The sequence below is a fragment of the Scophthalmus maximus genome, chromosome 10 (assembly GCF_022379125.1).
Source record: "Scophthalmus maximus strain ysfricsl-2021 chromosome 10, ASM2237912v1, whole genome shotgun sequence".
Classification (NCBI taxonomy): Eukaryota; Metazoa; Chordata; class Actinopteri; order Pleuronectiformes; family Scophthalmidae; genus Scophthalmus; species Scophthalmus maximus.
The window spans coordinates 25,370,866-25,515,044 of NC_061524.1; the positions used below are offsets into that span (position 1 = coordinate 25,370,866).

Here is a 144,179-nt window from a genome sequence, read left to right on the forward strand (position 1 = left end):
TGTTTGAAACCCAAACCATGTCATTGTGCAAGAGGAGGAGCAAGGACCAGGCTCTGTGCAGACATGTACTCAATCTCTGGAGCCAAATTCTCACATAGGACAGAGGGTTGCAGGTCTAAAATCAGACACACATATAACAGGGGATGCACACACTTCCACCCAAAGTGTTTGTGTTTTGTGCATGCGTCCATGCGTGCATTTGTACATGCGCTTACTGTATGTGTGTTCTTTCAGATTCAGATTGACAGGATGCTTAAGAGGCTGTGTACTACTATAATTACACACACTTCAGAAATGTCGGCTCTTGGTATTGGAGAGAAGGGTGCAATCAACGCTCTCTCTCTCTGACACGCACACACACACACACAACACACACACACCTGACATTCTTGCAAAGATTAGTAACACACCTCCTTGCTGTGGAATCCAATTGGAGGATGAAGAAAATAAGTGAAGTATGCATACACGCACACACAAACACAGGAAGCATCACTGTCATCATCAGTGACAGCTGTTGTCTTATCATCAAATCTGTCATCATCATCACTATCATTCTAAGCTTCATCACTGCATGTTGTTGGCAGCAGTCTTTGTTAATTACTTTGTTCAAAAGCTTGTTTAATATAAATCAGTTGGCTTGTGCATGTACCAACCCACATGCACACAAGGAAATAACACGTGGAGTCCTTTATTAAAGATATCTGTGAACTTCAATCTTCAAATCATCAATCATATTCAAGTTCATGTTGAGGTTAGACATGAAGAAAACAGCATAGTTAAACAGGTAATGCAAAATTACACAAAATACACTAACTACATGGTTATGGTGTTCATGGCTACAAGAAAGAAATCACGAACTTTACACAACATCAAACTACTTCCACTTTGGGGAAGAGGTGAATTAATGACAGGAAAATTGCAACTGTATTTTTGTTTTGTTTTCTGTTTTATTTTTAAGAGCAAAATGTAAACATGTTATTTTTAAATAAACAATCAAACAATTGAGAAAACGACTGTTGAGGGACATGACTGTATTTTTCCTATGAATCTCTAAACTTGTTTATTGAAGCAACATTTTAAAACCTAAGCTGACTAGAAATGTCAGTCTTTTCCGTTCCTACTGGGCACCTTAATTACCTCAGCCACCATTTACCGAAGGTTATCAAGGAACAGCTGTCTCCTCCCTATTTTTATGTATATGTGTTTATGCCCTCCAATCTCATCCCATAGGTTACCAGTCGTGCCTTTTAGCATAACAAGCATGCACACTGCAGTCCAGGTTCCATGGTCATTATTCTGCACCCTGTGGTCCCTGCATTCCCAAGTACTTTCCCAGGTCCTGGGCCTCCCGCAGGGCAGCGGTGAGGGAGCACTGTTTTCATTAAGACGGTCATTTTCTGCACACTATGATTTGTGTGCGTTCTTTTAAATAGTTTTTAAAAAGCCAGGGCGCCTTGCATTAAATACCACAGCAGTAGAACTATTAAGTGGAGAGAAGCATTCCGGACAAACTGTCGTTATAGCATTTCAATTCCATCGCAATGGGATGGCACACACACACACAAACACACACACACCTTAGCCCTTGTTACATATGGCACGTAGCTAAGCATCAAAACATTGCTTGACGCTTCCTTTTCCCCTCCTTATTGCTTTTCACAGCTTTTTTATTAGTTACATGCTCTCAGAGGAACTACAGCACACACACACTCACCCGCGTATGCACGCACACACACAAACACAGACACACACACACACAATAAACACAACCTTCCCCTTTCTCCTCTTTACCAGCAGCCATTTGTCCCCTTGCTGAACTTCAAGACAGGCAAATTCATTTTGGCCACCTTGATCTAGAAACAATTATGATTACAGCGTGGCCTCCTCAGCAGAGTTTCAAATTGTCATGGCTGCCACTCCCAGCATGTTTAAAGTGTCTTGCTGGTGGATGGCACTATTAGCATAGCACAGCATCTTATCACCATGGCCCCATCACCCTAATAAGAACTCTTAAGGAGTGTACCCTTTAATAATTAATAATTACTAAATGTAACTGCAGTTGTGCTTTTTCATAAGGAAAGTAGAAAAACATTTGATAATAAGTGTGTGTGCGTGTGTGTAAATGTTTGCTTTGCAGTATTTCTGTGCAACAACTTTTTCTCCAAATTATATTGATATATAAATATTGACAATATCAACATCGTCTGTTGTGTGCTTCAATTCAATGTGCACTTTCCCTAATCGTAACCAATAGCTTTCAAATTGCCTTCCATGACATCTTTAATAAAGCCAAGACGAATTTTGCAACATGCAAACTGTGATTTGTATTGTGACCATATGCCCTGTTGCCCAGTTGGTTCCTCTCAAACAAAGGCATACAAGTCACATTTGCAAATATAGGCCCCCTTTACTAGAATTGTTGTTCATGCTACTTGGCGATGCCACCCTTTGCAATCTGTAAGTGGTCACTCTTATGAAACAGGCCCAAGGAGTAGATATAGCACAAAAAACAAATGAAATATGTTTACATCTAACAGCTTGATGTAGTAAGTAAATCTGTGTCACAGAACTAAGGCACACACATTGTGCAGAATTCAAAGTACTAACTTCAAATATTTTACGATAGATTTTGTATGTGAACATTAAATGTGTATTTGTTTTAAGACTAGTGATTTGGGTGTTGTTATGTGTTTGTTTGTTTCTGATAAACAAGTGCAGAAAGAAGCAGTGTAAAAGACCATAAAAAGTGTCCACAGACGTGAATGTGTTTATTTGTCCTGAGTGGATGGAGAGATGAGCAGATATTTTATCAGTCTCCCCTATCATAACTGAGACACACACTCAGTCATGTTCACGTCAACTCACTGTCGGTAGCATACCAATGTCTACAGGGGGGATTGCTCAAATACTGACACGCACACACACACACGCACACAAACACACACACACACTCAGGCACACACACGCCCCAGAACACAGAAAAGCACTTCATAGACAGGCTGTCTGGGGAGAGGTGTGGACAAAACATTTTGTAGACATTACACTGACTTGCATTCCTTTATTGGAGACCATACACTAACCCTTACTTTCCAGAAATTGTCCTGCCAGCCATCTGGTAAATTGTGAGATGCATGTGCATGTGAGAATACCACAGGAAAATCACTGACAAATTCCCAGTGAGTGCTGATGGCCGTTAACAAAAACACTGCTTTCTGCAGCGGAATTATCTACAGAATGTACTGTTGTGTGAATGCATCTGACTCGGACCGTCTCTGAGTGCTTTAGGGCAAACTCCAGAAAATGTCTGGACCTTATTTTCCTGCCTTTTTCTGGAGTTCATGTCTGAAAACACACACACATCCCTGACAGCAACCATATTGCACAGTAAGAGACCCCTATTTCTGCCATCCAGAGGGAAGGTAGGAGAGACAGACACCAGTCTGAGCAAGGCAGTGAGAAAAGATAAATTGTCCCCATGTTTTTGCCTCGTGCTACATCCTGCATTCACGCTGTGGTACAACACATTAACAGCATTGAACCTTCATCTTTATACAGCCAAGCTGCAAAAATTGAATAATTTCTCTCCAATGATGTGTGACCCCAAAGGCCATTCCCAGTTCTCAAGTCTTTGTATGGCAGTCCATGTTCCCCTGAATGAAAAGCCTGCGTATCAATAAAGAGGCCAAGCACTATGAAAAGCCAGAATGTGAGGAGAAAGAAAGGGCTGACTTATAAACGTTTGGTCCTCTGGAAAGAAGGCACACATTGCTGACAGAATAAATGGCAAACTCATAAACCCTTGCTCATTCAGCTCAACTGCAGAGTTGAAAACAACAATATAAACCTGCAACCTGACTCTGGAGTGTGTGTTTGTGTGTGTTTATATCTAAGTGTTGAGGTGATGCATAGAAGTGTATGCATATAAATGAGTGAATGTATTCTGTTCAGATAAACTTTGATCACTATTTTGCTTTCATTGAAGTAACAGTTTGTAAGTCACACATATTGGGCAAAATGGTCCAGCCAATGTGCAACAAAAAACATAAATAACAGCAAAATATAATCTTCATCTCGAGAAAATCCACTGGGTTGATTCCTCATAAATAAAAACCTTTTTACCCCATCAGTAATGAAACTTGATATCTGAACATTTTTAGTGAAAGATTTATGTAAATAAATTAGAGTATATGGTAGTGGCAGTAGTGGTGTAATTAAGGTAACAGACAATTTATTGGTTCATTTGCAGAAATTAGGTGTCATTTCTTAAAAGATCAGCTCACCCAATTGACAAAAACCTTGTTCATATGAGGTAGTCTATTTTAGGTAGTAGAACTTTGACAACTGTTTACCATACTCTGTATTATCCAGAGTGAGAGCGATTATTTTGGAAAAACTAAGGTTACAGTAATTTTCGAAACCAGTCTCCATAGCACCACAAACAAAATTCCACTCACCTGTTGGACTGGATGTACCCTGCGCAGGTTAATACAAGTAAATACAATTACTAGTTAGGAACAGGATATTGTTTTCTATGGAGTTTATAATACGAGAGAGCAGATCAACATACCAGTGAGGAAGCATGTCAAACTACAACTGTGCGAGCAGCGTTTCCAAACTTCTCAGTTTTAGATGTTCGAAAACTCTGGAGTAGCGTTGACGGCAGGTACATTTAGCAATAGTAATGTGGATCTAGCCTGTGACAAATGGTCAGAAGCAAATGCACAAAAAAAGCAGCTGAAAAAGAAGGGTGTAAATGAAAAAAACATGTGTCTTTGCTTTATAATTAATCTATCTAATAAATAAAGTATTAGATAGTTTAAGAAAGTATTCTTCAGGATGGAACGCCACACAAAGGTCAAATCCATCAATCACTCTCTCACCAAACTCTCACTTCTCGTACCTCTCCCTGTCACTCATGATTCCTGTATTTTCTCATGCCTCCTTGTCGTCACTCCTGCCTCATCTGTTCCTTCTACAACATGTTCTTAACACACTGCCTCCAGGAAAATAACATTACACCCTGCGACTGAATGGGCTGTGTGAGTCTTTACCTGTCTCCATTCATGCTTACTCCTTACTCGCTTATGTGAATGTCTCAGTGTGTGTGAGTGTGTGTGTGTGTGTGTCACAGATGGGTCGGGCGACACAAATGGGTCGGGTGGATTGGGTTTGTTAGCTTCATGGCAGCCTCCATAACTCTGCCATAATCAACCTTTCCTGTCTGTCTCTCTGCAAGGCCCTGGGCTATTGTCCAGAGACAAAGCACTTTAGAGAGCAGCATCTCAACCTGCATTAGCATTTTAATCACAACACACAAATGTAGATATTTCTATGTTGCGAGAGTATATAGCCTGTCAACAAAAAGAGAATATGTCAGCAAGGAGGGTATTTTATTTTAGGAAAGAAAATCCCCACAACAGTTGGAACAAAAAACAAAGAACATCCAGAATATAATAATAAAAAGGTTTTCCTCGGTTAATACTTTCAGTTTGTCGGCATTAAGTTTTTCTCGCAATACAGAATTAAGTTACAAGCGTAAGTTTTCCAAAGGTCCATGTTAATTTTTCTTTGCAAATCTAAAATTTAGATTTGCAGCCTAGCACAGTGTAGTTATAATCCCCAATTGAACTAACTGCATTTAAAAGCTGTTACATAACAAAGTGATTTAATATAATAAGCTACATAATTGCCTTCATTGCTTCTGGCATGTTGTTATTTTGATCTGTGTCAGCCAAATGTTTTTGTACCACTGTGCACATTGTATGACAATGATTACAGTCAATCACCTGATACCCAAATGGGTGAGATATCTGTAAGGAATCTGTGTCGCATTGAACTTCAACATTACATCCACATTTGTCAAATTACTAAACCCTTAGGTAAGGTTGGCCCCGTTTTCTTCTGGTCTCCCTACAAAAATCAAGTGCAGAAACCCTTTTCCTTTTGTCTTCTTTTGACTATTTTCTCAGTGAAATGTCTGGTTGTTTATCTACTAAAGGCTCAATATCCACCAGCTGTCACAAACTTTTCTATTGTCAACTGTTAAACAGTTATGTATGGGGTTAATAAGAGCCAAGAGTTTCATGATTAACACGTTTGTCATACATTTTATGTTATGCAAACATGTGGTCATGACTCATGCAGTTACAAGCTGGTTGAGCACCTGCACTCTAAGTTTTACTTTGTCTTTCTGTGTCACAATGTAAAACTTCCCGATCGAAAGAACGACAGTCAGCAACACGTTCACGCTGGATCCTGCAAGTAAAGTGAAAGAAATCCCTACACTTACATGAAAATCACGCACTTAAAAAAAGAGGTGTCATGTTTCAGGTTACTCCAATGCCATGGAGTTATGCCTCATCTTAAAAGACAAAAAAAATCATAACCAAGCTAAAAATATGTAGCCACCCTGAATGAATTTGATGAGGAAGAGGATGAGATGTTCTCCCGTCTTGAAAGCAGTTTTCCTCTTTCACACCATCCCACTCTCTCACTCTCTCGATTGGTATAACAGGTAATTAGTGGTGTGTCATGGCCCTGGGGAGCTGTGGAAGGAGGAAAGGGTAGGAGAGAGAAACACAGAGAGAGATTTGTGATTACCTGACAAGTTAGGGCTGGAAAGGCTACACTTAGCCCATTAAAGATTTTTTGTTCAGCATGACATTTGAGAGCAGCAGCGAAGCTGCGCACCACCTTGCCATTTCCCTGTACACTGGGCATCTATCCAGGGACAGGGGATAGAGAGGGAGGGAGGGAGGAAGAGCGAGAGAGAGAGGCCACTATAGGCCACAGTGGCACAAATGGATTTCATTCACCAAGGTGAACTGTAGTATACTGCTAAATGCATTTCCTTGAATGTCAGCAAATGTCACCCGAGAAGCTATTTGCCGCCACTTTAATAGCTTCTCCCGACTTATGGAGGAAGTGAAAGAAAGTAAGTAGGTATGAGGTGAGAAAAGGAAGATGATGAGTCATGCGGAGCGAAAGGCAGACAAAGTGAGAGGACAAACAAATGCACATGTACGCAGCCACACACAAAATGACAGAGGGATTAGGCAGAGAGAAAGGGAACAGATGAGAACAAGGCTGGGCTATTGTCACTTTCGCATGATTAAGCAATTAGCTATTTGAGATGTCTCCAACGAGGTGGTGCAACTAGACAGGAGTGGCTATTGAGAACATAATCCCTCTCTTGCTTTCTTTCTCTCTCACTAGTTAAATTCATCTCCTCCATCTGTTTATATGTCTTTGCACCAGCGTATCCCTCAGTTATGAATGTATTTACAGTATGTTTCTGTCTGCCTTTCTCTATCCTGTCTACTGACTATACATGCTAATGCACACACACACACACACACACACACACACACACACACCCTTGTCTGTTTAAGCAAGAGTTGACATCATTATGTGTAATGTGAGAACTTGCAGTACAGTTGATGCTTCCATTTTGTAAGACCTGTCACACAAGTTAAAGGCGCACACACACACACACACACACACACACACACAGTGAAGTTAATATGAATAGATAGTTAGAGGGCTGAATAAATACCTTAAAACAAATATAGTTGCCTGATACTGTCAGTTAAACAAAGGCAAGGCCATAGGCCATTTAAACACAGATAATAAAATCCCTTTGAATATAACTTGAGAACCAGAAGGTCCTCTTTACAAATGTTCTTTTTTGGTCTCTTTTGCTCCTAAACCCTTAATCCTGTTTTTTCATTGCACATATTTAACTTTTTATATTATAGATGAAACCTCTTTTTGACTTTGCACAACTTTTCCAATGCTTTAATGTCTGTAAATGTACTCAATGTGCTTGAATTTAGTAGTAACAATTTGTAAATTGTTTTAAACAGTGTGTGTAAGTCATTTTGACTGCACGAGGACAACGCTGGCTGCAGCCAATCCTAATCCCCCATTCATTTCCACAAGCAGTTGCTAAGGTTACAAATTACCTTTGGTGCTGGTAAGTGGTTTCTTTTATGACACTGGACGCCCTAATCCTTTTACTGAATACATATTTCATTTAGGATTAGCACAACAACGGATACAGTTGTTCTTAGAATATTCAAACTCCTACGCTCTGTTTTGTTCAAGCTCATCAGAAAAATCGCTTGCATATTTGACTCATTTGAAATAAATTAATTGATCAATCTTTTAGATCTAAGTTTTTTCAAACTACAGTTGTGGGAAAGCCATGGGGAAGAGAAACTCAATCAGGCAGGTAGGGTTAGATAGGTAACGACACGGCAATTATAAAAAATCAATTAGACTGCATTATTTTCTTTTTCAGGTTTCTATGGTGTGTTCAAAGTGTTTTCTTCTTTCTTGTCTCCCAATAGTTGTCACACTCATCTGAAAGCTTTAAGCCGAAAACAGGAACGAACATAAAGGTTTTTTAGGAACTAAATTTCACTGGTTGAAAATGACAAAAGCTTTGGATTTGTGTTGATGATTGATATCCTGAATCAGTGTATTTTTGGTTGCCTGCCATCAGATAAAATTAACTATAACCAGTGTGGTGATGGAACGTTTATCCCCCTTACTTTTTAAGTGTGAGAGGATTTGATCAAGGACAGTAACATGAATTTCCTAATTGGTAAAAGTTTATTCATATGACACATTTCACACACAAAAGTTGGATAATTATATGAGTGCTTCAGCAATTTGGTTGATCACTTTTTTTATTTTTAAATATGGTTTTAAAGATCAGAGTCAGATTAAAAACTCCTGGATATATGTTCAATTAATCTGAAGTATAACTAGATGCTACTTCTCCATGTTTTTGCTTTGTTTGTGGGAAATCCAGTCTGCTAAAAGGAGCAACCGACTGACTGGGATGATGTGGTCTCGATTGGGAGCTACATACCCAACTGCTTAATATCTCACTGTTTTGACAATTAGCTACTACTAATTGACTGACTGACTAGCTGCCTGTCTGACTTCCAAACTGACTTACTGGCTGACTATTGGGGCTTAGTCCTACGATGTGGTGAGATCATCATCGCTGCCAAGCACAACAAAAGACTGATGGGAAGAGGCTGTCAGCTTGTGTGTCCGTGTGTAGGGGTGTATGTGTAAGCGTGTGATGGTTCCTCGTGTCAACACATTGCTTTCTGTGGATGAGCCAGTAGACCAAGCCTGACCATCATCCTCGCTCATCACACAAACACACTCACACTCAAATAGGTGTCAACACACAAACATGTGGGCTTGCACGGTGAAGTAGTGCTCAAAAGGAGTGAACTTGCAGTGTGGATAGAGACGAGAGACACAGGGAACACTTCTATTGGAAGGACTGTTTTATTATAGCGTCTTACATGGCTGTTATTGTTGACTAATACTGTAACTTTAAACATCTCCTCTAGGCATACACATACACATAGCTACTCTGAATTGTTAAAAATTGCCCAAAACCTACACTAACTAAACTAAACTTGAGCTAAAGCAGCAACATAATATCTCAGCAGAAATGACAGCAAGAGCAAAGCCCTTAGGTTAGGTGGGACACATGGGGTAAGGGATTTAGTGTAACACCCAGTTGTCTGCCTTACTGAGGGAAAGTGGGGTTTACAGTGTAAGACAGAGACATGCTGTTCTCCTCAATGGCAACTTAAAGTGTTTACTATGTGTACCCTCCTTGCTTGCTTGGTTTCGGGAGCCATGGTGAGGACGAGATAGGCAGACAACCAAAATCTCTCTCTCTCTCGTCTCCGATATAGATGTCTCTTGACAGATGAGGAGACAGAGGGAAATAAACAATAGAACTGGCCCTATCCATGCCAATGCAAAGCCTCACCGCACCTCTGTTACTCATGCTTTGTCTTGTTTCTGTCAAGTGAATCTCAATCACCTGCTTTGTGGATGTCTGACTTTTCCATTCTTTCTCTTTGTCTCCTCTCTTTCCCTGTGTTCCTTAATCCGCTCTCTCTAGCACCTCTGTTGTTCATCCTGTTACTCTTCCATGTAGGACATCATATAACATAACAACAAATATATTCACTGTTGTAAAATTTTAAAATTGTAAATGATACTGTGTAATACTATAGCAATTAATGTAACATGCTATTAAACCGACCAATGTCAGCAAAAATCAACATAAGTATTAAAAAAGAAATACACTTCTACAATGTTTTTCATAGCATACACAAGTATCACATGACCTAAATTTGCCTTTTCACTCAATTGCAGTATAGGTTTTTAATACTAATTAAATAGTTGACTATGAAGGAAGATGGCTTTTAAGAAAGTTACAGATGATGAATTATAAATAGATATAGGTCATATACTCCATGTTAATTTTTTCATAAGGCTATAATGCTTGTCATGTCACACAATCTGAATTGAATCGAACCATGTATCATTTAATGTGTTTAAAAGTAAAAGAGACACCAAATTGATTTTAAAATAAGTTTTACTATACATTTATTTCATGTTTAACAATTCTGTAATAGAAAATATTATTGCAGTTAAATCAAATACTTTGTGGAATTGTACATATTCATCTCATCTATAGAACAATAGTGTTTCTATTTTAAGACATAATATGCAAAGCTCATTCAAGCTGTAAAAAGGTGTAATATGACTAATGTTATATGCCTAAAATAGATTCTTTTCAAATTATATAACAATCCTGTAATTATTTGTATTTCACTTGGCTTAATCTCAAAGGAATAATCTACGTTACATGATAGAGAAATAACTTCAAAAAGCAGTCATTCTTATTCCATTAGAGAAAAGAGAGAAGCCCAGAAATGGTTAAACGCCTGAACAATAATGCAGCGACAATTCAAATGGTGGATGACCCACCTGACCTGTAGTTATCATAATGAGATAATTTTAATCTCTACTTAAAACCCCCCAGTAGTATCTATTTCCCAACTTGCATCACTCTAATGCTGCTCATAAATGGTTGAATATTGTGGATTCATCAAAGACTTGATGAAAAGGGGAAGAATTGGAATGCTGTTAATCATGGGGATGTTCATTGACTTCTCTCTATTCTCTGATAGAAAAAACACATTTACAATCAAGCGATTAAACAAAGGAGAAAAAAAACCCGTTAATTAGATCAAGGGCTTAAAGGTGCCAAAAAAGTTGCTCTATAGGGTTTATGAATATTAAATCAGTTGCCTGATTTTAGATGATTTTGTTTTAGATTGAAAAATGCCAAAAATGTATGAATTGCTTTGAATTGGAAATAATGACACGATGTTGTTTGAAGATAAAACGGCTTGGAATAGTCCGAAACAAACTGCAGGCTCGTTGGACAGTGAGCCTGTGTGAGGATATAAATAGACGCCAGACTTCACATGTACAAACACAAACGATTTCACAGGGAGCCAGGGGGGATGCAAAGTGCTAAACTCACCAACACCCATGTGACGTGATGATATTGGTCGTTTTCCTGTCGGGGGAAGATTTAATAAACTCAGAAAAACAAACACGGGCTGTGCGGTGACACGGTTGGTTTGGGTTGAGCACGGTGGCACACACTGGACACATCCTCCTCTAGGAAGGAAGCGGAGTTGTGAAGAAAAAAAAGCACACCCAAAAAAATACACAAACATGGGCCATAGTTGGGTCTCTGTAACCCCGCCGTGAACCCGCGACCTTACCTTCCGACTACTTCCCATTACCTCTGCACGACATCGTAGCCCACATACCGCAGCGCGCACACGCACACGCCGCATTGTATGGCTGCTTGGAAGGGGTGGAGGGGCGCAGCGAGGGAGGCGGTGCGCTGTTCATGGAGGGGTCAAAAGGATGAAAACCACCACGTTCACAGGGCATTTACGAAAAGGCATGGACGCTGGATGCTTTGTGCAGTCAAATGGTAGAGACATTAGTATTTTGCAGCAAACGGATTTTTTTAGTCTGTAAAAACAAATTCTTCCGAGTTGTTCAACATTAAACCGGAAAAGTTACATTTGCTCTCCCCCATCTCCAGACTAAAGATTAAAAGGGTTCGCAGCCGATGAGAAATCAGAACAAAATAGATACAATTCACAAATGAGAAATAATCTGGAAAAGTACTGAGCTTTAACAATTAATAATTCTTTAATAATTCTATATTTTGGGATAACACAACAGCAACCAACCACACCGCAGAACATTACCTGTTATTGGGTAGGCTGTTACTGTGGTATTATAAAAAGACTCGCGTGTACTCAGTATTTCTCAACTGTTAAAAACTCCCTCAGGAGTAGCCTCTGTGGCCATTACAACACATTAGCTGAGGGCTGTGCTGCTTTTAATGGCTTACAATAGACTTGATTACTGTATACATTTCAGGACCTTGTTATGATCTTAAAAAAACGTGTCTTTATCACTGATTGTGTCGGGTAAATCAATATAGGCAGGGAAAGGTCTTACATTGGTCCTGCATTGCTCAACTTTAACCCCGCCACTACAATCTGTGTACAGTGACAATATAGCACATTAAAGTCACTATTTTGGTTCTCCATACAGGCGGGTTGTATACATATATTTTAAATGAATACCCTTCCCCCCCCTCGGAAGTGATTAAGCTGTCTCCTAGATGTTAAAACAACAGGTTAACTGAGTGGACAGGTCGTGGTTGTTTAAGAGGAGAGATGAAGTGCGACAGGAGACACGACGGAGGGCAGATCCACAGCTACAGCTGCCGCACATGAATGTTTGATAAGCGGGCAGGATAATGGCTTCTTAAATCAGTCAAACATAAACATCTCCATCACGCTCTGACATCTGTCTTGCAGAAACTAATAGAGCTGAACCTGAATAATGAATGAGCATTTTCAAAAATAAAGCTGAAAATCTCAATGTGTCATATATAGCAGTACGGACAGGCCAAGTTCGATCGGGTAGTTTTAGTACCTTCACAATATTACAATAGTTATGGTAACTGTGTCGGTGGTGTGCGTGTGAAGGCTGCACAGAAGGGATGGCAGGATACATGCTGGCTTCAATGGTTTCAGCAGAGTGCGTATGAGCCCCATGCGTATGAAAACATTATGGTTTCAATAACAGACAGAGGGTGTACGTGGTGAGCGTATCTAACTTGATACAAACTACAGATACTGTATAAGCCAATCAGCAGCGTGTTGAGGCAAAATACCCCACACATCAAGAAGACGCGATGATTTGGGCTGCAGGATATGTTAAACCCAAAATACTCATTTAGTGGTCTGGTTTGCAAAAACAGGTCAGGAGAAATTTAAGAAACAAAACACTGACGGGCTTTTGTACTCTTTTTAGGCTCAATGGTGTGGATCAAATTAAAAATATTTCTTTGGGTATTTTCACGAATGAGAGTGAAGTTGTGAGTTATTACAGACATAACAGACACATTTATGTCGTTTGGTCCTTTGGTGTACACATTTTTTAAGACTTAAAATGTATTATTTCCACATAGTGATTTTACAAGTATCCGCAGTGATTATAAAAAAAGCTGTTGGAATCTCAGAGGCAACAAAACACAAATCGTAATGAGGGACGATGCAGTATCTGTGGATTCAGGGCAAAATGATTTGAAATACCACCCTATAATAATAATAATAATAATAATTATTATTATTATTATTATTATTATAAAAATATGTTTATAACGTATTGCAACATTTTCAAGCAGTATAATGTAAGCAAGTAGTCGGACACTGATACAACTGTTTATTTAGTGTTTATTAATAGGCTACAGTATTTGTCAAAATTAAAAAAATATACAGTATATATAATAATTTGACATATACATGATATCTAGTTGCACTAGATCGTAATTCATTTTGTTTTTTACACCAGATGATAGTAAAGTTGTTGATAGACACATCAATAAATACCTCACTAAATCTACTTATAACATTTAAATTAATTATTTGTTATGTTTATAAACTGGTTATGGACGAAACAGACTTAAAGTGTTATAATAATAATACTGTGCCTCAAAATCTATAATCTATAGGATCTAATAGGCTCTAAAAGAATGGCCTATAGGCCTATCCATGCTGCTAATTGCTATTTTTAAAGCTATGTCCAATACCACAGACAGCTCACAAACTGCTGCCTGTAGACATAATTTCCTCACAGCACTTGATTTTGTGGGGACCTGCTGTATGGTTCAAACTGCTGTTGACCTGTTGCACCTTTTCCTTTCGTGCCCTTGAGCCTGAACAGCAGTGCAATCCACCCTCACCCTTTCTCTTTCTCCCTCTCACCCAGACGTCCGCTATTGATCTGGCAAGCTAAACGCAGATGTGTGACACAAATCAGATTGGACGGGCACTGCTCACCCGTGAGTAACCGGCTCCTCGGCCGCCATATCCCTCTGGTATTATCCTGTAAACTAATATCCAGTTATTGGACGATTAGTTCCGGTCCTCACCTCTGGTTGGCTACTGAGTCGGAGCCACTGTGGTGAGCTCCATAAAGACACACCTGAGATTTTCTAAATATACATGCACTAGTGGCATCAATCTGTTGCCAAGCAACCACTGTGTATACCAGATGTTGAAAGCAATAATCCACGGAGCGCAGAGCTTTGTATTAACCATACTGCGCTATACCGCAAAACAACGACATGGAGGGGTTGAAGAATCAAATGCACATTCTTCAGTGGAGAAATCGCAATAATTTCAAACGTAAAGGAGAATTTAGTGAATGGTAAAAAAAACAACTAAAAAAACGTCTATATGTTTATGAACATATCAGAATTTATAAGCAATATTTTAAATGTATAAAAATGCTAAAATTGGATGTAGATAATAAATATACATATTAAAGATAGAACTTTAATATATTCTAACTGTCTTCGCTATATTTTATAAGATTTGACACTGGCAATGTCAAGAGAACAATGTTTTTGAAGCCTGGATAAATATTCATCTCCATGTGTAGGCGGAAGAGTTAGTTACCCTGAGATTAGTTTGACAAAATCTCTTCAGCAAGTCTAGAAAAGTAGATATAAAAGTTGATTTAACAATTTCAATGACAGTTTGGATGATATCAAAAACAAATCTACATCTAAGACACATCTTCTGACTACAGTATGATAAACCTGCTTTGCCATTGGAGCAGTGAATAACGAGCCTCTGTAACTGCAACTTTTCTTCCACTTTTTCTTTCTTATTTTGTGCAGCCTTCCTGACTGCTCGTGCTCTCTGTGTTGAATTGTTCTCCTGAACAATGATCACAGCCGTGCAACAACAATCCCATGCACACTGAGCGGATATGACACGACCCACCTCTTTTACACTTCATGCCTGTCTCAGACTTGACTTGGGGGTAAACGGGCAATCGAGGGAAGTAATGTCAAAATCTGCAGTCAAGGAGGAGTAGAGACACACACACACACACACACACACACACACACACACACAGAAAGAGAGAGAGGGGGGGGGGGGGAAGAGTGAGGTTTTGTTAGTTGCGTGTCATGCAAACACCGCCACAAACAAAATGTGAGACAATGACAGAATCGTGGGACACTGTGACTGTAACCCCCTCTCTCTTTCTCTCTCTCACACACACACACACACACACACACTCGCTATAGGTCTATACATCACTCACATAAGTTTATTACAAACTAAAGCTTTAATGAAATCCGCTGAATGATGGTTGTGCGTGTTGTCAGAGTAATGCATGCTACCCCTCTTTCGATTCGACAATTGTTCATTTAACATAAATTGTGCATATGTATTTTTAGGAAATGTCCTTAATCACCTTTTACCGCTGATGTGCCGTTATGTTTGTCTTATAGCTTTGCAGTTTTTCCCTCCACATACATCCTTATGATCGCCCCTATCACTAGCTTATAAATAAGAGTATATGCCGCCACTTAAATGTTAAAATGGAAAAGGCCAGCTGTGGAGCATGTGATCTGATTCCCTGTTGAAAGGGACTGCGTGGCTAAAGAGTTGAATGGTCTCGACTGTATGCATGCTGTCTGTGATATCCACATGTCTCACATTAGTAAGCTTGGAGAACGATGTGTGCAGCCAGAGTAATTACAGCTTGTCAGTTTCTGTGACACCGGGCTAAAGAGCCATCTCCACAGTCTTTATCTGCATCTAAGAGCTGAAGTTAATCAGCCTTGACAGTCGAGCCCCAAACAGTCCCATTTTACTCGAGAATTTCTATCAACATTTGTGCTGATGTAACTTTGACCATCGTGTTACCGCTCCAGAGTCCCCAGTAAACTTTTAGGCCTTCAGGTAAAGGCGATTGACTGATATTAAAAGGTTAGTTATTGACATAAACTGTAGCGGAGCTGAGGAAAAAGAGATGTTGAGATTTCTTTTTTTTTTCTTGAAATAAAGTCAATGGGGAATTATTGAAGGTGAGCATCATATGTGAAGCTTGGGGCAATGCATCTGATATGCACCTATTACATTTATTTCTCCCTCTCTGTCCCCAAATCAACCTATGGAAGAGTGAACAGAACACATGGCCTCCTCCAGCAACGCTGCTGCTCGGTGTCATGTTGCTGCAGCTCTTTAACACGAGGAACCGGGAGACTGTTCGTTGGCGAAAGAGACAACACAAGGAAATAGGAAAAAAATCGTTTTTGATATGCAGCAGCTATGAGTTGTGAAATGAAACAAACCAAACTGTTCTTCACCTTCTTCTTCTGCTTCTGTCTCTATCATCAGCAGGCGATGAAGCGCCAACAAACACGAATATATTGCCTAGTGTTGGCCGCTTTGCCTCTTGCTGACTGCTATTGGGTGTAGATTTTACAAGCAATAGTAAAGACTGCAAACATTTTGTGTAACAATCGCACTTCTTCAAACTAAAACGCTCTGTCTGTTCATGAGACATTAACGTCTTGGGGCAACAAAATTAAATAATAATTTAGAATATGACAAACAAGTGTTTCCCAAACTGCAAGTTGAGGAGAGACATATTTTGCCTGTATTGTGTACGACAATGGCTCACGTCAAATACAAGAGAAGCAATATTACAAATCTTATATAAATGACATTGTGAAGGAGGATAGAGTGTCGATTCAGAGGGGCCATAAAGTGCACGAGGGTGCATCTTTCAGACCTGGACTCTAGATTAGATTAAATAACGAATCATGTTGGAATGTAGCCTATTTTGATCGCTGCCAAAATTGGGGGAAGCCACCTGTTCCTGAAAAGTTGACATGTGGAGGAAGAGACTAGATGAGCCTAATTGATTTTTAAGTGGTGTCTCTGTGGGTTAGAAAAGTAAGAGGGGATTCCACTTCAGGGATCTGCCAAACTCCTCCAGTTAGTACCTGAATTGAGGGGCATTGATGTGTTGCTGATGCGGCTCAACAAGCCACACTGGGGGCCAGATGAGGGGTGGACAGAGGGGCCAGAGCCCAGGGCTCGGTGCTCTCTGTATGGGGGTGGGGGTGGGGGATTAAGTGAACTTACTTCAGCAGATGCAATAAACTGACATGTCAAGCTAATTCACCAAACAGTAGAAATATCAGGTTTGTGATATGGATCCACTAACACACGCAAACTTCCATTTCAACACATTTGACTTTGCAGTCTGTTAATTTCAAGCGCATTGTGATAACGTGTTAATGGGCCATTATTGGAGAAAAGCGATACCTCGGTCGCTAACGTCACCTTTTTTGTAGACAGTACGATATATGCACCACCCACCTTCACTGGACACACACGTTCACACACGCAAACGCGTGCGCGTGCGCGCAGAGGCATGCACGCATCACTGAGACCGAACCTGCAGAGAAAAAGCAGCTCTCCCTGTGTGAGCGGAAGAAAGGGGGGAGAGGGACGCTGGCTTTCAGCTCCACTCTTCCAGGGTCTCACACACAGGATCCGGGCGCGCGGCTCCATTGAGTACAGGGAGGCTTTTGCGTGGAGGTTCATTAGAAGTAACGAGTTGACACAAGGTAAATCTTAATGTTGGGGCGCCTTTCTCTACCGGCCCGGGGAGGAGCCCTCATTAACTGTCGCTAACAACCCGTGTAAATACACTGATTGGACAGCTCCGATACAAGCTCCCAGCCTTACCAGGAAGTCCCCCTAATGAGACCACACAATAAAAACAATAAAAGACAGGAGAGGGAGAGAGAGAGAGAGAAAGAGAGAGAGAGAGAGAGAGAGAGAGAGAGATGTTAAAAATATCTGTACAAGCTTTGCTCATCATTATGACTCACAAAAAATGTGTATTTTTTATCTTTCATTTCAATTGCAGGCACAGTTGTGTTAAGTGTATGCCTGTACAAACGTACATGGAGGGATGAACTATTGCACACGTGACTGCAAGTGCACGTTGGCAAACGTTTACATCTTTGAAGAAGCCTAACCGACTTCATTGTTAAAGTGCTTGGGGTAATTCAATCAAAGAAATCATTTGTAGATAAACATGCGTAATTTTAACCTTCAAAAGGTTTGAAAAAAACGATATAACAGTGCCACAGCAGCAGTGCCTATACAATTCCACCAATGTTACACATTAGGAGGAGTTTTTGCAGAAACATGTATCAGCTTTGTAAAGCAAAACAGAGTGCCTGAATTTCTCTCTTACATTTGCACTGATTCAGAATTGTACAAAAAGATGTGATGGAAACGGATAAATGATCTTACATTTTTTTTTAGCTTGTAAGGTAAACTGAATTTTAAAAACTATGCCTTTCTTTTAATGACTAACCCTTTATATATTGTTTTACAGTGTATATGCGGTGTCGAGTCTCCGTAGCCTTTTGACCAGCATGGGACAGAGGGAATTTTGCGCCCCGTCCAGACAGTATCGCACATTTGCTGCAAAGCATAGATCTCCCCGACGCTTGGTATAAATAATAGTGGCAAATGAAACAAATTCTAAACTCGACTTTAGTGATCTCAGATAATTGTACTGACCCTTAAAACAAAAACAAAAAACTGAGTGTTGTTTAAAAAAAAAGGATTTCATATACCGCATAAAAAATGTTGCTTACCGAACATCATGGGCAATATCGTTGATGGAAACCGGTGTGCTTGGACAGAACTTACGGGAGCAGGGGTTGTATTTCATGGCTGAGCTTGGAGAAAAAGCAGTGAACCAGTTTCGGGTCCAGTCTCAAGCGCGAACGGTGACAGTCCGTGGACCGGACCCTGCTCACAGCTCTGCAGGGGATGAAGAAGAGCAAGAAGAAAGACCAAGAAAAGGTAACCTCTGTTTAGCAGGGTAAAAAACACCAGTGCTGTAATTCCACATCACTAAAATAAAATTCAGTGGCAATTAAAAGTTCTAATGCGTTCGGAAATAAATGAATTAATGCACGTATACGTTCATGGAAAACTCTAAACAAGCATCCAAGCTTAAACGAATAACGAAAATAGAAAACACGATTGTTGCGGCACATACCCATCATCTCTCCCACGTCTCGCCCATGCGTATTGTTGCTGTGAATCAAGGATGGAGCTGGAGGCGCGCAAGTCTCTCCTGTGTTTGCCAGGGAGGGGTGTGCTGCTTTTTCTGGCCAGCCTCTGCCAAACTGGGGTCAACGAGGGAGCAAAAAATAAAACAAGACCCTTTCTTTGCCTCTTACCTATTACAGTCAACATCTTTTCCTTTTTTCTCTCATCTGGTCCCCTTCTCTCTTTCTCTCTCTCTCTCTCGCTCTCTCTCTCTCTCTCTCTCTCTCTCTTTCTCTCTCTATCCCTCTCACTCTCTATTTTACTCCCGTACATGACGTAACACAATCTTTGTTAATTTGCTATCTTTATCGGCACAGTGATAATGAAAATAACGTTCTAATTGGCAATCAACAAGTACGGTAACATTTTAGATTCAAAGCGCGCTGCGGCTTGAGCGAAATGACAATAACATTTCTTTAAAAGAAACAATAACGTTATTTGTATAAAACTCCTTTAAACAAAGTTTGACTAGGTGCTTTATGGTCAATTAACAGAATAAGGTCACAGAGGAAGATAGACGTTGGCGCAAAGCAGAGCGCTTGGCGCATCCGTCTGTTTGACAAACACATTTCCAGTGTTTCAGCGCATAAAGTGCTTTTTGTGTTGTCGTGCCTGGAGGTTTAGGCTGTAAGTAAACGAAGAAAAAGCTAAATGCCCAATATGCATTCAGAGCTCCTGTCCCCCGCTGCTCGGAACATTCAGCAAATCCTCAGATAAACACACAATTACGGCAGGTGAATAAACTTGTTTGGGGGTGTTAATTACATGCTTAACGTAAACAAAAGCCATGTAAAAGAATGTGAATTACCAGTGGCCTTTTCTTCTCAATCCCCATTCAGGTTTTACATTTCCATCCAGTCTTTTCCAGGAGTGATTTCCGAATTGCCTGCGAGGGGCTACTCCCAAACAAGGCTCCTCCAAATCATAATGCTTGATAGTACCTGCAGCCTTGGCGTGAATCATGATCACCTAAAATGGAACCCAGTCAGGTAGGGAGGGTGCTCGCATAATCGGATTAATGCACTTTTAAGTTAATGTTGGGGTCGTGCTTGCAAGCATGTGCGTGCGCGCGAGTGTGTCAGAGTGAGATACAGGAAGAAGATGCGCTGGTAGTGGCGGGGTTAGTTTTAACACCAGCATGAAAATACCAGCCTTTGCTTCCAGTCAGAAGAGCTTTCCAACGGGACGAACTCAAGTGCCACTTTGTGTAGCAGTGCGGTGGGCAGGATTCATCCTGTATACATATCGACTCCCCTCACATCCCCACAAAAACACGCGCATACAATCCCAAAAGACGCGCACCCATCGCCTGACCCTGCGACAAGATCATCGCCGCCCCTGCACTGTATCACACACACCTGCAGTCACAGACACTTGCACAACACGCCTGCACGCACGCACATGCCTGAAATAAAGTGTTCTCTTTTGCCCGGAACACCGACTAGGTAAGGTGCATACACGTACGTTGTTTGACGCTCGCACCAAAAGCTGCTAAAGTAGTAAGAGTAAAGTGAGTCAGATACGTTTGAATTGAGAACATGAACAGGTATAGCTTCATGCATGTCAAGCTGGTCTACTCACTGTCGCTCCAAGCTTGGAATCGGTGGTCTATCTGGCCGGCCCGTAGAATGTGCAAATCTGAGAGAGGGAAGGAAAAGTTTTGAATTCCTCAATGATTTTGTAGAAAGGCGGCTTAGGATCATTATGTCAGCTTTATTGCAGGCGGATTAAGTGGAGTCTAGATGCTACGCCTTGTACACTGCCCTTTCACAATGTGAGCACTGTTCGTGTTAGAGTGAACTCACACTATTTTAACACCCTATAAGCCCTGTCTAAATATGAAGCCGTTTTAGCCATTAACATGAAAATCACACCACCGGGGCTACCGCTATAAGCCGAATCCTGTGACTGTATGTGGACAATGATCATGTTCTTACCACCAGATCAAATACATGAGAACTGCTTTTATGTCCCCAAGAAGCTTTAATGTTACCATTTGGTTAAAATTGCAATGCGAATGGATTTGATTAGAGGGCTGTATTATCAAAAACAACGACAACAACAACAATAACAATAACGACAAACTGGTGTCATTAAAGGGCGATGGCGTTGGCAAATTTCGAACTAAAACGCCATGATCTCTGTTTAATCAACACAACGCTGCGCATCGATATTCATTTGGAACAATACATTTTGTTGGTTTGAGAGGTGGCAGCGGGCAGGGGGCCAGGGCTGCGCCCAGCGTCCCAGAGGCGAGGCCGGGGACAGCATGGAGGGGGAGCGGCATCACACTGCAGTCTAGACCCGGACCAGCACCCAACACACACACCAGCGAGCCCGAGTAGTCTTTTTTAAGACGGCAGGTCCAGGGGAAAATCCAAAAGATTATAGGACTCTGTAATAATAATAATAACAATAATTATAATAATAATAATAATAAGGACTCTGTCATCTTTTAGAAAGCAAGAACATGATAATATATATGAAAAGCGAGAAAAAAAACAGAAGACCCTAATGTCTTCATTTTCCTCGCAAAAGGAAAAACAATAATAATGGATAGATACAAAAAACTTAAAAGTTACTACAAGGCGACTTCAAGAAAAACTACGAAAGTGCAAATGGACCCGCTTCTATTCAAAACGTGTATTCCCGTGTTGTAGTCATTGGTTGTCCATTTGTCACCCATTTAAAGCTCCCTCTGCCTCCCTCCCTCCCTTCCCGTCTCTGCTAAGCATCTCCAGTCTACATATCTTCTTTAGCTTTAACGAGCCTCGTTAAGATCGCAATAATATTCCACCCTCTAATTGCTCATTCCATTCACCAGATAGGCGAGCATTGGCTTGTGCCCGATGCGCGCGGTGCGGTGGGAGGGTTGCTGTGGAGATCGGAGACTCTGATAACCCCCCGTGCGTGCTGCACAAGTGGTGAAAGCCTTGCGTTACGTACTGGCTAATGATTGGCACGCTTGACAGTGATTGGCAGGGCTGCCATGACAACGCTACAACGACACCAAGAAGACCAATAGAAAAGGGAAACAAAATGTTTCAATGCTACACTCAACGGCGGATTTAGGGGGGAGATATTATGAGGCTGGTGTCATTAGGCGATAGCCATTGAATCATTCAATCTTTTTTACTTGCCGAATTTTTTCGGTTTTTCCTTTTTCTCGATAATTTTCCTTCTCTCTCAGGTCATTTCCATGGTTTTCAGATCCCCTTTAGAGCTTTATCCCTCCCATTTCTTCCTGCCAAACTTCGCTGATCGCCCTCTGCTCCTGGCGAACAGCGCTCCCACCACCAGGTCGCCAGAAGACTTGTCCATGTTTCAGCTACCGACCCTCAACTTCTCCCCGGAGCAGGTGGCGAGCGTCTGTGAGACGCTGGAGGAGACCGGGGACATCGAACGGCTGGGCCGCTTCCTCTGGTCCCTGCCTGTGGCTCCGGGAGCGTGCGAGGCGATCAACAAGCACGAGTCCATTCTGCGCGCCCGGGCCGTGGTGGCGTTCCACACGGGGAATTTCAGAGACCTCTACCACATCCTGGAGAACCACAAGTTCACCAAGGACTCGCACGGCAAACTGCAGGCCATGTGGCTGGAAGCACACTACCAGGAGGCCGAGAAACTCCGCGGTCGTCCCCTCGGACCAGTCGATAAGTACCGAGTGCGGAAGAAGTTTCCGCTGCCTCGGACCATCTGGGACGGCGAGCAGAAGACGCACTGTTTCAAAGAGCGGACACGGAGCCTGCTGAGGGAGTGGTACCTTCAGGACCCATATCCGAACCCCAGCAAGAAAAGGGAACTGGCTCAAGCCACTGGACTCACTCCTACACAGGTCGGAAACTGGTTTAAAAACCGGAGGCAACGAGACAGAGCCGCGGCAGCCAAAAACAGGTTGGTGATTTTGTCCGTCCTGTCAAAACCCTCACCACTCAAGAAGAATGTACGAAAGTTTGTCTAAAATGCATAAATTCAACAGAATAAGAGGATGTTTCATTTAACATGCTGGCGGAGATAGGCTGTCTAGGAAAAAGACGAGTCTGTAGCAGGGGGAGGGAGCTGGCTGCGGCGACATTTTTGTCATGAATTGGAATCAGAATAAACATCGCAAACATAATTCACGCTATTTAAATATGTCAAAGTAGGCTATGATTTGAAAATGTGTGAATATATTTGGGTTAAATCCTCTTCTAAAACATTATCGGAAGATAGCATATGCAACTTCATTCAACTTTACAGGTAATTTGCACAGAATAGGGCTGATCTGAAAACAGTAATAGTGGTAAACGCAAGCTTGACGTTCAAATAAGTCACAAAAAATACAATTACAATAATATCGTCACAAACGAGACTGCCGTTCATCTGTAGAAGTGATTGCGTAGTCCTTTCCACATGAAGCCAGCTTGTTTATTTTTTCCTGAAAAGTGAAATTATTGTAATAATGACAAAGTGTGTTAAATGTACATGGATACACACTGGACACACTTCACTTATTTATAGTATAACTATTATTTTCATTACAACAGTAACAGTAACAAAACAAACTGGACTGAAAAAGTCTTTATACCCATTTTGCCAAAATTTAAGTCTATTATGCCTTAATATTATTTTGACATTTTCATGTTATGCAAACAATTTTCAAATATCATTGTTTTTGTAACCTAAACTGTGGATTCATTTATTTAAGATACTTTGGATATGATAGCTACATTTATCATATGCTGTTGTGCATTTATGATTTTAACACCACATGTTACTTGTTGAAAAAGATGATCTCAAACGATAAAATAGATAGTATTGCTATTACTTGAATAAAATGAGCATGGATATTAAAAAGCATTCGCAGACAGGCTGTATTCATAACATTAAGTGTGGTATCATTCCAATGAAATGCTATAATTGATTAGAAAATACAGAGAGTATAAGCCATATGAACACTATTCTAATCTTTTTGCTAAATGAATAGATATATTTCCAGACTGACATTTATCCCGCCGTGATGGAGTTATTATCATGAGTGGATTGGAGATAAACATTTAGGATGATTGAAGTAACCTGGATCTCGATGCCACTCATCCATATACTTCCGTCAGACTGAAATACATCTGTGTTAAAGCATCACGACATTTCGCATTTGTATTAGGCTTGGTTTTTATATGAATGAATAATAATAATTTGGTTGCACGAGTGCAGTACCGGGGCTTTATAAGATAAATAAAACTGTGGAGGAATTAAGAAAAAAATAATGAATAAATAATAAATGTAGGCAACCAGAACCAGTATAAAAACACAATAGTTCCAGACTGCTGTTGTAAAGAATACTATCAAACTGCTTTGAGGAAAAACACTAAGTTGGATTTAAAGCTTATTTTTTTCCGTGGTGATATGACACGTCATTTAAATCTCACATTTCTGTTGTGCGTGTTGATCGGGCTTACTTTTGCAGATAAACAGACCACAAGAAACATACAAAAAATCTCATTACATTTCTTCCAACATTTGGTAGTCTAAATAGTGCTTTGTTTTGTTCCCTGAAATCTGGCTATTTGATAAAAGCATGCATGCATGGCTGAGGCCGGCAGGGGGAAAGAAAAGCCAGTTTGAACCCCCTATTTTGCAAGAGGAGGAGGGGAAGGGGCACATTCTCAGGTCTAATTGCCATTTTTCTCTCTCTTTTCCCCCCTTTTTTTTTACCTCCCCTTCCTCGCTTCTTTTCTTCTCCAGGCTCCAGCACCAAGCAATAGGACCGAGCGGTATGAGGTCCCTCTCAGAGGCCGGTCTCACCCCTCACAGCTCGGCAGAGTCGCCATCAACCGCGGCCAGCCCCACCACCAGCGTTTCCAGTATGACAGAGAGAGTTGATACTGGGACGTCCATTCTGTCCGTCACATCCAGTGACTCGGAGTGCGATGTATGATACGGAGTAAAAAAACACACAAAAACAAACAAAAAGAGAAATATTTACAGGGAAATGGACCTGAGAGGAAGAAAAAAAGACTTGTGAAATATCGCGGATGAAAAAAGGACTAAATATTAAAATTAAAAAGAGATAAAAGCACGTCATTCTTTTTCTAATTAAAAGCGCTTTCAAAGGACCCACGCTTCCCCCTCCTCTTCATACCCCCACACCACTACTTGCATGACGTTTTTTACTTTTTATTTTTTTAATTTTGTATTCAGGGAAAATAACCTGAATGCAAGGTTTTCCATCAGGAGCATCGACCAGAGGGAATAAAAACAGATCGTCTTGGTGTCTCGTCGCCCAACCCCCCCCCCCCCCCATCCGTTTTTAGTCCAAGTGATAATGATGACGGTGAAGCAGCCGCCATGCAGACAAGATGCAATCCTGTTTTTACTTTGTGTTCATCAGACAATCATTTTAAGTCGTACGCACCTTTTTAAATTCATCGCTGTAACTGCCTGTGTGGGGTATATGGTCAAAAAATGTCGAACGGAATCGTTTATGACTGTATCAGATTTTTATTTTCAAAATTTTATATTGAATTATGTATATCTCAAATAATGCGATCATTCTCCCGGTCTGTAATATACGTGTAGAAATATGCTTGTACATAATTATTGCTCTGTCCCATCTCATCCTCTTTTCTATCCCTTCCTCACTTTTCTTGACTTGGTGTTCCTACATAAAATATTTGTCAAAACTTACAACTGAAGTGCTCTAGGCGTTTTTGTTGCTGATGACAACATTTGTGTTGATAATGACAGATGCAACAAGTAAAAAAAAGAAGAAAAAGTTAACCTTATTACAACATTTATTCAAGCCTACAGGCTGACCCCTCGTGTCCTCTTTGCCGCAGGGTCACACAAAGCACTTATTTACATTGTCCATTTTCAATGTTTCTCTCTTATGTGGTTACGATGTTAATTTGCCATGCAGTTCTAAATCAAATACAGTATTCAATTTGCTATATCTCTTTGCATCATGTCTGTGTCTCCACCCGAGGAGTGGCTAAACGCATGTTCATATTGGGCCATTAATGGATTGTGGAGGCATCAATGCTCATCATGGCTTATGCCATTTATAGTTTTATTTTGGGAGTTAACTCAGGCTTAAAATATTATATATCCTACTTTTGTGAATTGTTGTGTATTTTAAGGGGGCAAAATTAATGCTTTAATTACAATGTTATAGATTTTATTGTGAAGTTATATTTTACCCCATTCTTTTTATCATTACGCCCGTGGTTCAAACCCATGTGATGTGGGTAAAATCGCTATTTGACTGCCTCAAATTTTGGCAAATGTCATCGCCATGCAGCTCTTAAATTGTGAGTGCTCTTTCCCCTTTTGTTTACCGTTGCCAGTGAATACAGAAATTAAGTAAACGCGCCATTAAATGGGCTAATCACGATGGGACTCCTCCCCTGTCCCAATCTCCCATTGTGGTCCATTGAAAAGAGCTTTTCTTCCACGGACGACAACCATTTCCCCTCAGAAAAGGGCTTTCTCTCCTTCAGTCCCGTTCCACCTAAATCCCCAACCAATTATAAGACTAGGGCAGATTTGCTTTAGGACAGTTGCAGGAGCTATAGTTTTGGTGGAAACACTTGCGCAAAGATTTCTGCTTCCGAGAAGCAGTGCCGAGGATCTCCCCTTGTAAACATGGCCCTTTATCAACTGCTGGCAACTATTTAATACACATCGAGGCTCTATGTGAATTGCAGTCATGTCTTTTGCAACAGAAAGTAGGACAGGCGCCGCTGTTCGGTTCAGGGGGACTGCAGGATTGTTAGTAAGTGGAAACCGGAGTGAAAGACACAGCGGCGACCTACGTAGCGCCAACATGACAGATTTGTCTCTGATTTTCAGAAGGCACCTGCAACTGAAACGGTGCCGTGTCAATTTCCTTTAGGCCTGCTGTGCTGACAGGAGTGAATAAGATGTTTGGATTATTTCCCAGGGTGTTTGGCAATTTAATAATAAGTCTGTACGCCTAAATATGATTGTGTGCAGTGAGGTTGTAATGGGACATTTAACATTTAGAATACAGACCTGGAAACAAACCAGTATTCAAAATGAGATTGTTTTCACTCGTCAATGGAATGGTTGCTAAGTTATAAACAAAGAAGGCCATGCTTACGGGCGAGGAAAAAGCGAAACATTAGCGCACAAAAGTTGTCATGTAAATTATTTATTTTATTGTCATAAAATTAAATTATATCTGTTGAATCTGAGCTGAACAACAAAAGTTGAAGTGTTTATATTGTACACTTGTACACTTGATGTAGATACTTTATGTCCCATTTTCTGCATGAATGTTACAAGTCTCCAATAAGCTATCTGCATGCATATGCCCCCCCCCCCCATACCTATAAAAACACAAAAACAAGTGTGCCAAAATCTTCAGCCATATGACTCAATAGGGCTGTGATCCCGAAATAGCCAAGGCCACGAGGCAGTCTAACACAACGATCAGCTCCCTGCATTGCTGAGAAAAAAACATTTCCCGCCGAACAGATTGTATTTACATTTACTCAATTGACAGACGCCTTTATACAAGGCGACATGCAAATGAGGGAGTACAGTACAGTAGGAGACCCCGAAGTACACACTAAGCGATAAATCTATTCAGCAGGACAAAATGTAGGTAGTGTGGTAAGATAAAGAAGTGCACCGCAGGTGCACAGTAAGTGCAACTGACGCATGTTAGGGCATTAGCGGTGTCGGAAGAGTGAGTTTCCAAGGAGTTCTTGAAGATATAGAGGAACGACCCGGTGTCCCACTATAGGGAACCCCACAACAGCAACCGTCTGGACTGTGATTGCCCTGTGTGCTGGGTTGGCGACGATGTTCCTTGGAGGGACGCAGTGGCAGTCGATTGCAGACGAAGTACATCTGTATCATATTTTCCACCCAATACGGGTCTTAAATCGGCCTACCAGGGACAGATAGACGCTATCAACCATGGCACCGCCGCACCAGACCGTTATCATACACCCCCACCTCTCCATTTACGCACTCCACAAATTTTATTTGCTGTGACAAGTCCCGACTATGATTGAGATTGAATTAATCGTAAACTGAAGAGCATTTTATCGGCAAAGGAGGACACGGGGATTAGGGCTATATCTGTGTGATGGAGCCACAGATAGGAACTCATGAATACAAAACAGGCGCGGAATGGGCTTCATTTGAGCAAAGCTACGTTCATTAAAACCAAATCTCTGGAAATATGTAAACATGCAGATATAAATTTAACTCACTAGAGGAACAGCAGATAACAAATAACAAAGTTTTATTTAAAAATGAATTAAAATGTCAGCTAAAGATACAATCTTTGCAGTCGCTTTTTACACAATTCCAAGCCTCCGTTGTGCTTGCACTTCATAACAAATTGATTCCCATATGGGCAACACCAAACCATGGTTTAAAGAAGCAGAAGGTATTCCAGGCGAGGATATGATACCGGAGACACATACTGAAGTCAATACTAATTTAATATCCCAATGATTTCACATCAAAGTAACCACGTAAATGAAAAGCATGAAAACAGGTACGTGATTGTCCTTGGTGTTAACATATGTAGGCCAGAGTGGCAAAAAGTGCTGGAAGTGTGAGTCTATCTGTTGCTGGCTGGGGTCATTAACAGTGGGGGAGCTCTTGTTCGTGATCTGTCAACTCAAATATGGATCACAAGACAAAGGAACTTAGCGAGGAGTAATCTGTGTGTGTGATACTTTCATGAGAGTAAACGAGAATGTGAGACAAGTGCGATAACCATGGAGACTCACATGTTTATGCTGGGTTTTTTGCCTTTCTGAAGTTGTTCCTTATTTATCTGTGCAAGTGTGTCAAACGAGATATGCATGCAGCATCAAGCTGGACGTCAAAAACCCAAGTTTTGTATGCCTCTTATATTTAAAGTGCAGAAAGGAGGAGAAAAGGACGAAGGAAGCCTCTCCCGAAAATATAACTCATTTGCGTTGATAGGTGTTTGCGTCGTAATGATCCGTTCAAAGGTCATAGTTTATTTACTATTCCCTAACCACAACATCGCGAATTACGGAGTTAATGCAGTGTCAGTCGAACAGGAAGAAGGAGTGGGGCTATTAGGTTGGAGTATAGTGGTGAGAAATACTTGCCCTGCCCTTTTTTCTTCTCGGATTTCACCGGTTAACTGAACACAACTTTCCTATTGATGTGTATTCATGCAGCACCCGAAGTTCCCTATAGCCCTCACCAGCCCGGTTGTCAGTGCATGAGCGGGACCCTTTGGACTAAACTTCCTTCAGCAGACAGGACACAGGGCTGCGGCATTCCTCTTGACGTGTACTATAAGTTATATGAACATCACCGGCAATTCTGTGTTTTTACACGGAGAGCTACACACAACCACTCCTAAAGGCCCAAAACAACCGTGTCCGCATTCATTACAAATTAAATCCATCTAAGCATCACCATTAAATCACATCTGCAACACAGTCTAGAGTAAAGCAAATAGATAGAGTTCTTTTTACGTTTGTAATATTAAAGAGGCAAGGTGAATTTTAAAAAAGAGATATACACCAATAAACGCTTTTATTGAAATGGCTAATGGCTCAGATAGATTCTACTGTATAATCTTGTGTAGCTGCAAGAAGGTAAATGTCGTCAGATGTGTGACATCCGGACTTTTTCCTCTAATTTCGATTTTGTGTCCGTGACAAAGGTGTGTGAATTATGCGATTTTACCAGTGTCAGCCGCCACGCACCTGTATGTAACTTGGAGGTCGCACAAGGCGGGAGGCAGTGGCACAAGATCAGCGTCGTATAAGCTTTCATTAGCCTATATGCAGGCTTCCGTATCGGCAGATGGGATCATTCTTCATTGTCAGGTTGGGAGGTGTGTGTGTGTGTGGTGGGGTGTGTGTCAAGAAATACTTCAGTCTAATGCTCATTAGTGTAGACTGCCATTGCAGAAAACCTCATCTTTTTAAAACAAGCATAACATGAAAGCAACCCAACACTGGCTTACTCAAGCGAATAACCACCAAGTGCACGCGCGCCAACGCACGCGTATAGCCTCGCACGCACAGCGCCTCTAGAGCCCGTGTGTGTGTGTGTGTGTGTGTGTGTGTTAGGGTAGGGGCTCTTGGTGCAGGCTGTGATCTCTCGCCTACTGCACACCGAGTGGACAGAGGGCTGAGCAGCTTAAGTAGAGCCCGAGCACCTGTGTTTTCTACCGCCGTTCTCAAGCCTTCTTAGCATGGCACAGCACTGGACAGCACTGATGTGTGCGCCGGGGACCCGCGCCGTGAACAAGCAGAGATCGCATACGACAAGTGCCCGGAATAAAAGGGAAGGATGAGGGAGTTTATCTTCGGCATGATGCTACAAAAGATGATTAAACCTGAAATCCTGCTTATGGGTATACTTTTTCAGTCATGTTTTGGTTAAAGATTATTACTGATGGACTTAAACGACTCTTGCAACACGACGTTTTACAATCAAATTAAGGAATCATACCTTATTAATACAAAGGAGGTAATTAAAAGTTACAGCGAATGTAGACGGAAGTGTCTCTAGTGCAATTGTAGTATATACTTTCAAGGACATTTTTTTTTAAAGCAGAAAACTAGCTCTGTAAAAACCGCCATAGTATGTTTCTTAAGTTAAACTCTACAGTCCTATTGCGTCTCATCTCTGCTGTCACTCATTTTAAAAATAGTTCCACATGTTTCCGAGAACACCTTGCTGTTTTTTCATTTGTCAAAAAATCCCCACTCATACTCTTTTCGGACTTGGTGCGTTTTGGCGACTCACCACCTCTTACTTCCACTTCTCCTTCCATGCACTGGTAATTGTTCCCCAGTCTGATACTGAAGGCTATTGTCTGTCAGCTGGAGCTCCTGCTTGCCCTGGTACAGAAAGCACCGAATGAACCTCTCACACATATACGCCCCTCATCTTTTCTTTAACAATTACATTTTGGGACGTTAAAAAAAAGAAGTTTTTAACCGTTTATTTTTTTGTTTTTTAACTGTTCAAACGTGATTCGGCCTACATTCCCCCAACGCCCATTAAATCTGTACGTCTTAAATGTAAATAAAAATAAATCAGATGGATGAGTTTATTTCTCTAAATTTCCAGTAAAAAAAAAAAATTGGAATAAAGACTCAAGACAGGCTAATTTGGGATAAAAGTAAAACTGAATTGCAACTGAATTGTTTTTAGAAAATTACATTTTAAAAAAAAATCCAAAATCCACCAACAGATTTTGTTTTATACAATTCGCCTCAAAGTGGTGTGTTATATATGATGTTTGGGGCTTTTCTGACGATAAAACCTCGGGAGAAATCACAATGGTATCATGTATCATGGTCTGACCATAAGCATATATGAAGCATATATCAATGATTGGCTCTATATGTGACACACCTAAAAAGCGTCGGCTGAGTAAAGCCTGCCTGGTGACACGCCTCATTTTTGTGCCAATGCACTGAACAAAAGGTCAGCGATTGATTGGTGAAGGGAACTCAAAGCCTGCCAGACTGGAGGCCGAGCAGAGCAGAGCCAAACGTGTTCCTTGATTGCCATCTAGTGGAATATTAGTGGAAAACCATGTCATTTAAAACGGTTCCTCTTACATCTGGTGTCTCGGAAGAGGAAAGTAAAGAGTACCAAATTCCAGATGCTTGACAGTTGTCCTGCTAAAAAGCTTGTTTTATGGCTGCGGCATTAGGCTACAAGTAATTGAAGTTTTCTTATGAGTTACTTTATATGTATTTCATTCATTTCGGCCTGAAACGCGGTGTCTTTTGAAAAGTGTTTGTGCTTGAACGATGTCTCAACACGGTTTCTGCTGATGGAGTGTTTTGTTAGTGGCTTTACTCCACTAGTGAGAGCACGGTTGGGCTACAGCAGAGAGACAACCCATCCCATCAGTGCTCCAACCGAAGCCTGGTCCATGGCCCTCTTCCTTGAGCTCTAGTTCATTTCGGTGTAGGCACGAACATAGGCTACATACACAGGCTTGCACCACAGGGACAACTGCTGGCCAGTTAAGTCATGCTTCCCTCACACATACACATTGTGTATAGCTACTGTACAGGGCACATGCATTAAAGTTTCATTGCATGAAAGTCAAATGATGTTGGAACACTAAACCAGCTTCTCCATTTAGTGCTAGATCAAGGATTCTGATGCCAGAGAGTGTAATGGAACCCCTGATCCCTGGTTAATTTTTCAAAACTGATACCCTGAGTCTGACTGAGGTAGCCAAGGAGCCAAGTGACTGCCTGGTGTGTGTGCGTGTATCTGTGTGTGTGTGTGTGAGAGAGATGGTGGCGAGGGGGAAGGGGGGCGTAATGGTGTCCGCTGGGGCACAGCCTTTTAGAGTTTAACTCCCCTTTTTGGAGAGCAGGGGCAAGGGGGAGGGAGAGGACAGAGAGCAGGCAATGAGAAGGTTTCACTGTAAATGGGCAGTAAAATGCTTCCGGCAACTAGGCCTGAATCCACCATTAAATCATTGCAAGAGATGGGGATGTCAGCATGTTACATGCCATAACCAATAACTTTTTCATTTCCCCCACTTTGTACCCACACATATATCCTAAAATGGTTTCAGCCTGATTTCAGCATTAAATGAGTGTATAAATAACCATTACTGAGGGTCTGAGTAGTCAATTTAAAGTTCCACCAGCTCATTGGTTAGATGGAGCTGAATATCTAATATTCACAGCCTTATTAGCTAATTTAGCCTGGAGGTGAAAAAATGAACCATGGGAGGAATTGATTTGATCTATGTTTTTTAAAGCCTGTGCATTATATAAGTCAAAGGGGCCATGAATATTAATTGCAAGATTAATAAAAAAGTTGAATATACATAAACACAGGCAATAAAGCATGCTGTAGTCTGCATACGATTTGAATGAACATGTCTGCAGCTAAATTATATTTTCCTAATTTAGATTTTCCATTGTTCACTTCCCTCCTCACATATTCAGCTTCATTTATCCAACTGAAAGGTTTTACTTGTTATAGCTGCTCTTGGATGGAGATTAACCATGTGGAAAAAATGGTCAAGGTTTATTGAAATTCCTGTTTCAAATCATCCCTTCACATCCATTGTCTATGAGTGCATTTACTTTACAGTTTCATGTAAGATGTAGCTTACTAGTTAATAACTGAGCTCCAGAGGCCCTCAGCTGAGGCTAGTAGTTTTGTCCGACCACTTTTTCTATTTTTAATATGTTCCTGTACATGAGTTGGTCGTGGAGTATCTTTAAAGCGCCTCTTTTAAAACGGCCCCTGTCCCGAGGTAGCCTCCAAAACACATGCATTATTTAAGCATGCACCAGCCTTGTCCTCCACACTCCCGTTACTCGGTCCAGTTCAGCAAGCAGCTGCAGTTGCACAGCTCCCACAAGAGCCTGGCGGGGAGAAATAAAACATGGCCTGAGTGTTCAGAGCTCAGAGACAAGATGTATGACTATGAAGATGGAGAAAGGGAAAGCAGTTACAGGTCAAAACATTGAATATCCCTCACAAGTTACCATTGGTACTGAAGTTGAGACGTCTTTATTTTGTTATAAGAAGTTATTTGAAGCTATTTTTTTGAAGTAATTTACTCTGGTAGGGTAAAAACAATTAAACAGACACATCAGTGAACTGAATCTATGTATTAATTAATGATATTAATTTACTAAATTACCAAAGTAAAGTATTAAGTAAAATTACACACACACACGCACGCACGCACACACACACACACAACAACCAACTCTCATTCCCCAAAGCACACACACAAACATGGTCACACCAAGAACAGACACCACTGAGTTGAGCCAGTTCTGCTGTTATTCAGTTATGATAGTCATTTATCTTCTTCAAGAGGGGAGGGGGAGAACAGGCCATGGGTGTGATGAGTCTTTTGTGATGCAGATGGCTTGGTGACGGTTGGTGTAGATGTCACTGAACATGAAGTATGTTACACTGCCATCTAGTGATCTATAAAAGGTGATCTATAACTCGCACCTGAAAAAAATCATGTTTTTACCAGATTGCAAACCTTTATATACTGAAATAATTCACTAACTTTATTTTATATAATTCATTCATAACAAATCGAAGGACTGTTTGACTGAGGATAGCTTTTTCAGCATGCTGACATTTGTGAAAGTTTTGCAGAAATCAGCATGTAACTTCCCAATTATCAGCCTACTGCCGTGTTACTGAGAAACACGACAGAACAAATTATTAATTGAAATTAAGTTCATATTGAATTTGGTACTGTTGGGGCAAGGATATTGAAGGGAAAAAATCCCAAAAATTAAATAATGAATGAATGGCTAATGGTGATTTCATTATGAGCCCAATAACTTTTTATCAAAGGAGATATTTTTAGTGGGCTGAATTTGATGATTATTATTCTGCCATTATAGCATGATTGTCAACAGAAATACAGGAATCAGTTTGTAGCACAATTTAAAGACAAATGTGATTCATTGACATTGTTAGCTAGTATTGTGATGTCACATGGCTATATATTAATATACAGTCCTACAGTCAGTACCCATTTGAATATCAAATTAAACGTCATAGGGTTTATTAAACACCATAATAAAAAACTCGCCTGCAATCGTTATATATAATATTCTTTCACAAATACCTCCACTTTGCCTTTGAGCTAGGCACCCTCATCCCATATTCTCCACATTCATTCTAGCTATAAATAGCAATACATTTCAGGACTCAGGAATTATTTTCATCTTTGCCTTAATGTTCTTTAATCACAAGTCATGCCATAACAAAAGAGCTGTCTTCCTTTATCCACAAGGGGTCATCACAAGCTCAAGTTTAAAAAAAATTCCATTTAATTCATGAAATGATAAGATAGAAGCAAAATAATAACAATAAAAATAATAATAATAATAACTGAAAGAAAATATTCAAAAGAGTATCTCTCATAAAGAATGTTTCACATGTAAAACTATTGTATATACTGTTCAATTGTACACAGCCTTTTCTGTTTTTCTATGCAAGCTACTGATGGTATTCATTGCTGCCAGTTCCATTCTAGGTACATGTGTGAAGTCAATCGGCAATACATTAAAAATGGTATATACAGAAGCTTTAAGGTCACTGACACATACCCCCTCCTTTAAGCCTGCCTCTCATTGAGTAGTGAAATTATACCCATGGCATGTTTTCTGCATTTCTCACTACAAATTGCTTTGGCTGAAAACCAGGAGCATTTGAAATGCAGTGGAGAAGCTAATCAAGCAGCAAGTGAATGTCAACAAAGCAAAAGAAACTTAAAGCAGTTGCCACTGCTGTGAGTGGAAAAAAGAAAAGAAAAAAACAGGACAGCTTTGAAACTAGTCTAGTGTAAGTCATCAGGAGGAATGAGACAGATGGGAGGACTGAGAGGAGAGAGCAGTAGCTATTTCTTTTGTGTCATTTTTCATGGTCACTTAAAGTAATATGAGAACACACAAACTGAACAAGAATTTGAAAGACATGTATGATTATTGTACTGACATAACCACAATTAATAATGTATCAGTTATCATGTCACCACATCCCTTTCAATCCCCCAGACATGCACATTTTTTCCGTCTCTCCAGGATTATCAGTCTGCTCTGAGAAGCAACAACACATCGTACACATGAGGTATTTCTGCAGGTGACTTTTTCTCCCTTAATTCGGCTTGACCCAGGATTAATTGTACATAGGGTATAAATGTACCTGGGTCAGCTTTCTTTAACAGGACAAAAGTGACAAAATCTGAAAGTGCTCTAATTGTCCTTTGGCTCAGACTGGGTGTAAGATGTATGAATTTAGAGGCAATCTGTGTCACCTTTTCGGTTATTTGTTTATAATAACATGCAGTTACACTTACTGATCACTATGTGAAAGCAGTGTTTAGCTCAAACAGGGCATGTCAGTGTTTTGCTGCCTTCCGGTTAATTATGGAGAAAACAAAATACTACAAATCTACACCCTACTAAGTGGAATGAATACAATGTGGCCGAGTGTGTTCGTTAGGAATGTGAGGGGAAGTTTATGGTTTCATGGGCATCTATATCTCAAGTCACTTGGTGTTTATTGTTGACACATCATCATATAAATGGGTTCATGTTTATGTTTAGCAGACATTCATTACTATCATTATTTTACATTTTTGTTGGTATGGTTACAACATTTGCATCTCTGGTGCAGGGAATGTATGTAAAAGGCCACAAGTCACAAGAGCTTGCTTCATTTCCTTCTTTTTTTTTCTTCTTTTTTTTTCTTTCGAGATGACTTTTACGAGACGACAGAGGATTAGAGGGTGATAAAAGGAATATTTTTTCATCTGACCAAGTGGCCATACTGTTATTGGCCATCTGACTGTGATGGGTATTAAACTTATAAGCCTACAATGTACCTTTAATGAAAACATTGAGCCCTCTTTCATTTTTCAGCCAAATACCAACATTAAATTGTGCTCACTGTGTGCTGAGACAGCGGTCTGGCAGGTTGAACCCGTTAGTGTGTTTAGCTAGAAACAGATGAAAGACCATGCACTGTAAACACTAAGACAGACAGGCCTAGTGTGCACAACCAACACTAATACTGATTGATCAAAGTTCCCTTCATCCAATCCAGAGCTGAGGCAGACAAACCCAGAGAGGGATATGGATTTGTTTTATAACCTTCCATTCCTTAAACCACAAATAGATATTAAATTAAGTTGTGTAATGGTGTTAAAGGTATTTTCCCTCTCTCATTATTATATGAGTACTACGACCCCTTTCCATTAAATACTGAGAGAACATTTAGAACAAGAAAACAAAAATAAATCAAGTTCACAATTTCTAATTGAATCTAATTCAATTCAATTTTATTTGTATAGCGCCAAATCACAACATACATTTGTTTACATAGTAAGGTTGGGACCCCAAAAATATTACAGAGAAAACCAACAGCTCCCACAATGGGCAGCACTGGGGTGAGAGGAGAGAGATGGGGGAGAGAGGAGACACATATATGCAATGTTATTATTATTATTATGATGATGATGATGATGATGATGATGATGATGATGATGATGATGATGATAACTATCAATGCCATTGCTGTGCCAACAACATATTTGAATCCTATGTGACATGTAATGTAAATGCATACATACATATATATACATGGGGGCATTCATTAATTAGGACTTTGTGTTATAATCCCTGAAGCCGAGATGGTTCACATTGGTTGGGGTGCAATGCAATGTATGCATAACAGGATTGCAACAGGATAACAGAATTGCAACATCGAAACCACGACTAAAAAGTAATTACAAACTATATATAAAATAAAGCTGAATTGGAGAAGAAAGTCACATTATGTTGTGAAATATCTGCCAGCTGCATTCATGGTAATAATGTGCAGTGTTTATGGAAAGGGAGGAGGAATATAATAAGTGTGCAAGAAAAAGGTTGGAATTGGTTCTTATGCAAATGCTGTTATCTTTTTTTTTATCAAACCTACCAAATGAGTCTGAAGTAATTTTTTATAGCATCCACAACTTGTTATCTGATAATGACACTGCTCATCTCAGGACCCACTGACAGCAAAAACCCCTCTTCACTACCATTCTGGCGTCACATCATTAAGTGCTTTGATACAAAATAAACAAAGCAAATATCAGATGATGAGTAACTAGAGTATCAACAGTTTAAATGTAGCTCTATATCCGTACAACAGAGAGATCAGTTGTCAACTGTTCATTAATGCAAAAACATATAAACTTCCAAAGGAAGCTAAACTTAGTACTTCAAAGATTTAGTGATTTTCATGGTACTAAAAGCCATTTAAAGTAAAAGTCTAGTAATTTGTGTAGGAAAACTATTTGATGTTAACAGGAGTGTTTCCTGTATCAAAGAAATAAAAATCGTTATTTAATCATGTTTATATTTGAAATATGCTGTCATAATAACAACAATAGCATTTCATTCATTAAATGGTGAATATCACAATCAGGGAAGATTAAAAACAAACCAACCAAAAATACGAAAAGTAAAAAAACAAAACAAAACAATTGCGTCATAAATGATGCCTCTTCACTTGTGTATGTTACTGTAATATCAGATACTACAGTAATATAAGGGTAACTACACTGATAAATTAACTAATTCTACAACAATTTCTGTGGATGTCACTCTGTACTGCTAGCTAACATCAAGTAAAAGGCTAGATAGGCCGAGCGTGAAATACAGAGGACTATGAAAATCTTGTGCATGATTTAACCTGCCCTCTGGCATTCAGAGTGAACACCCAGTGAAAGCATAAAGAACAGTGTAGTTAATCTTTACGGTGGACAGATTTAATGGAACGGTGTCAAGTGACAATAGCTGGAAAAGCCATTGGAGTGAACTTAATGCGATCAGAATGGCCCGTGTCTGTCTCCCATCTAGGAATTTACAGTAGGGGGGAAAAGAGCAGGTGATCCTTTCTCAACCCCACTTATAGCACACACACATACAGACACACACACACACACAAACACTCACCCACACACACACACACACAGAAACACACACACACACACACACACACACAAATGGTCTTTCCTCTCTGCACATGCTCGAGCACACACTCAAACAATAAACTCTAAATTTCATTGCAAATCCCACAGCATATAAACAGTTAACACACAGTTTGTAACATACTGGAAAGTTGCAAAAAATTAAAGTTGATTCATGCATTCGCAACTATGACTCCCCTGTGGGCAACCACAATCACTAAAGGTTGGTGTTTAAACAGACAACAGTGAATGGCAACACAATAAAATACAGTTGTAATGATTGATAAAAATGTGATCCTTAAAGGAGAAGTTGTAATTGCTCAAAAATACTGTGCATTAATATACATTTGTCCAGCTACAGCATGGTATTTAATAGGGGGACTAAAAATAAAGTCTTACCATATTAATTGCCACTGTTTAAATTAAATGTTAATGTTTCACTCTTACCGAACTATTCATTAGTTGACATGACGTTCCTCGTCGCAGGACTTGGTATGCCAGGTGACCTTTCTTTCAAAAAAGGGAACCTGCATGCTGATGTGTGGTAGTGTGTGTTTTGTAACAGGACGAGTCCAGCACACAGGGAGTCCATTAATGCTCCTACTCCCCCGCCCATCCCTCTCTCTTTCTCTCTCTCTCTCTTTTTTGACCATTCCTAACGGAAGACACCCCCCCCCCATATAAACACACACACACACACACACACACACACATACACACACACATACACACTTACCCAGCCTATAGGCCCCCACTGTGTGATCCTGTTTTATGGGACACACTGTTTTGATGGGAAATCAATGTGCTCATCAATAAACATACTACTGTGTTTGACTTCAAAGTGCCATAGAATTGCACAGAAACCGAAAAGAGGCTTTATATGTGAGACATGCTTATGTTCTGAGAGCAAAATGTGATATTTAATCAATTAACATTATGTTTTACTAGTCAAGCATTTTATTTGTCCCAGTAGATCATGATTTAAAATGTAGAACTGCTTTGTTACAATTTTTTTAATGTAAACAACAATTAAAAACATCTGAAAACAATTATATCTGGTTGATGCATTGCTGTATAATACCTGCAGATCAGGATAACAGGTCCCCAGCCTGTTGATGTACTTAGATTGGCTTTGACTTCAAACTTTTAATTTTACTCTGGGGCTGTGTCTGAGTCTTCTCCATGGTTCTTCGCTTGGATATGTGCACAGCTTCATCTATTCATGTATCCGTGAAAACACAAAATATATTATAGTCAGGTCCAGGCCAAAACTCCCCCAGCCCAGCAGGCGTTTGCCACCATACTTTGAGGATTTTATTTTTAATAGACGAATCACAATGAAACTTTAAAATTATTTGTACAAGATATGTAATTACATTCAAAAATGAAATGAAATTCTTTGTCAACAATTATACATTCTATATGCATTATGTTTGATGCTAACAAAAAATCACAGTATTTTTTTATCAAATTATTTACGATAGTTAGACTTTGCGCATTCTTGCCTTTTAGAGCAAGACGTTCTCCTCCTCCTGGCAACGCAATTGCAGCTCTTACATTAAATACATTCATGGTTTTTATCAACAAAGAGGAATTTCAGTTTTGAACATGTTATTCCCATTCCACTTGACAGTTCGATCTGTGATGATGAATAGTCTAATTTGACCTACAACCAGAGCAGAGGGAAGAGTTTATCCTTCTCACATTAACTGAAGTTGACATGCAGTTCTTTTCAGACACAGTCAAAGTGAATATGATAAACACATTGCACCAAAGCTCAGGAATTAGTATAAAGCTAAAACTTTTGAAGGTTTGAATCAAGTGATACACGCCTTTTTGTATTGCTCTAGAAACCCACAGGTAAAAGTGAGCATTTCATTAGGGGCAGTGAGCAATTTTGGTGAAAGACGTTTGTTGTTGAATTTTTGACTGCACTGGTCGGGGCCTCGAACCCGCAGCCAGAAAGCCAAAACTTCTGAGTCGTAAGCATCTGTCACTAGCACATCTCCTCCATTTTTTTTTCAAATAGTGGTGATGCAATGAGTTGATATTGTCGTCTGACTCAGTTTCCACCATGCAGTCACATTATAATATCAGTAATGTTATTACCAGCTGTAAAACTAACTTGATAGCACAGCCACAGCCACGAGTCACATGTAGTTCATACTCAGGGCCATCGTTTGTTTCAGAAACATTTAACATTTGCCGTGTACTGCACTATCATCCTCACAGCCACTCAACCTTTAATTTTTATCAATTAACTGGACAATGACTCAGAGCCCAGTCACTTGCTGCATGTTTTGTTTGTAAAATTATTTGGGTTGCTTCTTTAGACCAAAGGATGTCTTATTTTAAATGTCACAGTGGTTTGACAAACCAGTCATTCATTCTGAGTTAAGGCCCTCTCCCTTTCTCTTGGTGGGGTTAAAAAGTTTGACCTATGACCTCCCCGAGGGGGGGTCTAAATAAAAGAGAATTTTCCCTCTGGGATCAATAATGTGTCGCATTATAACCTTTATCAGACATTTCTATGCAACATGTTAAGATCACTTAAGGAGGTCCCAGGTTTAATGAGTGTCTGATACTTTGCATATAATGCTGTTGGATGAAAACCTTGTATCAAATAACTTAAAAGAAGGTTAATTCACTGAGCCAAGACAATATTACAAACTGAGATCACCTATTAAAATAACTTGGAATAGTAAAAAAACTAGCTTACCGTAATTTGTTGGCATCATGATCACTCAATGACAAATTTTAAAATAGTGCTTAAGGTTCCTCTCCTTTGCCCTCCACTCTCCTCTTGCTGTCCTAATAACCCCATGTGGCTACAAGCACCTCTTCCATTTGCAGATGATCTCAAAAGGAAGAACCCCTGCCTCAAGATCTGTGCACAATATACCAAGTTATTGGCAACTTAAAAAATGCCTGTATTTCGATACACCTTACTGTCGTACTCAGGCCAACTCAAAAGATTCTGACAGAAAAATCAATCCTAGATACTAAATTACAGTACATCATCTTATCATCATGGGACTCAACACAAAAACATTTAATTTCCGGAACATCTTCATCCCGCGGGGAACTGACTGTTTGTCGATGATTTTGCGCGAGAAACCACGACAAGTTCGCACCTGTCTAACTGTTGAACCAGCCTCCTCTGCTGCTTTTACAGGCTCATTATGCCCATAAACCAGCTGGCAGAATCAAATGAAAACCAGTGCGCCTCATTATGGCCCTTTCCTTCTAAGCCACTGGCGGAGTTACTCAACCTTCTCTCCCCGAAAATCGTTCAATAGCGACCCTGCGTGTGCACACACGGCGCTCTCGCAATCTTCACAATCCAAGACTTCTGGGAAACAAGGGAGTATAAGCACGAGGAAACGACAATCACAGCTGTGAGGTCACAGTGATGGTTTGGTGAGAGATCGAGCACTCTGTCTCCCCACGACACGAGCCGCGGGAGCAGGCTTGTTTTGCGTGGACCCACATGCAATGAGGTCCTCCTTCATTAAATGTGGGCCTTGATCTGCACGTGTAATTTACCTCATATGCGTCAGGAACAGGGACGTACACAAGAAGGTGCGACTAATCCTTCGCATTTTCATTCAGGAGGGAGACCGTTCAAACACTCCTTGTGTGGACTTTTCATATTTACTTTCCCGTTCGAGCCGCCTGGGCCCAAAAGACAATTCATTACTCGAACATGATATTCATCATTTCATCATGCACTGAGCATTTCTCTCTCTCTCTCTCTCTGCCCCCATGTATTTACTTTACGTGTCAAAACTTTGTGTTTGTTCTCTCCCCCAGCAGAACTCTCTGACTCCGGAGCTGTTGTTGTAATAATAATAATAATAATAATAATAATAATAATTATTATTATTATTATTATTATTATTATTATTATTATTATTATTATTAGTAGTAGTAGTAGTAGTAGTAGTAGTATTGTCCTGTATTAATCATCAGCAAACTGTGATTGTTTTTATTATTATCGTTGTTGCTATTATTATTATTAACAACATCATTTAATCTATAACAGTTACAGTATTGTCATTATAAGAATCAGTCGTACAGAGTTTAAACTACAGTTATACAAATGTTCCATGGTCTCTCTGTCTTCCCTCTATGCCCACCTCTCCCTTTCTCCCCCATTTCTCTCCTCTCACCAACCGGTCAGGCAGATGTTCCGCCCACATCTGAATCCGGTTCTGCTAGAAATGTCTTCCTGTTAAAAGGGAGGTTTTTTCTCCTCGCCTAGTGCTTGCTGATTGTGGGAACTGTTAGGGTTTCTCTGTCATTATGTGAGGTCTCAACCTCACTATGTAAAGTGCCTTGAGATTATGTGTTGTGATTTGGCGCTATATTTGAATTGAATTGAATGATATCCCATTGCTGTTGCTTCACGTATTAGAAAATACTTCTCCATATGAGAACTAAAGCACCGTCCTTTGGACTATGAAGGGGCAGGCTGCATTTGTAATGTGCTGACATGAAGCCACCTTTATAGTTACCAGTGTTTTACAAATGTGAATATTTGCTTTTTTTCCGCCAAACATTCGGGTTTTACCACTTGCTACGAAATGATTTGAACATATAGAGATGTGGCCCAAGGGGTCCTGATATCAGTAAGCAGTTACTGCATATTAAAGGTTAATCATGAGCGCCGAGCGCACCACCTGGTAGCCTCTCAGAGGGAAGTACCGAAGACACTAATGCAAGGCGGAGGGCTGTCCGAAGGTGTTGCATTGCTGAAGCTGTTCAAACACAGCCTCTTCTTTCAACGCACATTTCCAATTCTGTGTTGTTGTATTTCATTTACCCGTCAAACGTTAACACGCGTTTGTTCGCCTCAGCCGAGCGCCGAGAGACAATGTGTCATCGCTTGAACACCAGGCTTCCCGATTGGAAAAGCAAGTATAGATTTCTCCCAGCATTGCCTGTGGTAGCCACACGACACATACTTCAGTCTCTTGAGTGAAGTTGTTTTTACAAAGTACTGAATTAAGTGTCGACACCCCCCAATGATGACGTAGCTGAATTTTGAATTTAAGTTGACAATCAATACAAAATAAAACTCCAATGTCTATCAATAAAACAACATTCAGAAAGGCAATATTTCGACTTGTATTTAAAACTGTTTCCTTGAATAGACCAAATTCAAATAATGATATTCCCTAATTTATGTTTCTTTTCAGATATACTTCTTCCATTCCCAACTGCAAAGCCAAGGACAAATGACTTGTGGGGAATGGGGTATCCCCTTCAGGACTTCCCTTGCAGCATTTATGACTAGAAGGTATAGATAATCCGGGGATACGGAGCCGTGCACGCCTGCAGTCCGTCCACATTAAGGATAATATCTGATTTCCTAAAGAAGGCACTTGTGTCAAAGGTTAAGAGCCCTTGACTTGACTTATGTATTCCTCTGTTGTCATTAAACAACTGGTGGTTCAATGCATATTCAAAAGCCAGAAGAAATAGTGAAGCATGCTTTAAAATGAACTCTGCCACTGCTTAGAATTATCGCTTTAATATGCAATCGAATTGAAAATAGAATTGGACCTAAAAATCAAATGAATCAAAAGACCAAAGGAATATTTTTGAAATACAGACACACACACACACACACACACACACACACACGCACACGCACAAATAGACAGCGAGGTCATCCGCCGGATATGAACTGTGGAAAAGTACTGGTTTACTGCAAAAATGTCAGGAATCATTCAGAATCAAAGAAATCCTCGAATTTAATCCAAATAGTTATTTTTATTTTATTGTAAAGGGTATATGAAACTATAGTTGAATAGTTTTATGATTCATCATTTATCGCAAAGTTTACATGCAGTATCTTTCCAAATGAAAATGCAAATAATAATAATAATATTTTTAACAATAGTAATAACAACAACAATAATAATAATGATAGTGAAAATAATAATATCAAGAGATAAGGATTACGCATCTTATCACGGCACTTATATGAATCTTGAGATATCATACTCCACCCCCACCCCACCACTCAAAAAAAAGTTTTTGGCTCTCTTGGAAAAACCCAATATGTAAACAAAAGGGCGATGTGGTACCCCTAGGTTCCTATGGTCGATCAACATATCTCCATTCCTAAAGTAACAACGGTAATAAAAACAAGGTTTAAGACATTTTATTGTTATTCTCTTCAACTGTATAACATGTTGCGTTATTACATACCAGTAAAATACGTTTTCTTTTTCTTCTTTTCTTTTCTAAAACGACCTAGATCCACCTCACCTTTCTTTTCCGCACCACCACTGCAAAAAGGATACGTCTTTACAAGTCATATAATCTCAGATGTATCCATCTTTCGAACTCGATTGTACTTACGTGAATTTGAGAAAATGTGTACCAATAGGAGTGAGAGAGTGACGACGGTAATTTATTAGGTATCTTTCGTTAAGTGCTCTGCCTTCACACTTGTTTCGGGAAAATCCTTGAAACAAGCATACATTAAATTTGTGGACGCTTCAAAATGTTATGTACCCACTGGTAGATTTTTTTCCCCATTTGTTTAAAAAAAAATTTGAAGGCTGGATATGAGACTAAAAGATTTGTTAAGGTGGTTGTTTTTACCACCGTACCTTTCCACAAGTGGTTGAAGCTCGCCTCACGTCACCTTTGAAGCTGAATTACTTCGACTAAAAAAAAAAGAAGGGGGGTGGGGCAGTTTATTCAAGTGCCGGTTATTAAGAGCCAAGGTCCACTAGATTAGAAGACATAGGGTTCAGTATTGTGTCATGGTGCAACGAGTGGTGATGATGCACCGAGTCTGCACCGCTCAGTACCGGGATGGCGCTGGGTCCTGGCGGCGGCGCCAGGCCGTGCAAGGATGGTAAACCGGTGTTTGAGCCAAGAAGCAGGGCCGGGCTCGGGGACGTGTGATCCGGCGACCCCGAGGGTGTTTTATCGTCATCCGAGCTCCCCAGTAGTGTTTTATTTCCATTCATGGAAGAAGTCAATGGGTTGTGACTATTGCTGTTGGAATTCTCGTTGTTTTCTCTGCGAATAGAAAACAACGTCACACATTAGACTAATTTGTTTAAGCTACAGACAACAACACTACCAGTCCCAACATACAGCAAGGAAATAAACTAAAGAGAGGCTTTTAAAATATTCAGCCGTGATAAAAACGGAATAGATGAGCATGTGTGCAAAGTCAATTATTAGTAAATGCACATTTGTAACATTGTTTCAAAAAAGTACTAATTATACACACACACACACACACACACGCACACACACAACTACAGCTCTTTCCTCTCGCACAGCTGATGCACCCATACCCCCGTACCTATGTGAAAACAGTTAGTCAGTCATTGAAATAATTAGAGACTATAGTTGACTGTAGCAGCGCTGAGTTATAGTAAATGGCTGTAGTGGGGAACTGTGACCGAGAACAATAAATCCATTTGTGTGTTGAACCTGCATTTGGGTCTGTGTTTATGGCAAATTAATTAAAGCAGAGTGACCTCTGACGCAGAGTGCGTAAACTCTCGGCCTTTTGAAGTATGGATAAATGGCAGGCCTAATTGTTGCTAACCGCGTGCACGTTGCATGGCATGGTTCATATGTTTGCAGTGGGGAGTCAGGCTTTTCTCAGTGGGAAGGCATGATTTACGTGGAGCCTTCAGCCAGAATTAGTGGCCAGAGGGTGAAAGAAGACACCAACCCAGCGAACACCTGACTAAAACACATTTCCAACCTCTCTGCGTGGCTGCCTGTGTAACTTCCAAACTTTGAAATGCACTCCAAATGAAATGTCAACTGGGCTGGTGTGGAAAATATTACCCCACCACACTAGTTACACCGCAAAACAACTTTTAAGCGTGTTCCGAGGTGTTTTCCCCCTTTTCTCTGTGCCCAGGTTAAAAGTTTGTTGCTCTGATCTTGGCCTAATAGTCGAATTTTCTTTTAGTATAAATGTGATTACTAAAAAAATTAAAATGAAGTAAATGCGGCTTTTATACCCCTAGTTATTTGCCTGACGACAACCTTTAATTTTTGGCACCTTTTACGCACGGCCAAAATTATCACAAACATAAAAGTAATTGAGTTTACTAAACTCTGTATGTAAAATTGAATATGAAATGTGCCTGCTTCCAATATAATTTGCCACATGAACATAAAATGACTGCATATCACTGGGTGATTAGTTAGAACATAAAATCTTATTATTTTGATCGATAAAAAATTGCCAGATGTAAATAAGACATTTCTATTGCACAAGCGGACAGTTGTAGCAGTGACTGTTTGTGACTCAAAAAACTGTTTTACTTTAAGTAGGAAGATGTGTGCCTTGTGTTTTGCCCGAAATCATAATAATACAAGGAGCAACACGAACACATTCTGAGAAATGTTGAAGTGTCTTTATCCTACCTTTCCTTTGCCTCTGCCGCACGGTCTCTCTGTCGTCGGTTTTTGAACCAGTTGCTGACTTGCGTGGTGGTGAGTCCCGTGGCTTCGGCCAGCTCTCTTTTCTCCCGCGGAGATGGATAAGGATTGTGAGTGTACCACTCTCGGAGAACGCTCCTACTCTTCTCCTTGAAGCAGTAGCTCGTCTCTTCTCCGTCCCAGATAGAGCGGGGCAGTGGGAACTTTCTCCGGACGCGGTACTTCCCCACGGCTCCGAGCGGTCGGCCTCTCAGCTTCTCTGCCTCGATGTAGTGCGCTTTGAGCCACAGCTGCTGCAGCTTCGGGTGGTTGTGCGGTGAAAACTGGTGGCTCTCCAGGATCTTGTAGAGCTCTCGGAAGTTCCCCCGGTGGAAGGCGACCACGGCTTTCGCTTTGAGGACGCTCTCATTTTTGTGTAGGTGTTCGCACGCAGGGAGGGACCAGAGGAAGCGCCCCAGCCGCTCGATGTTCCCCCCTTGTTGGAGGACTTCGCAGACACACGCCACTTGTTCCTGCGTAAACCCAAACGTGGGGAGCATGGACATGGCGACAAAGTAAACCAATGCAGATTATAGTTTGCCTTACTTCCACGTCCCCCCTCAGTCCCACATTAAATCAAAACGCATTAAGTCCATACGCGACAAGAAAGTCCCCAAAAGAATAGCCTCAAACTTAAACTGACCAGGGATAGGTGATATCCAGCTGCGTATTGAGGAATAAACCCAAGCCCATTCAGCCGTGCAAAACCCCAACTCGTCATAAAGTTGCTACTCCTTCTATCGTCCTCCTCCACCTTTTCTATGCCGTTTCAACATAACCTACTCCCGGAGACCGGGCTCGCTGACTCGTTTTAATAATATTATTCTAAACTGGCAAGACAAGCGATTATATGAACTCTGATTGGTCGGTTATTTGACCCGGGGATGGTGAGGATAAGACAATAGCCTTAGTCAAATTATTTGCCATGGTTACGCTGTCACTCAAAGTAACCTGATATGCTTTGAGGTGGCTCCCTGGCAAAGTCAACCCAATTGTTCCATTCACGAGCAGCCCGCCTACCAATAGAAATGTTGCTCAGATTTTTCTCCTAAAACTGTTTTTTTTTCTCTTTCCCCTTCATTTTGACAGACACATCGGGCAGCCAAAGAGCGCAAAGCTGGGGGAGGGTGGAGAGGGAGAGCAGCGCCGATCCCGCAGCCTGGGGAATGATGGCGCCAGAGCGCACAGCCTGCTGCAATAATTCTTCATGGCCCCGGCAGCTTATCAATCAACGACTGGAATTTTAAAGTTAGTTATCCTTATCTTTTCATACAAGTGAAGTGACTGTCAACTACCGACGAAAAGTGATGTAGCTTTAAATGAAATGTTTGCAAAAATACCCGACCTGCTTTTGCATGAAATAAAAATAAAAGTAGACAAAGATAAATTACACAAATTCTGTCGGTAGCAATGTATGTTTTCTCACCTCTAACATGTATAGAGAAATTTTATTCGCATTCACTTGTCGTTGTAAAAGTTGCATTGGTCTTTTGTAAAAAGGAATTTTGATTAAGAGGGGTTTCCGGTGATTGGAATATGACTCACGCCAGTTATCATTGAAAAATAGATTACATGTCACTGAATTCAAGCAATATTTGATAGCTTTTAATGTAGATTTAAAGAATGTGCGATGAAATATTCACAAATATCTGTCTGTTAGCTGTATTGTTTCCTTTAATTTTATTTTGTCTTGCTTTATTTTATTTTATTTTATTCTGTTTCTTATATTAAGGACTTTTAAAATCTAATCTGGCATAAATATGAACTTCCAGTATGAAGTAGATTTGTTATAATGATTAAATCATATATTTTACTATAATGATTATATTATAATGAGGAGGCTTGTTATGTAAAGCATGTGACAGCAAAGATGATGGATATCTAAATGAGGGGTGAGGCCGTGGCTAGAGGAGCACACAGAATGGCAGACAATATTAGTGTGTGCGGCCGGACTAATGGTGAAATGAAGAGTTCGCTGTGGAGTGTGTTGGACAGGGAACGGAGAAGGAGAGTGTTGCGAGCGACAGGGGAGAAGGAAAACGGAATCAGCCATCACACTAGGTGAGACAAAAATTTCCGTTCTATTTAATACACCGGGCTGACACGCTGTAGGGCAACGGCGGAAGAAGATGAAGTTAGATCATTAAAATCACAAGCAGGATCAGGAGAGAAGATGGGGGGGGGGGGGGGGGGGGGGCGCAAGAGGAGATGTATGAGGAAAAGTGAGAGAATGGATTTTTAGCGATGATTTAGTGAAGATCTGTGAATCACTGAGGAGAATGTGATGAGAGGTACTTGTTGAAAGGATGAGTTCTGCCCTCCAGACTGCAGAGAAAACAGCGTCAGCAGCGCGATGAGCACAAAATGAAAGTAGTTAGATTGTGTTGGGCAGTTGTCGGGTGTGTGGAGACGTGTGTCATTGACTCTTTGGCCAAAGGTTGACCAGCTGCTCAATTTTTATTGCGTCACCACGGGACCTCTTCATTAGAGATACGATTGTCAGTGTACATCTGCACTCAGTGCTATTCGACACTGCCCCCCCAGATAATGGCAGATAATGTACAACATATTAAAGGTTTTGAAATTATTATTATTAATTATTATTATTATTATTATTATTATTATATTGGTTGACATTATCAGGAGTAAAATGATACCCGTATGTCGAGCTGCAGAACTTCATTTAATATTTACAAATATAACTTGCATATAAATGGACGTAGTGTCAAAAGTCAATCCGTCCTCGGCAGATGTCAAAATAATTTGCTCTCAGATGCCAAGAGCAATCTGTCAATATTTTCCCGTTGTATACAACTCTTAGCTGCCTTTGCCTGATGAGCTTTCTATCTAAGCCGCGGCTTTTTTTTATGAATTACAAGTGTAATTATGTTAAGTATAAGTTGGTTTATCACAAGAGATGACGAGTGGAGACGTGTAAGTGGAGCCTGATCTCTGTTTCCGTGTTGTGTTCTCCCTCTGCTTCATACATCGACCTCGGCTTCGCCAGGAGCGCAGTTCTCAGATTATTACGGCATCAGTCCGCGGACCAGGGCTCGCTTCAACTGGACAGTGAGAGAAACAAAGGGAGCGATTTAACCTTACCGTCATTTCATATACGTTTTATTCACACACACACACACACACACACACTCACACACACACACACACACACACACAAATACGACGAAACAGACAAATACATTATACTACTACTGCTATTATTACTACTACTACTAATACTACTACTAGTATCTAATTAAACAATTACAATGCCACTTGTTTAATATCAAGAGTACAATTAAGCCACTTTCTGAATGTAATTTAATCTGTTGACTTTGATTCAGCCAGCTCACAGACACAGGAGTAGGCATGGAGGGTGGAGAAGCGAACGATGAGCGAAAATATGAGCACTTGTAAACACAGTCAGTTTGACATATGTGACATTTTAAACCAAATTCAGATTAAAAAAAAACTTATCACCTCTTTTCATCTAACACTAACACCTAAAGGTCTTTTCCTTCCTGAAAATAGGTGCAACTATTACTCACAGTGGTTGCATAATTTTTCAGCAAGGTTATTTATCGTCTCATTACGTGTCATATCAAAGGCCACTCAGGCATTTTAACGCCTGTTAATCTATAAAAATGACATTGCACGATAAAATAGCACTCTTCCTGGGGCTCTTATTTTGAAACAAACATGTTCCCATATTTCATTTATTTGTGTTTTCCTTACTTTTTGGTAAAGTTCTTCACCTCTGCTTTACATGTGATGAGCTCGTTGTGTTGTGGACCCTAAACCACTAAACTCTTGCTTCGGCTGTTTGTTTTGGATGTTTTTTAAATAAAAGTTTGAGAGCTAATCCCTGCCTGAAGAGACTGTCCCGCTCACCATGGTGGCCAGTTGTGCAACATTTGCTCACTTTTAACACATCTTATAAGGTTGAATTATCTTGGAAATTAGGATATGCTCGAACAAAGCAAATACAAAAAGCAAGTAATTAAAATGTGATTCCAAATATAAAGCATCTTCATTGTATTTGGCTGTTCATGGTCGGTTGTGAATGTGTGCCCTGGCAGTGACAGGGCAAATCAGGGTCCAGTGTCTGGCCCTGACAGTGTTTGTAAACCACTTGTTTCCACTGATCAGTTTGATCAGAATGCTCTGGCTCTGAAACTGTAATTATTAAGCCTGCTGAAGAATGGAGATCACGTTTCCCCTATTAACCGACCCTTATTTTCACAACCTCCCACCGCCACTCTGCACCACGACCTCCACTAATTGAGCTGATTATTGCAAGATGTGTGTTTTTGTCTGTGTTGGAAAGTGCATGTGTAGGGGTGTTGGTATATAGCAGGGTACATTTATGCTGTAAGACTGCTTCATGCACTGACATGAAACAAGCGCAACAAGGGGTTGATGAGTAACATTCTTTCAGACAGACATCCAAATGTTGGGCAGGGAAAGAGAGAAATTATTAAAGCCAGAACCTCAGCGTCTATATGGGTTAAGGGGATGTGAATGAGAGTCTATCCAATTATTGGTTGTTTACATCTATCTTGTTACCCCAGGGGCCAGGGCTATAGAGAGTGGAGAATATTTCACGAAATTCCACTGGCAAGCAGCAGGGAGGGCGAGGATAAAGGGGCGCAGCAGAAGAACGTCTCTGTGTGGTAAGGTGTGTGTATAGGTGGAAGTCTTGTCTTAATTTCCAAAAGGCTCTGACCAGTCGGCAGGTTCATCAGACTGGATGGTTCACATTTCAGGCCCAGTCTGCACAAAACGTAGTAAAAGGTGAGCGGAGCATTACCTTTAGATGATGATCATCACAGGCCAAATACCAGCCTCTAAATTTAAAAATTCTGATAGAATGGCTTGCTGAATGCTCATTTCATGCCTAAAGATTCCATATTAGAGCTTTCCAATTTTCCATGATCTATTAATTTTAATTGGTAAGACTTTATTTTACCAAATAATTTTAGTTTTCCTCGGGTTGGAAAAATCTCAGAGATAAAATTTGATAGCTATCTAGCAATACACTCTCCTGATACCAATATAATGAAATACTGGCTTAACTGTGTGGGCATTGTTATATAAAGATAAATGAATGCTTCGATTAAGTATTATTTTAAAAAATCTGGATTATCATCCCTTGATGAAATCTTTACATTTTCTGATATGAAGAGAACAAATGAAAAGCAACGCAATTAAGTCACAGACTGTGCCCTAATGCAGTTACATTTATCACCCACTAGCAAAAAACACAACACTGCCCATCGATTAGACCACACTTTTTTGGAACAAACCTGCACCCAAAAAGCACTACTACTTAATGAAAATGTGTGCGAGAAAGAGAGTCAGTGAGTGGATGGGTGAGAGAGAGAGTGCAGAGTGCCATGGTAAATTTTTTCCGATCAATCATTCCATTTGATTCTTGTTTATTTTCAGGAGTCACAGGGTCATTTCAGCCGAACACTGAGCCCTTTATGCACTGCCAGGGCGTTTCCCCTCCAACCACTATGACTGAATAGCATACATTCTGCCACATTTGGACAGGAGAGAGGTTCCAGCACTTCCCAGATATTTCACGGCTCCTGACCTTTATGGTGAGGTCCCCTCAGACCTGTCTCTAATCGAACCTGCAGTGTGTAGATATGCAGGTGTATAAGCTTCACACACACTGAATTATGTCAATGCTGTGGGATTGTTCTTAATGACTGCGAACACACTCCAGTATGGAATTTTGTACTATCATCGTCTACAATTTGGCAAATGGTGCACACGGGAAAAGCGTGCAACCTCCCTATGCATGAATTTTCTTTTGAATAGGCTTATGCTGTTAGTGTGAAGTAGTCTTTTTTTAAACCAGTCAGACTTGCACAAATTACACTAGTTTAAGTTTAATCGGATCAACGCATTTACTAACCTGCTTCAAACTAACACAGTTTGGATGGAGGAAGTTGATTCCATTTTTAATGCTGCATATTGACTATAAATCGTCAACCTAGCAAGAACTTAACCTGCTCCTCTTGAGTAGTTTGTTATGGCAAGCAACTAAGAAACCACCATTGGACCAATATGTAGGATCAGATAAACCTGCTCTATATCCAAGTGGACTGAAGCCTGGGGCACATAATTGGATCATGATAACCAAACCGTTCTGATCATGTAACATTTGAAATATCAAATAAATGACTTTCTTGGCCAGAAACATGAGGAAAACCTTTGCCCCACCCATAAAACAAATAAAAAGAGGACTTGACACTAATACCACAATGTTATATCAATGTGAATAAGGCCGGAACCTGGAACAGAGCATATTTTGGAAACTGTTTTTACTGAAATAGTGAAGGAAGCAAGAAGACACAAAACAACAACATTTTGAAATACCCACAGAGCTCTGCATTCTAAGTGCAGCTTTAAAAGTAGACTGCTTGCTCAGTTATTTTGTCTCAGAAAACATGGCTCGGATTGCCAGAAAATGTGTGAATGCTTAAGTCAACCAGGGGATTTCAGTATCCTGTGTGAATGTTATACATCTTACAGTATTCCTTTACATAGAACCCAAGCTTTTCAGTTAAAGCAAAAGTCTGCAGCATCGCTTAATGTTTTTCCCTCATGCAACATTCTTCCTTTTTTTTTTTATAGTGCTGGAACTCATATGTCAGGAAAGAATTTATCAAAAGTGACCCGCTGCAATTAGCAATGTGCTAATGCTTGAATTTGTATCCATTACTTTATGCAGGGTTTTTACAACACTTGGTGGTTTCACTTGAAATACAGTCTTGACCCCATGTCACTGGCCATATGGGCAGTAAATAGTTCCATGATAGAGTTAGCACTTGTACTGTACCAGAGAGAAACTTACATATCACACTACTTGGTGTTTTTATGCCATGAAGATGATTGACAGTGATGATTTGATAATGTCATTGGTTTTTTGGTTTTCTTTTCGTAATAAGACTCAGTAGGTTAGATTGAAGGGCTGCCCAGTGGTGAAATCCTGATTTGCATGTTCTCTCGTGTATGCATGCATTCTCTCCAGGTTCTCCGGCTTCTTCCCACAATCCAAAAACATGCAGATTGGGGTTAGGTTAATTGGAGACTAAATTGACTGTAGGTGTGAATGTGAGAATTAATGGTTGTTCGTCTCTGTATGTTGGCCCTGCGATACGCTGGCGACCTGTCCAGGGTATACCCCGCCTCTCGCCCAATGTTAGCTGGGATTGTCTACAAAAAAGCTAACGTAATAATATATTGTACAGTTTTTTATGGGTAATGGATATTTTTATGCCTAATATGCAAGTCCTCGGGCAAGGCATCCAATTGTGTTGTAGATATGGATGTATCAATATCTCGCTTCCATTCAATTTTAGTTTTATTATTGAGGTCTGGTTGAACATAATAGCCTGTATATTGCTGACACAGAGCCTTTCCTGTCAACAATACCCATTTTTTGTCATCAAGAACCTATTATTTCCTATATATATATGCCTCTAGACATAAGTGATTTCAAAACAGATTTTATTTTTAAATAAAATAGAAAGTCTTTCAGCCCAAACTGTGTTTTCAATATATTGAAAGATGTCATATTTCTACTTTCCATCACTTGTACCACCTGTTTTATGATGTATGGCCGCCATACCTTGTTTTTAAGGGGTTTTACCACCTACAGTGAACAGAGGGTTTATGCAGGATTTTCACATGAGAATTTTAACAATGGACTATACAGCCTTGGAATGATTTGGTGTAATGGGTATGTATTTAGGACCCAAATGCAGCACTCGATAACTGAGGTATAGTTGGTAATGACCTTTATTTAAGCCACAGGAATCACAGCAGTTAAGCAGCACAGGATAAAATTCAGAGAAGGCGGCAGGCAACGAGTATCTGGAACCTCCCAGGTGAGTCGAGGAGTCGACTCAGCCGAGTCGAACGGGAGTACACATGGCAATAGTTCAGGCGAGGAATCGCCGTATTCACTGAGCAGCTCCGGGTAGAGTGAGGGTTGGGGGGGGGGGGGGGGGGGGGTCGAGGAGCCGTAGCAGGGATTCACCAAACAGTCCAGGAGCTCGTGGTCGGGGGCAGAAGGCTGAAGTGATATCTGGGGAAGCGACGAGACGGGGTAGTCAGAGGCAAGCAGGGTCGATACCAGGACAGCAGTCCGAATAACGCTGGAGAGTCTTGCATGAGTACAAAGAACAATCTTGCAGTGAGTGCATGGTGGAGAGCCATATATGTAGTGGGTTGATTGCTGATCAGAGGCAGCTGCAGCAACAGGTGAGTGGAGTTGGCCTGATGAGGAGGGAGTGGCTAGCAGACAGGTGAGGAGGAGGAGGGGCCGGTGGAAAAGTACTGGGAGCATGAGATGACTGGGGTGAAGAGAATGCAGACCGTGACATTTGGGGATTATACCACAGGATTAATAAGGATAAATCTTTGTTATGTTCTTCGATAATTTGTTCCTCCAGCCATTCTCATCTGCCAATCTGTCTCACACCTTTATAAACCCAATTCAAGGGGTATCTTATATGCTAAATAATACTGGTAGATATCTAGTAGTCCTATTCCTCCACTTTACTTCTCAAGTTCATTCGTTTTTTTTATGGCTAATCCATGTTTTTTTCTATCCTTCCATAGGAAGCCAGAAAATAATCAGTTTATTTCCTTAAACCAACTAGGAGGGAATTTAAGTGCTATAGAGGACATCTGGAGCTGGACTCAATTGTGGGCTGAACATCTGCCACGACTGGTTGGTGAGAGGAGAGAAATGGGGGAGAGAGAAGAGGTAGGCAGAAAAGAGAGGGAGCGAAGCGAGAGGAGTAGAGAAGAGAGGGAGAACAGTTGTATAACCGTTGCTTAAGGTTCTCTCAGAATAATTGTTATGATTCCTTAAAAATACTGACACTTATAGATCCTTTTTTGTTGTTGTTGTTAATAATAATAATAATAATAATAATAATAATAATAATAATAATAATGGATTAGGATCCTGCAGCTCTGGAGAGAGATTCATGCACTAGGGGAGAGAGAAAACAAAAAGTTAGACATGGGAACAGAGAGAGAGAGAGAGAGAGAGAGAGAGAGAGAGAGATCCTGATGGGAGTTCCCCAGCAGTCTAGGCCTATAGCACCATAACTAAGAGATGGTTCAGGGCTCACTCTGACCAGCTCTAACTATAAGCTTTGTCAAGGAAGAAGTTTTTAGGTCTAACATTAAAAGTAGATATGGTTCAAGAGGAGAGGAGCCTTGTGGCTGAAGGCTCTGCCTCCTATTCTGCTCTTACAAACTCTGGGAACCACAAGCAGTCCTGTGTTTGCAGATAAAAGTGATTCATTGGGATGATATGGAAGTATGAGCTCTGTAAAATATGATGGAGCCTGATTATTACGGGCTTTGTAGGTGAGGAGTAGGATGTTTTCTATTCTGAATTTTATAGGAAGCCAAAGCAGAGATCGTAACACTGGATAAACATGATAACTTTTACTAGTTCCTGTCAGAACTCGTGCTGCAGGGTTTTGAATTAACTTGAGGCTTTTCACAGACTTACTGGGACACCCTAACAGTAATGAATTAGAGTAGCCAAGGTTCCTCACACTAGAGCTGGGGGACAAAGGTATGCCATCCAAGGTAACTATATGCTCTGATAATGTTTCTCTGAGGTGTTTAGGGCTGAATACAATGATCTCAGTTTTGTATGAATTTGGAAGTAAAAACTCAAGGGTCATCCAGGCCTATATGTCTTTAAGACAATCCTGAAGTTTGTCAACCTGATAAGTATCATCTGGCTTAATAGATAATATAGCTGTGTATCATCTGCAAAACAATGAAAAGTAGGTGGTGCTTTCTGATAATTTCCCAGAAGGGAAGCAAATCTAAAGTGAAAAGTATTAGTCCCAGCACAGAACCATTCCACAAGGTTCTAATATGGAACAGTTAATTAAAGGTACATCTTTAAACAGCCTTGAATCAATAGGCTCTAAAAGACAAGTTGATTGCTTGGATGAAGTGACCAGTGAAGTCATCAGCCAGATATATGAGGGAAAAGCAGTCTAGATATAAATTAGGCAATTCTGTTAGTTCTGAGGCTACTGTTTTGGACAGTGTATCTGTGCTATTATTGGGATGAAGCTGATGAATTTTTTTCTCTGATGGTAATAATCTTATTAGTAAAGATGCTCATGAAATCATTACTGCTAAGAGTCAGAGGAACAGACTGTTCAGTAGAGCATTTACTCCCTGTCAGCCTGGCTACAGTGCTGAAAAGGAACCAAGATCAACAAGATCATCAATTTGTGTGAGAGTAAAGCTTTGATAACTATGCTGCACTTTACAGACATATGACAGTGGAGTAAATAATGATGGAATTTTTTTCTTGAATTAACGTACAGAGTTTTCTGATAGAAACCTGCTTTAACAGAACTTTTTTCAGAATTTAGTGTGAGAATTCAAATGTGACCAAAACATGGTCTAACAGGAAATATTATGAGATTTTCAATGTCTATGCTATACATGTATCTTGAACAAGGTTGACGGTGTGATTAAAACAGTGAGTGGGTTTATTTTATTTCAAATCATCCACTACAATGACTTTATCTGTGCTGAGCACTAACTCAGATAAAAAGCCTGAAAATTCTGATACAAATTCTGAGTAATGGCCAGGTGGACGATATACAACATCTAGAAGAAGTGTTTTTTGAGATTTCCAGCTTGGGTGAATGAGGCTAAGAGTTAGGCTTTGAAATGAGTTTAAACTATGTTTAGGTCAAGGGTTGATTAATAAGTCTGATTGGAAAATTGCCGTCACCCCTCCTCGGCCTGTGCTTAGAGGAATATGGGAATTTTATTGTAATGGGAGGTGTTGATTCATTTAATGATCAATTGTGATGATCAGTTGTCAGATCATTCACTAAAAAAGATTCAGATGAAAGTGACCTAATATTTAATAATTCACATTTAATTGTTCTGTTTTTAGGTTAATATATAGGATTTTTGTTGAGTTTTAAAAGGTTTGTATGAATTACACCTATCTCATTTACTTTCAGTTTAAAAGATTAAGTGGTTGGGGGGCAGACACAGTTTTTATGGGGTGTTGAGGAAGTGACCTACTAGAGTTGCAGAGAAGCGTGCAGGACTGTAACTCTGCTTCTGGTCTCAACTCTGGTCTGTCACAGTTTTGACTGTCTAGCTAACTGAGTGAGATTTCTAGAAATAAGAGCTGCTACCTCTAAAGTAGGATGAATGCCGTCTCTCCTCATCAGACCAGGTTTTCGCTATAAAGTGCACCAGTTATCTATAAAGCTCACACTGTTTGGACAACACCTTGACAGCCAGCGGTTTAAGGATGACATGCGGCTATATATGTCATCACTGCTCAGGTTAGGCAGGGGTCCAGAGAAAACTACGTCGTTACTGCCTTATTTTCGGACAGTCACCCAGCCGCCCTGTCCTCCTCGCTACTGGGGAGTGCTTGGGGGGCTGAAGGAGCTATACTGGGTCGGCTTTCACGGGCTAGCTGGGACTGGCTAATAACATCCGCGCTTCCTAATGACTGAGCCTTGCCTCCACTGAGGCAAATAAACAACAATTAACCATTATCAGTAAAGGACGCAGATAAATAACTTAACATCGAGCACACAGAGCAATAGAGAGAGCAGGAGAGGGAGAGGGAGAGAGAGAAGCTTGTTTGCTGTTAAAGCTAGCTAAGCTACGATTCGGAGCAGATAAGAGCGTGTAAACCGCTGTGAGTTAGCGAGCATGTTGCTAAGAGGGAGAGAGCTGTGAGTGATTAGACAAAACAAGGGTAAGTGGAGCGGATCATTAACCCAGGAGTTAGAGAAAACAGCAGTGTTAAAAGAGACGAAGATGAGCAGTGGATAAACACAAGTTACACCAGCACCAGCAACTGGAAGTGACACATTCGTTACTGCCGATTCTAATGAATAGTATATAAATGATTTCAATAATGTGTGTACATAATTCAGTGTCAGTGCATAAAGTAAAAGAGATTGGCATTGAAGAGGACAAGTAAAATGGGGCACCAATCAATCATGGTAGATCAACATCACCATGTCATTAATGTGGTTAATGACTAAAAAACTAAAACAAAGGAATCCATTTAACATTCACCTGAACATGTAGTGTTCTTTAGTATCAGTGTTTCCAAAGAAGTAAGTAAGTAATGTTTATTTATATAGCACCTTTCACAGACATGGTAAAACATGAGATCAAATATACAAGAAAACAACATTTTCAAATCAAATAAAAAGCACATGAAGACAGAAATATGAAGTCTCATGAAGTCTTCTCGTCATGGTAGACTTAGATACTGATACACCTACTTCCTGGAGAGTGTCCTTCACTTGGGTAAATGTTGTGAAGGGGTTTTTCTTCACCATGGATCATTCCTGCGATCATCCACCACTGTTGTCTTCCGTGGACGTCCAGGCCTTTTTGAGTTCCCGAGCTCACCAGTGCGCTCTTTTTTTCTCAGAATGTACCAAACTGTTGATTTGGCCACTCCTAACATTTCTGCTATCTCTCTGGTGGATTTTTTCATTTTTTTCAGCCTAAAGATGGTCTGTTTCACTTCCATTAAGAGCTCCTTTGATCACATCTTGTGGGTTCACAGCAACAGCTTCCAAATGCAAATGCCACACCATCAACTCCAGAACTTTTAGGGAATAGCCCATGCAGCCCATGAAATAGCTTTTGAGTCAATTGTCCAATTACCTTTGGTCCCTTGAAAAAGAGGCGGCTACATATTAAAGAGCTGTAATTGCTAAACCCTTCCACCAATTTGGATGTGAATACCCTCAAATTAAAGCCGAGAGTCTGCACTTTAAGCCTATATTGATATTACTGTATCTTGAATATGTTTTGGTAAACAGCTAAAATAACAAAACGTGTCCAAATATATATGTGGACCTAACTGTAAGTTCCCTGAGGTGCAGTCTGCGTATCTCAAACTTTGTGGTTTTCCACAAGGGCTCTGTTTTTGGACATTGGCGTCTGAAATTGCAGATATTTTCATTCATCCATGGGGATTTTCAGGGCGGATTTTTGTTGTTCAAAGGAGCCACTTTATCTAGGACTGAGGAGCAATAACTTAAAAGATTGGATTAAAGTGTTCAAGTTACCAATCTTTGTAACAGCATTGCTCTCAAGCACCATAGCAAAATTGATGGCTGCAGGTCCGTTATTGATAGATGTAAATACATTTGTGGCAAGTGACACATAAATCCTTGGAACCAACATGGTCAATGTCTATACCGTGTGAGCAAACAAGGTCCAAAGTGTGCCCATGTGTGTAGGGCCACATACATGTTTTTATTCAAAAGACTGAGGGAGATTAAGAAATTCAGAGCCAACAGTGCACATGCTGTCATCAAATGAAAAATAAAATCATTGTCCATTATCACTTTGTGATATCACAGCCAACAGACTCTGGCCATTTGCATTTCAAAGGAACAATAAGGTTGTGGTGGTCAATCAAATAATTTTGATTGAGGACTGATTCATGATGTCATCATAGCACAGACCACTACGTAAAGAGAAGGGTATCGCAATCAGTGTCTGTTTTTATCTGTTCATTGTACTAGTTATTCAAACGTAGATATGGTAAACATTCATCATCTAAATGAATTTGCTCTCTTACAACCAAACCCTCCATCCAACTTTTTGCTGTATTCTGCTCACTATTGGGCAAAATATGAGATATTGTGAAAAAGAAAGCATGTGTACTGTAAATATAAGCATGGCACAATGTATCGCTCATTTTGTTTTTATATGTAGAATTGGATTACATAATTGCTTCTTTAATTCTGCCTGCAAAGCACTGAACATCCAGGAAACTAACAATTATAGTCAATAAAGAGCATATGGCAACCACAGCGATTTCAGAAAAAAGGACTCAGGTTGAGTAACTGCCACATGCATCATTACACTTTACTTAGGTTTAGTTTATCCATAGAGTTTTGGAGTTTATGGCAATGCTTTAAAGGTACCCTCCTTAAAGCCAGAGCATATATAGGGCTAGTAGTACAAATCTTACAAACAAAACTATACCAGTAAAGTAAGATAAGACAATCTTCTATTGACCCCCATGGGGAAAATTCTGGATAAAAGCTTCTTCAAATCCACTGCTTGTTAAAGGTCTTATAGTCTGAAAGGTTCGCCCTCAATTTATCATAAACTATGTTCATGTTCTTTTCAAAATGTATATAGGACTATCAAGCCTATAATTTCCCTGGAATTGTGTCATTCATCCATATTTTATCTTTTCACAATTGAGCCAGCAGAGCAGATACATTTAGAAAAATAATGTTACCAGAGATAGGCTTTTTATCAACATAATGAAGATCGCTAAAAAACAATAGCCAATCATGGTTATCCTTAAAACTTGTTTAAGGTTAATGAAAGATTGTTGTCTTAGATAAATATCCAAAAAGTCCACATTGACTGGAGAGGACATTTCAACTTTAATATTGAACCAAAGTGCTGGGCTTTGAAGGCCAAACCACCCACCCTGTCCTCCTCCCCTCAACTTCTAACCAGCAACTCAGACAATAATACTTCTTTTAGTCACTAATCAAATGGGAGAGGGCTCTCCAGATCGCAAAAAAACGTTACAGGTGAGCTTATAATGATATACAGCATGAGCTACGACAGACACAAAGCTTTTTGTACCAGCTCTGGGGTCATCTTTAGTGAAAACCTGCCTGTTGGCATGCAGTGGGATAATGAGCTTTCACACAAGCAGAAAGAGGGGATTACTGTCAATTGCTCCCAAATTGCAATAATACTCGCTGCAGGGCCACCCACACATGCTGATAGACAAGTGATAAATTGTAACATACTGTATGTCCATTCCACAGTGGCAAATCCTGACAGCAGCACACTGCCCACAACGAACTTCATTTTTTTATGGTGTGACATGTGGAAACAAATGGAGAGGCCCTCAATAGAGGCATTTAAAGTCTAAAATATTTACTTGGACAGGGAGATTTAAAAAATAGCACAGTTTCATTGGCTTATTATTTGTTAAGAGACAAAATACTTTTCATATATATATAGTGTATCCATTTCTAATTCAGTACTGTTTCAGGAACAAAGAAAAAGTTGAAGTGTCTGAATCTCACAGTATTGTCTTTTGTACTATCCTTTTGTAAAAGTCTCAATGATAAACTGATGATTTGAAAATTATACCATTTACTTTCACCTTATGATTGCTAGTTTGAGAGTTTATATAAGATAACCGTAAAAATATTGTATGTATATCACAGCACCCTCTCATACTGAATATAAATTGAAGAATTCCACCACACAAGAACTTTTTTCTGCAACTCAACATGGTAATTAGTTCTGATCATATCATGCCTGAGAGCCAAGCAGATGGCTAATTCAGTCCCAGTATCTAATCAGAATGGTCATTCTGAGAGTATAATTTCCTAAGAGGCCAGTGTTTCAGAATATTCAGGAGCAGCATGGGGGAGATCGGAGATATTCATCACCAGCACAGATTGGAAACAGGCCCTAATAAGTGACACATTTGCTTCCTGCCTGTATATGTTATAGCAGAATGTAGTGAATGTGGTACAGTGTGCATGTGTGTGGGGTGGGGGGTTACATAGTTGGAGTGTGTGGGAGCAGCAGCTGCAGCTATCTCAATATGATTTTCTGAAGATTTATGATATGAATGAGTAGTGTGTTTTTGGAAATAGAGGGTTAGGAGTGTGTGTGTGTGTGTGTGTGTGTGTGTGTGTGTGAGATCCAGGTATTACTTGTGTTGTGTCAAATTCAGGCAAAAACAAAAAATGCAAGGAGAAATGACACCTATAAAATCAGACTTGACAGTAAAATACAGCATTGTTCCTGTATCTCGAGACACCAACTTGTGGAAAGACATATTATTTACAGCCCTCTCTCTCCCTCTCTCACATAGACAGACAAATAATATATAGAAACACAACAACAGGATCTTCTTTGCGCCAACTCAAAGCTCAGAGACGTTTATCATGTTGGATCTCATCTTGCTGTTTCCTGCTCCTTTTTAACCTCATGTTGTGCTTCTACCTTGGGAGGGAGTGTCTTGGGGTCAGGAAAGGAATATCACACACGCACACACACGCACACACACACACACACACACACACACACACAGGTACACGCTAAATTCATTCACCAATGAGCACACGTGTAGTAGGTTGATGGAGGAGGCAGGAAGGGTTGTTGCAGCCTGAATCATATTTACATCAGCCAGTGTAATATTATCAATAAAAGCCAAGAGGACAGCAGCTCACCATAACTCACGAGAGACAGGGAGCACCACAGCTGTTCTGAGTTCATCTTCCTCAGAAGCAGCAGGGGTTAAGAAGAGCGATGTTAGAGCAGGGAGAAAGGAAGAGAAACAACGAGGAGGGAAAAAGAGCAAGTAGAAAGAAAATAGGGCAAGACACAAAAGAGGCATAGGGAGAAACAAACTCAAAGATAAATTATATGTTATCATTAGTGACTAATTTTTACTGTTTTGATTTGTCTATTTATTATTCAATTGATAATTATGATAATAATAGGTTTAGTTTAGAAAATGTGAATAAAATCCTCATCACAATTTTAGCTGCAAGTGACTTTTTTTTTTTAACATCCAACAGTCAAAAATTATATTATTAAATGATATTGTTATATTGCATTCAATTTAAATTTCATGTAAAACAAACAAACCACATGTGAACTTGATAAATTACTCAAATTATTAGTTTATTATTTAAATAGTTATGGATTCATTTTCTCTCCATCGACTAACTGATTAGCTGCCTAACTGTTTCAGTAATTGTTTGCATAAATAGAGAGATAAAGGAATGGTATCATTACAATGTGATTATACTGTATTGTATGAAAAATATGTGGCTTCAATGTATGATTTGTTGATTGTAAATTAACTGTATCAAACTGATGTATTAAGGATTTTTGTAAAATGTATTACTGTGCTGAACATCAGTGTTATCAGATGTTTTATATGATGACTGACAGAAGAGCGCTCAGTGGGAACGCCACTCAAGCGTTTGAGTTAACACCTGAGAAGGCTACTGCTGGTGTGTTGAGCTCTTCTGAATCCCTTGTGCAGACAGTTTTAAACAAACTACACTGTAAATTTTACCTTAAAGAACAATAATCTACAACAATCTGGTTACAATTTTCTGTATAGGTCTGCCCTGCGACTGTTGATAACACCCACTGGAAATTGGAAATTAGTGAGTTCAGACGCATTCGTATTTACAAATGAGTCTGAATTCACTCAGGATCTGTTGACTCCAGTTCTACATATATTTTCCATTTCACTATACACTGATTGTCTAGGTCATAAGAAATACTCTATAATGTTGATTTAGGTATTTACCTCAACCTTATAACAAATTAAATTGCTTTTTTTTTATTCAAATATACTAAATGTAAAAAGAAACAGCTTTTGTTAAGTCATACACTATTGTGAACGGATGAATTCAGTATGAATAAATATGACTTCCCCTCTCATGCATGTTAGCAATCATGTTTTTCCCCCCTCTTTTCTGAAATTAGGTGTCATGTCTCATTTTGGAATGATGCTCTTCAAATACTTCATCACCGGCCTTCTCAGTTTCACTGCAGACGATGGCTGACCTCATTGAGTGACCTCAGAAATCACAGATCAAAGTTGTTGGGTTTCTGGCTGGTCAGGTTAATCAGAGGACCACCCCGAAGAACCAATCAGGTAACAATTTACTTGACTTAAAGGAATTAGGCTGCTTTTGAAGAGAAGCTAGGTACATTTCCTCCAGTGATGTACTGAAGTACATGTTTGAGAGTCATTTCTCTGAGCATGTCAGTGAGTCTTGTTTAGTACTTTGATCTCAATAAAATCAGTCATTAGTCATGATTAATTCATTTATTTCAGGCTTTGAAGGACATGGGTATGCATGCAAAAAATATAGTGAGAGAGTCAACTTTAAGGGTGAGAAAATGATTACAGGGTTACACAAAGTAATCAAGTCTTGAGCAGTGAAATCTCACATCAAAACTTTAAATATTGTCCTAGCTTTTTTTTCCACATTTGACTTACTTCACACAACAATATTTCAATACAAATTTAGAGCTGGAAATTAACATTTAATCACAAATATTCCAGGGTGTATGAATAGATATTGTGTATACAGTTTGTCCAAAAATATATGTGTGTCGGTGCTGCTAAGAAGGTAGCGTTCGTACTCTTAAAAAACCTCAAAGCTTCACTTTGCCAAACAAACCACCTCTCATAACACACGCACAAACAACCCTAACCCTATAAAATACATTATATTCGTGAAGAAGGATACACATGTGGTTTCCCTTATTTCCTAAGGCCCTTACTGAAAAAAGTTTGGAACAATTGAATTGAGATATTATATCCCAATGTATTTAGAACATAAATAAGCTTCAAGACTACTTTAGAGATACAAAATATGGTTAAAGGGTTTTGATTCAGAGAGGCACACAATTTCTCCCAGAAATGTACAGGGAATTTTCTTCCTTGACTAATTATAACACTCCCACTCAACCCATTTACAAATTACTATCTGTTACTACTATTACTATCTCAGTTGGTAAATTTAATTCAAAGGACAATTTTTGCTTATATCCCTCGACAAATTTCAAAAATGCTGTCATTTTACAGGGATGGCTAATGGGGGAGGCATGTAGCCTGTCCAGTGCAAGTGTGTGTTTGTCTGTGTGTGTGTGTGTGTGTGTGTGTGTGTGTGTCTGTCGGCAAGACGGAGAGAGTATACCTACAATACCTCTAATGGTTTCTTTTAGGACCATATGTCCTTTTCGTCAGCACAGCAGCAGTATGGCCTCTACTGTTACAGTCAGGTTCAGTGTGAAAGACAAACATGTTGTATAATAGGAGGTGGGAGGTGGAGATTATTATGTTTGTGTGTGTGTGTGTGTGTGTGTGTGTGTGTGTGTGTGTGTGTGTGTGCGTGCGTGTTGGTTTGTGGAGCTAGGGTGAGTTGCAGTGTTTTTAAAGAAGCAGATCTCTCCATATTGCCTTACCATCAATAAATCTAGGAGCTTGCCATATTGCTGACATAAATCTGCCTGCAACCCCAGCTCACCTCATCTAAAACCTCACTACCACCTCAAGTTCTTCTTACTTTGACAATAATAAGCCGTATTTACATAGCACAACTGCACAAAAAACAGGGTTTTAGAAAGTGCTTTGACAGACAAAGCAGACTCGGTGGCAGTCTCAAAATGCATCCACACTAATAAAAAAAACAAAAAGAAAAGGACAACATTGCATAAAAGCAAATAAATATGAATATTAAAATGAAATTGAATGGAGGCAAATGGAAGATCTTCCACAGCACTGTTAACGACACAGTGCTTTGTGTGTACAGTGTGTGTATGCTTGACGTTTACTGTGTGAAGCTGTCTAGGTGGTGTTTCCATGCTCAGGACAAGTCTTGTAAAAGGTGAAGAGTTACATCCATCCCATCCATCCATTATCTACCGCTCTATCCAATTAAGGAACCATAAATATTATGTTTAAACAGTATGAAAATAGAAGAAATATGTTATTCTTTTAACTTCAAAAAAACTGACAACTGTTACAGCAAGAAGCAAAAATGTAAAAAAAAAAAACATCAATATACACTATATATGAAAAAATATATCTTGTTTACAAAAAGAAGGATGTGGGAGATTTTAATGGACTCAGCAAAAGAAAGCTTTTCTGAAGCACTTTCACACACTTTCGGTGAATTAGAGAGATTCTGTAGCTTGCCCTGAAAGCCTATACTGTGCACCTCAGCAGATTCTAAAGCCCTTTTTCTTATGTGATCATTTTAGGTAATTGAATAAATTCCCAGAGCTCTGTGTGGAATTAGAAGAAGCTAGACTTTGGTCAGAAGCGAGCTTTTAGGAAACCAGGGAGCACACATCAGAGGCTCAGCAGTCGATGGTAATGTAATGGACATTCATATTTACCTGCCTCTCACCTTTCCTGTTGGTATATACCAGCAATCTAAACTGCATTTATCAAAGCACCAATCTGGTTTGTTTTCATAAATATACTGTATCTCTTTTCCCGCCTCATCTCTCTCGCCTCCTCGTCCCTGCTTCAAAAGATGAAACATTTGGTGTTTCAGTGTGTGTGTGTGTGTGTGTGTGTGTGTGTGTGTGTGTGTGTTTTGTGTGTGTGTGTGTGTGCGTGTGTGTTAAGGGGGGTTGCAGAGAGCTGTTCACACTTCCATAAGTAGCACTTCTGGTTGGAAAAAAAGGAGTCTGAGTTTTCGTCAAATGTGCAGCACAGACAGACAAGCAGAAAAGTTGTTGAAAGCCAGCAGAAAACCCTCCCTCTTGACCCTGTGGTCAAAAATGGAGGGAGAGGTGGCATCTGGCTTGTCGCCCGGAGAGAAGGGGGAGCAAATTCACCCACCAGCCTGCAACTGCTGCCAGCTGCAGGCCATGGGTATATGTTAAATGGAGAGGGAAAGATGAAGGGAAACAGGTAGAGCCAAGAGGGAGAGAGGGGCAGACTGATAAAAAAAAGAGCATCAGTGAGAAGGAGACAGGGAGCAAGAGACAGAATCACATCAAGCACCAGGGAGATGATACGAAGAAGAACGCAGGGCATATCATGAACAAGGTCAGAAAGACATTGCTTGGCAGAACAGGAAATGATACAAGATATATCCTCTCTTTCTCTGCACTCTGTTAGGCATGTGCTGGGAAGTTGACACTGGAGAAGTATGAATTTCACTCGTTTATGTTGTTCAGAAAACAAGGAACCATGGCTGTCTGTCTGGAGCAGGGGCTGGTCCCTTGACCCTTGAATGACCCCTCTAGGGCAGACAGTTGTATTGGCCAGACAGATTCAATTCATTAAACAGTAAGCAACTCTATTCTCAGCTTTTACTACTCTCAGATCTTCCCGGATCTGGTCGTGATATGTATATGGAAACAGATATCAAAGATGATTCAACCTTTTCTATGACAACTGAATGCCTTCTGTTACATCCTGTTTTCCTCACAGCAATTTTAGTTCAATTGCATTTATAATAAGTTACAAGAAGATGTTTCACACATTTAAAAACAGAATGTTTTTCAGAATTGTTGCGATATATTGATCCACTGATCATGATGCAGGACATTCTTTAACAGTGAAACACAAACAAGGAACATGTGCATACTACTTGTGTATCTTTACACACACACACACACACACACACACAACAGTAGCTAATACAATACACTCAGCTATAGCGTGGTAGGGTAAAGTGAGACTTTCCTGTAATCAAAAGAAATAGCGTTCAACAATAAAGGCCGTTTTGAAATGGTCTGTGGCCTGAATGATGGACCTTCTGATGGAATGAGGAAGGGAAAACGCTGTGTGTAACAGAAATAGGAGAATAAAGCAGAGTAGAGCAGCAGAGAAGTGGCTAGCTGTACAATATTAACGCCATTGTGTTTTGCTGAGTTCAGATGTGTTTCCTATTCTTTCTGTGACTTGTTGCAGTGTGTTTGTGAGTCTCTTGGGCGTCATCCATCAGTTGAATGGATAGGGGATATGCAACAGCAGCGCTAATGCGATTGGAGGGCAAGGTGTATTCCCTTTCCAAAATCCACAGAAAACGCCAGTCTGGAATCAATCTGGTATCGTACAACTATAAAACACACAAAAATACACACATTTTAATCTTTAAACCTGGTGAGACTGGCCTGTGCTATTTTTCATCCCTGTAAGTTTATGTGTTGTAATGCTGTATCGGGTCTGGGATATGGTTCTCTGCTACATCTCTGGCTTCACCTGCTGCTGAAGCTCTTTACCAGAGAACTGGGACTTAACTGCTGCCATAAATAGTCAAAGGAGAGTGTGCAGTGATCTACAAGGCAGCGCTGGGCAAAGATATATCTGACAGGAAAAGAGCAAATCTCCTCTCCATGCTACCTGCTGTAAAAAGTGCTTACACCTTAAGAAGCTGATTAAAAAAAAGAAAGAAGATAAAGCAAATGAGGTGTTAACAGCACATTTAATTTGATTTATATTAATATATGATATTTATATGTAATTAATAAAACCGCACATACAGCATTTGATATTACAATATTATTTTCTTTCTTTTGAGGCCGTTTGACGTATAAATAAAGTAGATCTATTTTAATATTTAAAATAATGCAAATAGGTTTTTTTAATTAAAAAATATGTAAATAAACATGTCTTATATTTTTTTTCAATTGCTAAAAAGCATTGGTCCATACTGAAGCCACTTTTTGAAAAAGTCTTCATAAAGTCTGCATTACTAACCTGCATCCTTGCTATACAATTAATCTAACCTCCAAAACTCACTGGAATCAACAAAAAACACATTGTACATGTCTCAAAATTACCTAGTTCTACCAGAACACTGGCAACAATTCTCACTTAGAAAGCAAACACTGTCAGTAATAACACTCTGACTTAAAAAACACCATCAACAGCAAGCATCACTTAAATTATGAACTTTTATCTTTGATGTTTTAATGGTTTTTCACATAAATCAGTACTACATTAAAGAAAAAGAAAAACACATTTTAACTTCATCGGCTCTACAAAGAATGATTCAGAAATTGCTTCAATATCCTTTACTTTTTCTAAATGCTTGCATATCGTAATTTACTTGTGCAAATAAAAGGTTTGCTGGAGGTTCCTCCCTGTTACTGTAAAAGGGAGTTTTTTATCTTCATCGTTGCCAAGTGCTGCTCATTTTAGGGAATTGTTGGCTTTCTCCGTAATATTGTGAGGTCTCAACCTAACTATGTAAAGTGCCTTTAGATATAGTATGTTGTGATTAGCCGCTAAACAAATACAATTTAAAGGTGACATATTATGCAAAAATCACCTTTTCAGTGTTTGTGCACATACATGTGTGTATCTGTGGAGCCTACCAGCCCACAAACTGTGAAAAAAGACCACCCAGTCATTTTTGTGAGCTGGCTAAACCTTACAGCCTGGCTCTGAACAACTGGTTCAGATTTCTCACCCACTGTGATGTCACAGTTGGACTCTTTTGGGGTAACCCCGCCTGCAATCTGAGAATGTCCACTTCTATGGTGAAGGGGCATGACATTTCCTACACATTTTGCAATTGGTTGACCAATCATATCATGGTCAGACTGGGCCAGCTGGCCAATCAGCGCAGGCTTGGGTTTATCGAGAGGAGATGCAAAAACAAATCCAGGCATTTTAGACAGAGGGTGAAAAGAGGAGCTGCAGGAATGGGCAGTATGAGAACACTGATGCCTTTTCTCAACATTAGATCATGTAGACCTTTTCAAGTGGTAACCCAAATTAAAAGTACAAACCTATATAATTATGTCACCTTTAATTGAATTGCATTTGGCCACAAGTCTTGGTCTTCCTCTCCTATGTCCTCCACGCATCCTTCCTCTCCCTCCCACCAACCTTTCTTCCATGATCTATTTCCAAACAAAATCCCTCTAAAGTCGCCCCTTTTGGCTGTTTGGTAATCAGACTAAAAACCCTAGGCTTTCAGCTGAAATAGCAATTAGCTGTGTTCAGAATGATTATTATTTAATTTTTTATTTGAAATATTCTACTAAGATTTTGTATATATCTTAAAATGGTTTCTATAGAAATGCGTGCAATTTGTTTTCAACAGTTTAACAGCATTAGCATTTGAAAAATGTGCTGCATGTTTTACAGTTGGTTGAGTATGAATGAGAAAAGACTTCCTTTATTTTGGTAAATGTAGTCATTGAATGCATTTTGTGTGAAAGCAATTGAAAATGATTCACAGTTTTGTCCACAGAGACTATTTCACTGACAGTTTGAAGAGTTTTGACAATGTGACTTTATTTCAGACCAATTGAAACAAATAAGTTTGACATGAATTCGAGCAAGTCAGCAGATTTATATATAGATTTACAATTTATACAAATGCCTCTTCATGAAATATGCTGACATGTTGTCTAAAGTTATATTCTGTTTCTTCATGTGACATGTGACACATGGATTACATTTTTTTTTAATGTTTATGTCAGTATTTAGTTGTTCTCAGGGAAAGTCAAATTTCTTATGAAATTGGTGTAATAGGAAGTGCAATGGGTGTCATTAAAACTAATGGAAATTTTTATGGATTTTATGGAAATCTGCCCATTAAAGAGGATTTACGTTCCATTTTATATGTGCAGAAATTCAAAAATTACCCAGTTCAGGTTGAACTGACTCAGGTTGAGATTCCAATAAATGAACAGACAGCATATTGTTCATCTGTGGCTCTTTGCCACCTCACCTCACCTTTGTCTGCATAATTAGAGGTTAATTGTGTAGCACAAGTATGCAACTCCTACAAATGGTCCACATTTCTTTTTCCATCCTAACACTTTGTGCATAGGGTTCTTAGGATATCTGGAATTTATCAACCAGTTCGGAGCAAAGCTCTCGCTAACTCACTGTGTCAGCAGGTACAAAAGCTGTATGTGTCTAGAGTGCATGGTCCCCCCCCCCCCCCCCCCCCCCCCCCACACACACACACACACACACGCACCAGAAAAAAAACCACACACACACAGAAGAATTCGGTATACCCTCCATCTTTTTTAATCAAGAATATGATCCCTCGTCCCATCTGGGTTCCTGACTTGGTGGGCTGCAGTGTCCACACAACAACAATTTTCATGAAAAACCTAAGACACACACAACACACACACACACACACACAAACACAGGAAATCTGTGGGGTTGTTTAAGATGAGACCACCAGCTGTATGCTGGGAGTTTGGCCCTGGCCATGACCAGATGGTACCAGTCTCTTAATTGACAGGAGTAACCATTGTAGCAGCTACTTTGACACAAATGCAAACAAACAACACAGATTTACAGGATCTACTTTGGATTCCAAAAGCAATTGTTCTCAAAAATAGAACAAAAGCAGTGCAGTTGCCAAGTAGTGGGGGAGAATGGAGAATAAGCTACGATAAGGTATATTTTCTTGTAAAATATTACAAATCATCATAATTACTTTGGCCATGTCTTTGTTCTCCTGCGCGTGTCTTTGCGCACATACATGTTTCTATGCATTTGTAATGTGTGTGTATGAGGACAGAGGTCAATAAGATAACATTTGGTGGACCACGCAAGCTCAATTTGCTAGATACAAAGTTCTATCTAACCCTGTGTGTGTGTGTGTGTGTGTGTGTGTGTGTGTGTGTGTGCGTGCGCGTTTGTGTGTGTGTGTGTGTGTGTGTGTGTGTGTCTGTCTGTGTGTTGGAGATTTACTGTTTACCTGAACAACTGAGGTGCAAAAGTGTTTGATTACTGATAATTTTTTAGGACAATAACCACGTGAGGAAGTTCAAAACATATGAGCTGTAAGATTCTACCACAAACACAGACTTGTAAGCACAAATCAGAACTAGAAACAAAAAACACATTCTTTTAACACTAATTCAGTCTTCTAAAGAGTTTTGTTATACCTCAATATATCCCATCTCTTGGAAATTAACATAAAGCCAGTGAAGACAGCAATGAAACAAAATTGGAGAGACAAACACCCTTCTTCATCTTTGTGTTCTTAAAGTTGTCACTAAATTGGGCCTATATGACAGGAATAAACAAGTGCCAGACACAAAGTGTTGCTTTTATAGTGGGCATAATAAGTTCTACGAACAGCTTAATGCATCATTGCCATTGGGAGAGGGGAGCCTAAATCATTAGCTCTAACCAGCTACAGCAACTTATAGGGTGGTTCACATACAGAAACGGAGGGGAAAACAGACAGAGACGGGTACAGATGGAAAAGAAAAGAATATTGAAAATAGTTCATTTAGTTGTTGTGTCCATGGCTATATCATAGAGTGGAAAAAAATCTATTTGGGGGGGGGAAATGACTTTAAATTGAATGAAAGTTTAAATTTCTAGAGCTTAAAGATTGACTGAAAACATTGTTACCGTGTTCATTCCACTGTGCATAGACACAGGGGTGTGCATACATATAAAATGAACAGTATAGATGTGTGTGCACGTGGCTCACAACCAGAGGAATTTTAATTGTCTGTGAGCAAGGGGGATTCAATTTTTTTTCCCAGTACATCTATCTTTCACTCCTTTACTCTCCTTTGCTTCTTTTTTATGATCCCTTCTTCCACAAAACAATAAAATTGTCTGGCCTCCATGTTATGTAGAGCTTTTGAAGTGGCTGTAGGAGCCAGTAAATTTAGTGGGTACCTTTGGGAGTCGGTTCAGTGGTGCAGCGCCTGTACCTATATTTCATGTGTGCATGTGCCAGTGTCGGTGTAAGTGTGTGTTTGCATGTGCATGCGTGGTTGTGCCTCTCTTTATGTGTGTTACACAAATGTGTCTAGATTTTTGTAAATATAAGTGTGGCTTTCTATTTCACACTGGTTTGTGACCGTCTACATCAAGTTTCCGAGGATGCTGTATATCTCGCTGGACAAACTGCATTAGAGATAGATACATGTATATGGTTTGTGAAATGTAAATTGTAAAACTGGTGCTAATTGGTCTTTGTCAGAGGTCAGTCAGCACATTGTGATCCGTGGCAGGCAGTGAATAGAAAATAAATGCATACATCTAGAGTGCCAGCTGCAACTTTTGGTTCACATACTCTCAATTTGTATTACAAGAATAGAACAATTGCAATTTTTAACAAAACACATGAGGTAGCATGAAACTCATATACAGCATTTTTGTTGCCACTACGTTTTTTAAGATCACCTTGGTGCGTTGGGTCCCTGACAGGTGACTTGATCCATTCCTTAAATGTTTGTCACCCAACAAGTTAAATCAATCCATTAGTCAAGCTACAGCGATGGATGTTGTGGTTGACTGACCTTTTGACCTTTGGTTGTCTTTTAACAGTTCTTCCACCAGCCACCTGCCACTCAGTTTTCTCTTCTCACCAGATCTACATGATTTACCTACCGCACTGCCCATCCCAACACCTCATCCTCCTTGACTTTAACCCTGTGTCCTTCATCTGTCGTTTCCCCATCTGTAACACCCTCCTTATATTAACACCATTGAATGCTGCAAGATCTATGCTATACCAATATGGTTGTGTACATGTTGAAAATGCTTTATTCTTCTCTTTTCCACTCCCTCCACCCATCTGTCACATCCCAGTTTACTAATTAGGATTTTACAAACCCTTTAAAATGCTCAATAACGAATAGATAATTTTAAATTGCCAGCACAATAGGCAGAACTATAAAAAAAAGGAAGGAAATACGTTGACAAGATGTAAGAGAAAATGTATTGATTTTTTTTATATCTCTACCTGCTCCTGTCTGTCTTTTTCTTCTCAATCTCTCTTCCTAGACACCTGTCTAGTGTTTCAGCAGGGTCCCTGAAAAATAAATGTGGAGCTCCAATCTCTTAATCCACTTGGCTCCATGCAGTCACGTCACATGACACCACCATGGCCATCCTGATGCCCAGAGAACACTGGAAGGAGGGATTGTGTGTGTGTGTGTGTGTGTGTGTGTGTGTGTGTGTGTGTGTGTGTGTGTGTGTGTGTATGTGTGTGTGTGTGTATGTGTGTGTCTTTGAGGCAGAGAGAGCCAAAGAGAGGAAGAGAGAACAGGAAAACAACAAAGTATGCATGGACTAGCATAAACAGGGGAATGTGTGTGTGTGTGTGTGTGTGTGTGTGTGTGTGTGTGTGTGTGTTTGCGTGTGTGTCTGTGTGTGTGCGCGTGCGTGTGTGTTTTGGGATGATACCCTATCCACAGCAATCAGTCTGACCTCCACTCTGGAGTGAACCGCTCTCAATGATTAATGGATCTGCCTCCGTGCTCAGTCGCCAAGGAAACCCGAAACCTGATAGCCTTCAGGAATTTTCTAGCTCGACCTCAAAGTTAGTGTGTGTGTGTGTGTGTGTGTGCGCGCGCGCGTGCTTGCGTTGCTATGCTATGGTTGGGAGACAGTCAGGCAAAATTTAAACGAAGTTGGTTGTGGTAAAGGTGGGAGCAGAGGAGGGAGGGAGGTCCAATTCAATCATTAAAACAAGGTGATTTGAATTCAACATTTCCAGTCAACTCTTTCCTTAGATTTATTTTTTGTAATGTAATGTAATTTATATTTTGCCTTCTACCATTCTGTCATATCAGTCAAATACGTTTTATGTCTAGAGACCTGCAATCTAAATTAGTTCTAGTATTGTTTCAGGCCATTAATAGCATTAGTATCCCAGATTTTCTTTTGGAGCATGTACAATCACACATCATCATCACGGGATTTTTGGTTTAAATCATCAGCACCAATATTACTAGTTGTAATCTGTGTTGGAATAATACAACCAAACTCCTGACAAATTTTAATTAATTAGTAATTGAAGATGAAGATGGTGTTAAACTGAAGAGCTGCTGCCCATCTAGTGGACCTTATGCTTGACAGACCAACTTAACACAACAATGTTATTTTCAAAGGCCCACTTAACACGTTATTGATCTGTAGACCGTGGGGGCTCATTGGACCTTTTTTGGACTGTTCAGACTAAACAAAACAGGAGCCTTCATATTGGAGTATACAGGAAACCCACTTACATAGACCAATACCTGCTATTCGACTCACACCATCCACTGGAACACAAACTTGGAGTTATCAGAACTCTGCAACACAGAGCTGATAATGTACTCACCAGTGCCCAAGGCCAAGAGAAGGAGCACCCCAAAAAACAGGCGCAACAACATAATGATCCCTTCAAATGGAAATTGTAACTTCGGTGTAACATGCAGGAACACTTGCAACATGCTATGGCATACGTCACGCATCAAATACAGGAGCCGGAGCGAGCAGCTAGCTGGAGAACCCTGAAACAGACTCTGATTGAAGCTGTCAGCCCTTAACGGCATGCGGTAGAGACACATCACCACAATGTCAAACAACTCATCGACAAAGATCGCCTGCTGTGTCTGCTCTCGTTGCATATGTCTGGCCACGTCAGGCAAACAAAATTGTACTCAGAATAAATCACCAAGACTAAATCCAATGGCCACCTAGCTTTTACATTCTGCACCTGCGTGAGAGGAAATAACTCTCCATACCAGCATGGGGCGGTAGTTTGTGAACGTAATTCAGAAATGGAAACCGGATTTTTTTTGTACAGAGGTGGCCTCTCTTGGATCATGTTGATTAGTTGATCCTCAGCATCTTCGTTCCAAATAGCCATGTTGATCTAGACTGATATATAGATGAAGATGAACTGGCTGCAAGTGAACGTCTTTAAATAGTGTACCCTCTTGACCTCCTCGTTTGTTTTCAATCGTACTTTCATTCTCTTCTCATGCTCGTAATCGCTAAATCTGAACAGCCAATCTTTCATCAACTGACTCAGACACCTACTCAACATGTTGAATCAGTAGAAAAACAGCTTATCGATGACTATAGACGACCAACAATTTTGACAGTGTGCCTGCTCACACACTCCTCACTCACTCCAATCTTTTCTCTCCCGTCCCGCCACACAACATCATTCTCTACACTATTTCAGCGAAACTAAAACATTGTCAGTCATCTGTCATTCTTTTTGTTGTAGTTTTAATATCCATCGTCACAACAAATAAAAATATGCTTAATATGATGATGAACATGATTCTTTGGCTTCTGAGGTTGCTGCTTAATTTTCCAAATGCTTGTGTGTACCACTTTGCATGGGGAGGATCAAACCACAGTGAATTATGCCTCAAACCTGGAGTAGAATCCTGAACAAAAGTAACTCTTACACTCTTGTTTCTTTAAGTGCCATTGCTGGCAATCATCATGATGATCGTAGAGTGGATGCAGAATTTAGCATTTTCAAGAGCAATGTACACCTTTTTTAGTAAAGTAAGTAAGTAAGTAAAATGCAAGGCAGTTTTCAGATATACTCACAGTGAAGAAAAGACCAGTATGCCCAAAAAGAAGCTTTCATGACTGCATTTTGACAGAGATTATGTTATATAGGAAAGTTTAGTGGCGAGCAAGCTGACATAAGAAACTGAAACGTCATCCATGAGGAGTAATTTTTGAAGGAGGGTCTATTTGCTGCAGCAGACAAACTAAAATTGTTTAAAAGTGTCTGTTTGAACAACAGTTCAGTTTTTATAATTGAATTAAACAACAGACCATAAATTTCAAGCAACTGACCATGTTTGTGCATGGGATCGCCGCTGAGTATAATACAAGTGAGGAATTGCTGTCCTTGCAAGCCATGTATGGCACTGCTAAAGGTGAGGATGTGATTGAGAAGTTGTTTTGGCTAAAACCAGTAGTGAGTAGCATCATCATCATCTGATATAACACATTTTGACATCAGACACCATGCAGAAGAGAATCTAGTGTTTTCAAAATTGAAATTGCCTTTGACTGAAAAAAGGTTCCCCACTCCTGCATTATACAATTGCTCATGGTTAGTATGGAATGCATGAAGCAGAGTCTGCTGCTGTCTGACTGGCTCAGCTCTGGATATAGTGAGACTATTAAAATTCACAGTACTGTGTTACCTGCTGGGTGTCACTGTCTGTCACACCTCAGACAGTGCAGCTGGGTCATCTGCAGGGTCATCTGCTGGGAGCTACCCGCCACAGATGTTTCACCCCTTTAATCTCAGAACATTGTAAGGTGGTGGGGCATCAGTAGGGACGTCTCCCTACAGCTCTCTGCAGCTGACCCTAAGATCCCACTTTTGATATTTTTTTCTGAGCCAGACTCAGTCATCAAGTCATTGTCATCAAGTTCTTTGTGCAGAACATCAGCAGTCTCACCAATAAGGCTCAGCAAAGGATGTACTCCTGCAGCAGCTGAAGGAAAATTCAACCTGCCTATGGCAGGTTGAATTTTCAGACACTGCCACCATAAAGTCCATCCACACCTCCTCCATCACCATCTGGTACGCTGCTGCCACTGCAAAGGACAAAAGCAGACTGCAGGGTATCATCCGCTGTGTCGGGGAGGTGATTGGCTGCAACCTGCAGTCCCTCCAGGACCTGCACACCTCCAGGACTCTGAAGTGTGCGGGAAAAATCATAGCCAACCCCTCCCACCCCGGACATAAACTTTTCCAAATCCCCCCCCCCTTCGGCAAGAGGTTAAGGTTTTTATATTATTCCATTGTATTTTACTCTATGTTCTTTTTTATATTGCCGCATACTTTTGTGTTTATATGTTGACTGCTACGTGCAGCTTAATGACACCAAAACAAATTCCTGGTATGTAACCTGTTACTACCAAGGCAATAAAACCGATTCTGATTTGGAATGTGGAAGAAGTTAGAAGCCAAAGTGATCAGCTGGTGGGGAACAGATCCATATGCATTTGCTGGATCTAGCCTAACTACATGGAGGTCTGATTTCATGCGTTTGGCTGGATTTGCTTTGAGATCATAGTGAAGTGCTTGGCAGAACCCCGGCACCCCTTCTTTCTGGCAGCTTGTGTCGATATTGTTGTTGGCAAGGAGGTAGCTGGTGATGCTTTTTGCCTCTACTGCAAAGAAAATCTTCCCTTCCATGTTGAAAAGGGCATTTTCTCTAAACTAGGAGATGTTGTTGAAATCTATTACTTTTAGGATGGACATGTTGACAGCTCTATTCCATGCCACTAGGATAGATTGGTGTATGAGGCAAAGCTGTCTTGTTGTTTTTCTTGTAGTTCTTTATAGTATTTCCCTGACATTTATAGTTATCATGTGTCATCATGATTAAAGAAATACAAATTGTAATGGAGGAAACATGTAAGTTACCGTCGCTTTAAGAGAGTGCACTGTTACATATTCCAGGCAGTCATAGACTGTACATAAACATGGACGTAGCGTCTGTGACATCACCCATTGGTTTCTGCAGGCCGGTTTTGAAACCCAATGTGGGAGGTTAGCCGTCGCCATCTTGGCAGGGCCTAACTCCTCCTTTACCCGGCTAATCCAAATATAGACAAAGAAGTGGGCCGAATGCAGACCGGTCGCTGAAACACGCCCATCCACATCCAGTGCGATCTGGCTAGTGCCGCGGCCCTGAGGCTGCACCGGGTCGGTATTGACTGTGGTAACATGAGCTCTGGTACCAGTCTTCCCAGCCAACGCTATATGTGGTAAGTAACACTGTAACTGTAAAACAACATTTGTAATAAATAGTTGTTACTGAAATTATAATAGTCTTAAAAATTCCATTTTTTAAATTTGAATTAGTGGTAGTTTGCACCACTATATTTAGATTCTAATAAATTAAATCAAATAAACGTTAACTAAACAGGGGTTACATGTGATGGTTAGTGTTCTTGGCATACAGTAAATGTTTTATTAACACTGGCGTGTTTTACTCTTAGTTATTATTGTCGTTAATTTTTTTTATTTTGGGACATACACATACACAAACAAGAAAATAGAAAAACTATAATTCCCCACACCACTGTCGTAAACAGTGCACAGATCAACTGCTATAGACATTACTGTACGATATTATTACTTTGAATATGACTGTAAGAACGGCACTTTTATATTTGTTACAAGATGTTTATTACTTCCAGCACATTGGTTGTTGTTGAGTTCACCTGTGATGCTTCCACTAGCTGCACAAAACAAAACAAACCAGTACCAGTCGTGGTTGCTTGTCCTTCCAGTTATATAGTCTGTCTAAAAATAAAGTATTAGAGACTGTCATCTATATTCTGAGATGTAGCTCTTTAGTTCCATTTTATCCTACAGATGTGACATAACAGTGTTGCCAACATAAAAATGTGGGCTTCACATTTTTCATTATCTGAAGCATTTATCACTCATTTATTAATTTTAATCCTACAGTCACAATGTGGATGTGGTGATGAGTTTGTCCGTCGAGGTGTCCAGAGAGCTGCAGACCTTGGCGTGCTGTGTTTGGCTTGTGGACTGGGGTGGAAAAGCCTTCTTCCACTCTGTTTCCACACCGTGAGGAAGAGCAGCAGCTGACGTCCTCATCATCCACTGTGGTGACGACAATCTAAGGGGGGGTCAGTAGCATCAGGCTGGTCAACATGAGGAGAACCTGCAGCAGACTTACCTCCAGCACCTTGGGAAGGTGACCAGTAACTGCCACAGTTGGTAGTGTCACTGCTATTGAATTTGGCCTTCAGGACACACTTCGTTAAGCCTAAACATGTCCCTGACTTTCATGGACAATGTTGAGTTGAAATTTTTATGTTCGTCATGGTTGATAAAAAAAATACCAACTATAGCCTCTGGTCTTCCCCTCCCCTACAGTCCCACACTGTATCCCCTTCTCCTCCCACCACACGGACTCTGCAGCTCTGGGCTTATTCTGAGCTCAGCTGTTGCCGCTTGCACAGGCCCAGTCTGTATATTAAATGTGTTCTTTGATTTTAATATTGTCCACCTTTTGTGTTTTGTACCTTCACTAAAATAAATCTGAGAGTTAATCTATAACTTCTGGTTAATTGTTATCAAAGCTTACGGGCACTGTAGAATCATGTTTTGTTCTCATGTTTCACTTGGGAAAAACGTGACCATTAAGTTATTCACGAACCGTATTTGGAGTACCTTGGGTCAGTGCTGAAGTGATGAGTCCGAGTTCAGTTCTACCTCATGTTGAGCTGGTCCAGTCTGTCTGGATCATCTGAAGGAAAACTACACAGACAAACCATGTCACATGCAATCACAAGCCGGTTTCTGCATCGTAATTATCTATCATGTCGGTTTTAGTAAAAAATATTAATCAAACTTCTTGTGTTCTTCTGTTTCATTTAAGTTACCGTGAAAAATAAGTATATTATTCAATACTTAAATTATACTTTTAACATAAAAAGTGTGTTTAAACAGGTACATTTCTACTCGTGTTGAAGTATAGTTACGGTGCATGTTTTAGTGTATCTCCAAAATACTTAATTAGTAAAAGAGTTATAAATACAATAAATGTGTATTCAAAGTAAATTTTTGCAAAGCATATTGATAAGATAATTTAACTCAATTTGTAATTTAGTACATTTGTTAAAAGTGCACTTTATTCAAAATATACTTTGAATTATATGAATATATACTTTTCAACAGTATGTTAATGTCATGTTTTTTTAAGTTGAACTTAAATAATAGTTTTCAAAAATCAATTTTTAATTATTGTATTTAATGTACTTTAACAGTATATTTACTGCAAGTTCACTCCAACAAACACTTGATCTAAGATACACTTTATTATACTTCTCAAACCTATACTTTTCAAAATGGATTTTTTTATGTGTTCAAGTGTATTTTTTAAAAGTGTGGTAATGACTGTATTTCATCTAAGTTGCACTTAAGTACTACTTCATAAATATACATTTTTCTTTAGTGCATGTTTGTGCTTTTATAGTATATGTCTTAAAAAAGTTTTTTCCATTTAACTTAGCTGAGTATATTCTTTTCAAAGTGTATTAATGTCTGTATTAATGCAAAGCTTCACTTAAGAAATACTCTTCTATAATACACTTATTTCAACTTGATCGGGATGGCGGTTCAATCCCAGCTTCTGTCGGCTCTTCCGACAGTGTATGAATGTGGCAGAAAAAGGTAAATAGCAGCACTGTATGAATGTGTGTGAATGGGTGAATGTGCTATTAGTGGTCAATATGACTAGAAAAGTGCTATCTAAATACAGACCATTTACCATTTATTTTCAGCACCTGAAAGCATACTTAAATGCGAAAGTGAATTTATTTTGTTTTCAGAATATACTGGAAATACACTATAAACTCAGTATACCATTTTTACACTTGCAAAATCATACTTCTGCTTTAAGTATATTTTAACACAAGTGTGTTATTTTGGTAAGTGAAAGTACACAAAAATACAGGAAACATATGCTTTTAATGTATTTAAGCATGCCTTAAGTACAGCTCACAGTATATTAAATACAACTTAAGTTGTTTCATTCTAACACAACTTCAAGTATAGTAATTTTAAACATAAAAAAGTAAACTTAAGCATATGAAATATACTTTTACAAAATCTATTTAAGTATATATTTTTTTCACTTGGGAGCCGCAATAAAAAACTACATCACAAGCAAGAACACACTGGATCATCTACGTTAACTGTATCTTCTGAAACAATGCTCATATGTGACATTAACACGCGTTACAAACACCTTAATGCACCTTGTCAGTAAGCATTAATGTTACGTTAACACTGCATTGCTCGTATGGCAAATTTAACGTGGTGGACCATATTTTCAAACCACCGTGTTGTGTTGATTCCGATAGCATCGTCAGCAGAGCTGGCAGTCTTGCTCGAGGATAATCCCAGTCTAGCTGGCTAATAAGCGATTTAGCGAGCTAAGCTAACAAGCCAGGTACAGAGCGCAGACACCGACACCCGGTATTTACTGCAAACAGAACAATACTATCCTTTTACTTACAGAAAAAACAGGAGCGCAAGCTTCTTGGACTTCTCTGTTGGGACAACTGACCGCAGAGCAGGCGTATTATTCATCCGGTTAGTGCTTGAAATGTTCTCCGCAAGGCTCCGACACCACGGTCGAGAAGTCATGTTCAATGACCGGGGATTTGTTCAGGTGACACCTAGCGCTGCCAGCCGCTAACCACCACCGAGCGTCTAACAAAGAGCGGCGTCACCTGTCACTCAAGTATCCACGCCCCTAATTATGCAGAATTTCAAGCCTTAATATAATATAAATGGGTGAGTTATAAAAAAAATTCACCCCTCCCCAACAGTTGTCACGAAGGCGGGGATTAGCCATTGGGACCAGGCTGTTAACATGTTTAATTCTGCTGTAAAGTTGGGCATTTTAACATGGGGCTCTATGGGGATTTTCGCGTTTTTGGAGCCAGCCTCAAGCGGGCATTTAGTGAACGGCAGTTTATAGCACTTCCACATAGGCATCATTTCTCAGCCTCAGAGTTGGCCACTTGGTGGAGGCTCGACTAGCTGTGGAGTCACGCTAAAACCGTGCATCCACAGATAGTCGTCCGTGTTTGTTATTCTATTTTCCTGCATCATCCTGTGGAATTTTTGTGACCCTTTTGAATTAAAATTATGTGTGTTTTTAAACATAAAAACGGGCCTAAAGTGGATTATAGCATCAGATACATCCGGGGTTACCAGCTAACCGCCACTAATGTCAATAACAATTGGGTTTCCAGGCAACTCTCATCAGTTTCGACAAAAGCTTGTACACCCTGGGAAAGATCTTATCAACCCTGTTGGGTACACCATTAGGTCAATGTGCTGATGCAGTTCTTGCTTTCACCACCACCTGCTCAATCTCAGCCATCTTGTTGCAGTGACAAAGTTATTTTTTGAAGTGGTTCTCCAGCTTCTGTACGGTGGTCTCAAGTTTCCCAAACTCCTTCTCCAGCAGATCTCGGGCCAACTCAAACTCTCCAAAGAAGCTTTCTCCTTCCAACCCCTTAGTTTCTGGATCCATTCTGCTCTCCTCAGGTTTTCAAGCACACGTTCCAGAGAAGCCATCTTTCTTTCACCAACTTGTGAGTGTGTGTGTGTGTGTGTGTATGTGGTTAAGTTAGAGAGAGAAAATGACAGAAAGCTAGAAAATTGACTTAACATACACTGCGTGCATCTTTGTACCACTGTATGGAATTTTTTTCCTTGCACTCCCTTCGTATCTGTGGTTTTCCTAGGTTTTGTAACTGTTCTGCTGTGGATAAAACTATTTTTTCAGTTTTCGTCTTCCATTCTACAAAGACTAAATACACAAGGGAAGATTGAACACAGTTGAGACCAGGAAAAGGCAAAATGAAACAAAAAAAGGCTCTGAAGCACTGGGCAAGGGCTTTGCTGGGGGACTCTGGAGGACGGCCTGAAGGCAGGACGGGTAGAGAGCAAAGGAGCTAAGATGGGCGTAGCATTTCAAGGGGACAGCCAGGTGGCGGGGCAGACAGGTGTAGCAATTCGGGGGGGAAGGCCAGGCAGACAGATGTAGAAGATCTTGGGACGGCCAGGTGGCCGAGCAGACAGGCTGTGGTGCTCAGGGGGATGGCCCAGAGGAGCAGGGTCGGCCAGACCAGTTGAAACCATGGTGAAAAGGCTACTTGCACCACCTGTGCCTCCATGCACAACAACAATTTTCTGCTTTTTTGAAGTTTTTCAACTCCAAAATCAGTACAATCCATGAGCTACTGGCCTCTGCTAACATGATGCAGACTGATTTACCATCAGCAAGTGCCATGAAACTGTCTCCACCCTGTGTTTTATGTGACTTCAGTCTCCCAAAAAATCACATTTTCAAGCTCATCACTAAGTCCAGTTCCTCCACATTCCACCTGGATCCAATTCCCACAACCCTAGTTAAAGAATGCCTGCACTCTATCATCACACTGATAACCTCCATCATCAACTCCTCCCCGTTTACTGTAAATGTCCCCCTTCACTGAAAGTTGCCATAATCAGACCAACCCTGAAAAATTCTGGTTTAGACTCCTGTGACAAAAACAACCACCAACCATTCATATTCATATATGATTCATATCCAAATGCCTTGAGAGTGTTGTTGAATCTCAACTCCAGACCTATCTTGATAACAACAACCTCTTTGAACAATACCAATCTGGCCTTTGACCTACATATTGCTTGCTTAAATTGAAAATTAGGCCGTATTGTTTATATTGCGTTTACATTTAAATATTGTCCAGTGAAGAGCGGGTTAAGTCTTTGAAAATGAAGTCAAATGAGTTTTCATTTAAATTTTCATATTGTTATCGAATTGCATCATTTTAATATAGTCACAGAATGCCCATACAAGGATGTGAAAACGAAAATGAAAATTGGATTATTGCATTTTCACTTAAATATTTACTCAAAAGACATACATTTGTGGAAAATTATAATGCTATGCTATTGTGGAATTACATTTTAATTTTCACATTTACATTATCATTTGAATTAAGTCCCCTATAGGCTTCCAAAAGGCACATCTTGATGGCTATTCATTTGTGGGATTATGTTGGCATCTCTCAAAGATTAGAATTTTCTTATAAAAATCAACAAGCTATTTAAAGACAGAAACGTTTTTTTTATGACTGTTTTTGTGTACTGATCAGGCAGTAGTGGTTTCCATGTTCAAGTGTACACGTTTGTAAATTTTTGTGTGAGTGTGTGTTGGTACTGTCACTGTCTGGGTCTATGTGTGTATGTGATGAGTGACAGACGCAGCGGGGGTATCCATGACTGTGCGTCAAGCATGTAAACCCAGCCTGATCTGGTCTGCAATGGCCCCTCAGGTCCCTCAGGCACACACGCACGCACACACACTGTTCCTGGCTAAGCTTCTTGCATATTCACAATCCTGGAGACTCTGTTGACAAGCAAAACTTTACTGATTCACCAATAGGATGATGCTGTTCTTACATGTGGTAATGTTTTGTAATGAGGCAATCTTTCGACATAGTAACACTGCATTCTTTTTCAGAAATATATGTTCTCACACAACTTAATTGCTAAAGCTGCAATATGGATTTCATCAAAATGCTGGGTAATAATTTAAACAGGTCAGCACTCTTTTGAACACACAGATTGAATGGGAAAAGTTACTAAAAGCTGTCAGCCTTGACTTTTAGAATTAACATTTATTTTCTGAATATTGAATGATGAACTAATAATTTAGAAAAAGAAGTACTTTACTTTAGATCATATCAAGCCAGTGTGTCTGTTGAACCTGTGTTACTTGACTAATATAATAAATTGAATGCTGACATGGTAAAGGAATTTAACATTATCTTAAAATCAAATATATTAAAATATTTTGTCATTAAATGACAATGTTAATGTGCTAATAATTACTTTTCATAACTAAATATGACAGCTGATACCTTAAGTACTTTCATATAGATATATCAATAACTTTAATCTGTAAACTGACCTAAAGCTGTAAGAATATACCTGGGATTACAGTGGAAACAGAGACATTAACTTCAAAGCACTAGTACACCTCTTATACAATGTCTTTCATCCAGGTGTATTGTGCAGGTAGTTTTTAAACAGTTTGACAAACTTTTTTGTGTTTGAGAGATTAGCTCAAAGGATACATCAAACATCATCAATAAGCTTTTAGAGTAAGAGAAATTTAATTAATAACATGAAGAGCAGCCTGTGGTGTTGAATCTTAATGGGGTGAGTCATCTTCTGTATATGATTGAAATGTATAGTGGCTTTACAGGTAGTTACTTCAGGGATTAGCGATGTCAATAAACAAGACTGTCCTCAGCTCGTTTTTAGAGCAGCATATTACAACGTATGTGGTCGTCTTAAAGACCGCAGACAGTCAGCAGTGGAACTGGTAAGTCCATCAAGTTTGTGTATTTAAATGGTGTAATAAGTGTTGTTACCACCGTGTGCACAGAGGACACATACAGTCGGAGTGCACAATAAACTGCTTTTATTCTGGAGCAAACAATTGAACTCAAAATCAACAAAAAGGACTTTATCCCATCCAGCGTGCCCTGCGCTGCCAGGCTGCTGCCGTGCATGGTCCGGTTTTCTAAGAAAATGGTCAAACTATATCTTGCTCCCTCCTCAGTCATGTCCTCGGTCGGGCTGCTACAGCATTAAAAAGGGGAGAGCATGATTAGCCAACTCATTGCATCTGTGCCAATCAGACCACCTGGCACTGCTCCCACTGAGCCGGCGCCACACCGACACTTTCACCTACAGCTGAGTGCCCAAACCACGTCCCCCCCCAAATGGATTTCTTTAATCGTGCTGATTCTCTGCCATTTCACCCTAACCATCACCCTTACCTTTACAAGCTCATTAACCATGCATTGGTAATAGGGCTGAACAATTTGGGGAAAATATCGAATTGCGATTTTTCCATCAGATATTGCAATTTGATTGGCGATTATAATTAGCGCACACACACTGACAGAGAGAGTGAGATGTGTTGAAGAGGATCAGTGGAGAGAGCTCTCTCTCTGTTAGCAGTCTGTCTCTTTAACGAGGGAATAGTCGTGGTGTTCGTCACCTCACCGTGCCACGTAAGACATTGTCATACGGAGTAACAGTCTCAAACAACTCTTGTGTGTTTCTGTGTCCGTCACTACTGTCACTGACTTGTTGGCCGTACACTCGTCATGTAGCTGCTGTGGCGCTGTGTCAAGCGCTGATACAGGTTGGTGGTGTTGTCCCGTGAAGTAGCAATGGTAACACGACATGTTCTGCACAACACCTGACGCTGCGCAGCATCGTCCTTTTAAAACCGACGTGCTGTTGCTCTTTGAGCCTAATGTATTCGCTGTATCAGTGTCCGACTGTTCTGTTGAGCTTGAGGCCATTGCGCAGCAGGTTAGTGCAGCGTGACTGATGCTTATTCTTGGAACCGAGTGCTCCATTCGCTCGCGTATCACCTGACCCGTGTAATCGTGTCCCTTGCGGTTAGAAATCGCGTTTTATCATATTGCGATATTATCGCAAATGCAATTAATCGTTCAGCCCTAATTGGTAACGCCCATGATGCTCTGAGCCAAAAAAAATATTTGTGGCGTACCGCCTGTCACCGGTAGAGGCGCTACTTTAGGAAACAGTCAATATGGTCATTTTACCACATACGACATCGTTTGTTGTATGAGTTAGAGGACTTGTTGGAGTAAACAGCGAAAATTAACCTCATAGGCTTAACATATCTATTCACATGTCTGCATATGCAGTGTATGTGTTTGTTCATAAGAACCTATAAATAAGCCTCAGACAAAGTTCATGTAGACATACTGTACAGTATTTCCAACCACTGAGGCAAAAGTAGCAGGAAAGTTAAATCATAGTGGAAAATCTGACCCATGCTCTCATCTGACAAAGGTTCATCTGTGTCACTACTCAGGAATAAGTTGTGTAATAATTGAATAAAGTTTTATAAGCATTATCCAAATAACTATTCAAAAGTCAAAGATGAGTCACACGATTGCACCTGCTAAGTTTGGAAATTCCTATTTTCCTTAATTACCTCAAACATAAACATTAGTTTACAACTGTTTGAGAAAATACAATTCTGAAGAAGAAAGAACTACAGTGAGCAAGTCTGTGTGTGTGTGTGTGTGTGTGTGTGTGTGATTAGAACTCTAACGCAGGCGGCAAGTAAGTAGACCTATAGCCCTAATCAGATTACATGATTAATGAGGGAGGGAAATGGGCTTATGTTGTGTAAGAAAATGTGTTTCAACCCAAAGCAGCGGGTATCAGCAACCTTAATGCATCAGCCATCGACTGGACACCTGAGAGCCACAGTCTGCTGCGCTGTTAGCTCTGTCCCAGCGGAGAGACGCTACATCGATTCTCCCAAAACTCACTTACTTTCTTCCTGTTTCTCTTTTTATCTCCTTGTCTTTATTTAGTTTCTCATTTTTACCCCCCATTTCATGCTTTCTGTGCATTTCTTTCACACCTCCGTTGTTTAATTTAATTATCCCTTCCCTGCCTCTCTTTTCACTCTGCTCAGTTCTGGATCCCTAATCTATCTTGCTCTTCTTTCCTTGCCTCTTTTCACCACTACACTAACAGGCTCCCTGGGTTTGCACACACTGCACAATAGGATAAGTGTTTTCTGAGTCTGTTTTTTTTTCAACCTCTATGTGATTTAGGTTCATTTCTGGCATTGGAGCAATGGCCAACACTCAGTCCTTGCAACCCAAACACTGAACAGTCATTTAATCTCTGTGACTTGCTGCACCACAGGCTAGTCTGATATATTAACCCATGCTGCCTCATCCAATAAAGACTGTGTCTACTCAGTAAGTGTGTGAAACATACTGGTGGAAACAAAAACACAGGGTTTCTATGACAAGGCAAAGGTTTATTCATTATTCATGTCCCCAAGTTTCCATAAAAAAATATTAGACGATATTTAGATATTAGATGTTTTTGTGTCAAAACAGTATTAACTTTGGTAAGAGGTAGATGGACTGTATTTATATAGCACTTTTCTAGTCTTATCGACCACTGGGCACTTATACAGTACAAGTCACATTCACCCATTCACTCACATTTACCGCTCATTTTCTGTCACATTCATACACATTCATACAAATAACACAATGACAGTTACAGCTCTTGGTCCTGCTTCATGAAGGTAGATGATGTGCTATTGCTGGGAGCCAATTAGAGCCCCTGTGGTTCTTTGAAGCTCATTGTAACTTGAAAATCTCTGTGTTATGTGCACAGTATAGTTGTATCACATACACAGGGGCTGATGAGTGATTAGACTGGATTCTAAGACTAACTCAGCCAGGGATCTACTCATTTAACCCTAAAACAATTCACCTTTCTCTCTTATCAACAGCAGTGATTGTGGTGCACTAAATTGCAGTGTTTTGATCCCTGGCTCAGCTATGTTTAAGTGGCTGCTGAGTTTAGTGACGTAGTAACAAAAAGCATAGGGTCTACAGTAACAAGTGTCCTTTTGGCAGCATCAGGTGTATTGACTCACAGTGAAAATAGTGTTTAGCAACAAACAGTCAAGAAATGTGGATTGAAATGAGGATACAAAGATGTTATGACACAGACCAAGTTCATTTTTTACTCCTCAGCAGAGTTTATTCCCTTGGTGAATATGCCGAGAGTGGAATCTGTGTTTGCGCTCCTCAACTGAACCATCATCTCCAATGAGATAGTTTACTCTGAAAGGTTCAGTTACTACAAAGGAGAAGTATAAGGCGTTCATTAAAACAAAATAACCTTGGGCTTAGAGAATGAAAGCAATAAAGCAGACTGGATAAATAAATACATGAATGGAATGAAGATCATGAAATCAAGTCAGAAAAATGGTGCGGAGACCACAAGAAACCCTTGAGATATGGAAATAAACCTGCAATATATAGACAAACGATTAGTGTACCGTCATCATTAAAGATAATTTATTGTTGTACTGTTGGAACCTGATGTAAACATACTCATGCGCAGATGCACGTGTAGTGTATGTGTAAACATCAGCACAAAAATCATACAGTACAAACACACACACACTCCCACTATGGATTCTGCACAGACAGCAAGGAAAATATCAGTTTTGAAAGTATTACCAGTCATATTTTCATATTTCTTTCCCCCGCTGTAATTTTACCCTGTCAAACAAATCAAAATGCCAAGACCAAACGTAGGCTGAGAGAACGACTCATATTTTCCACTGTCAACCTGCTGCCTTTACAAGCAGGCTCTGTGCAAGGAGAGAGAGAGAGAGAGAGAGAGAGTGTGTGTGTGTGTGTGTGTGTGTGTGTGTGTGTGTGTGTGTGCGTGCCTGCCTGCCTGTCTGCGTGAGTGCGTTTGTAGCCCCATGTTGATTTTTTGCGAAAATGTACTTCACTTTGAATGAAAATAGATAATAATAACTTTACAAATGGTCATTACACAAAAATTCTCAAATTACTGCATACTTTTACTATTTAACCATTTACTTTAATTTCATTTAACTACATATGTATCATATCTGAAGCTGATAAAAATTGAATGCAAATAATAAAATTAAGTTGCTAATACTGTGATTTTTTTCATAATTACGATCGATGCTCAGTATTGTAATGCTCTGTGAGTGTTTGTATGATTTGGTAGAAATGTAAACTAGATTTCTTGACAAGTGATTGTGTCTGTGCCACAGATGTATAACCACTTCAATATTGGACTTCAATATGATCTGTGCAAACAGAATATTTACATTCATCTAAGTCATCTAGTGACAAGAACAGCATACAAGGTTTGGACTCATAAGTACGACTAACTACTATGCTGTAAAACTCATGTCCTTTACTGCAAAAGATAGTCGGTACACGGGCAGGAAATCAGAATCAGGCAAACAAATCCAAAGGAGTAAAGCTAAAAGCAAAGTCAAAAACTAAGAGCACAGGTCATTTAACAGGAAGACTATATTCAAAATGCTGCTGGAACTCTTGCACAAGGGACAAAGACGAACTGGCACAGGTACGAGGGAGCACACACACTGAATACACTGGAGGGGTGGCGATAATTGCACCCAGGTGAAACACATTAGGGAGGGGCAGTGCCGTTTAATGAGAGTCACGACAACTCCGTTCACTCCAACGGACACTTTCACCTTTTTTTTTTCTAGCAATGGTGGATCATGGAGCCTCTCAATAGTTCCCGATTCAGCACATCTGAATCAAGGGGCAGACAATCACAGAAGCAGGAAACACACAATGGAAGGAAGTTGAGAGGTAGAGAGGAGAGGTGAGTAACACAAGATAAAACAGGAAATGAATGTGAAATGTCAAAATAAAAGAACAAAAGACATAAGTAGCAGGCTGACATGACAAGTACACTGAACGAAATATATAAATAATGATAAAATTCAAGCAATATTAAATATAAATATATATATATATATATATATATATATATATATATATATATATATATATATATATATATATATGTGTGTGTGTGTGTGTGTAAAGACTGAATTTCTATATTTGACAAAATGTAAATGAAAAATGTAATCCTCTACATTGCATTGACGTTTAACTCCACAAGCCGACTGTCATTCCAGACTGAAACTAAATATATCAAGGTAAAAAAACTGGGATGATGAAGCAATAGTCCATTTCATCTCCCAAACAGGATGGCCAAGCAATCCGCTGCCTTCTGGTTACACTTCCCCTCAGAGCGCCATCCGTCATCAGAGGGTCAGGGGTGGGGAGATTAATCAAAACAGTTTGTGCAGTGTGAGGTACACAAAAGAGCCTCTCAGGATTAGAGATGGCCTGCTTTGTTTATGGCTGTCTACATTAAGACCAATCCACTCATCACCCGGACCTGCTTGGTGTGAACTCATCAACCATTCCAATGGGCTGACATGGCAAACCATCACATACACAGCGCTCTTACTACACTTTCCTGTCTCTGCAGCTTTGCACACACCAGAAGAGGAAAACAGTAATCAAGATTTACTTAAATTACACGTTTGGGTATTGTAACTTTCTGAGTACTTCTGTTAATTTCCATCTGATTGTGTTTTCCTGTTAAGGTATTAACATCTACTGAAGGCTCAGAGGCATGGTGGGAAAAATGTATGTGATTTGTTACCGCACCAAGAACAGTCCTTAAATCCAATTTGTGGACATTCACAAACTAAGAAATGAACTTGAAACTAACTTCTTGGACTGTATTAGTGTGAAACTATTCAATTTATCCGAATCTCATAGAAGTATATTTTAAATGAACGCAAATACAATTTGGTCTTTGTTTATAAGAGTTCAGAATGATTTCCACGCCTGTATCAATAGAGACAGTATATACACTAGAAATGTATTTTACAGCAAAATCTATTTTACAGTGTTTAGTGTGGTTGAACTAATGGAAAAGGACAGACAAATGTGTGCATCACACAGTTTTATTAGTTTGTCCACATGGTACACATTCACATGGTATAGTTGATGCCTAATTGTGTTTGACATGCTATGATTGCTATACAGCCAGTGTGGAAGAGGAACTTGGTTTGTTTTTATATTTTCTTTTATTTCATGTCTCTCAGGGCTAGTGCAGCAAAGTCTAGGTTGAGAGTCTCAATGACGAATTTGCGACAAGCAAATGTTTGGTCCACATTAATAAAAAGGAGTCCATATATTTCCCCGTGCATCTCATTCTCTATGCGTTCTGGCCTAAAAATCATGCTGGCTCCATTAGCTGGTGTTTGGACACCTTTAGGGGCTCCGGGCTCAACAAGCAGAGCTGTCAACGAGGGGCTTTGGTAAATCGAGAGATTATCCAAACAGTGGGACACTAGCTAATAAAAACAAGCCCTCCGTTCACTGCATTAGTGCTGCATTAGCGCAGAGAGTAGGATGAATGAGGACCCATGGGTCTGAGTGATGCACATGTCCAAAGCTGTTAAAGGGATCTTCTGTAAATTATTGGTGATTTATTACAGACTGTAGTTATTAGATCAGTTATTGGAGTGTTTCCTTGTTTGATGAAGAGGAAGGGGCTGTAGATCTGAGACACAGATATTTGCAGGACTGTTTAATCAGATAAAGTCCAAAAATATAAACAAAGTTGATGAACGAATGAAAAATCTTAACTGATTTGGTCATGAGCTTATTAAAAAGGCTTAAGCAAAATATGGTTGCAGAGGAATGAAACTAACTTACCTATTTAGGCCCTTGCAATTCAAAATGCATCTTACTCTTAAACAACTGACTTCATGCAAAAGTGAGGTAATATTCTAACTTCTGCAAAATAGATATGCATCTTAAACATATCTGTAATCAGAATATTTTTGTAAACGAGTAGAAGCTACGAAAATCTATTTGAAGTTGCTTCAGAATAAAAAATATGTTTTTATAGTTTAAATCATGTTGCAATTGAAAAAAATCTGAAAATAAATCAACAGAAAATGATGAAATGATAATTAGGAAGCAACTTGTTTTACCGTCGGCTGAGTATTCAACATTCATGCTGTACATGTGCAGGGCCAGAGAATACAGTAAGCACAGTATTCTCTGCTGCCATACTGCAGCCTCGCTCTGGGTGTGTACACCGGTAATGGGCATAAACTTCAATTTCGACATTTATTAACTCCCGCAAAGACGACAGCTGCTGCTTTTTTTTCTCAAAGCACGGAAAATGAAATCATCTAATTTCCTTCACAAAACTTTGTTTTTGTGAGGTTTCTCAGGGTGAATTTAGGGAAAGGTTTCAGTGCATTAAATCATTTATTTACAGAGTAAAATGTCTTATTTTCCACCAGTGACCAACACAGTGTAGGTGCCTTAACACAGTGTAATCCATTTATACACTCAGTTAATATATGGGCAAGGGGTTAAGGGTTTAATTTGAAGCAAATTAGATTGGCCAGAATAAATCTGCTTCATGTTTCTGACAAATACATTTGCAGATTCGTCACAGTCTTTATGTTAAACTTTGATACAATTTGAGAGTGTGTAATATGTCTCAAAATAAGTACTTAACATGAATTTATTCATGTATTCATTTGAAGGTTTGCAAAAAATAATTTTGCATATACTGTATGAGCAGTTTTAATGCCAATAACTGTTAGCAAGACAGCATAATGCCATTAGGGTATAACTGCTGGTCTCTGTGGTGGTAAGGACACTGCTGGCAATAACACACGGAGAGAGGGAATTTGCCTTTTATTAAAAACTGCTTTGGTGACTGGGAGTAAATTCATTACCTGACACTATTAGCTCAGCAGAGTGGGAATAAACTACTGAGGAGGCACCACAAAATGCCTCAGGCACTTTGTGTGTGCATTCTGTGTACGTGTGTGTGTGTTGGGGGGGGGGGCTTTAGATTGACTGCTTTCAGTTTCCTCAGCAGTGGCTTTGTTTTCACTGCAACATGTAATCAGATTGGGACTCCTTCTTAAAATCATGATGATTTCTACAGCAAGAAATTGACAGTTGATGCATCTGACATTTGTCATGAATAACAAACATTTAGCTGTAATGCTGTAATTATAATACATCAACACAACATATATCTTTTGGATTGTCTACAGTTACAGTTATTTATCATAAATACATATACATTCATTTATATCAAGTGTAACAAGCTGTCCTCAGTTCCTATTCTCAATCCTCCCATCCTGCTTGGATTTACAGCAAAGACCCCATTGCAGCCCCTGCACAACCATTTATCTCCCAACACTTTACCTAGATCTCTGGCTCTACTGGCCTGTTTCTCCTTATATCCCAAAATAATCCCCCCAAAGCCTCTCTGGATCTGTGTTTCCCAGCTCTTGAGAGATAAACCACAATGGCAGTTCGGCTAAATGAACAGGCAGGTAGAGGAGATCAGTAAGTTTGATGAATGCATAAACATCTACTGGAGGTATTCTCTGTAGATAAAATGAAGAAATTGTCATTCCCCAATGCTGCAAGTTAAATACACATCTGAAAGACTGCGTTTGTGAAGGTCTTGGACTACATCAACAAATAAAATGCAAATACTGATGTCTGAAGAAAAGGGTACTTACTCACAGTCTTGTTTCAATCCTCACATAATTTACAGTATCCCATGTGTAAATTGTGCTAAAAGGTGCTGACACCTGCTCTCATAATCTCCTGGAAGTGACAGCGTGCTCCTGTTCAAGTCAAGCTCCAAGTAAATGCTAACAATCTAAATGTAAATGTAAAGTAAATTGTAAATGGACTGTATTTATATAGGCCTTTTCTAGTCATACTGACCACTCAAATCACTTTACAGTACAAGTCACCATCACCCATTGACACATTTTAACATTCCTTCTATACACAGCGCTTTTTCTGCCACACACCATTCATATACTGCTAGCATAGCCATCAGCGGCAATTAAGAGTGTCTTGCCCAAGGACACTTCAGGCTGGTGGACCAGGGGGATTGAACCATCAACCGTGTGGTTAATGGAAGACTTGCATACCTCCTTAACCACAGCTAAGGACTTTGACTTTTAGAGAACGCTTTTCCAAATGAGATATTTTATAACAACACCCGGCGCCAAAAAGTCACCAAACCATTTAATAACATACACATCACTGTGCAATCTAAATTCCAACCACAGCCCTGATACCATGCCTAATTTAACTTCATCACCATGCCTCCCTATTAAAAACTTTTCCTTTTCCTTGGCTGTATTGCGATAAAAAGGTGAATAGATTGTTTGGTGTGGCTGTGACAGTGGAGGTAGACACTTACAGGGGTTTAGGGAAAAGACTGTGTGGGCCTATTAGATTGCATTATTGACTCAAGGTCTGCCATGTAAGACAGAACACAAAAGGGAAAGAAAAAAGGAAAATCCAATTCATGTGTGTGAGAAGCAGAGAAACAAAGAAAAGTAGAAAAATGTGAAAAAAATGTGTATTCATTATTCATTGTGTTTTAGTGATTAAATAATGTGGAAAGCAAAATATGTGTGCATACATTTAAACAACAAAGGGGAACAACATATGTATTTGGTGTAATGGAGCCATAGGGTCTGAAGCAGTGAAGCAGTTTTTTTTTAGTTTTTTTTTAAATATGAGCCTATCAAACTTCAGCAGCACTTTATGGTAGTGACCAAAGCAGAAACAAATACTAGTTTACAGTTTCTTATTACTAGCTGTAAATCATCATGATTAAACAATCAGAAATACTTCTGCAAAATGAAATGGAGCCAGTTGTTTTTATTTCAACTCGATAGCATTTCCCACTCATACAGGGAAGCTGCAGATTAAGGATACTGTTAAGCATGAATATTCAGCTGGTAACCTGAAAAGCTCAGAATCAGACGTTCATGACTGTCTTATAAAAACAATAATTCTGATGTAGAAATAATGTAGTAATATTTTGACTCATATAAAAGTCTTGGAAATAGGTAAAATATGTTACTCATAATTTTGTAAAATTTGAAATTTTACAATTGCTTTGATAAATACCATTTAACATTTTCTGAGCATGAAGCATATAGTTAGGGTGATTTATACAATCGATGAGAGAAATTACCCCAAAGTTAACATAATACTATAATTGTATTGAATTATTTGGCTTAAAAAAGTTTTTGGATGTAGTTTAATTAAGTTTAAATTTAATTATGACTTCATATTTTTACTACAACTTAAACTTAATTAAACTACTTCCAAAAACTACCCCAGGACATAGTTTTCCCCTTTACGAAATTAAATAATCATGTTAAAAAAAAAAACATGCCTGTGTCAAGAATCAATTTGTTTTAATGTTAATTCCAAGCAAGCCTATTAGAGAATGGTGCTGAATGGATGAGGCAACAGTCTCTGATGGCTCAGTTGTGACATGTTGTCCCTGATTTTAAACATACTGCTGTGCACAGTCTCCCACGCTGCGTTGTGCAGCTCATTTGACCCCAGTCCGTAGAGTTCCTCTCTTCAAATGTTTTACATTTCTGTGTCAAGTTCTAAACTTTAAACTGCCACAAAGAAAGAAATTCAAAGTCAGATCACTATTTCATTTCTTTTCTTTTAAAGGGACAACACTTTGTGAGGCAACTGCTTTCAACATCGGGGGCCAACCAGGAACAGATGGACAGGGAGATAAACCCCCCTACAAGCAAAAGCAGTGGTGCAACTGCCGCTCAAAATCCCAGCGTGTTGATGTGTGCAAGTGCAGAGGAAGGAGTAGAGGGGGAGTCTAGAGAGGGGGTTGTGTTATGGCTCTGAGGGTTCTACTCCTTGATATGAGTGACTGACACTCCTCCAACATCTGTTCCTCAGAAAACATTCTCTCACTCACAATCCTCCACCAACAATCTCCCTGACTCAGTCTCTGCCCCCAACCCCAACACCACACCACACAGACACACACACACACACACACACACACACACAGACACACGCACACACACATACACACGCAAACACAGTTAGATGATCTTTTCATTTTACAGTAAAGCCAAGAGGAATGGGGAAATTAGATTAGGGCAGAATAAGATACTTCACTTATGATGTGGCTTTCTGCAGGCTTCTCTGCATTGTTGACAGAGGAGGCTGCAGACGGCACTGATGCCTTTACCCTTCTCTTCTCCTTCCTCCGCTGCTCTGTTGCCCCCCCTCCAACCTGAACATCCACTCCTCAACTCCTCACTCAATGATCAGGTTACTCTCCGTCCATCAGTGGATATGGGGTGGAGAAGAAGGGTTATACTGATCAATGGCAGGAAACCAGATGATGGCAAAGGATGATGTTCTATTTCTCGCTTATTTCTGCAGACTGCACAAAGCATGCATAGCTTTCCCTTTGGGCCGAATGCATACCTATTTACCTGCCTGCCCCTTAAGTGAATGACTAATAAGATACAAAATTAGAATATGCTGTATATTTCTCCCAGCTTTATGCAAATATCTAACATATTGCTCTCAGTCTCCAGGGAACCACCCGTGAATATACTTAAAGGGGCATGAGGGAGAACCACAAACACACACACCTCATACCCAATATATGTGTAATTAGTGCAGAAAGAGAAAAAAGCTGTCTCATTTGAGTTTATTAATTCGTGGTATTGCTATTAGCTTTTATCACCAGCATTTTATGGCCAACAAGGCTGCTGCTCATTCCTGGAAGCACTTATTAGCAAAATTAGTATTTGCCAGTTATTTAAATCTATCCCTCCAGATCAAATTAGGCAGTATGAGATCCTGGCAGAGTTATGACACAAACACTGATAATACAATTGAAAAAGGTGGAGACTTCATTATGTTGAAAGATTATGCTAAACATGATCTCACTGCTTTGTGCATCAAAGATTTATTGGATTTTTTTAAACAGATATGATATGAATGATCACTTTTGCGTTTGAGTGTGTCATCATATGTGTGTGGAGGTGCACTACTTGTGCATGGGTACAAGCATAAAAAAGTGCGTTTCTGATCTATACAGTGCAGACTACTGAGCTTTCTTGCCACCACAGCTAACTCTTAACTCCTGTCAAAACAGAACTTTAAATTAAATTAAGACTCCATGCTGCAGGCCCTGCTGAGCCCCCCAACCAATGCCTTTAACACTCTACACTGCTCTGGAACACACACACACACACACACACACACTATTCACAGACGTTTCATCCAAAGACGCACAGAGATCAACAATGACAACAAGCTCAGAATATAAATATAATGTTCAACTAATTTAATGACAACCAGCTAAATAAAGAATGATTTTTAAAAACACCAGAGAATATATAAAATATGATGAAGCTCTGAAGCTGTTAATTCACTGCAGCTGAAATGGACAATGATGAACCTCTACTGTGTCCAGAACGCTTGGAAGACTACATTGTAAGGATGTATACTGCCCTGTTTAAAGAGTTGTTAAAACATTTTTTGGGTGGGAAGTTGAACTAAAGCATGTGAACTGATGGTGTGTCTAGAAGGTTCAAGGGTCTGTGGCTACAAGGGGGATGAAAAAATGTATATAATGCCACAGAAACAAAATCGTCATTTTGAATTTAAACATTTTCGTCATGAGGGAATTTCCTGTTATAAGGATTTCTAAAATACAAATAATCCTTTTACTACCATATGGGCATTCATATTTGGCAATGCTGATGTATATTTAATCTATTTGGAAATAAAAGCATAAACTCTTAGTGTCAAATTGTTGTCAATGTGTGCACCAGAAAAAAACTATTCAAAGACAATAAAATAGCATATCTCAGATTCAGTTACCTGTAGATTTGAAATATGAGCCACACTGTGTTTGAAAACAGCATAGATAGCTTATATATTGCTGCACACCAAGGTGATTTATCTGTATCTGTGTTTTGTCCTCTGCAATTTTGTTCATGTTGCATGAGTGTCAATGCTCTGTGTTTTATCCAACGATTACTCTCCAACTTGTTCTGTGTGTTGTTGGCAGTTCAAGTTGCTCAATTAGAAATCATGTTAAAACAATATTGTCTAACAGAGAGGGTCATTAATCATGAGGTTGACAAGAGCTCTGGACATTGTTGACAAGTAATGAGTGTGTTACTAACCATTAATACATTTGGGCTGCTGTTAGACAGGTGGATAATTAGTACATTGATGAAGGTAAAAAAAAAAGTTCTGTATGGCATTACTTCTGGTGATTATGTGTCATTACTTAATTGAGAGGCACAATAAAAGGCAGGAGATTCATTTCATTTTTCCAGATTGAATATTCATCTTTTCCCATATATTCAGAGTGTGTGAACACACGTGTGTGTATTTGAGATGTGAATTCCATTTAATTGTGTCTAAAAATTACATTACAAATAACTCACAATATTTTAATATAATCTGCAAATGTTATGGATAATTAATAATCAATATAACAATATTTTCACACGATGTGCCAATATGTTCTATATTATGTGTGTGTGTGTGTGTGTGTGTGTGTGTGCGTGCGTGCATGCGTGTGTGTGTCTGTGTGTGTGTGTGTATACTGAGTATTGAGCAAAGACCACTGCAATGCAACTGAATACCAGGTATTTGTCTGGGCAGCAGCTCACCACAGAAAACGATGTTGTGTTTCATGACTTTCCAAAATTGTTTTGATTATGGTTTTCATTTCAAATGACCTTTACCATTACTAAAATTACATGAACTTAAATAACTTAATAATGGATAATTAAGTTACTTTTTTTTAACATTCTGTAGTTTTAACTTAGGTTATATTTTTATTTCTTGTTCCAATTTCAGTCAACATAATCTATCAAGTTCAAAGTATCTTTTGTGTTAATGTAAAGCAGAGCCGGTGATCCTAGATGTATTTTTTAGCTAACAATAAAATTCACAGATTAATGTGCTTTACAGAGTTCAAAGAGACAAAGGAACAACATGATGTAAAGGTTAAGACCAGAAAAGCTCTCACATCTTTTACTCTGCTTTGCCGTTTTGTAACCTTTCATAAACCACATGTATGTAGGAAAAACTGCAGAGGTAAAAGGTTTATAATAATCCACAACTTTACAGGGTGTGAAATGCTAATACTTAAAGAATTGAAACACTGATAGCATTGCTTTCAATTTTAACATGCTGTAGTCAGGATGTTAGTATGTCAGTATGTTCCAAAAATGTTTGCGTGTGACGCTGCTAGTGTGTGCATCTGTGTGTTGCACATGTGTTTTCCATCCCTCCAGAGACATGGTAATTGTTTGTTGTGATATTGCAATGAAGCCCTCAGGCCCTCTTAAACTAATCAGCCTCTCTCACTCTCTCTCTCTGTCTATGAGCAGATAGATCAGTTGTCAGGGCCGTGGGCAGGCCAGTGCAGTAAAGCACAGCATCTGCCTTTTGGCCTTCGCCTAGTGAGACACATTCCCTGCCATTCCCGCCTAACATGTTAACATGCAGCCTGCCTGTCCATCAGCCACTCAACTCTCCAATTCCAAGCTCCAGCTGTTGTTTATTGTATCTCTGGAAGAGCTGATACATGAGCAACATTTTAAGATCATATAAATCAGCAATTCTGCCAACAGTTACGCCAATAGTATTTGAAGGGTTTTATAAAATGAAATGTGACAGTTAATTTTGAGTACCCTAAAGGTTGCTCTAGAAAATGGATCAGTCAGAAATCCAAAATGGGTTCTGTCATGTCTTTTGGCACAGCTATTAAAACATTTACTAGTTTTATACTATTCTATGTAGTTAAAGGGATGTCAGTTTCCTTTCTAAATAAATAGTTATTTTGTTCCAAATGCCAGATCTCCAGTCCCGATTAAGACTTTATTACCTCCCATATCTACGCCCTTTTCATAGTACATGACTCAAAACAGAAAAAAAATAATAAGGTTTCATTCAGCAGGGTTTTTTTTTCTCCAAAATAATACTTCAAACATATTGTTTTCTTTTCTAGACTTATATGAATTTAACTGGCCCGTAAATTGAACATGGATCAATATTCTGATACAAAATGAATTGTTGCACAGGTCAGTGATGTTGTGATTGAGCCAGCAGCTTATAAAACAGATTACCCTCAGAAGATGTGAAAGTTAAACAAATAACAGTGGTGTAAATCAACTCACTGTGGGTCTGTGGCATGCACCCTGTGTGTGTGTGTGTGTGTGTGTGTTCACGTCTGCATGATGAGGACGATGACGACCATGATGGTGATGATGATTGGTTAATTGCAGGCAGATTGCAAGTGCAGTGTAAAGATTATTCTTGTAGTGCAAAAGGATTGGCCTGTGGTGGCTGCGAGAAGCATGTAATATGTTTAAATAGGGTAAAGTAGTGTTTAGAGAATTGGTAATTGCTTACATCCCTCTCTGGCCATGGGGACACTGACCAGACCCCCCCCCCCCCCCCCCCCCCCACACACACACACACACAGTAGCTTACAAAATAACTACATTAAGTAGTATTGAGTATATAATATATAGATGTTATAAGAGGTTTGCATAAAGTTCAGTATTTATGAGGAAATGTGCATGTAATCCAGTTTGTTTGCAACATCATAAGGAAAAGGCAATGGGCCCCATGCAGGAAACCATTCATATGAACAGATTTGTTCTTAAGTTGTGCGTATAAGTGCTTGAGTTGAATTTCATGAATTTGTCTCGCATTTTGAGTTTTCTTTCAGGTACAAATACAATTTACCAGTAGTCCAGTCCTGTCATAGGAGTCACGTAAACTAGTCTGCATTTATTCAAATCAGGTTTTTTACTAAAATATTGTATATTTCATCACTTTGAAGCAATTACAGATATTATAATATATAAATCACACCTCATAATAATGTTGACATTATTTTGCTTAAAGCTGCTGTCGGTAGGATTGGGAGAAGTGTGGACAGTCTCAGAATTCAAAATCCAATGACTCCTGCTCCCTCCCCCTCCGCTGCAATTCGGTTCTGCCTCCACAGCGCCTCCCAGCCCACCGTGCCCGTGCACACTACCATGGCAACTGTCTGAAGCCATACAAGGTACGTAACATGACTTTCGCACCGGTAAGAAGCTAATACGGAGTACTGTCGGCATTGCTAGACTACAACACGTTTTTTAGTTACCGTTGCCTCACGTAATTACCTGTGACTTTTTGTGCAAACAACATCGTCACTGTTTTTTGAACGTAGACGACCGTAAATCAGTTTATATTAGCTTGTTTACGTACCTAGCATTAGCTACCACATTAGTTACTACAGACCTGACATGGTAGGCCTGTAAATTAACAGCTTTAGCTTCACATACATCATTTGTTGCTATGCAGTATGATTGATGCTTTTTATCTATATTTTATAACATTATTAGAGCTTTGAGACTGGTACAATGGACTCCGATGAGGAAGTTAACACCCACGGCTGCTTTGACTAGTGGACGAGGGAGTCGCCTACGAGGGAGACAGGGCAGAGGTCGGCGTGTCGCCCAGACACTGGGAGCCAAAGACATTGCTGATCTTCATGTGATGAGCCAGTTAGTATCTGCTGCTTGCACTGGTTTCATCCCAAGATGGTTTAGCTTCAGTTGCCTTTGCTAGATATAAATAGTGTGCAGTGCAATAAAAAAAAAATTCATTTCCATTTTCCATTTATTTCAAAGTTATATTTTAATATTTATGCAACCTCAGTATTTGCCTTTCAATAAAGTGTATTTTGAAAGTGATTGGTTTCTCATTCCATAAATATACAACAATGTGAAGATTACTTCATTTTTTTATCAATATACTTTTTTAATCAATTTAAGGCATTACAAATATATTAATTTGGGGTAATCAGATTCACTGGTTCAGTACTACCGATTCAATATCTCAAAGAAAAGCATAATGAATTTCTCAAAGTTGACAATTATTTAATATTGTCAAGCTTTATTTTGCACGAGTAAAATACAGTAGGTGTGTTGAATATTCCTTCCTCAGCTGTTCCCCCAGCAAAGTCAGCTTCTGTGGAAGAAAGCAACATGAGTATGTAAAACTGATCAGGGAAAAATTAATCCTCCTAACAAATTTATCACAAGTCGAAATACTTTGAGGGGAATAAATCATTTTTACATAATCTGTAGTCATAATCTTTACTCATGATTATCAGTGTTGAACAAAATGTGTTATTACGTGCTGTTCCCCTTTTACTGCTGGGTTTCAACGCAGGGGCGATGTGCATTTTACTTTTCCCCATGGCCAAAGTGGAGTCTTGCTTCGGGAAAACACACATGGGAATATTACCTTTGTCTTGAAACGCTGCAAATGGCATTAAAGCCAGTAGGGAGAGCTAAATGATGTAGATTCTGTCATAGATGATCTGTCTCAAATATTACTACCAGGATATAGCGACAGTTTCAGCAAATATGAAAAAAAAGTTATTTTGCAAATCCTACCGACAGCAGCTTTAACTCTGCAATTTGAATTTGAATTTGAACTTAGTGTAAATTCAGGCAGGTCATTAAGTCCAGCTCGACTACAGTCAAGTACTTCAGTTTACAGCAGCAGATCTCAATGCCAGCCCAAATCAGCTGATGGCTCAGCTGATCCTCTACATTTAATTAGCAAAACTCATATTGCACACGCTACTTAAGCTGCTTTAGCCTTCCTACTGTTCCTGCTTTCACTGCAAGTCACTTTGCAACCCGCCTCAACCCCAGCACCTCATTTTCATGCTGATGTCATTGATGCATGCTCTGTTCCGTGATGGGATCTTTAACTGCTGCTCTCCCTGCCTCACATTCAATGAAGGCTCATGGTAGGATAGGGAGGTGTGCTCTCCCTACCTCATGCTTTCCACATATACACGTGGAAGGTCAGGGAGGTCATACAACTTGCCTGTGTGACCAGGCAAAAAAGATTGCTGTCGGACCTCACAGATTTTTCGATTTTTGGAAACCCAGCATTAAAAGACCCCCAGTTGGCCCCCATTATAAAAGAATGTAGTATCGATAAGCTCCAACGTTATTGGTGCGGCTAAAGGTATTGAAGAAAGATTAACGGTATTAAAGATTTGAAGAAATTAATGCATTCGTCTATGATGAATCTTCGCTCCTCCCAGTCCTGAGGAGAGATCTGTGTGTCTCTGTCGGTTGGAGTGAGCTCTCACTGCTCATCACACACACAGACCTGCTCAATGTGGCGATGAACAGGTCTGGTTGTACTTCACCAAAATCAATGGTGACAACGCTTGTTGCCACAAGTTTTAAGTAAGTTAAGGCAGTAACACAATCAATCTGTTGAAACATTTAATGAAACTGAAAATACACCCTTCTTCTGCTGGTCCAAGTCAAACACCAGCCCAAAGCCCCTTCACAGTTGCATCTTATGGGAGGATGACTGAGGAGAGGGTAAATGAGTGAAACATCGCTATGACCTGGTTCATAGTGAAATGCCTACAACCCTTTATAACAGTAGAGTCCAAGGGCTTTAGGTAACAGTCTGTGTGTATATCTTGAGTTGTGTTATTTTTTTCCTTTGACGGGCTATATGTTAGTCCCCTCACTCAACACACAACATCATGTACTTTATATTAGTAGTAGTACAGTTAAGATCTTAAAGATACCCATCCCTAGTCGGAAGAAATGCCTTGTCCATATTCTGTGACTCAGATATGATAAAACAGCCAACATTATACATTGCATTTATTGCAAAGAGTGCAGGCAAAGCAATGGCTGGGAACACTGGTTTTACTGTCAGAGCATCGATATTCTGAATTGAAACATTTAAAAAGCCCAATGTCTCTAAGAAACACAACCTGTACCGTGAAAGGTGCGTGTTCGGCCGAGCAGCCCCCCTCCCTTCAGCGTTTCAGCGAAAGGCAGCGGCAAACCGAAGCAGTGAGGATTCAGAAATGATAATAAATTCAACAATGCTTATAATATAGCCAAAGGTGCCAAATCATCCTCATGAAAAAGGACCTTTATTCTTGTTTAAAGTAATTTACATAATGTGTTGTGGTGCCAAAAGGCACAATGAAAAATGTTGGGTTCACCTAAATGATGTGCTGGTACACCAGTGCAACCGATGTAAAAAGCTCACCATGCCAACAAATTAAGATTAATTTAGGATAACAATACAATGTATTGTATTTTTTTTGCATGAGGCCCATTGTTCTGCTTCACCATACTGTCAAAATTGTGACACTTGCACAAACCATAAATACTAAATTTTTGTCTCAAAAAAAAACTAGTACCAATCAACTCTGTCCTTTGTCCACCATTTTATAGTTTTTTAGTTTTCAAATTTTTCTATTTTTTTCTCATTTTTTTCACTCAAATTATTATAGATTTAAGGGAGACTACAGCATAAATCATGATGAATCAAATAGTTTTACAAAATTAAACTTTAAAGGCCTAGACAGCATAGTGTTCCTCGTGTTGCACGAGAAACAGACAGAAAGGCCTGTGTTAACTCAGCTGTTAAAAAGTTTTGACTATTAACTACATTGTCAAAAATAGGCATAATACAGATTGACCATTGTTGTCACTAATTATTCCAATAATCTAAAAAAAAGGGATTACAAGTCACACGTGTGGGCATGTGGATGTGTGTGTGCTTGTGTTTCGAATGAGAAGGTCACATATGGCGCCAAACTCAATTCCAGATTCGAAAAGTGTTAAACTTGAATTTCTCCCTTTTACCAGTTCTGGCACTTACGACGAGTAAGACATCACAATGTGACCACAATACCACATTCTGCGTAAGAGGACCATTTACTCACTCATAATATTGACTTTGATAATGTTTTCATCTCTACATGGCAACGCCAGATCAGATGAACAGCATTTTGCACAAACTAAATACACAGCGGCTTTTTACGTGAGTGAAGGACAGAGCGTCTAATGTTGCTCCCAACTTTTTACCTCTGAATCAATAAAAGACACTCTTTCACTTCTTCCTGACATGAGAAGCATGTGTGTGCTGTTTGCTCATCAAGACGAGCACTCTTGCTCTGCTCTTAGAGGTCTATCATTTTGAGTGTTTCAAGGAAATGGACATGAAAATATACAGAAGTGACTGTAATTATATATGAAAGTTTATTTAAGTTTGATGGTAACAGAGAAATAGGATGAACAGAAATCCAGATGAGGGTGTTGCATGCGTGCTGAGCAGAGTGGGTTAAGCATGTGTAAGTGTGTGTGTGTGTGTGTAAGGGTCCATGTATGTGTGTCTGTATTTCACATTGTGGCTTGATGATGTTGTCTGAGCCAATCTGCTGCAGTGAATGGTTTGAATTTACTAGCCCACGACAGTCAAATTGTCCTAATCACTAAGTAAATAGATACTTCCCCAAGCTATCAGGGCACATACGCCGACAGAACTGCCTGAAAGGAGGAGGTGGTGGTGTAAAAGGGGAAAACTTTCACTGTTAATTGTTGTTTTCCTTCTTATTCCAACATAAAAAACACCCGGTGTAATTATTCATAAGTGCCACTTTGATTTGGACAAATTTGTTTGAAAGAGGTTTTGGGTGTTTCGCATGAGTTATCCCCTAACAGAGTTTTGGTTGTGTATGGAGGGTGCTTTCCTTGCAGTGTTTTCAGTTAAATTGAAGCTAAGAGCTGGGGGTCGGATAGAATTACACACCTTGTGCTCCTTTCTGAATGACTTGCAACTAATCTAACCCAATCTGGCTTTCTGCAAACCTTATGGTGCTATATTTCTTTACATGCATTGGGTCTTAAGATAGGATAACAACTGATGAAGATAATCCTCTCAAATTAATTAGATTTGTTGAAAATGCTTTTAGCTGAAGTTTATCCACCATCTCTTGTAAACATTTAATTAATGTTTACAGTACATTATGACCTGAAGCTTGAGTGAATTTCCATTTAAAAGCACAAACAAATTTCCACACTTATTCCAGAGGAAATTTACTGGGATAAGCATTTGCAATAGGGCAATTATACCACATTATGTCGCTTTGCAAATAGAAAGCAAGTATAATTAATCAGTCAATCAATCTTTCAGGGTGACCTTTAAGAGTTTTACCTGAAGACACTATGCTGTTAAACATACAACACTGTGTATTATGTAATTTTCAGCATCCACACTCTGACTCTGATTGTTCACAAAATGTACCAACATGAATACTGTGTATTGTGTCTGAAATCAAGGTAAAGACCAGTCTGCATATCATTGACCAGTGATTTGAACATAGTATATCTCAGGCCAAGTCGGCAACGTTACACCAGAGTGTAGAGTGTCTGTCATGCCTGGTTTACTCTGGACTCATGTCTGGAACAGGAGAAGTGAGGATACTGTGACATACCGAGGACTGAAAAACTGGAGCACTTCTCACATGGTGTTAGAGGGGAAATTGCAAAATATGCAACAGTTGAGAAAAATTTTATCATTTCTCTTTTTGAAAATTGAAAAGGAAGACTTAGGGCATTGGAGAATTGGAGGTTATACTTTTGTGTAATGGACAAAACTTCATTATAATGTGACAGTTGAAGGACATATACAGTATACGTTTAAAAAATTATTATTGTTGTGATGTTCATATATTACTGTAGAATTGAACTGTGACTCTGGTAAACATCCCATCAGAATATGTAAGCACAGCATTCAAACCTATCCTTACAATGTGTTACACTGTTTTTGGCTTCTTATACTGTACATGATGATTAGGGGAAAAAATCCATACAAGATTGTCTAGACACTAATGTATCAGATGTCCACATAACATTGGCTTATAGGCGCTTCCAGTCTTCTTAATGTACGTAAACAGCAGCCTTGAGCTTTACAGTCTAACATTAACGACCACACCAAATACCACAGCCAGTGTTTAAACTGTAACCTGTAAATGAGGCAGCCCAGTGTGTCTGTGTGTAACATTAAGAACTTTACTAATAGCTTTTAAGCAGTTTGTAAGAGACACAGATTTTACTGCATGTGTAAGCATACGTTGTGTGTGTGTGTGTGTGTGTGTGTGTGTGTGTGTGTGTGTGTGTGTGTGTGTGTGTGTGTGTGTGTTTATGGGCTAATTAGTTACACCATAATGAGTTTTGTGGCATTCCCACAGCGCAGCATATCAAGTTACAGCTCATATGCATAATTAGGGAAAATAAACACTCAGGGCTACAGTTAGCTGTTATGAATCTTTCAACACTCTCACTGTTTTTCCCCTCTTTCTTAACTCCCTCCTGTCTCCTTTCATCTCTCCTGTTCTGTCTATCACGCACAGCAACACATTGTCTTTCTGTCCTTCCAGTTTTCTTGTGGTTAAAAAATGCAGCTCAGCATCATCTTTGGACATAGCGTTGAGTTGACTTACACATCTTTGAGAGCCTCCTGTGGCCTCTGAACTTAAAAAAAAACACAACTAAGGGACTATCATATGTTTGTGACAGAAGTACAAAAAAAGTATATGAATCATAAATCCAGCAGTGTTTCTGTGCAAATTAGTACATTTGAGACAAAAAAATCTGGGATGAAAAATACACCTTTTCCTTATTTTATATTCTGTCAGCTCTTCTTGAATGGGTGTCACTTAATTCCCCCTGAAATTTTTTCTTCATATTGGAGCTCCAGAGCAGACACATGATGTCAATTCCCCTATTTATTATGTTTATTTTGCTCTCTCACTTCATAACATACTGGAAATGTCAGCCACATTTTCTTGCTATGTGTCTTTTGGCTGGACATAAAAAGACACGACAGCAAGGAGTCTATTTTTCCTGTGTGCATGTGTGTGCGTGTATAACTGACAGATTCTTCTTAACACTTTATGCTGACATTGACATTAGCCATTTAGATCTGTGTGTATTTGTGTTTCTCCAGAATCCTAAACCATGCTCACTTGGCTGAAGTTAACACACGTGTGTGTGTGTGTGTGTGTGTGTGAAAATATTTACTCTCTCTAATAATCTCTGATGAGAAATTAATGAGTTGTGTCACTGACTTTTCTTTGACACAGTCAATTTATTTTTCCAGGTTTGTCCATATTTTATAACTGGCTTTTGCTCAAAAGATAAAATCAAATATCAGAGCATGCGAAAGCTATCCTCCACCTCCTTGTGTCCACTCCTAAGAGTTATGTTTACAAGGTTCATTTTAAAATTGTTGTGACCTACATGTGTTCATAGGGTAGGTTTTACCTTGTGACCATCTCAGTTACCGAAAAAGATTCACTATAGGGGAAGAAATTAGTTCCAGAGAGAAGGGGTTAGGAGCAGGAAAGTAAAGAAAGGGAAACTGTGAGGTAAGACAGGAAGAGAGAAATAAAATGGTAAGGAGGGAAGTAAGAGGAAGGACCAGATGTCTGACTGTGACTATAGTGTAGGTGTGATCACATCTGATATGGCTCTGTATTAAGTACAGAGACAATAGTCCCCTTTGATATACAGATGCATACACATTTTTATTTGTCAATGGTATTGAGGATGCTTGTGTGAGGCATGCAGACTTGCAGATCTGAGTGGACAGTGAGCAGATTTTGCGACTGTGCTGAACAACTGACTTGTTGGTAATCAGCCTACCGTTAAATGTGTAGGGATTTATATGCATGTGCTGTCAAAAACTGGAGATATATACTCTAGTAGCCGTGTCAGAAGGGAGGGGATTAGTTGTGCAATATGCCACTAAATGGTCTAAGGTTAATATTGTTCTTTGTAAGACAACACTGGGTACTAGATTTAAGATAACTACTCTCTTTAATTTGTTGATTTAAGTTCTGTAAACTTCATGTGTTATACTAGATTTAAGAAAAAAAACATTTTAAATATCTCCAAAGATAAACTTAAATTAATCACAGATGATATCATTGAAATAATCAACATGCAACTTATCACAATATCTTATGAAAATACGTCTTCATCCCATCAAAACTTATTTGCAACTATATGATATGTTGTCAGCACAGCCTATTTGGATTAGTCCATCACAGAGAATGAATTGGATCTTAAGTAGTTAATTAGAGCCTAGGTCATATAAACACTGCCCGATTTAATGGATTCATCAAATTCACCAGGGACAGATACACTAAACTCTACAAACACACGCATGCACACTTTACCACAGACATACAAACACATAAGCACCTTTAATAGCGGCACAAGTATAGTGATAACTTATTTCCACTGATAATTGCTTGGGTTAAAGAAAGAAAGAAAGAAAGAAAGAAAGAACTCATTGCTGAGCCCATTTTGTTGAACAGCTGCATTTCTTCATGGCTCAGACTCAGCACATTTCCATCAACCATCTCTGCCAGACCACAACACGCACAAGCACGCACGTATGCACACTGTGTGTGTGTGCATTAGCTGTGTAGATTAATGAAAATGTCTTGCTAACCAGGAAGAGAATACCTAGCAATGTGAAATTGCTTGCAGACTGCTCTGTGTGGGTGTGGGTGTGTGCGTAGATCTGTGTCAGAGGCGCGAACAGCATGTTTCATCTCAAACCTTGTTTCTCAATACTTCTTCTATTACCTCTCTCTCTCTCTCTCTCTCTCTTTCCTTGTACCTCCCTTCATGCTCCCTTGCTGGCCATTCATTTACACTTGTCATGAGGTAGCCATTAAGCCCCAAAAGCCTGTGCAGAAATTTTATTACAAAACCATTTGTATCCATGAAAGAAAAATAAATCCAACGTTCCCTGCAACTGCATTAGGGCGGCAGTTTGGAGATTTGTTTAGGTTGATAACACTCACGGCCCATGAGCTACTCAAACACTGATGTGACTGTTAAAGTACTATTCTTTCTTAGACGCCATACAAGGGCCCTTGTCTGAATGTTGAACAGCTGGCTGAAACATAAAGTCATATTTCATTTGGTAAATGATGAATTTAGATAGTGGTTTCCAGTCTTTTCGACCACTCAGAGTGTAATGGTAAATGGACTGTATTGATATAATTTATATATTTACTTTTATTAGGAGAACAAGACATTTAATTAAGAGGGCTTATTATACAATATAAGTTTATATGTATGTGAAAGAAAGAAAGGTGGAGAATTGGTCTCAATAAAGTGATTAGATTGACTCAGTGAGTGCTCGTAAAGGAGAGGGCCCAATCAAAATGACAAGGGGGGGGACTTACAGGGCAGATCTTGCCCTCAAAGTATCCTTTTAACTGTTTGTGCTTGTGTGCTAATAAGTGTAAATATGTAAGTTTTGTTGTCTAAGAGGGCATGTGCATTTACATCTGGGTGAAACTAATAAATGTGTGTATCGTTCTGAAGTGCAAAATGCACAGAGGTGTTTATCCATTCAGCGTTTCACCCGAGAGCTACACATTCTTCTATCCCCTGTTTAAAAAACTTGAGCATGATCTCTAGACTGTTCGTCTGGCTGTTTCACGGTCGCAGTGATTTCATGACGGTATCCATACGCAGGCGCGGGTGGATTGGGGTTTTATCTTCCAGACATAGAAGCTATTTGTACAATGTGATGTCCACTCACACTGTGCTGCCAAAATGAAACTACATCTAAATGACTGGAAGAATGTTCCCACATCTCTTGTTAAATTGTCTCTGCTCATTCATTTGTACAATTTTTTTTTCTATTTCTTTCTCTATTTTCTTTTATTCCTCCTTCCTTTTGCTCTTGTCTCTCTCTCTCTCTCTCTCTCTTTCTGCTGAGCTTTGTTTGAAGTCTGCTTCAGGCCAGTAAAGGGACTCCCCCATCCTTTCCATGGCAGTATAAATGACAGCTAGTGAAACACAATACACTAGCCAACCATTAAAAAAAAAAAACCTGATAGCCATGCCGCTCACTCTGTTAATCAAATTCGCCGTAATTGTCATTCGCAGATTCTTAAAGGACACAGAGAGGAAACCATACGTTGAAACTCTGAACCTGAAGCCCTGGGGTCAGCATTTGTCTGTGTTTGTGTCCTTAGGGATTGTCTGAGAGCTTGTGTATGGTCATGCGGAGTTAAGGGGTTGTGTCTGAGTTCTGGATGGAGCGTTTCCTAAGGGAGCCTCTCATCCACCTACAATTTGTCTCTTAGTCTAGTTGTCTGTTTCTATGTCTCCCCATGTTAAATCCTCCCACACATTCCTTCTGTTTTTACTTTCTGTGGCTCATCCTTCGACTTTATCGTCCAATTGTCCCATCCTCAACTACGGAATAACAGTTTATCTCATGTTTTTGACCTATTTTTAAGACTAGGAAATGACAGTAAAATAAATCACTTTTCTTCACAAAGGTTAATGATTTTGTGTCATAGAGGAGTATGGAAGAGGATTTGTGAGAACTATTCGCATGCCTATAGCAACAACAGATAACACAGCTCGAAAAACAAAAGAAATTTAATATAATTTTTACCATACTTAATTAATTTGTAATGCACAACGTATACATTATACTTTGTAAATAATATATCAAATATTTTAATTATATTTTGTAAGCAAAAGGATTCAGATCAGACATTATATTGCTGCTGTTGTTTTAGATCTCAGTTTAGAACGAAACTAAAGTTTTTTGTACAAATTTGAATATTTCTCACTTCCCCGCTCAGCCATGATTCGAAACCAACATATGGCTCTTCAATCAGCCGGTCTAACTGGTGGGAAGGCCGGTGTATGATCTCTTAATATTTCAGAAGCATTCTAAATGGGTCTTAATAGAAACAACTGATGTTTCGCTACATGCTCAATGTGTCTATCCTGTGTTGTGGAACTGTCTCAGAATGTATTCACCAATGAACCAGATGAAACATGTTGTACCCCTGTTGTATTCTTATGTTAAAGAAGGAGTAGTAATGATCTGTTAGTTTTTTGGCATTAAAAACAATGCAAAAAATGTTTTGTGCATATTAGTCAGCTATCTTCATACTACACAATGAAGAATTCAATGAAAAAAGAAGACAAAGAGGATGAAAACCAATTTAGGATATGAAACACAAGATAGCGTCAATAAATGACTTGTGGTTACCCTCTTTTCGGGTTTCCATGGAATCTAGCAACTGAGATTGACTCCCATTGGACAACCTGCATGACTTAACATCACTCAGTGAGTGTTTCAGACCATATTACAGCACCAGGCAAATATGTACTTTATCGCCTTCTCAAGTTCTTTCTGCTCCATTTGGATTGACATAAATCTGGTGGTCTTGATTTCTGCTTTAGGCAGACAGGCAGTGAGCTGGAGGGAGCAGAAATGGAGACTGTGAGGTCAGTCAACACTAGAAATATTCAGTTCATCTTGAAGAATTTGAATTGTGACTTTTTATTTATGTGCATGGCGTCAATTCACACCCATGCACTCATGACCACATGTTTAGCAAAGCGTTATGGTGATCCTGCAGGCACGTGTTTACCCAAAGTCGTGACCTTTTCACACTGACACTTAACTGTTGATATAAGTAACACTTACACAAACACACACACGGCAGCAAAGATGCAGGTAACTTAACCCTCATTGTTCTCAATTCTCTCCATTGTCGGACATCTCTCATATGTCCCTGCTCTCAACCAATCAGATGCACATAATAATGATGCAAAGAATATTTTTAAACCAAGCACTTGTTGTTGAGAAGCTTGTTAGGGTGGGAGTGGGATCATATTTGGTTTTAGTTCATACATGTTTGCGAATTAATGTGTGTATGTGTGTGGTTTGAAACTGAATAGGTCAGAAAAGCCTGTGCTAATATGTCCTAAAGAATGCCTATGACGAGGTGCTAACTCGCAGTGATTGCAACTGCTGAAACATAGCTCAAGCAAGAGAGAGAGAGAGATGGAGAACACAATGGTTTAATTTGAGTGACAGTGAAAAGCTCCCTTCAGGTTTCATGTTGACAGTACATTTGTCAAATTTGAATGATGCACCTCCCCTTAGTTTCTCTGGCAAGTGGCCTAGTTCTAGTTACTAGATATATGTCTTGTTGGAAAAATAGGTTGAAACATTTGGACGCCCGGAGAAAAACATGATAATGATAAAGGAATCTATTGGTCGTATGGACATCATAAACCAAACCCCCGTGCTTCTAAAACACTCAAGTTTTGATACTGTCTCTCTCTCTCTTTTATATTTATCAGACACTACCATGCTCCATTCATTGTAAGGAATAGGTGTGTATTCAGGAAATACGATTTTTTTTTGAATTTGAGTTCATTGACAGTGCTAATGGTATCCTGTTAATGTCTGTATGTGTTTCCTTTTTTACATGCCTGTTAAGTGTCCACTGCTCGCTTTGCCTGAATCCATCTGTATTTCATTGTGTGTAACTGCATGCATTCATGCTTGTGTCTGTTTATCGATAGAGCTAATGGACTTTCTGCTGGTTCAAAGTTTATTTGTTCAGCAACCCAATATGGCAGTCAGTTTATTAAGCCAGCCTTCCGAATGGAAGCATGACTCGTGAGTCTGTCTGACACAACCATCGATGCATGCAATAACGGATTGGCCATCTGAAATTTGGGCAAATGCCAGAAGGGCCGTCCTCTATATGGGCCGCTCAGAATGGGTCATTGTGTTGATAAAATAATAATAATAAAATCAATTTGATTATTTTCAAAAAGTAATTTCATGCAAGTGTTCCTGCGCATTTTCGCACTGACTAGCGTGTCTGGATCCTTGCAATTTCCCACTGATAAAAGCCAATGGCCTACCACCAAATATACTTCAGCTTTACATTTGATGAAGATGCAACAGCTGAGAATTTACAGTCTCAGTTGTCATATCTCGCTATACACTGGGGCAGTGAAAAAGTCTCCACTCCATTCAGACTGTCACAAGTTGCCTGTAGCAGTAGCCTACTGTGCTTTAAAGGGGCAGTAATTGACTTTAATCGAATACACTTTTTCTTAAAAATCTGCGAATATTTCTTCCCGCTAGCTGTCGAATCTGTGTGCGTGTACTGTGTGTACTGGCGTGTAAGTGTGTACTGGCTGTAGTGATAGTCGGTGTTGTTTTGGGTGACCCCCGATAGCCTACTGGGCTTTAAAGGGGCAGTAAGCTACTTTAATCCAATAAACATTTTGTAAAAATCTGTGTGCAAGAAAAATGAAACAAAAAAACAGGCACTGGCTGTTGCATTAGTGCGTGACGTTCGAGTGTATTGTGAATTTCTGCATTCTGGTCAGTCTGTATGGTTTTATGCTTTTTGATGTCAACATTTGGGTGAGGTTGGTATTGTTGGGTTTGAAAATAGGCCCAGGGTGTTGCAAATGCCAGGGCCATTTTTTGATCCCAGTCCGTCACTGATGACTTGTCACCCAAATCAGGGAGCAAGGGACGAAGGTGTAATGATCGATAGTTAAACTAAAAGAATGCGGAAATTTAAACAAGATAGGGAAAACAGAAGGAGAGACAATAAGAAGGAAAAAGAAGGACATAAACGAAAAGTACATCTTCTAGTTACCACTGAAAGAAAGAATGAGAATCATCAGCAGAAAAGATAGATAGTCAGGGTGGCTGCAAATTAAGTGTTATTTACATAAACAAGTTATTCAGATGGGGAAATTTGATCGTTACAGCAGCACAGTGGACAGACTATAGCAGAAATAGCAGAATATAGAAAGAAATTTAAAGAAATTTAAAAAAGCAATATGTATGTACAAAATATAACTAAATATAGAAATATATATACTATATACAGAGCAGTAGCAATAGTTTAACATGGAGAATAAATGTAAATATTGCACATTTGTTTTGCACTTTTGTAACAGCGAATTATTCTTTACAGTGGTTGAGTCCTGATATTTAATTCAAATATCATAAACTTTAATATAACCCTGGTTGGATTTTTCTTATAGAAAACTATAATTACCCAATGCTGTTGGATAATGGCCTTAAAAATTGAGAAATAAATGTGTTGGGAGAAACTGGGGAGCACAGTAAATGTTCCCAAATCCAATAAAAAGCAGGACAGAGCCACAGTCATCACATTTAACTCAATATAATATAGTAGATGCACCTTTGGTTTGGAAGTAATTACAGTATACAATTGTGGTTATTAGGCTAGTTAACCAGGAATGCTAACATTTGCAGATTGTGTTTGAGCTGATAAAGTGACTTGTGTTGTTGTTTTTGAAAACACAAAAAAAGATACAGCCCCTCTTAATAAATGCAATATCACTCAGTTACAGCTCAGTGTACATGGCCTCAGTATGCTAATACATTAAAAAAAATATGACAGGCCTGCAATGCCTATATTTGCAGTTGCTTAGATCAGAAAATTACTGCACAGGGGGTGGGGTTTCATGGTCACTGGCAAAGGAAAAATTGACCAAGAAGAATTGATTATTATATTCATTATATTGATTATATATTGTATTAGTGTAGCTCAGCCATTCAAGCAACTGTTAACAATGAAATATGTAATGTTTTGGAGCAAGGTAATAAGGGGAGAACAAAGTAGTGAAAGGCAGATTAAAAAGTAAAAAGTGAAAAGGAAATGAAGCAAGCTGTTCAAAGTAGTTGTAAGGAACAGGGAAATGATTGAAAGCAGATTAAAATCAAGTAGAAAGTACAACAACTGAAGAAAGGAACAAAGGAATGACACCCTGAACAAGTGAAGAATGCAAATATATGAATAAGGAAAGAGAAATCAAACGGGAATGGTAAATGAGGAGTTGGGTATAGCTCAGATTGAAGTCTACAGTATATGTCTGCAATCAAGGTGGTCTGGCCTGCGCCATGACATGCCATACTATGATTAGCTTCAGCACTTCACCCCTGTATTCCCCCAGATTTTACTCTCTCTGGCTCACTCTGTCCGTTTCTGTTTTCTAGTCCTGTTCCTGCATCAACCGTCCCCCTGAATTGTTCTCAGAAAAACAAAACAGAGGATAGATCATCTTACCTTTCAGGAAGACGGGGAAAAAAACAGGCAGAACCTTAAACTCCCTAAAACCACAGGGGAGAAAGGGGGAAACTAATCGTGGTGGCAGAAAGGGGGAAGGGAGAGATGGATGGGTGAGAGAGGTGGAAGCTTTTAAAAAACTTGAGAAACTAGCAGCTAAATTGTACTTGAAGACATAAAGCATGTAAAACCACGTAACAAGTGTATGTAGAACCCAAAATTATTTTAACCATATTCAAACACTATTGGGGCCATAAAAATAATTTCTACACTCACTACACTCACACACACAAACACACACATTCCAACCTTACTCTGCCACACTGTGACAGCAGTATGATTCATGTCATTAATTTCAACAGTTCATACTTAACAATATAAATGACTCATCACATTACATTCTGCATGTCAATCACTCATAATGGAATATCATTCACCTGTCTGTACACTGTAAATACTTTTTTTAAATGACTTGATCTCATTGAATGTTGCTACACATCTCTTGGAAGTGATTTCACAAGTGAGCATTGGTTTTGTCCTGGTAAATGTTGAATCAAAGGCAAAAAAGATGCAGAAAACAATATTAGACGTGTTCCTATAAAACTAGATTCAGCATTGTCCCTATGAAAGCTTGGGTACAAAAATTAAATGAAAGACATGCAAAATAAGTTTATACCATATCCTATTGTTCTTTAAAAAGTGCCCAAGTCACATGTTACAATTTCAGTTTTCTAACATCTTAAAGATACCTTTGTTTTGGGAAAGTACAATATTCTTTTTGTATAACCCAAAAAACAAGAAAATAGGCAAACAGCTCAATGATATAGTCATATTATTCAAACTATGCCAGAGAGGTCTGGTGTGGCCTGAAAACTATTTCGGGCCACGGCAAGGACAGTGTGAGGGGACCTGAATATGGAGACAGGGCATGGGCAAACGAATTGAATCTGTTCTTCAACAGATTTGATTCTGCCACCCTCCCCAACCATCAGAGCACAGACCTGAAGGCGTTACCCGCCCCCCCCCCTCCAGTGCATCTCTGACACCAGCAGCCCCCTCCTCACATCGCTCAACCCCCCTCCACTCCACACCTGAGGAAACTACGCACCCCTCCCCCCTCACTCAACAGGTGTCACCCCCCCAGCCTCTTCATAACAACGGACCAGGTGAAGAAGGAACTGAGGAGGATGAAGGAGAGGAAGGTGACAGGCCCGGATGGCATCAGCTCCAGACTGCTCAGGGACCGTGCAGATCAGCTCTGCGGGGTCCTTCTGCACATTTTCAACCTGTGCCTCAGCCTGGAGAGGGTTCCAGCCCTGTGGAAAACCTCCTGTGTGGTGCCTGTACCAAAGTCTGCGCACCCGATTGAGCCCAACCACTTCAGGCCAGTAGCTTTAAACTCCCATCTGATGAAGACCATGGAGAGGATTGTGCTGAACCACCTCCGACACCTAGTGAGCAGTGAACTGGACCCCCTTCAGTTCACATATCGATCGGCATCAGTGTGGACGACGCAATCAGGTACCTTCACAGGTCCTTTTCTAACCTGGAGAACACCGGGAGCACTGTGAGGGTCATGTTTTTTGACTTCTCCACTGCTTTCAACACCTTCCAACCATCTCTGCTCAGGATGAAGATTGAAGGAGCTGGAGTAGACTGTCACCTGGCTGCATGGACCACCGACTACCTCACCAACAGAGCGCAGTATTTGAGGCTTCGTGATTGCGTGTCTGATGTGGTAGTCTGCAGCACCGGGGTCCCACAGGGAACAGTGCTCTCCCCCTTCATTTTCACCCAGTACACATCGGACTTCAGACACAACAAAGACAGTTGTCACCTCCAGAAGTTCTCCGATGACAGCATTTTGCACTCTGTACATATGTACGTATCTTTTTGAAGACAGTTTTTTGTTCCTGTATTTTTAAATTGTATTTTGGATACCCTGTGTGATACTGTGCTGCTGTGACAAGTTAATTTCCCCGAGCAGGATGAATAAAGTTGTCTATTCTATATTCTATGAAATGAATAGCAGCTTCACTAAGAAGGTAAAGTCACTTTACCTTACCTTTCAATTCATACTAATTTATTTTATTGAAATTAATCCCTTTATTTAAAGGTCAAAAGTCCTTCTTTGGCCACTGCATGACGGTTTGGTGAACTGATCATTCCGTGTCTTGCCACACACACACAAATACAGGGTGGATGTTATAGTCATCAGGTATGTATGAGAAAAAGACACACACAGTCTGACTTGCCCTCTAGATAAGGAGGTAGAAGTTTCCAGATTTCAACTGCAGCCATATCCTGTTACTAATACTCTGCCCTGGGCGGGCGGGCGGGCGGGCGGGCGGGCGGGCGGGCGGACACACACACACACACACACACACACACACACACACACACACACACACACACACACACACACACACACACACACACACACACACACACACACACACACACACACACACACACACACACACACACACACACACACACACACACACACACACACACACACACACACACACACACACACACACACACACACACACACACACACACACACACACACAGAGAGAGAGAGTGCCCTGGGGCACAGGAACAACTTCCACAGTGCCTCAGTTTCTCACACCTTCGCTGTGTTTCACCTTTCCATCACCTCTTCTTTCACACTATAACCTTTTCACACCTGGTCACATACGGTATAACTGCAAAGGCAAAGACACATTTATGCAGGTATGAAGACTGACTCTTCATAAATAAGCACAAAAAAAATGTAAGCGCTTCATACAATTACTCTGGTAAATAGGGCAGTACTGTGCAACACTGTTTTTTTAAATGTCTAGACACCACTGATGTGCCTGCTTATATACAGTGGAATAAAATAAATCTTGTTTTGACACATTATATGCCACTGTGTTATCGTTAACACCTAAATCTGTAAGGTGGTCAACAGAATGCAAAAATGTTATTACTACACCAAATTCTTATTATAAAACAACTGTATATTGCACTACTTAATGTGAAGTATGGATCAAAACAAAGACAACAATGAGTAATTTGCTTTCCCACACAGCTTTTAAGGTTGTATTTTCCCCTCTAACACCAATAAAGCAAAACAATAAATATATGGCGGATTTACAGCTAACACATAAAAGTGGAACAGGATTTGCAGCTTTGCAACATGACGGTAAATTATTGGCACATGCCTCTCATTTAGTATCACTCTTGACTTTCTGTCTCTGTTGAAACAGTGTTTCACTATCAACTGTGTTGTTTTGTAAGAGGTAAAAGACACCAGCCAGACACCTAGCATGTCTTGCCTACTGATAATGCCGGCAGTAAGCTTAGCAGATGCCCTTAAATAACATGGCAACCTGTTATCCTGTGCCTAAACCTCCTAACACACAAGTACACACATAAACACAACTGAGTAAGGTCTCGACATGTTCACTCAATGCCTTAAGAGTGAGATTATTTGGGACACACACACACACACACACACACACACACACACACACACACACACACACACACACACACACACACACACACACACACACACACACACACACACACACACACACACACACACACACACACACACACACACACACACACACACACACACACACACACACACACACACACACACACACACACACACACACACACACACACACACACACAGACACACACACACACACAGAGAGAGAGTGGTTGGATGGACTGCTCCCACAGCATCAAATGATAAACAACAGGTTTTGTGTGACACGACTGGAATGCAGAAAATGCTCTTTCATAATAAGCTGCTCTCTAACACTGCAGGGCAGGTCACTCTCTCTCTCTCTCTGTTTCTGTGAACGTGTGTGTCTCCAAGCCGATGATCAACCTTTGAGTGTGAGTGAACCTGCTGACTGTATGCGTGTACCAGTGTGTGTTTAAGTGGTAGATTTAGAATATATATTTTAAAGATAAATATTAAATATTAAATATAAATATAAATATTAAATGTGTTAACAGTACTTTAGTGAACATAATTTGCCTAGCCTTAACCAGTCAGTCAGTAGTAATTAAATTTGTCACAAATGTTTCTTTCCACAACTGAACCACAATCTTTCCATGGTCTTAACCAAGACTGTGAGTACCCCTAAATAAGCATAAAAAGTCCTATAATATAATGTTAAGTAATACTGTGACTGCTATGAGTGAATATGTTCAGTATCAATCGGTTTGTGACTTGCCAAATACATAAAATAGCATATCTTTTTAGGCATGTTTGTGCACTTTACACACTCACACTCACTGACGTGCTGTAAATTATTGTGCAATTTAGGTTTGTTAATTACATAGACAAACTGGTGTGACTACATCTGTCAATTTCAGTGGCCTATAGTGCTTTCCTCATTGTCAGATTAAGATACAGACACAGATACCTAATTACATGAAAAAAACAGTGCATGCACTTCCTGGTTTTTACCTCTCTTTTTAGCCAGGTGTGTGTGTATGTGTGCCATACTTAGCAGAAAGTCACAGAGAGTTCATCCAACAAGAACAGGAGGAACTGCCAGGACTGTCATGTCTCAACAACTTTACAGGAAAACACACACACACACACACACACACACACAAGCTGAGAAAAGATAGGTACTCTTATTCAGGCCCAGGGAATGAAGCCCTTGCATATCAAAGGCCTTCTGTTTTAGAGTTAACAAGTCCAATTTGTGGGCCTCCCAGAAACAGGCTATATGGCGGCAAGGAGAGAAGTTCCTGGAGCAGGGAGGTGCTAAGTGAGAGGCTGGGAAGTGAGTAGGTAGAGCTGCCCAACTAATGGATCCCTCACTGGGAGAGAAGAGGAATGTGAGGGAAAGGAGGGGAGATAGGGACTAAACAAGTTTCATATGTGTGTATGAGTGTGTTATTTGTAAATGTTGTGTGTGTGTGTTTGTGGGTGTACGTGCACGCGCTCTAATTCTCTCTATAAGGAAGACCCTGGAGACAAATCCATTCACCACTTCATTCATTATACTCATCAGTCAGCTGTCACCAGTGTAATTACACCTACAGGCATGCGCACAGAAAAGCATTCGCTTACAACCATCCAGGCATGGACAAAACTATGTACAGCATATATCAGGGGCGATTCTAGGATCAGAGCTTTAGGGGTGCCGAGTACCCAATGATCCCAAAAAATGTCCCTCTTTATTGATAGTCCAAAATTGTACTTTTTTTTTATAGACATACAGACAGTAACACCGTGGCAATTTATGAGGCTAGATCTATAAGAACTTTATGCTATTGTAAACAATTGTGTGCTATGTTTGACTCCAATTTCTGCAATCAAATAATCGCTGAATCGACTAACCTTCACCACTCTATATGATATAAATAAATAATGAGAAACATTTGAAATGATATTTCCAAAAGGAATCAAAGTGGGGTAAGTTTATGAAAAAAAAATGTATCCAATTTAAGTGTAAAGATAGCTTGAAAGCTATATAAAAATGACTGTATAAATAGAGTTAAAGCACATTCACTTAATTAATAAGATTCAGTGTAACTTGCCGGATCCAAAAGCTCTGTCACTTGAGCACAATATTTTCTCATATATCTTGATGGCCATCTCACCCCACTCAACTCTGCAGCTCTATGCTGCAGACAATAGAAAACGGAAGGAGGTAGGAGGATGAAGGAAAGGATGCATATTTCCTGTAAAAATAAACTTGAAACAAATACCCAGTGTGTGGGGATCATGTTTCGTGTGTAGGAGAACGTGAGGCTAAGAGTATTTTGGAGTCCTTTTCCAAGTCATACAGAGAAGACATCACATTAGGCTGAGTAAATGATGACAACTGCACATGTAATCAGACACATAAGCATTAATACAGATACGTAAGCATGAACATATGAATAAAGTGTTTTCTCCATCTAAAAGTACCCATATTAAGGAATGACAGCTAATACGTTATATCTTGCTAGAAGAGTTATTTTTTTTCCTTGATTTAGATATACACCAGTGACATATCCACCACTTAAAACAATGCATTGGCCAGAAATGCTTGAAATGTCAGAGATTTATTAAAGTGTACAGTAAATGAACATACAAACAGCTGTGGAGGAATGTGAAAATGTACGGTGTGTGTGAGAAGAAAACATTACTGTTTCTTGTACTATTTCTTCTTCACACTCGCCTTCCGTCTCACCTGAGCTAAAGTTCATGGGAACAACATGCATACTCTTGTGGTGAATGACAGCTCATGGCCCTGAGGCAGCCGGCTCTGCCTCCAGGTGAATACCTGACCATCTCAAGTTTCCATTTCCAATCCCTTGCCTTCACCTCCTATCTTTTTTTTAAAATTATTTCATAAAAAATTAAACATAAAAACACAACACAGTGACTGATATGTAAGAAATGTGCACATTTAGTGTACCAACATGACACATGTTGTTACACAAACACACACACACAAAGACAATAACACAGCGACAGGAATATAAAACCAAAAAGACACATCCCCCACCCTGAGGGCCAGAGCTTGTGTGTATCTTTATGAGTGAATCTGTGCATACAGAGCATGAGGTTAGTGGGGTTTCTATTACAGTGAAGCTTCCTTTCCCAGGTGAAAAAAGACAAGCAGATAGAGGCAGTGTAAAATCAGCACAAGTAATACCCGCTTATGCCTCGACTAGTATACCCCATATAAGTATGTCCAGTTATATTCAACGACAGTTTGATTTTAACTGAAATTAGGTAGTCATGTAATTGTTGCATCTGTTAAAAACTTACGAAGGTTATATTAAAGATAAAGTACAAGTAAGCGTAGCTCAACAACAGCAGTGGATTAGTTGTCACTCTATTTATCTTATATATTGTATATGTCTTGGCAAAGGAAGCTTGTCTTACGTCCCAACACAACCTCTAACAGTGAATATGCCACCAACATTTTGCACCACAGACAGTTTATATATTTACAATGTCTTTGTGGACAGCTCTCCTTCCCACATCTCTCTGGACCAACACACCACTCACTAGGTCTTCGTTTCTGATTTAGAAACTTCACATGATGTGTGAAAGCTCTTTTTCCAGAACTAGCTTTGGGAACAAGCTTTTTCAATAAATAATACACCAACGTGGTACAGTCATGAATATTTTTTGCTCTGCTATGGTGCTCTCCAAAAAGTTAATTGAGGCAGGCCAGGCAGTTGCAAGTCAAAGCAAAAAAACACCTGCTACAATGTAAACAAGGGAGTCAAGTTTACCGTATATCTGTAATAGTACAGTAGTAACTATTTTGATAATGATGTGCATGTGTGTATGTAGGGAAAAAAGAGAGCAGGTGAAATTTGAAAAAGGTTGTTTGGGTGTATGTATGGACGGGAGCATGTGGCATGCAGGCTGTTTCTTTAAAGTAGGTTGAGGTAAGGGGCTGACTGTCACATTGAATCACTTTGTGTGAGTCCTATGGTAAAAAAAGATTAGAGTCGAGTTTGGACGGATTCAACGAATTAGCAGTAAGACAATAAAACAAAGGGAGACAAGATTAATGTAAGACATTTAAATGAAAGTGCCAAAAAAGTGTGGTCTGAAGAATCTGTCAAGTGAAACTGACGTTCCTTTCCTACAGTATCTGGGTAAATATTATGAACTTTACTCTAGAATACAGAGAACACTATCCATCAAGACTCACCCAAGCCAAGTTTGAGCTCAGGTTTACTACACCACCACCACAATCAGTTTGGAGAATTATAAAGTCTATACTGTGTGTGTGTGTGTGTGTGTGTGTGTGTGTGTGTGTGTGTGTGTGTGTGTGTGTGTGTGTGTGTGTGTGTGTGTGTGTGTGTGTGTGTGTGTGTGTGTGTGTGGTTGTTTTGCCCCTGGCAAGTTGGCAGGTTGGAGAGACATATTGCTTAATTCCAGGATACTGAGATCCTGTAACTACAACAGGAAGGCAGCAAGCCAAATCTTCACACACAAAGTACCATACAGATACATGTTCTTGTAGAGTTCATAATTCTCCAGTTCAGTAGATCAATTGAATGGATTTTAAAGTTCCATCTTGCCCCACTTTATTTGGGCTCTTAACCTTGAGAGAGACTATGTTTTTTTTCTTTTTAAATGATTAATAATTTTTTGGCCAATCCACTTGACTAGGTTGACTTCACAGAGATGGCTGCCTCATAACAAGATATTCATATCTCTTCTCCTCCTGATGCCCGTGTGACTGTTTGCACTTGGTGAGAAGTTGGTGACACTTACTGCAGAAAATATTTGACATTCCTGTATCTTCTGTAAACATATTTATAATTTTCTGCACAGAACTGACCACAATAGGTGTGCATTGGAATGTTAATAGTACATTATGACAATTAAACTATTAAGAATTTCATTTTAACTGAAAGAAACATTAGCTAAAGCTTTGAAGATGAGACCAAATCAATGCAATAGTCAAGCAGCATGTTCTGTCCTTGTGTCCATCAGCAATACCACACAAACACATGAAGACACACTCATCCAATGAAGCCCATTGCCAGAAGCACTTGCAAAGACCATCACACATGCATGCACACACGCGTACACACACGCAGTCTAGTCTCCTTATTCTCACTTAGCTCAGGATGCACGGACTACAACACACAAAGAGGCTTAAGAGCACGATGACTAAAACTGTTTCTCATTCATCACTCTCTTTGCAACCCATTCTTTCTCTTGCCTCTTTACTCACCCATCGTAAATACCACTGATACGAGAAAATGTCTATTCCCCCCATGTCCTCACACATCCACACCATGATACAGTCATTTAAGTGCCTCTCTAAACAATCATTCTCATGTCAGCTGAAACATACTCAATATAGCCTGCAAGCCATCAGATTCTGAGATTAAGTGTCCATTCTGAAAATGTATGCCATACATTTATCTGTCAGGGGATGGGTGGTTAAAAGCACAGGGCAATGTTTCCACTAGCAACAGGTTTCTAAGGCTTTTGAAATGACAGCTAACCAGACAAGTGTTAAACTGTCCTTGTTGACCAGGATTTTACTGATGTTATACATCATGAGGCTTAAAGGTCTTTTCCTTAATTTCAATAAACAACATAATTTGAACTCAAAACACATGACCTAATAATATAAAAAATTATAATGACAAAAAACTGTACTTTGTGTGTTCATCCTGGTGCTGATGACATGTGGTATAAATCCTAACCATTTGGCTATCAGGTCACCCCAGACCACTCCACATCTATGTGAAAAACATTGTTTCTGTACCCATCACCCTCTTCACCTCCACATTGGTCAAACTCCACAGCCATCCACAGATGCCATGCTGCAGACAGATTTGACAACAGATCACACTCCGCCAGTGCAATCACAGCCAGTTTCCTTTGGAAATTGTGAATTAAACAATAGTCAGTTATTACAGGGAAATGTCAGACACCATTTATGTTATCACAGCTGGAACCTACAACATGTTCATGAGCAGGTAGGACAAAGGGGGGAGAAAAAAATGATGAGACGAGCTAGTGGCCTTGTAGTTACAGAACACTTAAAAACAGTTTGCTGATTTACATGACATACAAGCCTTGAGTTTAGCATTTTGATCAGCACCATCTTTTTTTTTTTGCAACCACACGTAGGATTGGGGGTGGGTCTGACTGAGATCTCGTCTACTCCACGCCCACCTAAACCTGCAACCTTGCGCCGATGTCAATCACGCTGTATCCATGCTCCAATGCAGAGGGCGACATTTACAGTATGCAGATATAAATGCACAACATACTGTTCATGTACATACATGCAAAACACTATTACTGTGAGCAGTCAAAGAATATTAACACAATCCTGAGGAAGGCACACACACGTCTTTCTATGGTTGTGAGGACACTCATTGACATTATGCCTTCCCTAACCCCTTACCCTAGCCCAGGGCTATTAAACTTCAAAAGCAAGTGGGCCAAATATGAAAATCATTGAGGTTCCGTGGGTCGCATACAATACTTAATGGGTACAAATACGTCTTACAATACTACAGGTAATAAAAGATTCACGTGCATCGCTTTTCTTTCACTTAAATATATATTTAATCTCTTCCAAACAGCAGCCTGACTATTTATGGATGTAAATATATGCTACAAAAAAGTAGGAAAGCTATGATCACAAGGCTGGATACAGAAGTGCAGAAAATGATATCCAAAAAAACTACAGTGTTTCCCTTAGGATGGAGTTGTAGCAACTGAGGTGAAGCGCACGTGCAGGGGTAAAATTGTGAGCTGGTACTCTTATCAATACTGCACTTTAACAGTATTCTTATTGGTTCTTGTTTCCTTTTTAGCAGAAAAAATGAAACCAAATGAGAATAAAATGGAATGGACAAATGTTTTGTTTTTAGCACTAAACAGCTGTCACAGTCTGCATTCTCCTCACCTCAGTCATCTCATGCTCCCAGTACTTTTCCACCTGCCCCTCCTCCTCCTCACCTGTCTGCCAAGGTCTGAACTCTATCCTGTGCTGCTTAACTGCTTTGATTCCTGTGTGTGACGTAAATAAAGGTCATTACCAACTATACCTGTATTCTCGAGTACTGCAATTGGGTCCTAAGACAACAGCACTATTTTGAAAATGTAATTATTAGAAAGTATGATGTTGTATGTTGAGTGATGGGACTAACATAAAGCCTGTCAAACGAAAAAACTAACACAACTCCATATATATATATATATATATATAGACAGACTGTTGGACTTTTTTTTAAGTATGAACCGGGTCACTTCTTCTCAGTCTCCTTCCACTAGCTGCAGCTGTTGTCTCTGACTGGGACCAGCAGAAGTACTTACACTAAATATTTCACAGTTCGCTTGTGTTACCGACTTTACTTGCTAAACATTTGTTTCACTTGTGGCAACAAGCATTGTCTCCAAGTACAACGAGACTTTCACTCTCTGCCATCGTCACACGGAGCAGGTGATTGTCTGTGTGTCACACAGTGAGAGTTGGCCAACAGTGCACCTCTACTCAGGATATCTACTTATAACCTATGATTGCAACGTTACACGGAGCAAATGGCAGGTGCGGACCGGGTGTAATTCCGTTAGGTTTGCCGAGACCGGCAGCCTCTTTCAGGCCACAGAAAAAATCCGAAAGTGCCGCATCCAGCCCACGGGCCGCTAGTTGAATAGGCCTGCCGTAGCCTTAAGCATCACAACTAAGTGCATAACCCCAACCCCTAAATTAACCTAATTCTTACCCTTACCCTAAAACCAAGTGTTAACAAATGTCCTCACAACATTTTGAACCAAAAATTTGGTTCACACACACATAGAGACTATAGTGGTTTAGAAATACCATTAACTTTCTCTGGAGTATCACATGAGCACAGATAGCTCCTACGATTGGCTGACAGGCAGAAAGTCATGAGTATCAGGTTAACAATTGACTGATGATCTGTGGTAGAACAGATGGAACAGGGAGGAAGTCAGTTCACAGGAAACCACACCGGACCATTGGGTTTTTCAACACATAAGTGAAGTGGACACAAACACACTAACAAGACAATTCCTGAACCTATACCTCGCTCTCTGAGCTAAGTTTCTTCCTGGCTCTCTCCCCAGCCCTCACATGCCATTTGGTTTTGCATAGATCTTCATTATACTTAATTATCTTCTCAGGTTTCACTGGAATGAATTCACTTATGTGTGAGTTGGGGGGGCATTCCATTAATTTCATGATCCTGCAGTCATTTTTTATCTGCCTAGAGGAACAATAAATTAGAGGAAGACAAAAAACAGGATTGATACACACTTTTCTATGGGAGGATTTATATTGGCATTAAAGTGAAAAATCTACTTTGCCCAGACCACGCTAATGTTACTGGCTGACCATAAAAACACAGCTCGTAGTGTTATAACAAAGTATAAACATCTGAAAAGAAATCTGAGATATGTTAACATTGACCTGTTTGACCTGACCGCTTTATCTAATAATTTCTTTATTCATTTAATTATCTTTTAATTTATTAGTTCATACTCTATATTTATGATCCCTTCCACCTCCACTTTTTTAAACTTTTCCTGCAGGTAGAAGTAGTTGTGCAAGTAGGCCATTATTGGCTGACATGAATATCACATTTTGGTTGTGTTGGAAGCCATGTGTTCACATACATACAGTTCACATACCATCATTAACTAAAAACAGACTAGTTTAGTTAAAGCTGCTGTCAGTAGGATTTGCAAAAATAAATTGTTTTCATATTTGCTGAAACTGTCGCTATATCCTGGTAGTAATATGAGAGACAGATCATATGTGACAGAATCAAGGTCAGTTAGCTCCCCTACAGCCTTTAATGCCATTTGCCAGAATCCACCGCGCCCAAAGAAAAATCTCCAATCACAGCCAGGGGGCGTCTCCCCGCTCTGTCAATCATCCAGGTACGAGCTGCGCAGAGCTGCATAACCTGTGAACATTAAATCGCTCGGTCACGACCACGCTCACGGAACGCAACGAGGAGCTAGCAGCAGAAGAGGAGTTAGTTTGAAAACAGTGGCAGAGAAACGCCAAGCATCGAAAAAATGCTCACCTCCTTTGCAAGAAACTGCATATACGACAAAGACCACAAGCAAAAATGAGCTAAAAAAAAGGAAGTGGATCGAGTGGCTCCACAGATGACAGAGCAGCGAGATTCAAAGACGATGTGTTCTGCTTGACTGGTAATTATTCCTGTTTCATTTAATCTTGTAACAGGGGGAATTGAACCCAATAGCAGTACAGCACAGGGAGAGTTGGCAATGTCTTTTATTGCAGCAGACCAGCAGGTTGGCAGAGAAAACAGGCTAAAGGCAGCTTATAGCGGGGTGTAACACAGCTTAGAGTCTGTAAGATGAGGCAACCCACCCCATTGATGGCTGGAAACTCACGACGAAGAGCAGGTACGGGGAAAAGCCAGGCCGCCGAGGAAACAGGCAGACAGTTCTCCAGAAACACACTGACAAAGCTCGTAGTCGGGGGCAGAAGGCAGAGGTGTTTACCGTGGCAGAGACGAAGCAGGGAAGTCGGGTGAAGCAGGGTCGAAGCCGGGAAATCAGTCCAAATGCTGGAAAGTCTGTCATCGATGCAAAGAACAATCTGGCAATGAGTCTGTGAACTGGAGAGGCTTATATACTGGGTTTGATTGTGGATGAGATGCACCTGAGAGAACAGGTGAGGGGAATGAACTAATGAGGTGGGTGTGGCTGGCTGGCAGATAGGAGCAGAGGTCGGGTGAGTGGAAATTGACTGGAGCCAGTATGGAGGTGAGCAGACTGTGACAAATCTTTTATTTTCCATGTTATTGAAGCACTCTGTAACCATTCCGTATACTCCTGTGCTGTTGTTACCAGACAGCTAGTTGCTAGGTTCACAGTGCTATGGCTAGTGGTTAGCGGTGTTTATTCCATAGTGGCTGAAAATATGTTTGTGTCCAAGCGGTCTAATCGGTTTCGAGAGTTTTCCAGACGTGTGTGTCATTGCCTTTGCTCTCGCGGCTAAATGCTCCCCCATCAGTGTCGTACTGTTTAGTTAGCTTCACTATTTATCACCAAACGTAGCATCCTGTGCTATGCTAAATGTTAAGTATGTGTTGATATTCCCAGCTGTGGCTACAGTCACGTTCACATATTGAATTTGCAAATGCACTCATCACTAAAATATTTATTTATCACTGTAGAGCAGACTGTCAAATTGTTCATTTTTGTATGTGTAATCTCCTGTGTTTGTCAATAACGCAGCAGCGTTTCAAGACTAGGTGAAGTTCTTGTGGGTTTTGCCGTAGCAAGACTCCACTTTGGCCACTTGAAACCAAGCAGTAAAACACAACAGCACGTTATTACACATTTTGTTCAACACTGATTATCATGACGACAGATTATGTACTCAAATGATTTATTAGTATTTCGACTTGTGATGAATTTGTAAGGAGGAATATTTTTTTCCTGATCATAGTTTCACTTACTCTTGTTACTTTTCTACACAGATGCTGACTTTGCCAGGGGAACACCAAATTAATATATTTGTAAAGCCTTGAATAGTTTCAAAAAGTACATTGTTGTATATTTATGCAATGAGAAACCAATCACTTTCAAAAATATACTTTATTTCAAGGCAAACACTGAGGTTGCATAAATATTGAAATATAACTTTGAAATAAATAAATGAAATGAAAAAGAAAAGTATTGCACAGCACACAATTTACATTTAGTAAAGTCTGAAGCTAAACCATCTTGGGATGAAACCAGTGCAAGCAGCAGATACCGACTGGCTCATCACATGAAGATCAAAAATGTCTTCGGCTCCCAGGTCCTCGGGTGTCGGGCCAACACGCCGACCTCTGCTCCGTCTCCCATGGCCGCTGCCTGGTGCGCCTCGTGGGTGACTCCCTTTTCTCCTCGCTTGTCTACTCGTCAAAGCAGCCGTGTTTACATCCTCATCGTAGTCCAGTGTACCAGTCTCAAAGTTCTAATAATGTTATTGTTATAAAATATAAATGAAAAGCGTCAGTCATACTGCAAAGCAACAAATGATGTATGTGAAGATAAAGCTGTTAATTTACAACCTACCATGTAACACTCTGTAGTAGCTAATGTGCTTGCTAACGCTAGGTACGTAAACAAGCTAATATAAACTGATTTACTGTCGCCTACGTTCAAAAACACTGACGATGTTGTTTTCACAAAAAGTCACAGGTAACGTGAGGTAACAGTAACTGAAAAAAGGGGTTATGGTCAAGCAATGTCGATAGTAGTCCGTGTTAGCTTCAGGTAAGCTTCTTACTGGTTGGAATGTCATGTTACGTACTTTGCCTGGTTTCAGGACAACACAAAAATTGACATGGATTATTGTCGAGAGGAATTTTATACTGTCAACAGCCCTGTATAATGACAGTATCAAAAAAAATTGGCTATATTCTCTATGCTGCAAGACAAGAAACATACAGAGGCCATCCAGTAGCTGCAACAACTTTGGAATTGCTAAAAACTAGAGCCCGACGATTTGTATTTTTGGGGGCAGATGCTGATATCGATATTAAGAAGTGCAAGATTTCATACAGATCTATTGTCTGACCTATATACATTTTGATCTGTCAATGATTCCTAAGATGTCATTATCAAACCTTTATGACAAAGAAATGTGATTGAGGCTTGATATATTGAGGTTGATATAATTGAGGTTTAACCATAAACTTTATCAAAAATAACTATAAATAAAAATAAAACACAATACTTATGACATGCGATACTGATATGTATGTGAAAGGCTCATATTGGTCAATATTGTTGGCTAACCAATATATTGGTCGGGCTCTCAGTATATCAAAGACAACATGTAGTTTTTCCAAACTTCATCCTGTACATTTTCACAATACAACATAACTATTGCTCTGTCCAGTAATGAGTGTATTCTTTCTATTAAGGCTGGAAACATTTCGCTGAATTGGTTGGAATGTCAGCAGAAGATGATACTTTGCCTTCCAGTATGTAAAAATGACACTAAGTTGATAGCAAAAAGAGTGAAAGAGTACTCAGCAAATGTCTTACTGGTTGACAATGCACAGCCAATCCTGATACTGTAAAACACATGACAATTGGGACAAAGGACTTATAGCTTCCTTTATAAGTGATTTATGAGAACATTTTCAGCACTTGGTAAAGTGGGGCAGTATATCGCACAGCGTAAGCAATGTTTTATTCATTTATTACATGTTTATTTGTCTAGATATTGTACATTTTATATTAGTGTTATGTTTTACCTGCATGTTTTATTGTGTTTGATTTTTTTTTTTTTTTTGAGCTTTTGTAAATCATATTAATATTTACTCTCTGCTGGGGCATCCTCTTTAATTATGTTGATAATTTGTACCTGTGTACCATTCCCAACCCCTGATGTAAGGGGTTGGGAATGGGGTTATCATCAAGACCAACTTAAACTTTGTTGTGACAGTTGTTCTCCAATGCAGCCATCAAGTTGTAAAAAGGCTTTCACCACTTTATTTACATACTTGAGACCAGTAGCGTTTTTTATGTTACAGCTTTTTCTATTGCCAGTTTGCATTTTCATAATTTCAATGCTGTTTCCAATCTATGAAATAAAGATAATATTTTTTGCAGTGCTTGACTCAATTTGTAGTCATACAAATAATCAACCATTTACATAACTTTTCAGTGCATATTTTTTCATTCTTATGTCAGAAAAAGATAATTTAAAAGTCTAAATTATTTGCTCTGGTTAGTTTCTGCAGTAAAGAAAACAGGAGACGCCTGTTTTTACTCATCAACAATTGATTTGGGTCTTTAACAGCTGTCGTCACAGACTCCTGCGGGCCAAACTGGACCAAACAAACACTTTTATGGCTGATGAACTGAATTACTTGATATAGACGGACTTCAAAACACTCACTAGCCTAGCAACATAAAAATGCTACATATAACATACAAAGCAACACTCTGTTAAATACTGTTATACGCTGGTACTCTCCATTAAAAAAGGAATATCAGTTGGTTGTAATTGTGAGAGGCGAGGGTATATAGAACGGGGGATAAAGACTCATAATTAATAGTCAAATTTGGGGAGGAATGTCCGACAACGCCACCCTGGAAAATCAGGAAAATTTTGTATTTTTAATAGTACCAGCAAGGAAACAAGATCCGTTTTCCACTAACCAGAGGGAGACGTGGTTCCATTCATTTTAAACATATTTTATTAATTACAAAAAGTTATTAAAAAGGCAGTGCAATTAAACAATTAACAAGAAAAGGGGCAAATATAGATAAATAGAATCAATATTAAGCTAGGTAAATTTCCCATAAAGAAACAAATGATGACCAGGGCTGAGGCTGACCGGTGGCGACGCAGGTTACAAACACAGGGGTCAGGAAGAGGGGCCACCCCAAATCACACATGAAGGCAAACCAAGAGGAGACACCACCACCAGAAGAGGCCTACTGCCACCACTTTGGGCCCTCAGTTCCTGGAAAAGAAAAGGGAAATCAATCAATAGGGGAAACACAATCACCCAAAAAATTTAAATAAAACAATAAAACAATATGGGCTGCATGGTGGTGTAGTGGTTAGCACCTTCGCCTCACAGCAAGAAGGTTCTGGGTTTGAATCCCGGTTCAACCAGGGCCTTTCTGTGTGGAGTTTGCATGTTCTCCCCGTGTATGCGTGGGTTTTCTCCGGGTTCTCCGGCTTCCTCCCACAGTCCAAAGACATGCAGAATGGGGTTAGGTTCATTGAAGACTCTAAATTGACCGTAGGTGTGAATGTGGGGGGGGACTATTGAATTAGAATTTAACTAATCCCATAACCTCAGGTGTGAATGTGTGAATGTGAGAGTGAATGGTTGTCCGTCTCTGTATGTGGCCCTGTGATAGGCTGTCCAGGGTGTACACCGCCTCTCGCCCAATGTTAGCTGGGATTGGCTCCAGCGCCCCCCCGCGACTCTTAAATGGATAAACCGGTAGACGATGAATGAATGAATAAAACAATATCAATCACGGGTTAGGCACACTGGCAAGCCACAGCTAAACAAAATGCCTCCTACCAAGTGTGGTCAACTAAACTATACAAAACAAAACAGAATCATCAATGAATTATAAACTAATGAAAATACAGTGCATATGGAAAGTATTCAGACCCCCTTCAATTTTTCACCTTATGTTAAAATCATTTAAATAATTATTTTTTCCTCATCAATCTAGACTCAGCACCCCCTAATGACAGCACAAACACAGAATTCTAAAAAAAAATGGTAATTAATTAAAAAAGAAAAACTGAACATAAGTATACGGAGACCCTTTGCTGGGACACTCACTTATTTAACTCAGGTGCCGTCCATTTCTTTTGATCATCTTTGAGATGGTTCTACACCTTCATTGGAGTCCAGCTGTGTTGAGTTAAATTGATTGGACATGATTTGGAAAGGCACACACCTGTCTATATAAGGCCTTACAGCTCACAGTGCATATCAGAGCTAAATGAGAGCCATGAGGTCGAAGGAACTACCCAAAGAGCTCAGAGACAGAATTGTGACAAGGCACAGATCTGGGCAAGGCTACAAAAAAAAATTCTCAGCACAGTGGCCTCCATAATCCTTAAAGGGCCCATATTATGCCCCCTTTTACACAAGTTACATTGGTTTTCAGGTGTGTGCACTACATGTCTTTGCCATTCCATGTCAAAACACCTCAAGGATCAAGCCACACAGCACCCTCCTCTTTCTGTATAAACAGCCCTGTGAGACTGCGGTCGCTCCTCCCCGCGTCTGCGCTGCCATGACAACAGTCGCACGTAACAAGGCACACACACGACGTAGAGACCCGGGAGGCCCAGCGAACACGTTCTCCATAATTACACACAGAGCACAAGGGGCGATAGAACGTTAATGACATCCCGGCCGCGAGCCGCGCCCGCAGCAAGCCGGCAGCCGCGACCGACCGCCGGCAGTCACGACCGAACGCCAGCAGCCGCAAGCCGGGAGCCGCGACCGACCGCCGGCAGCCGGCAGCAGAGAAAATTATAGCGTAGACGCTATCTGTTTTTCCGCACTTCAAGGGGGGAGGTGCTGCTCAGGTTGGGGGCGTGGTCGCCCCAGTAGCAGGAGTCAACTTACGTCACTTGACGCCCGGGCTGTGAATGGCTCATTTACAGACCGTCTGCACGATCAACCCAAACCACGAATCAACGACTCATTGTTTTCTTTTCATTCTCCGTGGGCTGCCAGACACCCCAGATAACCAAATATACGTGGAGGCAGGCTGAAAAGGTGCCTGGAGCATAATATGGCCCCTTTCTATGGAAGAAGTTTCGGACAACCACGACTCAAACTGAGAAGTTGGGGGAGAACATCCTTGGTGAGAGAGGTAACCAAGAACCCAAAGATAACTCTGGCTGAGCTCCAGAGATCCTGTGTGGAGATGGGAGAAAGTACCAGAAAGACAACCATCACTGCAGCCCTACACCAATCTGGGATATATGGCAGAGTGGCCCGACGGAAGCCTCTCCTCAATGCAAGACTCAGGACAGCCCGCATAGAGTTTGCAATAAACCACCTAAAGGACTCCCAGACTGTGAGAAATAAGATTCTCAGGTCTGATGAGACCAAGATTGAACTCTTTGGCCTCAATTCTAAGCGGTATGTGTGGAGGAAACCAGGCACTGCTCATCACCAGCCAAATAACATCCCAATGGTTAAGCTTGGTGGCAGCATCATGTTGTGGGGGTGTTTTTAAGCTGCAAGGACGGGGCGACTGGTCGCAATTGAAGGAAAGATGAACACGGCAAAGTTTTTTTTGATAAAGGTTCGCCTTCCAACACAACAATGACCTTAAGCAGAAAGCTAAAATAACACAGGAGTGGCTTAGGAACAACTCCGTGAAGGTTCTTGATTGGCCCAGCCAGAGCCCTGACTTAAACCCAATTGAACATTTCTGGAGAGACTTGAAAATGGCTGTTCACCAACATTCCCCATCCAACCTGACAGAGCTGTAGAGGATCCGCAAGAAAGAGTGGCAGAAAATACCCAAATCCAGGTATGAAAAACTTGTTGCATCATTCTCAAGAATACTCATGGCTCTATTAGCTCAAAAAGGTGCTTCTTCTAAGTACTGAGCAAAGGGTCTGAATACTTGTGTTCACGTGATATTTGAGTTTTTCCTTTTTTAATTAATCTGCAAAAAAAATTGTAATTTTGTGTTTGAGCTATCATTATGAGGTGCTGAGTGTAGATTGATGAGGAATTTAAATGAATTTAAATGATTTTAACATAAGGATGCAACATAACAAATGGTGAAAAACTTAAGGGGGACTGAATACTTTCCGTAAACACTGTAATTCCCCATTCATGAATCTGGAAGCGACAGTTTAAAAACAATTGCAATCCGTTACGCCGACACAGTGAACGGGATCAGCGCTGAGTAGCGTGGCTAAACAATGCAGCAACAAGCAAATCAAAATAGAAAAAGAACAAAAACAAAGCAAAGCAGCACCGTTCTGGCGTGTCATGGCAGCTACTGGGCCAAGCTGTTGTCTTTCAAATCGGGAAGTCTCTCATAGACTTTGATCAAGCAGCGGCTAACCTACCTTTGTGATCCTATGGAGGGAGGGAGCCCAAACAAGTGGAGACACGAGATAATCTAAAGAGAAGGCATAAATGTGCTACATAAATAATCAATTAGCTCCACAAACGCTGGCGCAGAGACAAAGGAGCCTCTCATACCATTGGCGTTCCTGTGTGTCCGGTTGTTGGGAACGGGGCGTGCAACAAGTGAAGGGGCAAGCACGAGACTGGGTCTCTGTATACTGTTAATATGCAGTGATTGGTCGGTGAATTAACAGCACGGCAGACAACAAAAACAATAAATGTTTATACTGCCATATAATTAATGAAGGCACAGCTTTCTGTACTACGACTGTCTTCTATTAGAGTCATTGCGGAATCCACTTTCTCCAGAGCAGTGCAGAACTTTCAGTTTTCCTGTCTTATAATGGTTGGGAACTTCAGGAACTAACACTTGAAAAGAGATGCTTTACTCTGCCAAAGTTGATGCTTGAAGAAGTTAGGGTTAGGAAATCAGAAACGCATACAGTGTGAGCCATTGGCTCTTATTTTTTATTCTTTTGTAATAGTCATTTAGGAGTGGGCTTCCTTGAAGTATGTTCACCAGAGTGGCAAAGATCTGCTTTCTGAATTATTGGCTTGCATTGATTGAAGTCTGTTTTATATACTTACGTGTAATACTGACACATTAGTTTCCTGTGATAATTCCAACACCAAATGGCTCTTTCTATCTATTTTAATAAACCTCAGCCTGTGAATTCTTAAATAACATTTTAGAGCTCCCCTTGCTCTGATAATAAATTTAAGGCTTGCGTACCCTGCTTCCACATGGGGACGCTACATTATTCATTTTAGCCCACATTTTAGGACTTTGGAGTTGTTTTTCACTATATTTTTTGCTGCATATGTTTTAATAAATTGCTCTTGAACTCATTCCGGCTCCTGTAACCTTCTTGGTCGCACAAAACTGCTCTTGCACCTAATATATCACCAGAACATGTACATACATGTTTCTGGTGATAACTTCAAATTCCTTTGTTTTCTTCACCTCACCAGTATACATCAACAAATCATCTACCAGAGAATATATCAAGGCCATTTCAGAGGAAAGAAAATATACATTTCACTTTTCACTTAAACTTTACCTCTGCCAACAGTTAACATTAAGAGACATGTAACTGTATAAGCTGTGAGAACTCATCTGACTAACAATGAAGTGAACAGTACATCACAAAAGCCAAATGGTTAGACAATATTTGCCTTTAGTGTACAACGGTATCATATTCTAGGACAAACCTGGTTGGAAAACACTGCAAGAGACAATCAAGTTGCTCAAGAGCATGGTAAGCTAGTGAGGTTTTTGAAAATAGTGTCACCTTGTTCGTTCTTGGTGAACTAGAGTATAAAATATACATTTCAATATTTATTTAAGAAAATCAATCTGCTCTTCGTCGTGGGTTTGTTCCACAACAGTATTTTTCTCTGTGTGTAAATACAGTAAATATTCAGTATTTCTTCAACATTACACAGTGCTGAAAATGGGGGGGGATAAACAAAAGCAATGGGGAATAGCCCTAGGGGCAAAGAGCAAAACAAACTCTTTGTGGAATATTCATTTTGCAAATGCTCATTATCTAGTTTGACGTCTGGTAAGAGGTTGGGTCTGTCATTCTGTGGAAATGGGTAACTGAATTGTACCTTTTAAAAAAAATTGTCACCGGGCTACCATTTACAAGTAAAGAATGCTATCCTTTCTTGAAAGTTAATTATGGTACCATTGTAATTTTTCCTTTAAGAAAATCCTGAAACCATTGTGTTTCACCTGGTTTAAATTTACTGCAAAGGCATTTTTCTCATTTTCTCAAAATTTGAACTGGCCAATAGCCCCTACACGTGATACTTCTTCAAAACACCTATACACCCAGAATTAGCAGGTTTTTTTTCAATGGTTGCTGTAATGTAAGAAGAAAGTGATTATATGTTTGACCAACCAACAGCAGTCACAGCAAAGTACAGCAAAAACATGATCTCTCACAACCTTCCTACCCACAAAGTCTGCAAGTAATATTCAGTGGAGCACCCAGGCAAACCTTGAGCAAAGCTGGAAGGGACTGAACCCTGTTGGCTGCCGTTGTGGATGGTGGTGGCTTTAACTCTTGTACCTCTGAGGAGCCCATTTGGTCTGTCTTTATTTGTAAGGGAATTAACTAAATCCTAATCCTACTGAATTTGAGAAAAATCAATCCTGTTGTATTAAAGGATAAAGTGGCAGTCATCACTAATACAATTGTTAATCTACTACTGTATACTAACTGCATAGTGGAAAATGGCTTCCTTTAGTGTTAACAGAAACTACTTTATACCTGTGTGGTGGATGAAAAGGAATGTATTTAATCTCATAAGATTCTCATAACAGCACATCTGGTAAAATTTTGGTGCACAAATGTACTCCTCCTGTACCACCATTATTGAGTGTGGTGCCCACTGTGTTCGATTTTGCTTTGCTGCAGAAAACTGTGGGGGTTTACAAAATGTCCTATGAAATCCAGCTGCTGTGAGCACACCAGATATTTATCATAATGATAACAGTATGGTAAATGGACTGTACTAAATGCGCTTTACTAGTCTTATTGACCTTACAGAAATAAGTTACTGCTATTTACCGCGCTTTTTCTGTCACATTCATACACAACATATTCATGTGTACGAAGAGCTGTCAGAGGCAATTTAGGGTTAAGTGTCTTGCCCGTGGACACGTCAGCATGCTGACTTGGGGAAGGTGGGATCCAACCACCAACCTTTGGGTTACTGGAAAACTGTCTCTACCTCCTAAGCCACAGGCGCCACATCTGTGAACAGAACAAAATGTGTGATTTTGATGCACTTACAGCCTCACCAGAGATGGTGTTTTGTGTCATGCTACAGTGTGAAGGGGATGATTTTGATGTTGTCAAACTGTAAACTAAATGAAAACAACTCACTGCATAATAAAAAATATACAAATTGATATTGAAATATTACAACTGTACCATTGCAGCACAGGATTGCAGCAGTGACTCATAATCTTCTACACGAGTCACCTGCCAAAAATATACAAAGATTTGTTTTAACAGGACAATATGAGGGAAGTTGCTCCAGTCAGCAAGGAGATGGTGTTGTACTGTACAGTATATGTGAAAGAGCAGGGTCTCAAGCCTCTTTTGACGAGCACTAGTTAATCCTTTTGTCTGAAATTCAGTTACTCACGCAGGACCAGGTGGAATAAATTCATAATTTTATGTTATTCTTATAATTATGATGGATAATAATGTTCACAGTTTCTACTACCAGTCACTTTTTTGGTTTGTTGGAGCATTTAAAAAAACGTTTGTATTTTTCATTGGATCAGCTGGGGAAGTACAAGACAAGGGAAACATTTTGAAAATTAAGTTGTAGTTGTTTTATCTGGAATTGGTTTGAAATAAAGATATAAAATAAAATAAAAAACAGACGTTGTTAAAATACACTTGATTTGACATCAATTATTCTTCAGAGCCTTCCTAAAATGCTTAGTTCATCTGATTAAAATATACTGTGGCTACTAGGAATTTACAAAATCACTTTTACTGGCTTTATTATCCGTGTACCTTACAGGGTGCAATGCACTCTTGTGATTTTAAGTCCAGGTTAAATTCATGTCCAGGAAGCTAAATCCTCTAAATCCTTTTCTTAATCTGTGTTAAGGAAATTGCTCCCATGTGTGTTCATGCTTATGACAGCACTATTAAGCCTCAGAATGAATGGCTTGCTGACATATGCAGCTAAACAAACAGCTGCCACTACTAGCTAACTAGCTTGTTTTGCCCTAAGGGGTCTACACAGGTTAAAGATGTTACACAGTCATTCACACAGTAGCAGCTTGATCGATTTGAAGGGCTTACTGTTGTTATACAACATTTTAGACACTAAAATGTGCCAAAAAAGTCTTCTGGAATATTCCATAACTTAACTGTTCTTAAGTGTAAGTGGATTCCCCCTAAACTCACACTTTATTACTCCCCCTGACACAAGGTTGCTATGTCTCAGACTGTGTTCCCTATGGGAGATAAGCTCATACACTCCCTGTATGTGTCTATGTGTGTCAGCAGGAAAGGATGAAGGTGTATGCCTGGACACTGTGTTTGTGTATATGCTTTGACACAAAGAGTCTGTGTGAGAGATCTTCAGTGTTCCACAATGGATGTGTATAAATGCTTTGCTGATAGCAAATCCCGAGAGGTGGCAGCCTAACCCAAACCTTCTTATGTCAATCATTGTAAGTCCATCTACGGTAAAACCGTAAATGTAAAACATAGCAGAAAATGAATTAGAACAAATAACACAGAATGACAACAACTTAAATCTGCATAAAAGCTTGAGAACCCTCGGGCAGAAGTTCCTGCTTCCATAAACCACGCCCCTTGGGATGCCACACTGCACCCACCCAGATGGTAAGCTGTCCCCAGCAATCCATGAGTCCACCACGTCCCACAAGTGCTGAGGAAGCCATCTTTGCCTCTGTGCTAGGCTGGGTGACTGGGCCTGGCTCTCTGCCTTGGATTCCACCCCAGTGGGTGCCAGAGGCTGGTCATCTGCCAGCCGGTCTCAATGTAGCCCCACCATCCTGTTCTGTTTGATTAGCCGAATCTGAAACCAAACATCAGACATTCTTTCAAGCACAGTGCATGGGACCACCCAGTGGCAGGCCAGCTTTCGGGAGAGACTCTTCTTCCTCTCTGGGTTGTGGACCCACACCTGGGAGTCCTCTCCCTTGCAGTGGAGGTAATAGGCCCATTTTTGCTGTGCCTCCACAAGAGCCTGTCTGGTCAGTTAATTCACCTCCTGCAGCTGCTCTCATAAGCTTGTTAAAGTAAGTTTGTCTCTCTGCTCAGGCTCCGAGGGAGAACCAGACACCCAGACCACAGGGGTGCGCAGTTCATAACCATACCTAAGCGCTGCAGGGGTGGGTTTGGTCAATTGCAGACCCGTATACCCACAATACCAGAGTAAAGGGACCAGGATGTCAACCCCCACTTGTTCCGTCCCACCTGGTACTGCTGCAAAGGGGCATGTGAGCGCAGACAAAGTGGAAGTGGCGGAGACCCAGGATAACTGCAGCAGCCGCAGTTGTGCTGTTGCTTGAATGCCCAACGAAGTCTGTTCAGCTGCTGTTGGCTCCACTGCATGCCGAGACAGCCACCACTTGCCACAGAGTGGAAAACAACCCTAGAAAGCTGGAAGAGGCAAACGTATCTGGGCAGATAGTTTCGCTAATGTGTCTTTATTATACGTTTTTACCATTGTGTAAACTTATTGACAGTTTGAGAAGTTCACAGACTTCTTTACCATGTGTAGAGCTAATCTGGACTGCCAGTTAGCTTTGCCATCATGTGTTAGCACAGTGGGCTTTTTATAACACCAACCATGACTACAGCTCACATGCATGTGCATAAACATGTTTGTAGCCTAGCATTAGCAAGAGTCAGGTTGGATTAGCTGATCTGGTCTGTGCTATCTAGTGTACATAGATGATAGATGTTTGTCTAATTTAAGTACTATTAATTGTGAATTAATACTGCTAATATTGAATAATAATTTCGAAATCTGGTCCTACCAAAGCACAACACAAATGTGCATACAGGGGCCCACTGGTTGGAGCCTGCGGATTAGGCCTAAAGAGTAAGCTCTTCCTGGACTTCCATGTTGAAGGTGGGTGTAGAGTTGTATATCAGTAGCATAGGCACCCAGGCTCTCTCCCTCTTTTCTCTGCCGGCGGATGAGTTGGTCTCTGGCATCATCTGCAAAGAGACGTTGGCAGATGTTGTATGACCCCCCTCAATTCTTATCCAGCTGTGCCGCTACTCTGGCTGAAGGTCTGTGAGTATCCGAAGTGCCGTCCCTTCCAGGGAGTGGGCGATATGCGAAATAGATCTAGCCTCCTACATTTATGTCAAAGTTCACCAGATCGATGGATTTAACTTTGAGATGTACAAAATTTTCTTCCGGGGGACCATGATCCCGGACCCCCCTAGAGTCTGACGAAATTACAGCTTCTTGGAGTTCGAAAAATGTTGGAAACATTAGGTAATAATCTAAATACATGTGCAAAGTTAGTAATGGGTCATTTTTTACTCCCTAAACGTCAATGTGTGAAGACTTTATCAAAACCTGTAAATGAGACTGAGAGAGATGGTGAATCTGTAACCAACCACTTTCTCTCCTCTCTCATGTGCTCGCTTAGAAGACCGCGGCGGAGCGGGTGAGTATCTACGTGTGTGTGTGTGTGTGTCAAGGGAAATTTCAGAGCACCCTCACTGAAACGTCGAGCAACCCCGTAGCACCAGCAAAAGAAAATCTAATGGTGAACGCACCAGATAATGATCACAAAGTGTGATCATGTTATATAGTTATATATGGTTCCTTTCAAACTACAAGTATTCTTTTTATTGTTGCTTTGTTTTCATTGTTGCACTTGGTGGTTGATTGTGTTTTTATTCTAGGTGATATGTTGATTTCTGTACATCTTCTGCAATGGCCTAAAAGAACAGCAAGCGATCCAAAATGGTCCTGAAGGGCTTGTGTTACATGTGAAAGGTTTCATCTTACCTCAACAGTAGTATTATTCTTACTAGTTTT

At 39.9% G+C, this 144,179-nt stretch overlaps 2 protein-coding genes and 2 long non-coding RNA genes across 6 annotated transcripts; 2 read left to right on the top strand and 2 right to left on the bottom strand.

Annotated features, from left to right (window-relative positions):
- Window positions 1–5,430: 5,430 nt before the first annotated feature.
- On the bottom strand, window positions 5,431–19,521 carry LOC124850761. 2 transcript variants are annotated; one of them, XR_007031649.1, is made up of 3 exons: window positions 19,333–19,521; window positions 18,923–19,091; window positions 5,431–6,545 (listed from the first exon to the last, which is right to left on the bottom strand). It is a non-coding gene; the product is annotated as an uncharacterized LOC124850761 (long non-coding RNA). The 2 variants fall into 2 exon arrangements; XR_007031650.1 differs by lacking the exon at window positions 5,431–6,545 and adding an exon at window positions 10,339–15,301.
- A 2,919-nt stretch (window positions 19,522–22,440) lies between these two features.
- six3a (SIX homeobox 3a) lies at window positions 22,441–26,313 on the top strand. The gene is made up of 2 exons (XM_035607007.2): window positions 22,441–23,276; window positions 25,107–26,313. The coding sequence occupies exons 1-2, from the start codon at window positions 22,585–22,587 to the stop codon at window positions 25,297–25,299; spliced, it is 885 nt and encodes a 294-aa protein (XP_035462900.1). The 5' UTR covers window positions 22,441–22,584; the 3' UTR covers window positions 25,300–26,313.
- An 18,331-nt stretch (window positions 26,314–44,644) lies between these two features.
- six2a (SIX homeobox 2a) lies at window positions 44,645–48,235 on the bottom strand. Of its 2 annotated transcripts, XM_035606937.2 has the most exons (3): window positions 48,005–48,235; window positions 47,308–47,834; window positions 44,645–45,930 (listed from the first exon to the last, which is right to left on the bottom strand). In XM_035606937.2, the coding sequence occupies exons 1-3, from the start codon at window positions 48,080–48,082 to the stop codon at window positions 45,618–45,620; spliced, it is 918 nt and encodes a 305-aa protein (XP_035462830.1). In that variant the 5' UTR covers window positions 48,083–48,235; the 3' UTR covers window positions 44,645–45,617. The 2 variants fall into 2 exon arrangements, with proteins under 2 accessions (XP_035462830.1, XP_035462831.1); XM_035606938.2 differs by having other exon boundaries at window positions 47,308–48,169.
- Window positions 48,236–49,337: 1,102 nt separating this feature from the next.
- Window positions 49,338–99,931, top strand: LOC118284292. The gene is made up of 3 exons (XR_004784798.1): window positions 49,338–49,422; window positions 64,939–65,110; window positions 97,286–99,931. It is a non-coding gene; the product is annotated as an uncharacterized LOC118284292 (long non-coding RNA).
- Window positions 99,932–144,179: the final 44,248 nt, after the last annotated feature.

What these genes read in the sequence shown, in the direction of transcription:
- six3a (XM_035607007.2), top strand. Translation starts at nt 22,585, where the DNA reads ATGGTTTTCAGATCCCCTTTAGAGCTTTATCCCTCCCATTTCTTCCTG. An exon ending in GCCGCGGCAGCCAAAAACAG is followed by an intron (nt 23,277 to 25,106) that starts GTTGGTGATTTT and finishes TTTCTTCTCCAG; the next exon opens with GCTCCAGCACCAAGCAATAG.
- six2a (XM_035606937.2), bottom strand. Translation starts at nt 48,082, where the DNA reads ATGACGAGTTGGGGTTTTGCACGGCTGAATGGGCTTGGGTTTATTCCT. An exon ending in CTGGATATCACCTATCCCTG is followed by an intron (nt 47,835 to 48,004) that starts GTCAGTTTAAGT and finishes GGGTTTACGCAG; the next exon opens with GAACAAGTGGCGTGTGTCTG. An exon ending in GCGGCAGAGGCAAAGGAAAG is followed by an intron (nt 45,931 to 47,307) that starts GTAGGATAAAGA and finishes TTCTATTCGCAG; the next exon opens with AGAAAACAACGAGAATTCCA.